Source organism: Dipodomys merriami, unplaced genomic scaffold (assembly GCF_024711535.1).
Source record: "Dipodomys merriami isolate MVZ:Mamm:240054 unplaced genomic scaffold, mDipMer1.0.p SCAF_21, whole genome shotgun sequence".
In the NCBI taxonomy this organism is placed as follows: Eukaryota; Metazoa; Chordata; class Mammalia; order Rodentia; family Heteromyidae; genus Dipodomys; species Dipodomys merriami.
Window position 1 is genome coordinate 2,159,123 of NW_027203493.1, and position 122,570 is coordinate 2,281,692.

Below are 122,570 nucleotides of genomic sequence, written 5' to 3' on the forward strand. Positions count from 1 at the left end.
TTATGGCTAGGGAGGTTGAGCATTACTCCACATAGAGCTCCCCTATGACCTAGCAATCCCACTTTTGGGCATTTACCCAAATGATCACAAACAAGACCATACTAAAGCTACCAGCACAACTATGTTTATTGCAGCATTGTTTACCATAGCTAAGATATGGAACCAATCCAGATGCCCCTCAGTAGATGAATGGATCAAGAAAATGTGGTATATATACACAATGGAATTCTATGCCTCCATTCGAAAGAATGACATTGCCCCATTTCTTAGGAAATGGAAAGACTTGGAAAAAATTATATTAAGTAAGCCAAGCCCAAAGAAACATAGGTCCCATGATTTCCCTTACTTGCAATATCTAGGATATGTATGAGTCAAGCAGAAACGGTCAGATAAGGTGATGTTAGGAAAATGAACCCTAAGATATGTATTTAAATGTTTTTTTCTTTCATGTATTTGTTTCTAATGCATTTATAAGATTATTTCTTTGTTGCTTTGTTTGTTACTCCCCCACAGTATAACCCCTGCTTTCACTGTATTTGATGTGGGTATAATTTGTGGAGGGGAAGGGGAAAAACAAGTCGTTTAAATAAGGATACAGGTGGACCCGTTGCAGCAATGAGATGTACAAGTTGTCATGTCGAAAACGAACTTTACAACTTTGGTGGGGGGGGAGGATTGGCTGGGGGGGCGGGGGGGGGGAGGCTGGGAAGGGATGGGAAGGGTAAACAAAGGAGGAGACTACAAAGCTTGATAGGAAATGTACTCATTATCTTGCCCATGTAATTGTAGCCCCTCTGTACAGTATGTTCACAATAAAATAAAAAAAGAAGAAGAAGAAATGAGTATGGCAGCTCTACGGTAAAAACCGAATGTAGGATTACCCTAGGGTCCTGCTGGACCACGCTGGACATGTATCTAGAGAAATGCAAGTCGGGGTACAATACAGGCACCTGCACACCAATGTGTATCAGAGTGCTATTCAAAACAGCCCCACACAGTGGAATTTGCCTAGCGTAAACCAAATGAATAAAGAAAATCACACACACACACACACACACACACACACACACACACACACACACACACACACACACACACACACAGGAATATATTCAACCATAAAGAATAACAAAATCACATCATTCGCTTGCTGGGCAGGGGTGGTAGAACAGAAGGAGGAAGTGGGGAGGGGAAGAGGATGGGCTGAACATGATCAAAGTAAATTAGAGGCATGTGTGGAAAAGACGAGACTCTCTTGTACAAGTAATATACACTAATAAAAATAAGACCTCTCAATAGGAAATAAAGAAATAAAAGATTCCCTTGGGGCAGAGTCTTGAAGGAGATCCTGGGTAAAGGGGAAATCAACTGCAAAGGTGGCTGAAGTTTTCCCAACGCAAGATAATATGCCTAGAGCAGGGTAAGCAGGTGGAAAAGCTGTCAGGAAATTTGGTAACAAAGGAAAACAGAAGCCATGACTTTTAGAGTTCTGCAAGTAACTAAGAGGACTTTGAATTTCATCCTAAAAAATGGGAGTTCCTGGATAATTTCCTCCACTAACAGGAACTATTTAACATGCTGAAAAGAATCAGCCTTTTTTCTTCATAATTTCAGGACAGTGGTTACAATTCTCTTCTATGAGGAGGTATTAATTTGCTTTACAACATGTACTGGTTTTCAAAGATAATATTTTACCCAAAGGCCCTAGTTGTTGAGGGCTGTTTCCAATCTCTGGATAAGGAAAAACAAACAAAACAATGTGTCAAAATAAAAAAACCTTCAAAGAGTCTGGGCCAGAACCCAGATCAAAGTAAACTAAATTAACTGCATGAAGTCAGACTTTACCTGAAGGCAGAGATATCCACCTGAGAGGCTAAAGCAAGGCCTTGGACTACCATATGGAGCTAATAATACCTGACAATCAACCAAATGGAAATGAAATAGTTGCAGTTAAACATCCAAGAGGCTATGTCATATGGATAAACAGAGCAAAACTAGAAGAAATCTTGTTGATACCAACACATTCCAAATGTCCCAATGTCCTGGAGGAATTACTTTACATTCCCCAATATAATAACCCAGAAATTTGATGAAAGGAGGTCTTAGTTTTTTTCCCCCACTACTGGGAATCAAACCTACAGCCTTAGCATATGATAGACAAGCACTCTACCACTGAGCTACATTCCCAGCCCTTACTTAGTAAGAGGCACTTCCTTGTCATTATGTTCACAGCATACTCAGCCCCAAGTTTCTCCTATGATTGTCCTGCCTAGAAGTTGTCGTCCGTCAGACACCATAGAGGACTGCACAGTAGGTAAACTTAGATAAGCAAAAGGAAATTAATATATCAGAGTAGATAAGGTCAGCATAGGTAGTGAGGATTGGCTGAGAGAGAACCAGACTGTTTGACAAAGATAAGCTCATATAAGAAAAGGCAGACCTGTAAACACTGCTATCTTCGGACCAGGAGATGTGGACTAGACAGAAGAGTGCAAAATGGCCCAGCTTGCCCTCTGTCTCCTGAACATTCTCTGGATGATGGCTGGGACCAGAACCCAGAGCTCATGCTGTGAGTTTGGTGTTTGTTCTTAGTTCAGGGATGCAGTTCTCCTGGAGAGAGGCAAAGAGAGAACTCACTCCCCTAACCCCACTCTGTGGGGGTATCTGCTGATACAAATGAGCTTGAAATAGCCATAAGAGTTCCAGCAAGTCGGTCAGGATGCATATGTGTTCACCTTTCCTGACTTCAAGTACAAGTTCTCTGGCAGTAGAATCCATGGATTTTTTTTTAACTAAGAAAGACTGAATTATGATTGCAGGAGTGATAGTTGCTGGGAAAAAAAAAAACAGGTGTTTGGTGACTTCTGACACTAGGTAACACAATCAGGGGGAGGTTTGGGTACTCTATATTTTTAATATTCTTTATGAAAGAATTGGGAGTTAAAAGCCAATGCAAAAACGAACAAAAGCCCACAATGATTTCTAATAAACTATAGAATTCATGTGACATGATTATGAGTTAGTAAGAGAGTAAGTTAAAAAAATAACTTTCTTAAAGCTAGGGGTGATCTGAAAGGGTGGAAAGGCTAACTGGCCTCAAAAGAAAAAAATCTCCATATTTTGTGCATTTCCCTTCAATCCTTTGATTTCCGAAGTTAATAAAGTCTCCTGTTCCTAGGCATAAAAGACAAGAGAATCATGTTTTGAAGGAGAGGGAATTTGGGTTGGGGGGTTAGTACGTGTCCTTTTCTTCTCAGCCATCTCCTCAGACCAGCAGCCCTGGATTAACAGCCTGCAAGCACACATGGAGAAGTCTGTGACTCTGTCATCCTTTCCAAACCCCAGTGTGCTGATTGCCATGAACCTGGTTGGACCACATGACCTGGAGGCCCAGAAGCAGCTGACTTACGAGCTCATGGCCAGTGATGCTGCAGGTGAGACGTCGGAGCCCCCCACCCTGCTCCCTGCAGCTTCCACACACTGGCCATCCCTATCCCTTGGCTCCAATCTGGGGCATCTCTCCAACTCCCATTCTGCCTCAGATTGTACCCCATCACCTTGCCCTGCATACCCCTGTGTGAAGGAAGTCAGAGCATCGATGGAGGAGGCCAGGGAAGTAGAACAAATGCCAACCTAGACATAAAGTAAGGAGGGGATTCCCATTCCAGATCTGCCACTTACTAACTCTGTGGCCTTGAACACGTCATTAGATGCAGCCCAAGTTCTTCTCACCCTCTGATCATAATCATAACAAAAATAATAATAACAGTAACAATAAAGTATTCTGCCTGCTTCTCAGGAGTTGCCCTAAGACTTAAGTTTAGGTTACTTTGCAACTTCAAGTGATCACAATTCATTTTTGCATGGGTGTTTTTGTTACACATCTAATCAGCCATCAGGGATTCTTTTCTTGGGTTTCATTAGGGACTCATCAAGTCACACAGAAGACATTCGACTCAATATTCTCTTACCTATTTTTCCATCTCTCTTGGGAAAGGACAAATGCAAGGACTGTGTAAATATACTAAAGAGAATGATCTGGATTAGAAACAGACTGTCTTTGTGTCACTGTGCGGTTGGTTCTCCTCTCTGCAGATCTAACCACTGGGCAGCTCGCCCTCAACATTATGGCTCTCACCTCCTCCTGCCGGGATCCTGGGAGTAAAATATCCGTTCTACAGAAACAAATGGAAAACTGGTCACCTCCAAGTAAGACTTCATGGTGAGGGGGCAAGGGTGAGGCCCAGAGTCCTGTCTTCTAAACCGAGATGGAGGTGAGGAAAATATACACTGTCAGCTCTGCTCTGACGATCCTACCGACATGGTCAAATTCTTGGCCAAAATAAACTAGAAAAACCAAGGCATCCAAACGCACAAAGCATCCCAGCCACCATCCGTCTGGAGACATTGTCTCTCTTTTACTCAAGTGGCTGAATGACAGCCCTATTCTGAGAAATACTCAAGTTGCCCTTTGCTGATATCTTTCTTTGGGGACATGTTTTTTAGTAATTAAATTGTTTTGGCTTCTTCACAAATGATGAATGTGAGCCTAATGGAGGTTCTTAATCCCTTTCTGAGAACCCTACTCTGACTCAGCCTTCTATGGACCCAGTCTGGCCATCTTGGCACTGTGCCAGAAAAACCCAGAGACAACCTTACCAACAGCCTTGCGCTTTGCCAAGATCCTGTTGGCCAGTTCCTCTTCCTTGAATGTGGGTGAGTAGATGACAACCCTCAGACACTGTCCTGAGCTGGGCACATCAGAAGGTCAGAGGGCAAAGAGGTGAAGCTGCAAGGGGAGGGAGGGAGGAAGACTTCCGGGGAAAGAAGGGAGACTTCCAGTGGAGGAAGAGCTGATGTAGCACATGCAGATGGGGGGCACTGAACAAATGTTTGTTGGACATGTTAATTAAGGAACAAATGAAAGAAAAGAAGACACATGCTAATCCTAGGCAATAGTAGACAATAGTTGATCCTAGACAACAGTTAATATGAGGACAATACTAGAAAGGTCTGGCAGCTATAATATCTCCAATGGGAACAATATTCATGTTACTGAAAGCTGAAGTTGTTCTCAAAGTAAATGTTGCTATCTTTTCTCAGCCCTACCCTGTACCCTCTCCTTCATTGCTACTAAAATTTCCATCCTCTGCTTTTCTCAATATCTCCCACTGAACAGTACTCTCTGACCCCTAATCCCAACATCCTGGGATGTTTAGGAACGCTTCTTTCACTCTGCAAGCATGTAATAAATCTACCTTTAAGATCTGGCCCAGCTACTTACTGGGTTGTGTGACCTTGGGGCACAGTTACTTTATTGCTTCTCGACCTTCATTCTCTTACCTGTTAAATGAAGGTCCTATTCACAGGGAGGGTCCTAAGAACTGAATGAAATTGTGTCACAAGAACATCATTAGCACTTGATACATTTCACTGCATTGACTGTTGTGGTGGTGGTTCTATTCCTTTGTGATTCTCAGACACAGAAGCAGTGGCGACCTTGGCCTTGACCTGCATGTACAACAAGATCCCCATAGGCTCTGATGCAAGTTACAGACAACTCTTTAGCCAGGTGCTAAAGACTGTTGTGGAGAATATCAGCAGGAAGATCAAAGATAATGGCATCATTGGAGACATCTACAGTACTGGCCTTGCCATTCAGGTAAACACATCCTGGGTACCCTTGATTGAGTCCAGGCATCTGCTCCTATGTCCTGAAACATGCACCTAATGTGACTTGAGATCAATGCCTGGAGTGCTTTGCCTTAGTTCCTCTACTAATTAACTGCAAGTCGCGGTCATTCTTTCTTGGCTCATAGATAAAGTATGAAAACTAATCTATTTCAATTCATTTTCTTTCCTTGGAAGAAAAATAGAAAAAAGTAATAAATCCAGGAGGCGTACGGGTCTGTTGATTAATAATGATCAAGTTACTATTGAAAACTTGATGTGTAAAAACTAATGTTAACACAGGTGCTCAGGAAATATTGAATTTTCTGCTTCAATCTTGCCAGCCCAGGTTTATTGTTCTCAGCCCTCTATCTTGATCCAAAACACAATCAGTCTATATTTAAAATGATTAATGAGAACAATCTACTGTTGACTCAACCTCACAAAAACTCTTAGTCTGTAGCAGAGCCAGGTCCACACGTTAGCCAAGGCCAGCCCTGTGCTTCCAGGCTCAGATTTGATAACATGCAGCTTGGCAGCTCGAAATCCAATATCCTCCCCTGCCCAGGTGAATGGGGTGGCATCCTCCATGAAAGGTAGGTGTATCTATGTGGGGAAAGAGAATCAGCTATAACTATAAACTTAGAAACCATACTCCTCTAAGCCAAACAAAAAGTTATTCCAACCCTGACAGGCTACAGAAAGCCCAGGGTATCATTTGGTGTATGACAAGATACATGTGGTTCTCATACATTTGTGGTGGCCCATGGCCTGTCTTCCTTATAGTATTAATTTTGTCTGGCCCATAAATTATGTTATAAATAATTGGTAGAAAAAAGATTCCCCATCCCTGCCTCCATATGGAAAAGTTTATCTCAATAAATCTTGTAGGATTAAGAAAAATATTGCACCATAAGTTTCCCAATTAAGAAAGCCTAGGAAAGAGAGAGTTCTGGGCTGGGAAGGTGACTCAGTGGTAGAGCGCTTGCCTTGCATGCCTGAGGCCCTGGGTTCGATTCCTCAGCACCACATAAGCAAAAAGAAAAAAGCCGGAGGTGGTGCTGTGGCTCAAGTGGTAGAGCGTTAGCCTTGAGCTGAAGAGCTGAGGGACAGCGCCCAGGCCCAGAGTTCAGGCCCCACGACCGGACCCAAAAAAAAAATGCTGCAAAGAGAGAGTTCTAGTGTTTGGATGCCATCCCTAAGCTAATAAACATAGGTATATACAGAGATAGACAGACAGACAGACAGATAGGTAGATAGACAGACAGACTATAAGAAGAAAAAAGTAAACTGTCATTGGTGTCATCCACATTAAAATTTAGAGCATAAGCCAGGCATCAGTGGTTCATGTCTGTAATCCTAGCTGATCATACAAAAAGCATTGCTTCCAGGGCTTGGGTCTAGAAAGCTCTGTGAAGAACCTAACAAACTGGGTGCGAAGGGGTTTGGGGGGAAGAAGAAGGGAGTAGTGAATGGTGACTCACTAAACCTTGGTACAGTTTCATACCAGTTACAGAGTTGTTTACCTAATTTGGCTTGTGGCTACTATTGAGGATTTTCCTCACCTGCTAGGAAAGTTATACCTAAGAAAGTTATTCCTAAGAATTAAAGCTCTCCCTGTCAAAGGGTAGGAGTTCATGTATATTGGGATACCAGAGACCTTGTGGATTTCTGGTCAGATAAGGTAGATAACCTCTCCTAACTCTCCTTATTACCATATCTAAGATTTATTCAGGCATTCCAAAATCTGAATCCACCAGGTGTTAATCTATCATCTTTGTCTAATTTCAAAATTGGCACTTGGATCAAAGAACTCTGGATCTATAACAACTTGGTTTTGAATCCCAGATCTGCCACTATCTTAGATAAATAAAGATTTTTCTCTGAATTTTATTTTCCCACAATAACAAGATTGCAAACAGGTAAAAAGACAAAAACAAAGAAATCACAGGTGTGATGACTGCTCCAAAGGTAGGCAGGAATTACCTTCTGTAGTTTAGCCATCATATATAAAGCTCCCCAATATTAGGTCACTTTCTGGATGTATTAATCCAGCTGTGTTTTGCAAGGAATGGAAGCCAAAGTCATTTTCATATGATAGAAAGAAAAAGAAAGAAAGAAGATGAGGGGAATTTACTATTTCACATATACTTGGGAAGTCTACAGCTAGATCAGGTAGTCTTAAGAATGACCAAAATAAAGAAATCAAGTCATGATCCCAGGGACTGACCCCTTTTCACTATTTAGCCCTTTCCCCTCATTTTTCCCCCTGCAAACATAGCTTTTTCAAAGTGGTGGAGGAAGATGGAAACTTCAGCAGGAAAAGAAATCCTTCTCTCCCAATGTCTTTACTTGTTGGATGGACTGATGGGTAACTATCTCCACCAATCAAATGTTCTCAGTGCTTCACTGAGACCAGCCCATCCAAGACCAGGACTCCACCCCCATGGCCAAGATTTGGGAGCCTCTGATTTGTTTGGCAACCTGTGGGAGAAATCTACCAAGGGATGCCCAAGGGGACACCTATCAGAGGCCAGTTAGTGCATGTGTACGGGGTCAGCTTGTTTTCATCTGTGCAGCAGCCAGAATAGCGTTCCCTGATCTTCTTCAGTGAACAGCCACCTGTTCTATGACAAACTCTATGTGACAGAGAGAGTGCTAAGAGGTGGACACATAAAAAGGAAAAGAAACATCATTCCAAACTTGGTGGCAATCAGTTTGGCATTCTGAATGCTCACACAGATTAGTCTAGCCCTCACAAAGGCCAATCCTCAGCTATCACCAATCTCTCTCCCCATCCATCCCAGGCCCTCTCTGTGACACCTGAGCAACCTACCAAGAAATGGGACTGTAGGAAGACAATGGATACAGTACTGGAAGAGATTAAGCAAGGGAAATTTGACAACCCAATGTCCATTGCCCAGATCCTGCCTTCCTTGAAAGGGAAGACATACCTAGATGTGCCCCAAGTGATTTGTGTCCCTGGTAAGCATGTGCTTTTTTATTTTTATTAATTTTTTTTTGTTGGTCATGGGGCTTGAACCCAGGGCTTGGGCGCTATCCCTCAGCTCTTCATCTCAAGGCGAGCACTCTACTGCTTGAGCCACAGCGCCACTTCCGGTTTCCTAGTGCTTTTTTGGAGATAAGAGTCTCACTGACTTTCCTGCTCAGGCTGGCTTTGAACCATGATCCTCAGATCTCAGCCTTCTGAGTAGCTAGGATTACAGGCATGAGCCACAGGCGCCCGGCACATGTGTTTTTTAATAACTGCCTTTTCTTCTGTCATAAAGATACCATGAATATATATATCAATGATCAATGGCATATAGGCTTGTGGTGTCCATTTCTCTCAAATGTGGCTAGTACACAGAGCCAAACCCTCCATCCCCTTGTCTTCTTCATTCATCATACATTTGTTGAAAACCTACTGTGGGCAAAACATTTATGAGACATTAGGCAAAGGGGAAGGCTCGTGTTCTCAACAACAAAAGAGTTTCATTCATTCATTTGACAAACATACCACCAAACATCATGCTGCCCTCTATCTAGAGTCAGGAGATAGGTATAGAGACACATACAAACAATACTTCAAATGTTGTAGCACATAGTGAGTCAAATTTTAAATGATACACATTACAAAAGCCAAAAGAAACAATGACTTTGTTGAATGGCAGCTCCTTTGTACAACTAATGAAAGATAAGAAAAAAATACTAAAATTCAAATTTAAAAAGCAATGGCTAATTATTAATTTTGTGGGAGAAAGCTAAGGAAACTGTTAACATTTCTGCCAAGCCTCAAGGACTTGATTATGAAAGACTGGTTCTCACAGAACACTAAATGGGTGGGGCAGAAATCTAGCCTGCTACTTTTTAATATCTTCCACGCAACCATAAATATACTTTGGAATTATTTAAACTTCAGACATCGCAGAAATGTACATGCTCCTTCAAAACTAGTCTTTGCATTGGATGGGTCCAACTCTTCTTTCTAATCAAATACTAACCTAATGTTTTATTTCTCTTACATTGCACTAACCCACAAAATAGTAAGGGATTATGATCCCCTTGTATAGTTCAATGTAGAATCCACAGAAATCAAAGTCAAGCAACTGATCCTGATTATATCAAGCTCAACCCCACTTGCCTAACTCCCTAAGCTACTACTTGCCTGTGAGTCCCTACGTTTAAGAGTCTTCACCAGGGTTGTGGTGTGTCAAAGCACTTGGTTACAATGGTCTGAAAGTCACTACTCACTGTAATGTTTTCTAGGATAAGTAGCTGATAGCAGTGACTTTGAACATATAGACAGATTAGGCCACTTTTTTTTCCTCTTCACAGATAATGAGGTTCAACCAACTCTCCCCAACCATCCTAACCCAGTCCCCACTGCAACATCTAACATCACTGTCACCTACACTATCAACAACCAGCTAAGGGGTGTAGAGCTGCTCTTCAATGTGACCACAGAGGTCAGTGTGAAGGGTGGATCCACACTACTTGTTGTCCTCGAAGAAGCACAACGTAAGAACCCCATTTTCAAGTAAGTGCTGCAGGTGATGTTTGCCATTCTCCCTTAACACAAATTCTTTCTCTCTTTCTACCTTCCCTGTGTCTGTCTCTCTCCCTCCAAAGAAGCTATTCTTTTTCTTGAATAACTTCCTCCCTCCTCCTCCTCCTCCTCCTCCTCCTCCTCCTCCTCCTCCTCCTCCTCCTCCTCCTCCTCTTCTTCTTCCTCATCTTCTTCCTTCTTCCTTCTTCCTCTTCCTTCTTTCTTCTTTCTGCCTTCTTCATTTGCTTACTTTTCTTCCTTCTGATATCTTAACATATTTTTATCCAATAGCCCCCTTGAGGGACCTACAACCTAGTGGACAGAAAATGCAGCTGTGTAAAACCACACAAGTCAATACATGATGGAGTTTTAATAGGAGCATTTCAAGGGAGTGATAGTTCGTTGTGGATGCAGACAGCAAAAGAAAGATCTGTGTCTCTGGGCTCCAAAGAACAGGTACTATTTAGGAAGATATGTGAATGGGGTCATTCTAGGAAGAAGAAATGGCTATGACAAGCCAGCAAGAGCAAACAGGGAATTTGCAGCCACCGAGTTTGCTAGCCTTACTAGAGGACAGAGTAGAGACCTGAAGGAATCAAGTGATGTCTGGAAGTTGACATCCCATGCCGAGACAAACCTCCCCATAGCAGAGAAGCACTGCAAGTGCTTGACGCAGACTGTTACAAGGATTGTGATCAAAGGAAGCAGGGAGAAAATGGAGGCCGTGCTGGCAGTGATAAAGCTGAGACTTAATGAGGAATTGATGGAGGATGACCAGAGTTAGAGATCAACGGAAATTAGCATCAAACCACCAAAAGCAAGTCAATGCAAAGGATTTCTTTCTGGGGCTGGGGTGGGGGGATGGGGGGAAGGAAGGGAAGAGATTTAATTCTTTGAACTTACTTAATTGTGGTTGTTCAAAAGAGATACACTATAAAGCTTTTGGAGAACATCCTTGGAAAAATAGTCAAAGCAATCAAGAGAGTGTAATCTGAACACCCATGTGAAGAAGCCATACAGGATGGGCCAGGCACCAAGAAAACCATCAGACCCTGCTAATGAGTCATATTTTAACAGACAGAACACTTAGACCTCATGAACTTAAGGAGATAGGCCTACTATGATTGATAGAAATACTTTCTCATACATAGGTGGAGGTAACTCACCATTTTAAGGTCTTCACCAAACCAAGCAGAAATAAACATTTCCAGACAGATTTTCATGGGCTCCAGGGCACATATGCACAAAATTTTCTTGCTACCAAAATTAACAGACACCTCTGAAATATATGGATTTTAAAATATACATAGAAAAGCCTATATTTTCACTCAGGTGAGAATACACGCTTTGTAATTATTTTTTAAATCTCTCTTTTTTAAAAAAAGCTGGAAGTAGAGTTGTGGCTCAAGTGGAAGAGCACTAGCATTGAGCAAAAAGAGCTCTGGGATAGGGCACAGGCGCTGAGTTCAGGCCCCAAGACATTCTCTCTCTCTCTCTCTCTCTCTCTCTCTCTCTCTCTCTCTCTCTCTCTCTCTCTCTCTCTCTCTCTCTCTCTCTCTCCCTCCCTCCCTCCCTCCCTCCCTTCCTCTTTCTCCCTCCCTCCCTCTCTTTCCCTCTCTTTCTCTCTCCCTCTCTCTCTCCCTCCCTCTCTCTCTCTCCCTTTTTTTCTCTCTCTCTCACACACACATTCATTTTTCATATCATTTAACTCCAGGTGATAAAATTCCATATATATTTCTCCTTTGCATTTTCTCTTTAGGTGATAACACTTTTCCTGATCTTTAAGGCATTTAGAATGTCCCCATTCATCATACCTCCTTGTTGTGTGACCTAAACTGAGGTACTAACCAATTATGACTTTATTCTCAGGTTTGAAACCACAATGACATCTTGGGGCCCCATTGTGTCCTCTATAAATAATATTGCTGAAAATGTTAATCACAGGACATATTGGCAGTTCCTTAGCAACGAAACACCTTTGAATGAAGGTAAGAGAAGAAGAGGGGTGGGCATTTTTTCAGAGTCTGAAAGACATTCAACCCTGAGCCACATTCCCAGCCCAAAGGACTTGTAAAGGATTTTTTTTTGGTTGGTCGTGGGGCTTGCACTCTGGGTCTGGGCAGTGCCACTGAGCATTTCAGCTCAAGGCTAGTGCTCTACCAATTCAGCCACAGCATCACTTCCCTGTGAGACCCTTATCTCCAATTAACCATCAGAAAACTGGAAGTGGTGCTGTGTCTGAACAACAAAAAAGAAAAAAATATTCCTGGGAATTTAAATTAGGTTTATATTCATGTCTCCTGATTACCCTCCTTTTCTAAGAAGGAAGAATGGTAAAGGGAAAGGTCTCTGAGATGCAAAGATTTGAACTTGAAATTGTCATGCCTTTTGTTGTCTGAGCTGCTTGAAAGATACTGAAGATTCTAATCACTTATGTTTCCTGTCCTGATAAACAAGATCCTCAACTCATTGCTTTCATTTCTTAGACTCCCTTGAATTCTCTCAGTTTGGCTTTTTTCAAAAAATAACACCTACCCACCATTCCTGTCATTCCTTCTAACTTTGAAAATATTTCTTCAGAGAAAATATTACTAATAAAATTTTCTATGCAATGAGAAAGAAGCTAGAATATCTTTTCAAATGTATTAGTGAATGTAAAGCCTTCATGAAAGTTAAATGAATCCAGTTTCAAAAGAAGCGCCATGTACAGTCTCAAATAGCTGAAAGTACAATGAGCTCTATACAAAGTACAAAAAATTATTTCATATACAAAGAAAAATAGAAATAATGTGTGAACCCTATTTCTCTCAGGTTGCAAATTTATAAATATGAATATGATATATAATATATATATAATGGAATTCTACTCATCCATCAGAAAGAATGGTATTATCTATAAAGAAATGGAAAGACTTGGAAAATACTATATAGTAAGCAAAGTAAGCAGAGACAAAGAAACATAGGCTGCAGGGTTTCCCTCATTTGTGGTAACTTGATGGTGCCTATAAATCTACAAGCAAACACACCGAATGGCCAAAACAAATAAAGAAAACTGGGGCATGATAAATTATATAAGACCCAGGCGGGGGGGGGGGGGGGGGGAGGGAGGAGGGAGGAAATGGGAAGGGATGGGAAGGGGAAACAAAGGAGGAGGCTACAATGCTTGATAAGAAATGTACTCATTATCTTGCCCATGTAATTGTAACCCTTATGTTCACAATTTAAAAAAATTATATAAGACCCTAGTCATTAATATTCAGAGGTCAACGGAGGCTAAGCATAGGAGTAGTGGGCAAAGACAATATCTATGTGCAGATGACTGTATAAAATAATATTCTATGAAATGAATTCCAGATAAAGGAGACATCCTTCAGTTGCCATTGTTGCTGCTTTCATTCTCTTTTCCTTTTGTCTTGTTTGTTAATTTGTTTGTATTTGGGAGGGCAAGGAAGGGCACATAAAAAGTGGAACAAGGATGAACAAATGCAACAGTAATACTCACCAGACACAATAAAGAAAATGAACTGGATGTCTTATGGGTAGGGACAGGAGGGAAAAGATTGGGAGAGAGCAATGAATGGGGGAAAATAATTCCAAAAGAATTGTACCGATTGTACCTGATTCACATAACTGTAACCCCTCTGTGTATCAACTACACAAAAACAATTTTTAATTTTTTTTAAAAAAATTCTGGGGCTGGGAAGGTGGCTCAGTGGTAGAGCGCTTGCCTTGCATGCCTGAGGCCCTGGGTTCGACTCCTCAGCACCACATAAGCAAAAAGAAAAAAGCCAGAAGTAGCACTGTGGCTCAAGTGGTAGAGTGCTAGCCTGGAGCTGAAGAGCTGAGGGACAGCGCCCAGGCCCCACGACCGGACCCAAAAACAAAAAAATTCTGAACAGTTAAAAAAAGTTAATCATTCATATTATTCCCCAATTTCTCATATAGTAGCACAGTTCTATTTTCTCTTATGTCAATAGTTTTAAGTTTGAAAATCTGATTTGAATCTACAAAGAAGCTTCTATTTTTATTTTAATTTTATTGTAAAGGTGTTGCACAGAGGTAACATTTACATCAGTAAGGCAATGAGTATAGTTCTTGATGAACATTGTTTCCCCCTCTCTAATGTTTCTACCACTGTCCCTTCTCTGCCAGCTGTCCTACTGCCCCGGCAAGTTGTAAAGTTCATTTCCAACATAGTATCTTGTGAGCATTGCTGTTGCATTGGTTCACCTTAAAAAAAAAAAAAAAAAAAAAAAGAGTGCTCTCATTACTGAAGTCTTATGAATTGATCTGTTTGGTTAGAGGCTGACTACCATAAAGGGCGCATGCGCGCGCGCGCGCGCGCGCACGCACGCACGCACACACACACACACACACACACACACACACACACACACACACACACGTGTGACAAAATGGCATGGACAAAAGAGCTCCCTAAGAAAAACTCTCCACCCCATGTTTCTGCCAGATTAATTAACCTGTTCATCTCTCCCTAGGATGGATTAACTCCTAACAAATTTGATGAGTTGATCCTTTAGGGCACTGGGGTTCCAGGTACCATGCTCATTTCATCGTATTCTCTGCTTCTTTCCAGGGGTTGCATATTACATACCCTTTGACCTGGAGCACATCTTGGCAAATTTCACTGAGTACTGATGAGGTGGGTTCAGTTTCTCCTGAGCATTTCCCAGTGCACTGGAGAATTTTCACCTGATTTCAAATACATGACCCCCTATCCCCACACACACACACACAAAAAGAGGCTATGCACAGTGCTGCTTAACTCCTGGAGAAAGCCACAATGTAGAATAAATGATATGAAGACGCTCCCTGAGTCTTGACATCTGTTACTCATGAAATAAAGTTTACAGCTTCTCAGTTCAATGACCACCATCATTATCATGTAAACCTAGGATGAGGGAAAAGGAGAGTTCCAGAGTTCTTGTTGGAGATCATTCTCATCTTCTCTAATTTATAAAATAAAATGATAAATATTTAAATCTACCATTTCTTCGGTCAAGTCCTCCTTTTCAAATCCCCTGATATGAACATATATGCAGACTTATATTCATGAAATGACTGAAATTACCCCAGATGTTAAATCTAGGGTAGTTCAAAGCTCTTTCATTTCTGGTATTTGTTTTTCTCTCCTCTTCCATTTCTAATATTTGTTCTGGATGAAATTGAGTTTAAAATATATGTTTACACTTAGGAGGTTGAAGCCAGGGATCTCAAATTCAAGGTCTGGGTAATATTGTGAGTTCAAAGCCAACCAGAGCTCTAAAGAGACTGTCTTAAAAATAGACATGAATTAGGAAGCTCAAAAGGCAAATATCCTCATGTGGAAGCTATGCGTGTGTGCCCGCGTGCATGCATGCACGCATGCGCACACACACACACACACACACACACACACACACACACACACACACACATGCCTATAATCCTTCCTACTAGATTCACTTCAAAATTTCCTATAACCCTAGTTTTCTACTCAGTTTTCATTTCAATTATCATTGTGATGATGACCTGGGTGTCTCCTGTCTCTGATCAATTCCTACCTCCAGGTCATTGAGCAATAGTAAGAGGAAGCCATCAACAAGAGGAAGGATTAAAACACCTGACTTGTTTAAATGTGGGCACAAAAGTACTGAAAATGCTCAACAAAAACTGAGAAAAGTATATGTCAGGGAGAAACCTAATTTTACCCCCTTTAGGTTTTTCTTGTTATTTTACAGTTTCGATTTATACCTTTCTCAAGGCCAGTCCCTTATGCCAGGACCATTTTTGCTTACCAATGTATCCCCACCAATCAGCTCAGCACATAAAAGTGTACATGAAATATATTATTGCTGTTCAGAAAGACAAACACGTTGAAAAAAAAACATTCTGCAGCCAAGCATTGCAATCCCACATGTGTGGAAATGCATGCATGGAAATGTCATTCTGAGCACTTCCCTGTGCGACTAACATATGCTGATAACATATGCTGATACCTCAAGCCAGTCACCTGTGACTCACACCTGTAATCCTAGCTACTCAGGAGGCTGAGATCTGAGGATCATGGTTTGAGGCCAGTCTGCACAGGAAAGTCTGTGAGACTCTTATCTCCAATTAGCCACCAAAAAGCCATCACCGGAGGTGTGGCTCAACTGGTAAAGTGCCAGCCTTGAGCACAAAAAAAAAAAAAAGTCATGCAAGAGAAGGAGGCTCTGAGGTCAAGACCTAGTACCTAGCATACATTTCTGTAAAAAATGCCTGTAGCTAAATGTGAGAAGAAATCTGAACTCAGAATCAAAAGATGTTGAACAGCCGGGCACCGGTGGCTCACACCTGTAATTCTAGCTACCCAGGCCCAGAGTTCAAGCCCCACGACTGACCAAAAAAAAAATGTTGAACAGTGTATGTGTATATATATATATATATATATATATATATATATATATATATACATATATATATATATATTTGTGTAAACAAGCCAAGTAACTGGGTAAGTCTCACGTTAAAAAATCAGTTTCTAATCTATAATGAGGACGGTGACCAAAAATTGTCTCTAAAGTCTCTTGTATTGGAAAAGTCTTAAGCATTGCATTTTTCCAGGCATGGATGTATCTGCCTGTAATCCCAACACTAGAGAGGCAGAGGTAGGAAGATTGGGAGTTCAAGGCCAACCTGAGTTACATAGTGACACTTTGCTCAAATAAAGAGAAAAAAAATGTATCCATGAAGTGATGTATATTGCTTATAATATGCTACCTATCCAAACATACTGAATGTAATATAGAAGAATGAAAGTGTAAACTTCCCCTTCAATCATAACTATATGAGAATGCTTATATTATATAACAATAATGCTCTCTCTAGTAAACAACTGGTTCACGTTCAGTAGTATTAAAAAAAAAAAAAACACTTTCCTGACCTCTCCTGGCCACAGATGGTAAAGGCAAAACTTTCTTTAGAGGAGAGGTCAATTATGCATAACCTTTTTTGTGTGTGTGTTTGTTTGTTTTTTGTTTTTTTGTCAGTCATGGGCCTGGGCACTGTCCCTGAGTTCTTTTGCTCAAGACTAGTGTTCTACTACTTTGAGTCACAGAACCACTTCCAGCTTTCTGATAGTTAATTAGAGATAAGAGTCTCAGAGACTTTTCTGCTCAGACTGACTTTGAACCTCAATCCTCAGATCTCAGCCTCCTGATTAGCTAGGATCCACCAGGGCCCCGCCAATGCATAAGCAAAACAGGGAAGAGTGAAAATTGGTAGCAAGTATCTTTTCCCCATTTAAGAACTCTGTGCTATTCCCAGCCACTCAGAAGATAGACATGGTTTGAGAACAGTCCCTGCAAAAAGCTAGCAGGACCCCAATGGATAAACCAACATTAGGACTGGATGTGGCTTAGTGGTAGAGTGCTTGCCTAGCATGCACGAAGCCCTGAGTTTGATTCCTCAGTACCACATAAACAAAAAAGCCAGAAGTGGCGCTGTGGTTCAAGTGGTAGAGTGCTCAACTTGAAGCTCAGGGACTGAGCCCAGGCCCTGAGTTCAAGCCCCAGGACTGGCAAAAAAAAAAAAAAAAAAAAAAAACAGACAGCATGGTGTGTACTTGTGACCTCAGCTATCCAGGAGACCATAGGTAAGAGGATGGCAATTTGACCCCAGTCCCAGACAAAAATGAAAGACTCTACTGATTGAAAATTTAAGTGGATCAAGAAGTAGAGCTCCTAACAAAAAAGCACAAGGCCCCAGTACTGAAAGGAAGGGCAGAGAGAGGAAGAGAGGAGGAGATGAGGGAAGAAACTGACTGGGAAGAGAGTGTAAAGGGAAGGGGAAGGAAAATGAAAAGGGAGGAAAAGAGAAAGGAATGGAAAGAGCTGTAAGCAATCGTATGCAAACCAGATATATGAATAACTATATCAAGCTCATGAAGTGGGACCAAACAGATGATGCCTCCAGATGCTGCTCACTGAGAACCTTTAATTCTTTAAAACAGAAAAAGCCTTAAGTCTCATCAAAATGCAGACAATGCTGAGATTAAAGATAAAAATTAAAGCAATAGGAGAATTTTAGACCAGACAATAAAAATGAAACTATGGAAATTTTTAAAGAGCAGTTCTAAATTTTATCTTGAAGAATAAATATGTAAAACATAGCCAGGGTAGAGAAAAGTGCAAAATCAAAAAATCTTGACCAAATGGATATAAAATGTGTAATTAAGTGATAGTAATTAAAGCTTATTGTAGCACTCTCAGAACATGGGAATTGTATAAAATATTAAAAGGGGCTCCCAAAATTATGTGAGAATTTAGCACATTATAAACTGGGCATGGTAGCACATGCCTGCCATCCAGTTACTCAGGACACAAGACAGGAAGACTCTGAGGCCAGTCCAAGCAAAGTTAGCCAGACCCTACCTCACAAACAAAATAGAGACAAAAAGACTGAAGCCATAGCTAAAGTAGTGGAGTCCTTGTCTAGTTTTCATGAAATACTGGGTTCAATCACCAACACTGCAAACAAAAAAATCAGATTTTACTATATTATACTCACTTATTAAATAGAAATCTCCAATTTGGAGAGTTCTTTTAGCTATCAAATTAAAATAATTATACAATGTATATATTTATTAGAAAGCACATTTTACAATTATTATACAATAAGAAGAAAAAACAAGAAAACTTATAAAACAAGAAAAATTATAAATGAACACATCTCAAACAACAACTATCCCAGGGGTGGTAGCACATACTTGCAATCAATCATGAGGTATCACACACACAAAAACTAAGATTGCAGATTGAAAAACTGCAACTGAAACATATACAGCCAGGTGGGAATTAAACATATCATGTAGTTTGAATCGCTAAGAACAAAAAAATGAACACTGGATTTTCAACAAAGGAAAAGCATACTAGCAAGAAAATAACACAGACAGGAAACAGGGACAAAAATGCATAATCAAAAACATGAAGAAAAGTTCAATATTGCTTATTATTAAAGAAAGGAAAACTAACCTATAGCCAGTAGGTAGAACTCAGAAAATGTTATCAGAAATCAATTTCAGTTTACTATGCTTACACAACAAGCCCTGTGAGGCTGGGGTTTTTTGTTGTTGGTTTTGTGTTTTGCCATTATTTTTCAATTTAAAAATGAATTCTAAAATGGTGTTGTCATTTTCTAGTCCTCGAAAATACTGTTCGTTTCAGAACCCAAAATGTCCAATGCTATGTAATACAATTATTTAGAAGCCATGCTGTTCAGAGATAATCAAGTTTAAGTGAAGTAGTTGTGAACAGTGCTCCCATTACCTCTGCAAATGTTAACAGCTTTTACTTGCTGCCATTTGTGAAATTAACTCTTGAGGACAGGCCACATGGAGATTTAATATGATTTAAGCACAACAGGCCTCAATCTCAATTTGCTAATTCCATTTATGTCCTAGAAACCTGGATAAAAACCCTCACTCATTGTAATGACTTAGAAAGCTTCCGGCTCATTAAAAAAAAAAAAATTTGCCCAACATTATCCCAGAATAATTATACATTATTTCATTTTCCCTTGATATGAATGGTTTCTTGTCAGTGGGGGTCTCTCAAATCACATTGTGCTTGAATTCTGATTGCACCTTTTTTTGTTGCTGTTGTGGTGAAGGCCTTAAAAATATAAATAAGTAAATAGATAGATAGATAGATAGATAAATGTAAAAATAGAAAGCCTTTAACCCCTTGGGATGGAAACTGCAAAGTTAGTATAATGACTTGTCTCATGAACTTGGGAAATGAAATACAAAGGGGTCATGATTGAACACAACGTTAATGGCATGTTAAGCCAATACAAAAATCAGTGGCTTTTCTTAATGCAGCCCCTAGGGGAGACGGTACGGCAGGGAAGGGAAGGGTCTGGCTTGCCTTCAGAACTCTAAGCTTCCATAATATGGTGCTTCAAGGTGCCAACCAACCTCTGGGTGTCCGCGATCCGCACTTACCCGCTCCGGAACGAAACTCTGAGGCTGGAGTTTCCTCCACTTCCGCCGGGACTCTTTGCGGAACGGACCAATGAGAGCACAACTTTGCGGGCCCAGCTGACCGGAGTCCTCAGGCGCTTCCGGCCGGGCCCACAGCCCGGCGCTGCGGGGAAGGAAGCCCGGCTCAGCCGGACGCGCGTCGTTATGTGGCGTTCGCTGGCTCGCGCCCGCGCGCCGCTCCTCCGGGTGCCCTGGTCAGGTCAGGAGGCCCTCCCCACTTTTCTCCTCCTCTCCCACCCTCCAGGGAAGGATTTCTCACCTCCATGGCGGCCCCTGCGCGGGCTTCCCGGAGTACCGGTTAGAGGCTGCGCTTCCTCCCTCCACCCCAGCCACCGAGGGACGGAACGATCACAGCCCCGTCTCGGGGAACCGGTGCCCAGGAACCTCAATGAGCTTCTTGGGGGGAACTGAGGCTGTGATCCTACTTAGTGTAGCTCGCCTCCCCACCTCTAGACAGCTAAGACTTTGGCCTAAGGTGTATGTACCTCACGAGCCCTAGCTTTGGTCGCCTTGGTCGTTTGATTTTGATTTGTCTTTGTAGATTCTTGGACAGCCGCTCCCGCCAGTGCGGGCCTCAAGACGCTGCTTCCAGTGCCAACTTTTGAAGGTGAGAACTTAACCTGTCGTCTTCCTATTTGGGGGTCTTTCATCTGATGGGACCCCACAAAGTAGAAAAACATCTGAGCGTTCTTGAGCTTCATCTTCCCATGCAATAAACACGTATGGCAGGCATACCATGCGGCCAGTATTCTGAGTACTGAAGATATCTCCGTGGCCCATGCTCCACCCAGCTAGAGGTAAATGACCTCCAACTTGGAGTTTTGATGGTCTAGTCCCAAAGAGATGACAGATATGCAGTCATAGAACAATAGTGAGCAAAAACAATAATTTGTACATATATTTTTACCAATTTCTTAAAAATATACTGAAAACCTCAGGGAGAAAAATGCAGGAAACCTGGGTACATGTGTTGCTGAACTGCCATGTCCTGGAAGTTACTATCAGGTTGTAGATGAAAGAAAATAACTACTTTCTCTGTAGTTGCTCCCTTCCATAAGGGAGCAGGACAATTTCTGTAACTTGGAACAGTGCTCATTTTGTATTTCCACTTGGTATTTCCTTAAGGGCTCCTATTTTCCCTCATGGAACCACAGCTTGTTTCACTGTAGAAATGGCTTTTAATAATGACAAGTTCTTCTCCCTCTTCCCTGTCCCTGAATTGTCAAATGAAGATGGTAAAAATGTGGTATGTCTGGCCCAGAGTTGTGCCCACTCAACCCAGGACGCTATTGCACACTGTAGGAATTTTGAGTGTGCCAACATTAAAAACCTCTGCATATATAAAAAGAGACAGCATTAATTAGAGGATTCCTACCTTGGAAATTTACCAATAAAAATGTGGCAGACATAGAGAACCTGGATAGTACCTAAGTTCTTTTTCACTATCTCATTAACATCCAGAGATGTTGTTGGTTGTGAGGCCTGAACTCTGGACCTGGGCACTGTCTCTCAGCAATTCAGCTCAAGGCTAGCACTCTACCACTTGAGCCACAGCATCACTTCTGGCTTTTTCTGCTTATGTGGTGCTGAGGAATTGAACCCAGGGCCTCATGCATGCAAGGCAAGCACTCTATCACTGAGCCACCTCTCCAGCCCCCTTTGTGTTTTTTTGTTTTGTTTTTTAAGAAGAATCATGCTATCTGGCTTGGCTGTTTTTAACTAGATGGTCTAGACCAAATGAAAAAATTTCTGTAGGCCTCAGGTTCCCTTTCTACAAAATAGAAGTATTACCTGCCTAATGTTTCTTGGTATAGGTGACTAATATGTATGTGTGTGTGTGTGTGTGTGTGTGTACACACACACATATGTATGTATACATATGTGCATATATACACATATGTGTATACGTATATGTGTGTGTGTGTATTTGTTAAACTTTTTAGAGTTTGAACTTTAAAAGGGTGGAAACCGTAAACAATAACAACTGAAGCTGCTATAAGTGTTAGAGCACACCTATAATCCAGGCAAAAGGAGCTCAAGGTTTTTGAGACCAGTTTGGACTATACAGCTTGACTTTGTTTCTCACTCCCCACACACACACCAAAAAAAAAAAAAAAAAAATAGCTAATGTTGTTTTAAAAATTTTTTAAAGCCAGGTGCTTGTGGCTCACACCTGTAATCCTAGTACTCAGAAAGCTGAGAGCTGAGGATCATGGTTCAAAGCCAGCCCTGGCAGGAAAGTCCATGTGACTCTTGTCTTCAATTAACTTCCACAAATTGGAAGTGAAGCTGTGTCTCAAGTGCATCAGAGGATTAGCCTTAAGCAAAAAAACTCAGGGACATTACCCAAACCTGAGTTCAAGCCCCAGGACTAGCACAAATATATTTCCAAACAGACCCTATTTGTACTGTTGCAAAGATGGTTTTTAATAAGGGCATTTTGATTTGGGAGTTAATGTTTTGCTTCCAGTTTAGAAACATTTGCCTTTTAAGTATTGACATAGCCAAAAAGTTTTCGAAGAAAATATAGTAACATACCTTCGGAATTACTGTTCTGTAGTATCCTTAAGCAGTCACCTGATTGTTTGTTAAGTCTTCCTGGGAAGGAAATGGGTCCTTTGAGATGTGTAGCAATACTTACTTACCCTTGATCATCTGTGCTCCTTTTAGATGTTTCTATTCCTGATAAACCCAAGCTTAAATTTGTTGAAAGGGCACCCCTTGTCCCAAAAGTAAGAAGAGAACCTAAAAACTTGAAAGACATTCGGGGCCCTTCCACTGAAGCTACTGAGTTCACAGAAGGCAATTTTGCAATTTTGGTGAGTAATGAAAAGGATTAACAAAATTTCATACTCGAGTCACTTCTAGTCGCTTCTTCCACAGGGCTTATTAGAACTACCTCACACAGACACTACCTGCTAGTTGCTCTTTTAACTGATGTACATAGAAGCTACTGGGTATCCAGAAAACATGAGAGTTAGAGATCATTTTTTTAATCTGGAGACGAAAATGCAGGGGAGACATTCCAAGTCCCCCACTGAACACTGAGGATGGTACAGAACTCTGGGCATCATTAGGATCATAGCATTGTCATGCTGTGGCAGTTGATCTAACAGCTAGATACCTACCACATACTAACAGGGCAAGGATACACCCGACACAGGCAGTCTCTGGTGGGATGAAGCAGAGGAGGCTCGTATGAGATTTTTTTTTTCTCTTGCTACTCAAAACAACATGCAGTCTGAAACTTCTGGATTTTGTATTTCATGAGTCTCCGTTTAATATTTCAGACCCTGGTTTGAGGCTGACCACTTGTGAGATTACAGAGAGTGAAAATGTAGATGGGGAACACAGGGACTACTAAATAAAAGAGCAGCAAAACCAAGAGGCGACCTACTTTTCCCAGACTCGAATTCCTTTCAAGCCTCTAGTAAAAATAAGTTTGTCAGCCAGGCACTGGTGGCTCACACTTATAATCCTGGCTACTCAGGAGGCTGAGATCTGAGGCTCACGGTTCAAAGCCAGCCCAGGCAGGAAAAGCCAAAAGTAGAGCTGTGTCTCACAGTGGTAGAGCACTCGCCTTGAGCACAAAAGCTCAGACAGTGCCCAGACCCTGAGTTCAAGCCATAGGACCAGCAGAAAACTTAGGATAAGGACAACTGTTTCCTTATTTGAGTAGCTTCCATAAAGACAATGTGAATAGCTACACAGATGTATGTGCACTATGATTAATGGAACGTTCCATTGGACCACTCGAGCGACCATTTAAACTCCTGTTCCCACTGCCTGCAGGAGCCGTCACTCCTGGCTTCCTCTTAAACTCATCACACCCTGTGTTTGGTCAGGCCTTTTACTTAAGCTGTTGCTCTGCCAGGAACTCTTCCACAAGCACATTTTTATAATTCTGTCCTCTGCGTTAAATGTCACCTTCTCAGAGAAGCATTCCCTGCCTTGTTCTCAGCCTTGTTTTCCATTATTAATGTGCCCTACTCTTTCCCTTCACATTACTAACTAGAACTTAGCTTATTTTCATGTGTATCATGGAAGCCACAGTTACTATAAAAGGAGAGTCATAATGGAGTGGATAAGGATCCTGGGTCACTAATATTTCTGCTTCTCCCACTCACTTTTAGGCACTGGGAGGTGGTTACCTCCAGTGGGGCCATTTTGAAATGATGCGCCTGACAATCAACCGCTCTATGGACCCAAAGAACATGTTTGCTCTCTGGCGAGTCCCAGCCCCTTTCAAGCCCATCACCCGCAAAGGTGTCGGGCAGCGCATGGGGGGAGGCAAAGGTGCCATCGATCACTATGTGACCCCCGTGAAGGCTGGCCGCCTCATAGTAGAGATGGGGGGGCGCTGTGAATTCAAAGAGGTGCAGGGTTTCCTGGAGCAGGTTGCCCACAAGTTGCCTTTCCCAGCGAAGGCTGTGAGTCGCGAGACTCTGGAGAAGATGCGGGAACTTCAAGAGGAAAAAGAACGAAACAACCAAAACCCCTGGACCTTTGAGCGTATAGTCACCGCCAACATGCTGGGTATCCGGAAGGTGTTAAGTCCGTATGACTTGACCCAGAAGGGGCGATACTGGGGCAAGTTCTACTTGCCTGAACGTGTGTAGTGACAGCACCGGAATACAGTGCTAGCTACTGAGAGAAGGAATCTGCATTCTTATTCTCCGCTGGCCCTCATCATCTTTGGGTGACACTACCATGGTTTTCTTTGCAGGGGAGAGAGGGGATTCGGGCTTTGAACTCAGAGCCTTTTGCTTCCTACCGCTGAGCCATGCCTCAGGGTCTAACCACTCACCAGTTGCTGTTGAACCCTTCAGAAATGAAGCATGATTGCTGAGAGCTCTTGATTCTTCTGGATTATAAAATAAATGTCTTCAGAGCTGAAACAGACGTTTGCGTTTTGTACCTCCAGTGCACCTCTGACACTATGTACTGTTGTTTATGTGTGTACTTTCAGGAGCTAGCTTCTAGGATATTGTACTAGTTACAAACACATTTTGGTGAATAACAAAAATAAATAAAAGACAGTCCATATGTGAAGATTCAACAGGTATTTATTTTTGCCCAGTCACCCATCTCCTCAGTCTTGGAAGGTAATGTTGGACATATGAAAAGGAGCTTTTAGCAAGAGAAATGGTAACAAAAGTCAGACTTGTGTGGTGCTCCCTGGGTCTGAAATTCACCAAGGAAAGCCATGTGCTGTACAGCACACACATTGTCATTGCTGGAGGAATGTGATTCAAAACCCCGATTCCAGCTCCCTACTTGGCTATAACATGATTGATTAATGTGTTTTTCAGAGCTAACCAGTGGTAGGCAATCTAGAGGAAACAAATGGATAGAATTATTAAACCATCTGCTTTGGAAAGTAGGTAGGGGGGAAATACAAAAGCCAGCACACCAATGTCATTCTGATCCAGCTTTCTAAAAAATTAAGATTTCCAGCAAAGAAAAATAAGAATTGACTGTCAAAAGTATAAATTAGTCTAGACAGCTGGATGGCTCAAGCCTGTCACCATTTAGTAAACACTGCTACTTTTAAACCTAAACCAACTGAGTCGAGACCTGGAGCATGTTTGGAAGTGTCTTGTCTGTACATCGCTGGTCAACTTTGCAGCTAACAGCGTGAAGCAGGTGGAGCCCAAGTGAAGGCCCTGTCCCACCTCACAGCTTACCCGACACCTTCACCTATCCGTTAGGGATCACACCATATGGTGACTGCTGGGAGCTCAGTAATAGTCTGAACCTGTTTATGTATTAATAAACCACCATCCTGGAACCAGCCATCTCTGCTAAATGAGAGGCTACTGATAGGACTCCACCATTATCACTCATAAGAAAAGCACTTCAGAGTGTACTTGGTGGGGGGGGGTGGGGGGGAGGGACTGTTGCAGGTTTTTGTCATTTGGTGTTTGTTTTTAATTTTTGTTCATCTAATGGTGTGTAAGTGGTCAGTTGCTTGTGTTTTCTAGGCAGGCACTCTACGAGAGCCAGGCTCCCAACATGGAGGACCAGCCTTTAGCCTCTCATAGTAACAAGCTGTCTTCCCATGGATACCTTAAAAAGTCAGATTCTCAGAGTTGAACCTAGGAGGAGCCCAGAGCTAGATTAGGAGGTGAACCAGCAGGTGTTGCAGCACCTGTTGAGTAGCAGGCACAGTGCTAATCAGTTGGGACAGCGCAGGCCTGGGGCCTGTCCTTCAGCCCTCGCTTCAGAGACTATTGGGCCCTGCAGAAGGGAGGCTACAGCAGGCCAAGGGTGAGACGTAAGCACAGAAGTAACAAGGACGCTACTCACAGCAGTTCACTTAAGACCCTGTGGAACTGGGTGTGCTGCAGTACCTGCCTCTCTGCCCCATCTATCCCTGGCCGTGCACACTGCTGGAACCAACTACTTATTGCTGTGCTCCATCCTCACGCCTGCCCAGTTTCTATACTTAGTCTCCTTTCACACACTTTTAACAAGCAGTTGACCGCTGCTCTAGGTCATAAGAAGGTTCCTAAGATGACGAGTCTGCAGTGGAGAAGTGGCAGCACCACGGAGGAAGAGGAAGGTGACAAATGCCAGTCGAGGATCCGGCTGTGACGGCAGAAGGAGGTAACAAGACTGGAAGGAAAAACGGATTATATAGCATGGTGCTCATGGCTAGGATCAGTGCCTCTCCTATAGGGGTAAAAGACGAGTCAAAGTCTATGCTAGCTTCCCCTACACTTGGGGGAAGAAATGTAATGTAACTGTACCGTGTTTAGTCCACAGAGCTCAGCGCTCACCTAATTTAAGAACTAACCTTTGTTCCTTTGGCCATTCCCAGATGCCAAGGCTCAAATTTTGAAGCAGAAATCAATACGTTAGAGGAGTTCAAAACATTCTTCCACTTATGAGACAAACTGCTATCTTCTGTTTCCTCTTCTCACCTGCTACCGACTCATTCCTCAGGCTCTTTTGTCCCTGAAACATCCCTGTCCTTAGTTCTCTCTAACCTTTACATATAACCTCCCCAACCCATCCAGGTTAGGGAACCTGGTGAAAGTCCCCAGGACACAAGTGTCGAATAAAACAGGCCTAATGTTCCCCAGACAAGAAGAGCTCACCTTCTTTAGGCAAATATGCCCCCAATGGTAGAAGCCAAGATGATGGCAAGTATAATGCAGCAGATCATGATCATGATCTTCTTCTGCTCATCCAGACAAAAGAAGAAAAAGCACATGAGAAATGGCATCACCACGCATGTAGACATTTATGACTGGAGGGAGACAGGTGCATCTGGACATGGAAGAGGGTTGGAGGGGACAGGGAACACCAGCAGGAGAAAGGGATGGATCTGGCTTTCCGGAACCCAGAGTGTCTGCAGAATGTGTCCAGGTAAGAGTTTCAAACATGCGATCACCCAGAATGTCAGCAGATGCTGAGTGTGTTGACTTTTCTTCCTTGATTCTTTCATAGGCAACTCCTCAATTCAAAACTCAAATACCCTTAGACTTCACTGGGGGGTAAAGGGCGGGGGGGGGGGATCAAAATTTGAACCAAAATTTGTACTGCACTTTGGAACCAGGTGGTTGAGATTTTTCATCCCACTCCAAACCTAAACAAAAATCACCATGAGGTGGCAGCAGATCACCAAGTTTTACAGGGAGATGGAGCCAGAGTATATATCAATCAATATAAAGTCATTTATTTTTTTAAATTAGCAATAAAATAATCAAGTTTACATTTTAAAAAATACAACAAAAAAAAAACCCTTCACATGTTACATTCCAAACTTTAAGCTTCGTGTCTCAATTTCAGAAGAGAGCAAAGGCCTCTGATTGGAGTATGTTCCCCTTGTTGCTGGAGCCAGCTCCTGACATCATAGCCATAGGAGGAGGGCATCCCTGTGGCTCTGTCTGGGTGCTAGGTGATGACTGGATAAGGAGCCTTTGCAGAGGAAGCTAATAGGCAGTGCCTAGATTAAAGCACTCACCCTATCTAGAAAGCATTAGCTTCAGAGCTGAAATACAGCTAGTACCCAAAAATCAAGGAGATCATTAGGTATCTAAGAGGCTTAACAGTGAGTTACAGCCAATGCACGTGAGGATATCCCATCTGTTTCTTCCTCTATGACAAGCATTAGAGGTGACAAAGAACCTATCACACTCATTAACCAGAAAGCAGGAAGGGCCATCCCACACTGCCTGGTCTCTCCCATACAACCATACAAATTAGCCCGAGACAGAACTGAGTCCCAGAGCCATGTGAGTAATATCAGATTGCTATGCGAAGTTCTTCAAACAAACCTAGAGCTGCCTAGCAGATAGAGGAAGTGTCGGTACATGCCACCTCTCACCTGCCGTGCAGAAATATTTATGGGAATCAACTCAGTCCTCATGATTGCCCCCAGTACTCAGCCAGGAAGCAAGCTTCCTGCTGGCCCAGGAAGATCATATTTCTACCATGATTTGTTTTCACATGTCCCTTACATAACTTTTAGCCTAGCTTAATTACCTTTTTTTATTTAAGGACATGGTACCTTCCACTTCTAGCTTCCTACTTCCTGAGAAATAGACACATATTCTATATACATTCCACACACAATTACAAAAATAAACCTGGAGTGATTGAATTACTTGCACAGTCTCATGAAGCATTTGCAGTCTGAGACTCTAGCACCTTATCCCCAGCCCATGTCTACTTCCCTTATTTTTGGCCTCAAAGCAATGGCTTCACCAAGAGGGGACAGCCGGTTTCTAAGAATCAGATATAGAAACCAACATTCCACACCCTCAGCCTTTGCACGTGTAACCTCAGATGACTACTTCAATCCTGGCCCCTCTTTGAGTAAACGTGACAGAATGCAACATAGAAAAAGATCAAATTGGCCCCAGAGCTGAATTTACCAAGAGCCCAATTAAAGGTTGAGCTTCAAACAAGTTAACTTTTCAGACCAAAATGCTCTCTGTCAGTCCATCCTGTTTTCAGGACTCGGGACAACAAGCGAACATAGACACATCTGGATATCACAACCAGTTGTGAGGACTGGAATCCCGCTAGGTAGAAGTCTCTAATCCAAACCTATGCCAAAGGTAGGAGGATCCTCTGCTTTGTTAAAGATACTCCTTTAAAAAGAAAATACATTGCAATTTCTGGGAGAATACTCCATGAGGTAGAAACGCAGCACCCTAGGATGCCTCACACCAGCCTTCCCAGGTACGAGGCATAATTTGACACCACAGGGACAAGGAAAGACGGGTTGGTTCCAGGAGGGAAGGTGCTGAAGGTGCTGGGGCAGGATGTGACTTTGAGGAGACCTTGGGGTTGCAACAAGTAGACGCGATTCCATCAGGGCTAGATCGCTGAAGCAGGTCCGAGGCTGGTTACAAGGAAACAAAGGAGCCAGGGCCCCCTCACTCTCAGGAGGGCCATTCAAACTCTACTCCCCTCTGAAGACAAGGGTGGCCATAGCAGGCTGGAGTGAAATCGGATTCTAAGGCAGGGAGAGGAGGAGCTGGTCAGTGTGCAGGCTGATGGTGAGGAACAGCAGGAAAAAACAGCCACAAACCTAGAAGGCGGACAGCAAAAGTCAGAAATTGCTGAGCTGGAAGCTTGTACCTGTAATCCTAACTACTCAGAAGGCTCAGATTTGAGGGTCAGGTTCAAAGCCAGGCCAGGCAGAAGAATCCATTAGACTTTTAACCTCCAGTTAACTAGCAAAAGGCTGGTGTGGTTCAAGTAGTAGAGCAGCAGCCTTGAGAGGAGTAAAGAAAACGGATTATAAGAAGGACAACAATGCAAAAGGCAACATGAAACGATGCCAACAAACTTAAGGACAGAGTTGGAATTAACTATTTCACTGTAAATGAACAAAATCTACAGGCATTTTAGGCTTATGTGATATACCTCTGTCATTCATGGCTGGCACTCTACCACTTGAGCCACACCTCCGGTTCTGACTTCTTTTTGGTTAACTGGAGAGAAGAGTCCTATGGTGGATTTGTCTTCCAGGCTGGTTTTGAAACAAAATCATCAAGATCTTTGCCTGCTAAGTAACTAGGATTATAGGGATGAGCTACCAGCACCTGGCTGTACACAAGATCTGGAAACTTTCCGGTACTCCTATCTTCTCCAGGAACCCCTCAACCACACACATTTTCTCCTCGAATATGGGCAGGCACAACAGAAGGAATATCGAAACATCCAGGTGACATATTACAGCTGCTCCATATTACAAACTCTGCAAATCTGAGCAAATTTCTTAACTTCATTGAACTTCAATGGACTTCTACATCTGTAAATTGGAGCTTATGACAGTACATTGGAGCTATAGCTGCCATTCACCTAGAAAGTATACACAAGATGGCTTTGCCTTCTCTCCTGTTCAGAGACCTCACTGCCAATGGACCACCACGTAATGGTCTTAACTATACTAGAGAATATAAGAGGAGAAAAAACAATGGCAGGCCTCTAAACTGCTAAGCCACCTAGTGTCTCATAAATGGAGTTAGGCCGCTATACATTATATATTTGACTCCTCATCTTTGAAGAGTTACCTCCTCAAGAAGAGTTCATTTACATCTGTTCCTGGAGTTAGGAATGACAGTTAAGGCATACCCCTGATTCACAAGACATCTTTCACCCCACAAGGACAATGAAAAGATAAATATTACAGCTTTTTAAAATTTTTACCATATGTTTCAGTGAGATAGTTAAGACTCAGAACTCAAGCTTTACAAGCAAGAAGCCATTATAGACTAGCTGGGAAATGCATGGGGCAGGGCAGCGGGAGGAAGGCGGGGGGGGGGGGGGGGGGGGGGGGGGAGGGGACTAACTGTGAAATGCCTATGAGAGGCGGGTCAGCTGGCTGCTGCTTCTCTCTCAAGATGAAGTTACTGATAAAATCATCTTACTTTCAGACCTTCCGGTCAGACCACTGGAGCAAAATTAAAGAAGAATTTAATTAAATGTTCAATAACTGAATTTTATACCCAGGACTGACACTGAAGGATCAGCCCTGGGCATCAACATGGAAGGGAAGTACCTACCAAGTCTTAAAATGCTTTTTATCTAACCCAGGCATATTAGTGATTGTCTGTAATCCCAGATACTTGGGAGGTAAAGACAGTAAGATTACAAGTATAAAGTCAAGGTAACAAAAGAGAACAAAATATAAACAAAAAGACTGGACCCACGTCTTAAGTGATGGACAAATTGGCCTAGCATGTGTGAGGAACTGAGTTCAAACCCTAGTATCAAGGGACAAAAATTAAAAAAAAAAAAAAAAAAAAGAAAGCTTGTACCTATTGGCTCAGTGTTTCAACATCGATGAATCAAGAAACAGTAAAAAAAAAAAAAGGGGGGCTGGGAAGGTGGCTCAGTGGTAGAGCGCTTGCCTTGCATGAATGAGGCCCTGGGTTCGATTCCTCAGCACCACATAAGCAAAAAGAAAAAAGCCAGAAGTGGCGCTGTGGCTCAAATGGTAGAGCGCTAGCCTTGAGCTGAAGAGCTGAGGGACAGCGCCCAGGCCCAGAGTTCAGGCCCCACTACTGGACCCAAAAAAAAAGAAAGAAAGAAACAGTAAAAAAAAAAAAAAAAAAGTAAAAATAGAAAGTCATACTGTTGAGAGCAAAATAACAGCATCAACTCCAACACTGAGGAAGTGTTATATATTTAAATATATCCACAGTCTTATGCTGAAAATGAGATTTTAAAAAAGATTTTAGTGATGTGCAATGATGCATATGGTTTTGTAACTATGCTCAGAACTATAGTTACTGTAGTCTGTATTATGTAAAACTGGGGGGGGGGTCAAGAGAACAGGCTACAGATTATCAGCCATAATACTATAATTTCCTTTCCTTCATCTGTATTTGTAGCCCTTTGAAACAATACATGCTATGCTTTCTGAAGAATAAAGCATTTTATATGTCACATAGTCCCAATAACCATGTTAACTGCTATTTAAGCTGAGCTAGTAGTCAACTGTATTTTATTTAACAAATTTTAAAGACTTGCTAAGTAACTTAAATAATTTAATTTGTTAAATGATTTAGAATTTTAGTAGCCTCACGTTAATTTGGGGGGGGGGGGGGGAGGGGAGGGCTTGTAAGGCTCAGGTCCTGGGCTCCATCCCTGAGCATTTTTTGCTCAAGGCTAGTGCTCTACTACTTTAAGCCACAGTACCACTTCTGTTTTTCAGTGTTTAAGGAGGTAAGAGTCTCATGGTGACTTTTAATCCTGACTGGCTTCAAACCATGATCTTCAGATCTCAGCCTCCTTGAGTGGCTAGGATTCTAGGCATGAGCTACCAGCACTTGGCTTTAGTCTAACATTTAAAGTCACAATCCTCTAAGGTCCTCTAGACTTTGTATACAATGGCAAATGGCTACTACATTTTACAAAAAAAAAAAAAAGCCAAGATATAGTAAAGCCAACACTCTCTTGGTCCCTTTGTGGTAAAGTGAACTTGGCCCTGATACTTCTTTTAGCTCCTCTATGTGTTGGGAGCCGACAGTAAAGCTCAAAGGTCACCTTGACCCTGTGATCGCTTGAAGGCATGTACAAGGAATTGGCTTACTTGAAAGACACCAGGTGCCCGGGATTGCATTGCTATGTCTGCAGAGTTTGTTTTACTGTGAACCAGTTGACCTTGTCTTGTTTTTATTGCACTCTGTTTTTACTGAAATTTTCCTTGTTTTTCTGGACTACAGTAATCTTATGTTACCTCTTGACTTCTAATTGTATATATTAGGGAAAGTTAAAAATAAACGGTGCTGCAGTCTTGAGCTGCAGACCTCGCCCCCTAATTCAGGATTCCCTTTCGTTGCCAGCAGCCTCCAGCATCTATGTGTAAACTGTATATTAAACTGTATTATCTGTAATGTACATCGTATACTACCTTTACCTGTGGTAAAGATTCAAAGTTGTGCCAGACGCCGGTGGCTCACGCCTGTAATCCTAGCTACCCAGGAGGCTGAGATCTGAGGATCGTGGTTCAAAGCCAGCCCGGGCAGGAAAGTTTGTGAGAATCTTATCTCCAATAAACCGCTAGAAAACGGGAAATGGTGCTGTGGCTCAAGTGGTAGAGCGCTCACCTTGAGCTGAAGAGCACAAGGACAGCGCCCAAGCCCAGAGTTCAAGCCCCACAACCGACCAAAAAAAAAAAAAAAAAAAAAGATTCAAAGTTGTAAGTCATGCAGCAGATTGCTTGCCACAACTTACTGCACAAATATTAGCTATTCCCTTATTCAAGTTCTAAAACAGTCACCCACAAAGCTCTCAGAGGACCCAATCCTTAATTTAAAAAAAAATAATAATTAGGTTTAAAAAAATGAACAGGATATGGAAAGCAAAACCCAACATCCATGAAAAACCAGGAAAGAACTCAGAAGGCAGACCCCAGATCCGTCACATAGATGGTACCCAACACCCACCATGTTTCCTGGAAAGGAGAGTAAGATGCTTGGGCAACAACCAGGAGAGGTGCAAACACAAGGTAAGATAGACAACACATAGAACAGATTCTTCAGCATAAGAACAGAAGACCTGAACCACGGATGGCAGTCAGAACTCCGAAATGGAATGTAAAAGAAATGAAAGAATCCACAGGCTACCGAAAGCTTTTGACAGTTCACTGTGCCAAAGGACAGTCAATAAAGAAAGTAAAATTTGAAATCTCGGGCTAATGTCCTAATAAGGAGCCAACCCACAGTTGGGAAGAACCATTCATTTACTTACATTTCAGTGCCAGAGTCCCTCGGGCCACTCATTTCAGCCCAACGGAAAGGCCAATAATCAATGCTAAAATACCCAGCAACACAACTACTACCACAATGATAATTATCAATTTCTGGAGAAAAGAATAAGACAAAAAAAATCATTACTATTTCTTAAAGAACAAACCATCTAAAACTCAACCCCCTCTCGTTTCTATACAGGTAGCATTTTATTAACCAAACAAGCAGCTTAGGATATTTTACATTTCTTCAATTGCATCTTGACTAGCAATGCGAGCCGACAGAAATATGGCTCAGCTCACACAGTATCTGCACAAATATACTAAGAGTCAATATTATACCATCCCCAAATAGCAACTGGACAAGATGTAAAGTGACTCTGTTTTCTTCTGCTAGAATGAACTGTAAAGATGTTTTCCGATATCGTTCTAATTCCAGTTCATCTGTCCCCGCCTACAGTCAATCAAACCCTACCTGTCTGACCAGGTGTATTGAACAGGTGCTAAAGTGTGATCCAACATGGCTTTATCATACAAAATAACATCCCATCTCTCTAAATACCTATGTAAGCAATAGATACAGTAGAAAGAAAAGCAAAGAACTAAGGAACAAAAATATCAGAGCCCAAAAGAAATCAAGAAGAAGAGTAAAAGGAAGACATGAGGCAGAGCCCAATACCCACAGTCAGCAGAGAAGCAAAGAAGTGGTGGAGCCACCAGGCCAGAAGAGGGAGCAAACAGTGTGGCCAAAAGAGCATGACTGAAAGCTCAATTTGAATCTCAGCTCCTGGACTTACCAGGTGGCTTGAAGCCAGATACTGAACCTCTGACCTTCAACTGCTTCCTCTAAAAGTTGAAAAACCAAGGTACTTTCCCTCGCTGGGAGCTAATGGGTACACAGCGAGGAGGACTGTCCTAGGTATGAGCTAGAGGAAAGCAGAAAGAGGTCCTTCGGGGAAGACCGTGAAGAGGAGAGGAGTCAGGTGTGTGAACGTCTGAAAGGATCCTGAGCTGCATTCAGGAAAAGAGCAGCAGGACACCTGTGTGTGCCAGGCACCCATCCTGCAGGACCACCTTCCAAGTCTGGGTTCCTGAGCAAGAACACGTGAGCCAGATCCATACAAGGCACCCTGAGAAGGCCGGGCAGGAAGCTAGTCTCTATGGAAAGGCTGGTGTAGGGGCTTTGGATGAGGCCAAGACACAGAGGGAAGGCGCAGGCTCAAAGACACAGGTGCGAGTGGCTGGAGAGAAAGGAGACTAGGAGACTAGTTGGGTGCAAGGCGCTCACCCTGCGTGCTTCACTCTGATACTTGACAGCCTTTTTGGTGTCTGCCACCGCCCGTTCCACGAAGCCCACTGACTGGTCCATGTTGTTCTCAATACGATCAATCATGGCTCCCTTTTGCCACGTGTGAGAGGCGATAGCAGCAAAAACGGGAAGAGGGTGCAGAGAGAGAGAGAGAGACATCGAACAAACGATCTTCTCTGAAAACAGCAAGAGAATCTCACCTTCCGGGCCTGACCCTGATATTTCACAGCTCTTTTCGTTTCATCCCGGGCCTTCTCCACGTGGTCCACCGTGTGTAAGACATTCAACTCTATGTTATCTAACATTTCCCCCTGCAAAGAACAGACATGTGTCACACACCCAGTGAACCCGGCCACCACAGTCCCAGCTAAGATAGGGGAGAGGCCCACTTGGCATCCAGAAATCTGACAACGGAGCCTTCTGAGCATGACTACCTGTAGCCCCTTGGTTGGGGGGGGGGGGGGGTCACTCATTCAAGAAGCATTTACTGATGCACTTCTCTGTGCCCAGCACTGTGTTAGACACAAACTTTCTAGGTGCCTGATTTATTTATGGGATTCCACTCCCATCTTTTCCTTCTTTTGCCACTTAAGCATGGGGTGCAAGAACCAAATTAAGGCTATCCCATGCTCTAAACCATCACCAAGTCGTCAGCCTCTAAACAGCGGGTTCAGTACTATAGAGTGGTAGCAGGCACACACAGTAGGTGTTCTATGAATATCTGACATCTGGAACATTTGCTGTCTTCCAAGAGAAATTCCCAGGCCCCTTTCAAGTGACAGATAAGATTTCTCCATGCTGCTCAGTGACATCTTCTTCTTTAGGCAGCAGGTTCTTGCAAAGCTTTCCAACCTTTTCCTGGCTATTATTTCTTGGGCATCTGAGGATGGGCATTCCGCTCGCTCACCTGCCTGGGCCTTCCTCAACCTAACCCATCACCATACGGCCCTCATAAGCAGAGCAAAGCACTTACCATCGCTTCCATCACAACCCAGATCCTCGGCAAGGCAGTGGGAGGGGGAGAGAGAAAGGTGGGATAGAGAAGCTTGAGAAAGAGTCTCAAAGGTCACAAGAGAAAGAGAGAGAAGCACCCAGCCCCTGAGCAGAGAGCTTATGAGTCAAGGAGAGCGTGGGCTTCAACTAGGATCTGCAGTCTGTCTACTAAGGAAGCATTTCCCAGGCCTGTCCAGTGGCAGAACAGCTGGGGAAGTTCCTGGTAAAAGCGGCACAGGGTGCTGACCCATCACAAGAACTAGAAGTCATGTGGGCACCTACGCAGGCAATATAGAATTCCATCCTGTGCCAGGTGCCAGTGGCTCACACCTGTAATTCTATCTACTCAGAAGACTAAGCTCTGGAATAAAAAAAAAAATCACAATTTTGAGCCCAGCCTCAGTAGAAAAATTCCCTAAACGCCATCTCCAAAATAACGAATAGCAAACAGGGTTGGAGGCATGGCTTAAGTTGATAGAGTGCCAGCCTGGCAAGGATAAGGCCCTGAGTTCAAGCCTCGGTATCACCAAAAGTAAAACTCAATCCCTCAGCAAGTATGTCTGGGTGAAAAAGCCGTCAGATGAAGTACCATGAATGCTTCAAATTTGTCTGTAAACATTCTGTTCTATTTCTTCATTTAAGTTTGCTCTTGTTCCATACCAAGGAGTGCAAAAACTCTTGGAGAAACATAGGTGAACAAAACACTAAGTGGAGAACAGTAAAAGCATCTGGCTTTGTTTTATTTTTTTGCTTGTTACTTTCGATAGGCTCTCACTAGGAAGCCTGCCTTGGCCTCTCAAGTGCTGAAATTACAGATGTTTACCAGCATACCCAGCTTCAGACCCTCTATCTTCATGTTTCACTAAAATTTTCACTGAGAATTGAACAAAGGGACATGTTTCCAATATCATCAGAGAAATAGTTCATATCTCAAGAAACCCTCGCTTTAATTCTTTAAAGAAAAAGGAGGAGGGAGGGAGGAAGTAAGATCCTGAGGCTGAGTGAAACAGGTAATTGACATAAACATCAAAGCCTCCATTCACAAGGAATGCCTAGGAGACTAAAGCAACAGGCCCTAATGACAACGCTGAGATGTCAGCATCTGATGGGATCAGATTCTTATGAATGGAACAAATGGATCTCTCTGTCCATCCACTACACAAATTCCCTGACTCTCCCGCTCCACCTCACCCGCCCTTCACCATGCTCAGGAGAAGCCAAGCTTTCCTCCCCTCCCTCCCCAGCAGCCCTGCTACGGTTACCTGATTCTCCACCAGCATGGCGATGTCCATAAACATGTCGTGGAGCTCCTTGATGCTGTTCTCCAGCCTCACAATGTCCTTGTGTCGGCCCTCGATCTCACTGAGGGCTTGCTTGGAAATCTGAGAGTCGATGATCTACAACAGGCCATGCACAGTCAGGCCGTGAGGCCCCCTGCAGGCTGCCCTGCCCCTGCCAGAGCAGCTGAAGCTCCCAGGTCAATCCCTGTTCGTGGCACCCAGGTCACTCACCCCCGAAGTAAAGATGGCAGGGTTGCCGCTCTCCAGCATCTCCTCCAGCTCCTCATCGGTCGTCTTTTTGCCAGCTTGGTAACAGAAGAAGTAGAACATCAAATATAAGACAAAAGCATAACCACACTTTAGAAGTTCCCTGGAAGCGAGGAACATGGCATCTTTACTAGAGAGAACTGGGCCTCCACGAAACTTCACCAGTAGCCTCCTGACTCTTCTGGTTGCTCTCTCAGTCCAACTCAGTCCTCAACGTTTTCAGCAATCAGTGCTCATCCAAAAACATGTATCTCAATGTTTACGTTTCTTCCTGGCTTAGACGATGTCCTAGCCCCACTGCGTACACCTTGGAGTTCAAGGCCCTCAAGGTAACTCACAGTCGGTGGGTAGGTTTCCCTCAATCTTCTTAACTTTACACCACAGCCCCAAACACACCCTCTCCCAGACCCTGGACAGCCTGCCACTCCTAAACACACTAGCTTTTTTTTTTTTTCCTCCTTGATAACTCTTTGCTCATTCAGTTCCTTCAAGGATTTAAGAGTATGGAAGAAAGCACATTTTCCCTCCAGGGCCCTGTCTTCCATCTTATTAAATTCCCAGAAGGCAGAGCTTTATAAAGTTCTTGATTCCTGGTAGCAACCAGCAGCGTGGTTTTCTCCTCTAGATGAGGAAGGGCTGGATCTATAGGAGTACAATTACTCGGGCCACTCCTTGGCCTAAGGAACAGCACTCAGGATGTGTCGATGCCATAACATGTGTACAAGGCACAAAATATGACCCGGAGCCCACAAGCAGGACCGCTGCTTTGTTCTCCCAGTGTCTCAAGATTTCAACTGGACAGAAATGGCAGAAAAAGTTGGTAGCGAGGACTACACCAAACTTCAAACACATACTTATTTCAAGCTGCCGTTGGATTCGCCCTTTGCTGCGTTCACGGAAGTCCACCTGAGCCTCGTTGTATTTGGTCATCACTTCCACAAACTTCCGCGAGAGGACGGAGTGCTAAGGGAGCAAAGTTACATGAGGAAGCTCCCCAGGAGGTGAAAGAAAGGGGGAAAGCCTGTAACTGTTGTAGAATCCCCTTCCCACTTCATAAGGCCTGTGCTACGTGGGCTCCCTAGACCCCCTGGGAGCTGTGACTGGATGCAGGAAGTATGAATGGATGGTGTGTATTGAAAAAGGGCTGATGCCACCAGGAGAGTGCAGGTTTGTGTGTCTTATCTTATGTGTGAGTGAAGACACTAGTTTCTGAGTCTTGGACCTTACTCAATGATTCTGTCCAAAGGCAGGGTGAGTGCCTGTGGGTACTTCCTTACCTTACTGCTTCCTGATGTCCTGTTAGCTGCCCCTTGGATTGTGCCCTTCTATCTGTAAATGAAACCACCCAGCACTAACATGGACTCTTGACTCTCTGCATCCACTGTCACAGTGACTGCTGGATGGTACCAGCAAAACTAGAGCACCACTGGCCTTGAAATCAAAAGACCAAATAAAAGACCCTACATTCTGGCTTCCTAGTGTTGTGGTCTTGGGAAAAGTCCACTACCCTTTGTTTCCATACCTATTTATTTGCTTGGCTGACCTCACATAGTAATGGTCAGATGAAACAAGAAAATCTCTAGGAATCTCGAGAGCCCTGCACCTACTTAGACAAACAAGTAGCATTTATCTAGTGCAGCCTTGGCTTGCCTTTTAAAGATGTCAGCCTCCCTTTCCATATGGAATGTCTGCCAAAGATCCTGGAGTTTACCCCAACTGATCTTCCCAATTGTCCTTGCTTATAAGTAGATAAAGTCTCTCAAGAGCCTTGGATGCCTAAGCTCAGACCTTCCTGTTTGTTATTCCTTGCTCATCTCTCCTCATCAAGCCCCAACAGTTTCTCCTTCACAAATCACCAATATTATTCTTCCAAACCTACTACCACCTTAAAAATTCAGACCAAAATCACACAGAAACCTGACCGGGGACCTACCAGCCTCTTCCTTTTTCTCCACTCATAGCTCTCCAACAGCTACCATAAGATCCTCCATAACACATGGCAGCCTGAAACAAAGGACTATAGGCTACAAGATCAGAGCCAAGGGCTGGGAATGTGGCTTAGTAGTAGAGTGCTTGCCTAGCATGCATGAAGCCCTGGGTTTGACTCCTCAGTACCACATACACAGAAAAAGCTGGAAGTGTGGATGTGGCTCAAGGGGTAGAGTTCTAGCTTTGAGCAAAAGAGGCTCAGTGACAGCGCCCAGGCCCTGAGTTCAAGCCCCAGGATTGGCCAAAAAAAAGGATCAGAGTCAAATCACAGCCTGGTATTCAGTAATACTTACTGAATTTACAGCCTCTGCTCTCCAACCAGAATGTCTTTCTCCAGATAAGCTGCTCTCTGCTTGTCTGTCCCTCACTACCACCCACCAGCACCACCACCACTGCTGCCAATGTATGTCCACATGCATGCACCCGCCCACTCCCACCGCCACGTCCCTCAAAGAGGGGGAATGACCTGAGTCTGACTGTACTCCTACCAGACCAATGCCCAACTTCCTCTGGCAACCAGCTAATTCTCCCTAGATCATTCAGTGCTGAGAGCACCATGTATTTAGTTATGTCTTCTTACACTTTTCTCACTTGGGTCCTATATGAGTATCTTGTGCCACTTGAATGTCATATTGATTGTGTGTGTGTGTGTGTGTGTGTGTGTGTGTGTGTGTGTGTGTGTGTGTGTGTGTGTGTGTGTGCTGGTCCTGGGGCTTCTTACACTTTTCTCACTTGGGTCCTATATGAGTATCTTGTGCCACTTGAATGTCATATTGATTGTGTGTGTGTGTGTGTGTGTGTGTGTGTGTGTGTGTGTGTGTGTGTGTGTGTGTGTGTGTGTGTGTGTGTGTGTGTGTGTGTGTGTGTGTGTGTGCTGGTCCTGGGGCTTGAACTCAGGCCTTGGGCGCTGTTCCTGAGCTTTTGCGCTCAACGCTAGCGCTCTGCCACTTGAGCCACAGCTCCACTTGTGGCCTTTTGGGTAGTTAATTGGAGATAAGTGTTTCACAAACTTTCTTGCATTGGACTGGTTCCAAATTGCAATTCTCAGATCTCAAGTCTCCTGAGTAGCTATGATTATAGGCATGAGCCACTGGCTCCCAGCTTGTATTGGTTGTTTAAGAAGAAGGATCATAGCTTTGCATGTTTGCTCCAAACTTGGTATCTAATAACTTTGAGTCTTTAGAGGGAAGACACCAATTTCTGCTTATACACAGGCTGTGCCCTGGGAACTAGAGGAACCTCCTTTGAGAAGGATCCTGGAAGAAAAGGGCCAAAAAGGCTGGACTCCTGCTTCAATCTCAACAATTCCCTTTTGCCAGGTCTTCAATGGATTTCCAAGGAAAGGAAATTCTAATAATCGGGCGTTTGTTAGACCAGAGACAAACTTACCTGGGATTTCCGAATCCGAAGGTCTGCTGACGACCGGACCTCATCTTCCTCAATGTGCCTCTCCATGCCTAGAGTGGAAGGAAGGTTATTTGAACAACACATCTGCTTTTCCTTCCAAGACACACCGCGGTCAGTGCAGACCTCCCCCGCCTATCCTTACACAGAACCCCTGGGGATGGAGTAACGGCGAGGCGGCATCTCTATAGAGGTCAGCTACTGTGAGCTGTACACAGACATGCTTCTGTCAGTCCTTCCTGTTACTAAGTCTTCCTTAGCAAAACAGTTAACGGTGTGGGTCTTGGTCACCAAGAGACACGCTCAAATCTGTGCCCTGCCACTAACTAGCTGTGTGACTAAGGAACCACTTAATCTGTTTCCACTGGTTCGTTTGCAAAATGGAATAAATACCAGACAGTTGAGTATCCCTAACTTGAAATGCTTGGGATCAAAAGTATTCTGGAAAAAAAAAAAGAAGTGTTTTGGATTTTTTAATACTTGCATGGATATAATGATCTATGCTGAGGACAGACTATACAATTCATTTTCCTATATACCTCATAACCAAAGCTTGAAGATAATTACATACTGTTTAGGGTTTTTGGTTTTGGTTTCTTTGGGGGAAGGGGGCTGGTGCTGATCCTAGGGCTTGAACTGAGGGCCTGAGTACTGTCCCTGAGTTTTTATGCTCCACTTCTGGCTGTTGGTTGGTTAACTGGAGATAAGAGTCTCATGGACCTTCCTGCCCAGGCTGCCTTTGAATGGTGATCCTCAGACCTCAGCCTCCTGAGCAACTAGGATTACAGATGTGAGCTCCCAGCTCCCAGCTTTGTGCTGTATTTCTAATGCACCTATTCTTTGAGGTCTGCCACATAAGTGAAGGTGTGAATTTTCCACTTGTGGTATCATCTTGTTACTCAGAAAGTTTCAGACTTTGGAGCAGTGTCAAGTCTGGGTTTTCAGATTTGGACTAGCCAGCCCGTCAGTACCAACTTCATAATATCAATGTGAAGATTAAATAAGCATTCACCTACCACGTTTATCATAGTGGTAGCCATGCTATCATCATACTCCCTCCTTCCTGATGGCCCTTTATATATACTCACTAGAATACCAGGCTTTGTTTTGCTCTTTTTTTTTTTTTAAGTTAGTTCTGTGGCTTGAACTCTGGGCCCGGGCGCTGTCCCTGAGCTCTTTAGCTCAAGGTGAGCACTCTATCACTTGAGCCACAGTGCCACTTCAGTTTTCTGGTGGTTCATTGGAGATAAGAGTCTCATGGACTTTTCCTGCCTGGGCTGGCTTTGAACTGTGATCCTCAGATCCCAGCCTCCTGAGTAGCTAGGATTACAGGCGTGAGCCACCAGCAACCAGCTTGCTCTGTTCCTTTTGACAGGACCATACTCCATAACCCAAGCTGGCCTCATACTGGCAATCTTCCTGCCTCAGCCTCCTGAATGCTAGAATTACAGGCATGGCACCACCGGCTAACATAGTTATTATAACATATTCTTGGGAAGGAAGTAATAAACTGGGCTGAGTGGTACACTTTCCCCTCTGATCAATAGTATGAACTTACCAAATATTTTGGGTAATGGAACTAAATCAACCTGTGGGGTCCCCCTGGAGAAATGAATCCATGACAACAGTTTCACTGTATGTGATACAGGGGAGGAGGGCAGTAATGAGAAGCTCACCTCAAGAAATACCAAGCCCAGCAAAACATCCACAGACTGAAGTATAAACCCTGCATCTACATACCTTTCTAATGTACACAGGTACTGGGGAAACAGAACCAGTAAGAGAAAAGAATAAGAACTCAGCCTAAAGTACCAAGTCAGTAGCTGAAAACACACATTAACTCCCATCCCCTTTACTTCATGTTTAAACTCTTTCAACTGTAGTCAGGATCCATAAAGAAGAAAATTTCTAGGACTACAGTAGATCATTCCAGGGCCAGTACCCATGCAAAGAGTAAAAATGGGTGAACGTGTGTGTGTGTGTGTGTGTGTGTGTGTGTGTGTGTGTGTGTGTGTAAAAATGGGTGAACACGGGTGTGTGTGTGTGTGTGTGTGTAAAAATGGGTGAACACGGATGTGTGTGTGTGTGTGTGTGTGTGTGTGTGTGTGTGTGTGTTGCCATTGATGGTGAAGAGCCCTGGCTCCTCGATCCCTTTGCTCCCTTCTTACTCTTTAATTTGTTCCGGACATTGTTGGCCCTTTTCTTGATCTCTCCTGTGAGCTGCTCAAGGTCATCCTTAGTTTCTGAGTAAACAAAGGAAGTAGAATCGGTTAGAAAAGAGTTACAATAATAACAACAACAATAATAAAAGTAAAAATAAACCTTTCTCAGGCACCCACTACCCATGCAGCATTTATCCCACTGTGCTCCCTACAACCTGTCATTACAGTCTGAGAGACAGCTTATTTGTAAAAGGCATATACAGACAAGGAGTGTTGCTCAGTGACTACAAATCATATGTTTAGTAAGTGAAATCTTGGGCTCCAATCCCCATAGCTGACATAAAATGACAGGAAACCAGGCTTATCCTTCTTCTTAAGGAACAGAAAGTCCAGCCCTAAATTGTACTCTCAAAATGTGGAACTGCTGTTAGGGGAAGCAAAGTTTGCCTCATGGCAGTCACAAAATGTGAGTTTATGGACAGGAGAGATTCCTTTGAACTTAAACCTCATAGAGGGACGGGAAATGAACTTACATTTAGGAAGATCTGGAGAGGGGGCTGAGAAACACATTTCAGGGAGGAAAAATAGTCCAAAGACATAGAGGTGGGTCAGAGAATGGAGTACGTGTTGGGTAAGCATTTCGAGTGGGAGTATGAAGGGAAGAGCTGAGAGTGGCCGGGCAGTGGGGGCTTGGAGCTGGAAGAGGAGGCAGGGAGGTTGTGTGATGTGAATACAGCGGGAGGTAATGGGTGTGATCCCCTGCTACTCACAGAAAGAAGGAAAATAAAGACTGGCTCAGCCCCAAGACAAAGGGTCAGTGTGGGGTGACTCAACTCAGTAAACACTCACTTGGCTCGGGAATTGGTGCAGAGAGAATGATACTGTAGAGTTTCTTTGCTTCTTCCACATGCTCTGAGATCTTATCGATGTTGAGCCGAGTTTCCTCAATCTATTATCAGAAAGACAAGAACCATCACCATCAAAGAGGAAGAAGAACATGTACAGGGCAGAGATGGATGATTAGAAGAGGTCCCGGGTGAACGCCATCTACCCTCTCCATTTGTGGGAGAAAGTAATGGTTGCAAAGGTGTCATCTACCCACCAAGTGCCCTCTTCACAGGTCAGAAAAATTAATCTTAACAGACTTGTCATGTAAAAAGCCATACTCAAACATACAGGGTCATCTGCATATATGCCAATTACTGTATACGGTATACACAGGTAAACTTACAGTTTAACAAAATGAATACCAGGAAGTCGGAATACATGTTAAAAGAGGAAGGAGTCACAAGAAAGGAAGAAAATGAATGGAAGAGGAAGCATGAGAAAAAACAGTCATAATATTCATGGACAGATATGAGAATGGAACATGATAACTTGGGGCGATGGGTGGGGTTGGGAAAGGTGGGAGAGAACAGTGGAAGGGTGACATTGATCGAGATGGTCACTAATGATCAAGACAGACTGATAAATTGACAGGCTGAATTGGAATCCCTCTGCACAACTAATGAAGAATAAAGTGAAGTAAAATAAAATCCATGTGCTTTTCTCTCTACCTTAAGTGGTAGGATTCAGATCAGAATCAGGAATATCGGGAAAACCCATGAAAAGTAAATGAGAAGGAAGATGTCAGCAAACTTTATTAGGCAGATTCTTTAGCTTCGTAAAGTAAGAACTGCGTCTACCTGTCTTTGGGAGTGCAAGGGGAGGTTCAGAAATGGAGGGGCAAAGGGTGAACAAATGCAGCAATGGTACTTACTGGACACTCTGTTGAAGAATAAACCACGTGTGGGTGGGGAGAGGAGGAGAAAACTGGCAGAGTGCCAAGGCAAAGAGTGACATCATCCAAAAAGAAATGTACTCAATACCTGACTGCCATAAATTGTAAACCCTCTGTACATCACCTTTATAATAACAATTAAAAAAGAATAATGAAAAAAAGGAAGAACTGAAGAGAGTGAAGAAGGAAGGAAGGAATTGGAGGGGGAAAGAACAGTGTGAAAAACAGAAGAATATGAAAAAGGAAAAGAGAGAAGACAGGAATAGGGAGCCGATACACGGGTCGTCGGTGAGGAGACGGCCAAGCTGTCTTGGACACACTGCTGTGGTGCACACACAGTCTCTACCAAGCTGACTCCTGCAAATGGTCAGAAGCTAGGGCCAGCGGCCATTTCTGCACATTTGTTGCTTGAGGTGGGTGTTTCCAGCAGCCTTTCATTCCTGGACAGAACTCTTATCACAAGATACCACTGGTGCATGAACACTAAAATTTCAGGTCCCTTTAAAAAAAAAAAATTGCAAGGAGGGGAAGTATTGGGGTTTGACCTCAGGGCTATGGCCCTGGCCCCTCAGGTCTCTTTTCAAATGCACAGGTGAGCCAGCACCACAGTGTTTGCTACAGTGTACAGGGGCAACCCATGCAGAAGGGACCTCAACACTCCGATCCATCACCTCACCCCAGAAGGAAGGGGCGCGTTCCCACTGCAACTAACCAATGGAAACCTTGTAAAATGCCACGCAGCAGGCTCTTCCCGCTGAAGATGAAACAAAAACACAACTCAGTGTGAAAGAATCTCCCGGGGTCCTTTTCTTCAAGTAAATGGTCCACTTCTTTTTTAAAAACCTAATGAAAAATGGTAAGCTGGGCGCCAGTGTCTCACACCTGTAATCTTAGCTACTTAGGAGGCTAAGATTTGAGGATCAAGGTTCAAAGCCAGCTCAGACAGAAAACTCTGTGAAACTCTCATCTCCAGTTAACCAGCAAAAAGCCAGAAGTGGCACCATGGTTCAAGGGGTAGAATGCTAGCTTTGAGCAAAGAAAACTCAGGGACAGTACCCAGGACCTGAGTTCAAGTTAGTACTAGACATAGATACAGAGAGAGAGAGAGAGAGAGAGAGAGAGAGAGATAAACAGACAGACAGACAGACTTGATGGCAGCTCTCCAAATTGGACAGAAAATAGGCTTAATAAAAAGCTCTCTAACCATCAAATCAATTATCCCTACCCTGCCATAAATATATTGGCTTAGTGCCATACTCTGACTATACAGTCACTTGCCTCAAAATGTAGAATAAAATTTCAATGTAATTACATCATCAGAGTATAAATAAATATACAAGTAGACACTCAAATACTTGTGAAGCGCTTTAAGCTGGCAAAATACCCTACAAGATGGCATTAGCACCTGTATTTAAATGAGAAAGCTGAAGATTTCAGAAGTCATAGGTCCCATAGCCAGCGGTAGAGAGAGCACTCAAACACTGCACTCAGACTCCAGCGGGTATGCTTTATCCCCTCGATCTGAGACTTGTCTATTTCTCCATACTGTTTTCTCTTTTAGCAGTCTTGAGCCTACTCAACAATTTTAAAAAATGGGTGGCTGTGTTACCACACTTGAACTCTAGACTACCTCCCCGGATTACCACATGTCCCTGCCTTCCCCTTTCTCTCTCACACCAACTCCTACAGTTCAAAAAGCAGCACTGAGTCCACCATGTTTCCACTCCACACTTTTAATGGAATTGATGTTGAAAAAAAAAAAAGATTGGATCTTTCTATAAAATACACTAACCAATTTAAAATGAGCAACTTTTGACAACCCAAGAGGTCTTAGATACTACATGGTCAATGGATTTTTGTTGCCTTAGAAAAATGAATCTCTTCTGGAAGATTCGTTGGAGAACTGGACAGTGTCCTGGCCTAAACGTTGATCATCTTGGTCCCTCCTCCCTTGCCTCCCCCTCCCGCACCCGAAGAAGTAGTTGAACAAGGCTTCCTATGGCATCTGGTGGCCTTCCTGACCAGGAGTCCTGGTAGGGGATCAGTAACAACCTACCAGTAGTTAAGTGTCTTGCTTCAGTTTCCTGATGTTTTACTCTCCCATTCAAATAAACTTTGCCTCTGCTCCCATTTCTCCTGTGTCATAATTCTTTAAGACTCCCGCAATATCACTATCTCCATGCAAGACCCGCTACAGAACACGCCATCGCCTCTCCCAAGTTCATGTGCACTCAGGTCACATCAGGCCAATGTGCATGTCCTTTCTGAGAAATTGGTTCAGTTGCATTTCACAGAGTTCATGGCCTGATGTTTTTGTCCTCGGACCACAGTTCCCTAAATGAGCACTAAAGAAACAGTGCTGAGGAAACAATCCCCATGCTAAATCTGCAACTAATGCATCCTAACTTCTTATTGTTACATGTTGATATATTGTATGTGTGTGTGTGTGTGTGTGTGTGCGCGCGCCAGCCTGGGATTTGAACTCTGGGCCTGGGTACTATCCATTGAGCATTTTTGCTCATGGCTTTTAGTGTACATGCACACACCAGCACTAGGACTTCAAGTTAGAGCCTGAGCCTTTGTGCTCAAGGCTAGCACTTTACCACTTGAGCAACAGCTCCACTTCCAGCTTGGTGGTAGTTAATCAAAAATAAGAGTCTAACAGTCTCATGGACTTTCCTTCTGGGCTGGCTTCAAACTGCAATCCTCACATCTCAGCCTCCCAAGTAGCTAGATTAGGTTCTCAGGCGCGAACCACCAGTGCCTGGATATATGTTGACTTTTAAAATGTATGTTCACTGATCTGTCAGCAATATGGGACTTCAGATAATATAGGATTTTAAAAAAATATGAAACAGACTAGTTTTAGGCTTAATACAACTGCTGAGTAAATGCTAAATTATAACAATGATAAATACTTCCTATTTCTGTATGTTCTTCTGTCATCAGAAAGCAATCAAGGAAATCTAAGGACAGCAGGTCCCTCATGGTGAGTGTTGGCAATCATGACTACCATAGTACACTCGCTGCTATCACCTATCTAAAAGAAGGAAATTCTTTTGAAGTCATAGATGGCCTCTTCCTTCTGGGACCTAATTCACCAGTATAGTCAAATTAGACAACAGAAAGCAAGACTCCTTTGGAGAACTGTTAAGTTGTGGTGGACTAAGGTGGAAAGGTTAAGCGACAAGCTTTGGTTCTTATTCTTCTTAAGAATTAACCTCTAACTGAGAGCTGGTGGCTTGCACCTAAAATCCTAGCTACTCAGAAGGCCAAGATCTGAGGATCTAGGTTGGAAGCCAGCTGGGACAGGAAAAGCCCGAGAGACTCTTATCTCCAATTAACCACAAAAAGCTAGAAATAAAGCTGTGGTTCAAGTGGTAGAGCATTAGCCTTGAGCAAGAGAACACAGGAGCAATGCCCAGGCCAGCACGTGCGCACACACACACACACACGCACACACAAGCGCACACACACACACACACACACACACACACACACAAATTAACTTCTGCTTCTTCTAATCTCCCATGTACTTTAATTGCATTTTTGCATTAATTGCATTTTTATTTACTGAGAACTTACTGTGAATCACCCTTCCAAAATGACAAAAGTAATGCGGTTTATACAGGCGAATAAATAAATTCTCCTTTTCACAATTCATATACCTTTGCTTTTCCCCCAAAATGACACAACCCAAAACAGTCTTCACAGCAGAGCTGCTCAGTCACGTCCGCTTTACTTCCTTTGCTTCAAAAAAACAAAGCAGCACTTCCAAGAAGGAAGGCTTCAGTTAGTCAAGCAACAGATGTCCAAAAGCCCTACCCGGTTTTAACAAGACTAAGTCTAGTGTTTCAACTTTTTAATGAACTATACTGACTCAGAAGCAAGTTTTCTTAGGCAATGATCTCAAATCAACTGTGTGTATTTGAGCTGTGCATCCTTCGACTTTTATTCAGGAAGACAAAAGCCAATCAGTTACTTTAGCCAAAGCAATATAATACAAGGACACATTTCCACAAGGAAGGAGGGGCCATGAAGCCAAGCAAAGAAGGACCAAGCAAGCACCCTGAAAATGAGCAACAACAGACAGGGTCAACAGAGCCTAAAGCCAGGGCTTTCTGCTGATAGCCAGGCCACGGTGGATTTGACCTACAGAACTGGGACAACACAGGCAATATCTATCGAATGAAAGAAACATCCATTGAGGAGATATGTCAAGACAGGAGAATCTTCTGCTACTGACTCCTGCCTAGTCTGTTCAGACTCCGCTTAGACAAACATCATACACATCCATCTTCTAAATAGTAAGTCTATATTTCTCACAATGCTGCAAGCTGGGAAATCTATTAAATTTAGGCTTCAGCATATAAATTCAGGGAACAACCCACAAATATTCACTCCAGAGCATTATTCTTGGTCAGACATACTAAAAGTTAGTTTGCAAGAGAACCTGTAAATGTAATTTTCTAATGAAGATCAAAAAGACAATGAGATGCCCTCTCAAAATCAATCAATTAATTAATTTGGGATATTGGGGGAAAAGAAAACCTTACACATTTTTGACGGGAAGGTAAACTAGGTTCAGAGTCTATGGAAAACAATATGGAAGTTCTCAAAGAGTTAAAAGTGGAACTGCCAAATGACCATACCATACTGGAAGACAATGAAGTCAGCATACAATAGCAATGCCTGCACATCTGTGGTTATTGTGGTAATAGGCACAATTGCCAAGATATAGAATCAGCCTAGGTATCTGCCAACAGATGGATGGATAATTGTGTGTGTTGTTATAGACACACACAATGGAGAGAATAGGGTATCAGGAAGAGCATTAGGGAGGGCGATTCAAACAAAGCATGATAAATGCAAGCATGGAAATATGAGAAAACTCATTAATCTGTGCAATAAGTATGGTTTATAGATTACAGTTCCCTGCAATACAGAACAGGGACTGGGATGAATTGAGAGCAAATATAGGCAAATGACTGCCAGGAGTCCCTATATTCCCTATTGGGACAGCCTGGCAAGGCAGGATCTACCAGCTTGCCTTGCCTAGTATGACCCCGTCATCCAAATACCCTTCTTAAAGGGTTAAGAAGTCTTTAACCTGCTAGATTTGACTTAATGCCTAAACTTCCAAGTAATATTCACGTTGAGGCTCTCTGGTCTGACAAAAATCAAGCCCACACGGCAAATCTCTGTGCTACCCTGTCCTACCCCACCCGCCCAGGCCCCACAGAACTTTGCCTGTGCACACCATTCCTGACCCAGATCTCCTCAGTGCTGGAACTGTGGCTCTCCCATCTTAAATACTTCAGATCCGATATTGTGTCAAGCCTAAGGTATCACTCAGTAGATTCCGCTGAAGGAATACACAAATACAAATCACTTTGAGTGATAAGCATTGTTCATATACCAGACAAATTTCAAATTTTTAAGTTCATTTATTATGGACTGGATGTGCCCCCACCCACAACCAAATTTCCTATGTTGGCAACTAACAGTTAATGTGGTGCTATTTGCAGGTGGAAGCAATTAGGTTATGAAGGTGAAGCCCTAATGAATGGGATTAGTAGCCTTATATGAAGGGACCAAAGAGCTAGCTTGGCTCTCTTTCTGCTATGCTCGGACATAAAACATTGGTAATCTGCAATAGAGAATAAGATCTCTCCATTGGGCCCAACCATGCTGAAGCCTTGAATTCAATTTCAGACTCCAGAACTACAGAAAGTAAGTCTCTGTTACTTATAAGCCAACCTAGTCTATGCTGCTTTATGACAGCCAGAAGGAAGAAAGGGAGGAAGAGAAGGAGGGAGGAAAAGAAGGGGGGAGAGAAGAAGGAAGGGAGGGAGGGAGGGAGGGGGAGCATTTTCCTTGATGTGTTCATTCATCCTTGTTATAAGAAAGTCCATGTCGCCCAGTGGCTCAAGCCTGTCATCCTAGCTACTCAGGAGGCTGAGATCTGAGGATCACGGTTCAAAGCCAGCCTGGGCAGGAAAGTCCATGAGACTCTTATCTGCTCTTGGCTAAGTGCTTGCTTTCCCGGGGTCCCTGCACACTAGGGATGGTCACAGCCACGGGATCCAGAGGCAGCCAGGGACGAGTCATATTCCCTCCCTGATAAAATGACATGGGGGCTATTCTAGCATCTCCCATTTTCACAACAATTATACCAAATGGAACTGTAACTCTGCGGTGGTCTAAAAACATGTGCAAACTCTTTACTATTCCTCCCAATGAGACGTGGGTTCTAGGTGCTTCTCTCTTGAGTCTGGCAGACTACCTTGGTAGAAATTTTACACAGTAGCTGGAACATTCACCCTGCACCTCTGAGTTCTGGTGTAATAATAAGATCTCAGTGGGCCATGCTGTTAAGAACCTCAAGCTATCAATAAAGGCCAAGAATAGGTCCAGACATTAGAACACAGTACTCTCTAACATTCCAGCCTCTGGCTATTCAAGTCTTCCCAACAAAGGTCTTAGAGAACAGAGATAGACTAACTCCACTCTGCCTTATCCAAATTCCTCATTTCCAGGTTGCTTTACACTCCTAAACGTTGATGATTTGTGAGAATAGGTGATTTGAAGTGATTTGTCAGAATAGGTCATCAGAACAGGCTACCTCAATCCTAAGGGGAGAGACCAGAGCCATCACAGAGGCTGGCCTTGGAGCCCCGTTACCTCTAACAGCCTGCACCAACCCCCAACTCCACACTCCCTGTGAGAAATAATCACCTATCCTCATCAACACACTGTACTGTCCATCAGGGTCCCAGAGTCAGCAGAACTCTCAGCACCTGCCGGTCTTTCTCTTGGGGCTCTGCATGTCTTCACGCACTGCCATAGTCGGCTTCTCTAAAATACTCTCTGAACCCATCATTTCCTTGTTTAAATCCTCAGAGATTCTCCCCCACGCTCCACAGTGGCTCATCACTTTAGAAGGCAACAATACCATCTAGAAGAACTTCTTGTTGCTGCTGCTTTCCTGTTTCCTTCATTAGAATTTTTTTATTACTGTTTTAGAGTTGAGTTTGGAACATGAGGAGGGTTTATTGGAAATTTTCCATTTATGTAGAAACAGTGCCCTTTCGACACATTCAGTCCCTCTAGCCTAGTCCCATTGCTCTCCTCCCTCCTTTTACAAGCAGCATTTGGTGGAGCTCATTATGCTGTGTTCATATATGCATATGCAAACATTTACACGTTTGTGTGTGTGTGTGTGTGTGTGTGTGTGTGTGTGTGAAATGTCCTTTGATCCTCTTTACCCCTCAGTCCCTTCCTTCCCCCTCACCCTCACTATCTAATCCTCTCCTACATAGTCTTCCTTTCACAATTCTGTCCCATTGCCATTTCTATGATCATCATTTGAAGTCTATATTACTCAAATGAGTGAGAATGTATACTATCAATTTTGAGAGTTCGGCTTCCTTGCACTCAACATGAACATGATGCGCTCCAGCTCCATCACCTGAAAGAACTGAGAAATCCAAGTCTGAGCCATGGCAGGTTCTACAGATCAGTGTGTCTGTATGAGTGAGTGTGATGTGCAAGGCCATTACAGAACCAGACCCCTGCCTTCCTTGAGGAAGAATGCAATCTGCTTCTTCTAAGCTCCTGTAATACCAGGTTGATATTTCTGCTATGATATGGTAAGTTTTTGTATCATTTAAAAACTCTATCTCTCTTAGCAGGGAAGAGCCATCATAGGGCCCAGGGCCTGATCACCCAGAACACTGCATCTATAGCACCTACACCCTGGCTTGAATCAAAACAGTAATCACTCATACATTTGGCTGGCTGAATGAATACAGAGTGATACATCCTTAAGATTTCCACATCCAAACACAGAGACATTTCCTCAAACTTTGTTCTCTCTCTCTCCCAACTAAGGAAATGATCAAGGGAGATATATACAACTCCAAATGAGACTCAAAAATAAAGAACATCTGGAGTGTATCATTTACCAAGCTCTTGATTGGTCAAAATGGACTGAAAACATGGAGGACAGTTCTTTCCTGTGATAATGGGAGGCTGGGGATGCCATTAGAATTTTGCAGTGTAAATCGTACTCTGAATACACACTGGTTCTATCATTCCATCTACCTCTGGCAATGGCTTATATGACCAAACTGTGATTCACACTATCTATGGGCAATAACAAAGGGTTACCTGTAGGAGCCAGGCTAAAAGGCAAGTTTTGTCACAAGAGTATCATCCTAAGATGGACGTGGTGGCTGACACCTACAATCCTAGCTATGAGGGAGACGACAAACAGGAGGACTGTGCTTTGAGGCCAACTTGGGCCAAAAGATGATGAGGCTCCTATAGTTGGGCCAGTGGTCCACGCCCATCATCCCAAAGCCCCAAGGAAGGCTGCCCTTGAGAGGTCACAGGGTCAGACAGCCCAGGCAGGGAAGGCTGAGACACTGCCCTGGTGGAGGGAGGCTGGACACAGAGGTACATGCCAGTGATCCCAGCAACAACAGGAAACGTTAAACAGGTGGATTGTAGTTTAGGTGCATTCCTTAGTAGAAAGTAAACCCTATCCTAAAATAACCAGTGAAAAACAAGGGCTAGAGGTGTGACTCAGTAGCATTGCACCAGCCTAGCAGACAAAAAGCCCTGAGTTCAAACCTCTACAAATAAAACAAAAAATAAAAATAAATGTTTTTAAAAACCTCCATCCATCCCTTCTCAACCAGTACCTGAGCACGGGGCACATGCCTGTCAACGCAGCTACCACAGCAGGAGACTGGGATCAGGAGGGTAACAGTTCCATACCATGTTGTCTCCTTCTCTGCCCTAACTATGATAGGGTTTGTGGGAGTTTATTCTAGACGACCGAAAATCCTTTCACAAAGATAAAGGGATTAGAAACAGAACAGGGCCTCTGAAGGGCTTCTTGAGAAAAAAAAAAAAATCTTTCCTCTACCCAGACAATCTTTCTTCTGTCCACACAATGTTTGCCAGACGGGTGAGGCTCGGGATCCAATCCTCTCAACAGCCCAGAAATGTAAAGACTACCTTTCCCAGTTTCCAGAAGGAAGGGAAAGCTCCGTGAGACCAAGGTCACAGCGCTATGAAATACTTGAGGATGGACACGAGCCAGGGTCCGCTCACCGGCTCCCCAGCTCCTCTCAACCATCCTCCTGCTGGATGGGGGAACCAGTCATTGGAGAAGGTTCCTTTCATTAGAGAAGGTATTCTTTAGTCTCTGTGGTTGCCCAGGGCAAGACTGCAGAACAAGCCACAATGTCTTCAAACATCTCCTTGAGTCCACTCAATACAGGACATTGTCCTTCCCTGGTCCACAAGGAGAACAGCCCAAGTATTGTTTGATCTCACTCTCTTCTTTCTCCAAAAAAGACAGGCCCACCTACAAGAGGCCTCTGCTCATATAGCCAACCTCTCTGTCAGGCCTCCACATACTCAGGGCTATTCTTCAACCCACTTATTTATTACCCGGCAGATAATGGGCCCCGCCGACTCCATGTGGAGGAGACCTGTGAACTTACGTTTCCACATCCACAACCCCGAGAGATAGGAAGTGCTGAGTCTCCCTGCAGAAAGAATACAATGCCTCCTATTGCCCACCTAGGGGAAATACAAACTAAAGAGCCGGGCGCCAGTGGCTCATGCCTGTAATTCTAACTACTCAGGAGGCTGAGATCTGAGGATCGCAATTCAAAGCCAGCCCAGGAAAGACTCTTTATCTCCAATTAACCACCAGAAAACCAGAAGTGGTGCTGTGACTCAAGTGGTAGAGCACTTGCCTTGAGCTAAAGAGCTGAGGGACAGTGCCCAGGATGAGAGTTCAAGCCCCACAACCAACAAAAAACAACTAAAGAAACCACAGGACAATGTCAAAAACTTCAATGCTTCAATGACAACGTGTATGTGTGTTATAAATACAACTCCTTCAGTGCATACATACCTGATCCTCCTGTGTGTGTTTTATGGGCATGATCTCACCCTATATAATAGCACATTAAGGAACAGTCACAAAGCCAAGTTTACCTGGTGCCAAAGCCAGTACTTTTCTCCTTGATCAACTTCTGCTTAGTTCTCAACTCCTCACTATCCACCACAACACTATCCCTACAAGGGCCTTCAAGATCAAAGAATAGGTATATTTGTATATCTGGGCAACCTATTTTTGTCCCTGTTGAATGTCACAAAAATAAGCTGGTTTCATCTGCATTTCTGTTACCACTACAGTGTCAAAGGGACTATGAAATGCTTTGAAGCAATAAGTTTGATTTATCTGAATCACAAGTCTAAAGATGGAATGGGGTTTTTGTTGTTTTGGTTTTTTGGATTTTTACTCCTGGCTGTGACACTAGATTAATGCTACATTTAAACTATGTCCTTTAAGGGAAAAAAAATCATTAAAATGTTAGCTTAAGACTTTAAAAGTATATCTTCTCTGGGACCACACCTATAATCCTAGCTACTCAGGAGACCAAGGATCACAGATTGAAGCCACCTGGACCAGAAATGTCTGTGACAATCTTCTCTCCTATGACCTAGCAAAAAGCTGGAAGTGGAGGTGTGGCTCAGTGGCAGATAGCCCAGTACCAAAATGAATGAGTGAATGAATGGATATATATCTTCAGGTACTTCTAATTTACTTTAATCTACTTTAATCAGATAAAAGTTCAAATCCTCCCAAGAAATAAATAAAAAGAGAATTTCCCTGTAGCGGTTTATGACAGCCCAGTAAAAACCGTGTCTGTCCTTCCTTGGAAAGATCTGAGGTTTTCTGCTCTTACTCAGGAAGCTGTGTTTGTTTCCTCGTGTTCCTTCAGAAAACAATCAAGGAAGGCTGCCCACCTCAGAGAAGAACTCATCCATGAAAGCCGTGTTGTCAATGGCGATCTCCACCTCATCTGCGTCATCGTCCTGCGTCAGCTGCTTCTGTAAGAGACAAAGGAGCGGGGAGAGAATTCAAAACACAATCAGCAGCCACCTTAAGTGATGACCCTCTAAGCCCCAAGAGCTACCCTGGGCTTTCTGTATATAGTTTCCTTGAAAAGTCATGAGCAACTCTAAAACATATCGACCTCTGCTGTTGCAATCTCTGATACCAAAAGCCAAGCTTGACCACCTACTGAACTTTGTGCAAAAGTTGAGGAAGGAGAAAAAAAAATAGAATCAAGCAAGTTCCTAACCTCCGTGGGTCTGGGTTTCCTTAGCTGTTAAACACTGATAATATACTACCTTCTTAAGGGACGAAATGTGCAGGGCCTACCATACCATAAATGCTCAATAAATACCATAAATGCTCAATAATGTTATGAGTTTTGTTGTTTGCTTTTTGTTGTTGTTGTTGTTGTTATTCTGCTCTAAGTTTTTGCAGGGCTGGGGACTGAACCCAGGGCCTTGTACTTGTTAGGCACACACTCTGCCACGGAACTACATGCCTCAACCCAAATGTCATGTAGTCGTTGCTGGTGGCGGTGGTGGTGGTGGTTTATTTCTTTATCAATCTCTCCCCACACACTAACTCACTTTAGTTGAGAAATCTAACGTTTAGGGGTGGTTTACCAACTTAGCCCAAGTGGCATGCCTAAAATAGGAAGACGGGCAGACTCTAAGCCATCTACGGGACACGGCCCCTCCCTGTCCAACTGTACACCAGCTCCAAACACACTTCCTCCACAGCATGAGCTTCCGAACTTAAGATTTCCCCATTCTTTTGACTAAGCCCTCCCTCCCACCCACCCACCCCCCCCCCCCCCCCCCCCCCCGCGCGGGCAGCCAATTACAAAGGAAACAGTGCTGTTTTCTCCCTGTAAGACAGCTCAAGTTAAAGGAACCTCACACCAAGGCCCCAGCAACCTCTGAGGACAGAAGTTTTCTCAACCTCACTCACACCTTCCTCCACAAAAATCACACACACACACACACACACACACACACCTAACTACAGGAAATGATCTGTTCCCACCCAGCAACAGGACCTCCACTGTTCCTACATTCTTCCTGATGGCTCTCCCTAGATGCCGGCTGCCATGGAGATTTCAAAGCAGAGAGAGACTTGGCAGGAGGGGGGGGGGGGGGGGGAGGGAGAATGGGAAGAGAAATGCTTTTGCCACAATTCAATGGCCTGTGGCCACCTATACCCAAGATACATTGCTCTCACAACTCCACAGACAGGGGAGCCATGAGGGCCCTGTCACCTCCCCTAGGGCCATCCCCACAAATCTCAGAGCCAGGAGTTACTGGGAGCCACCATGGGTGGGAAGTCTCCAGCATCTCATTCTCCCACTTGTCTGAGCAATCAGCATCTCAAACTTAATAGAGCTGGATCTGAAGACCCTGTTACCCCCTCCACAATCATCTGATTTGTGTCCCTCTGCTCCCTGAAGTGATTTAATGACAGCTCCCCTTCTAGGATTAAAACCCAAAGCCTGACAGTCACAAGCCCCCCCCCACACACACACACACTCCAGCCCCACCCACTTTCCTTCCACTGAAATTCCTCCCACTTCCTACACTATCTTTCATTCCAGGTCACTACTGTCATACAAGTCCTTCGGCCTGAAAGGCATTTGTCCAACTGGCAATTTTTTACTTAGTCTTTAAAAATTCAGCTCAGATATGGGGGAGCAGGGGATGAGGAAAGGGGTGATACTGATCAAGATGCACTGTATTCATCAATCGACATGAGTTGAAACCCCTTGGGACCACAACTTAAAAATCATTTTTAAGCTAATAAATAAAATAATAATCCTAGCTACTCAGGAGGCTGAGATCTGTAGATCATGGTTCAAAGCCAGCCCAGACAGGAAAGTCTGTGAGAATCTTTTAACTCCAATAAATTAATCAGAAAAAGTCAGAAATGGCACTGTAGTGGTAGAGCACTAGACTTGAGCACAAAGATGCTCGGGGACAGCACCTGGCCCAGAGTTCAAGGCCCAGGACCAACTAACTAACTGAATATAATAATAATAATAATAATAATAATAATAATAATAATAATAATAAATTCAGCTCAGTCCTGTAGCCCTCACCTGATCCATACCTTCCCCTTACAAAATTCAAAACCTCCTAAATCCCCCTGTGCTTTATATAGACCTTCTATAAGAACCATTGCAACTATTACTTATCCCTGTATTTAGCAATCTCTCCTCATTGACTCTAAACTCCTGAGGGTACTTAGCAATCTCTCCTCATTGACTCTAAACTTCTGAGGGTTTGGGGTTGCCTTATGTATCTGTATCTGTCAGAGTTGTCTGTCTGTCTGTCTGTCTGCACAGGGCATTTTTTTTCTCTGCAGACTACCCCTAGCCTTCTCCACATGATCATCAGGACCTGATTGTGAGAGAAGTGTATCATGAATGGCTGTCCCCAGCAGAGCTGCCCACCCCAACATCTGCGGCCCCCCTCTCCTCTTCCCCCCACCTCCCCCCACCCCCTGTGCTGCTCTGAGACAGCCCCTGGCTTATGGCAGGTTCTCCAGTACTTGTTCGATGAGCTGAACTGCAGTCTTCTAATACAGTTCTTGTGTTCACTGGACCAGGATCTGTCATTTCCCCTGCACTGCACATGTCAGGATTTAATTTACATCACATTTCCGGACATATCTAACCGAAATCAAACCAACTCCAACCAAATGAATACCTTTCACAGAGACCTGCAAACTGGATCCACCTGTTGGTTTCTACAATGAGACACGCAATGGTCCAACCTGGTCCAGCATCAGCACGCGCCTCAGAATTCCATTGCCCAAACCTCTGTTATCCTCACTAGAAAATAGGAACTGACTTCCTCTCAGGCAGGCTGGGTAAAAAGCTGTTCTTCAGAGGTCATCTGAATACCCACACTGAGGGAGAGAGCCCAGGTACACGTGTGTACACCACACACACACACACACACACACAAAAAAAAAAAATCATCCACAGGACAGGACTCCAGCAAGCCCAGCTGTGAAGGAAATGAGAGGAGGCTACATCATGGGTGGATTACAGAAGTGTGTGGAAACTGGAAATGACTGTGTCCTCAAGTGTGACAGGGCAGCCATCATGAGGGCTTTCCCCCATCATGAGATCAGTTTTGAGACCTCCCCAGAATTTGTACAGGGATCCCCTCCTTCCAAGCTGATCACCTGTGGGCTTTGAACAAGCAATCTGGTCTACTTTCTGTGGGAAAAAAAAAATAGCAATGGACTGGGAGAAAGAGAAGCCTGGGTCACCCACAGCTACTCTAACACATTCCCTGGCTCTGAGAGATCAATCAAGTACCACACCTGTCTGATATTTTTACCTACTCATGGATTTAATTCCACTGACAGAATTTTACTACCTGACTTTTACAACAACAGAGAAGTCCCCTCCTTTAAAAAAAAAAAAAGTGCCTCCTCTTCCAATAAAATAAATTTGATTTACTCTGTTAAAATAAGTGAATACCTGCTCTTAGCAGGGTGCTACTGGCTCACACCTGGAATCCTCGCTACTCAGGTAACTGTGATCAGAGCAGCACTATGTGAAGTCAGCCTGGGCAAGAAAAGTCTGTGAGACTCATGCGATTCTTATCTCCAGTTAACCACCAAAAAGCTGGAAATGGAGCTATGGCTCAAAGTGGTAGAATGCTAGCCTTGGACACAAAATCTCAGAGACAACACTGAGGTCATGAGTTCAAACCCCAGGACCGGCACAAATAAATAAATGTCCTCTTAAAATAATAATAAACACATAGAGATACACAGGCATATACCAGGACTATTACATGAATTAAACAAGATAATACTGTAAAGGTTCTCCAGCAATGTCAAACGTAAGAGCAGAACTCCATGAAGTTAACTATACACAAGATGGAATCACCACATCAATTTCCCCACAGCTTTCACCTGGACCTAAGCAAGGTGAAGGGGTCGGGGAGACCGCACAGGGGACTCACAGAGCTGACTGAGGTCTTGAAACTTTCACCACTAAATTACCTTACTACAAGATGAAAGCATGGCCTCTGCCCAAATAACCTGTTATTGATACAGGTGGGACTAGCACTCAGGTCCTAGATTGAGATCTTCCTATTCATAGTTATCTACACACACCCATAACCATAAAGTACACCAAACTAATGTATACCATCACAAGCTACCTGGGATGGATGACCCCCAAACTCGACAGCCTTCCCTGCAGAGGGGAGCCCACCAAATCCCAAGGCAGGGCTCCCTTCCCTTCTAACGCAAGTGGCTCTCTGGCACATCTAGGGTTCTGGGGGACCTTCGGGGCAAGGAAAGTACATGGCTCCCTTTCTCCTCAGCCCACTGGGCTGGGCCTGGCTGACTAGGGAACTTGGACATCATCTCCCCTCTCCAACATCATACAGATGCCACATTTCAGAGACAACAGCCAGGGTGATAACCTCCTCTCTGGACCCAGTGGGAAGAGATCGTGGGTCCAGAATTTAATCTCAAGCAGTTGAAGCTACTATGGTTCTCACTGCTGTCTTTCTGTCAAGAACTTTCTCTATCCTCCTTAGTCTATCTAACTGCAAGAGTTCTTTACTAACTCAGATCATTAATAAATGTATATGCCACCTACAGAACCCCAACTAGGTAACAACCTGCTTCCTCATACACCAAGGGCAAGAAATCCTGTCTAGGTTCTGTGGCTGAGAAACGGGAGGCCAGAAGAACTAGACGCTGTTCCAAGTCTCCCAGCTATGGAGCCAGGGCTCAGGCACAGGTCAGCAGTCCTAAGTCCATCTTAGTATACTGTGCCCCGCTCAAGGTCTACCACTAAGAACAGTGAGGAAGTAGCAACCTGGCCCTACAGAAATTGCCCCAGCTGTAAGGTCTTGTGGAGCTTAGGGATAACACGACACAAGTCTTAGTTAAACGATAGTTTTTCTCACCAAGGAAGAAGCTTGGCTTTCTACCTGTGGCCTGAGAAAACCCCGGGATATCCCCCAAATGTGCCTCAGAAACCACGTAGGGAAATCGGGGAGGAAAAGCGAGAAGATGGGGGGGGGGGGGGACTCTTGGGCTTCTCCTCTTTAGTCTGCACATTAGCTGCTTTAAGTTCTGAGAGAGAAGTGGGAGGGAGAAAAGGAGGAAGAGAAGAGGGAGGAAAAGAGGGGGGGAAAGGGGGAGGACCCAACCACTGAAATAGAAAAATAGACATCTTCTAAGAGGTGAGACATATAGAAGAACCAGTAGAAGACAAAGGACACGTGGTCTTTACTGTCCACATTACATCAAGGAAGGACTATGTATCAGCTGGTGGATCAGAGCCCTCTAGACAAGTACAGGTGAGCACACATTCTCTTGTCTTCTCCCTACACACGCTGCCCGTCAGCAGCTTTTCTAGTCCCTCCTCTTGAATGGAAAAGAAACGAAGGAAGTGGTGCTGTGGCTGAAGTGGTAAAGCACTCGCCTTGAGCTGAAGAGCTGAGGGACAGAGCTGGGGGGGGGGGGGGTGCCCAGAATTCAAGCCCCATGACCAACAGAACAAACAAAAAAAAACAAAAAGCAAACACACAAAGAAGAGAGGCAGAAATTCTGTGTGACCGCGGGGGCTCTCAGAGGGCGCACCTCTAGTTATTTCAGCGAATGCAGCAACATCTATTGAGTCGTGTTGGATTCATCTACATGCGTGAAGGAAAAAGCTGGTGTAAAGGTGAAAGGATTACTGCTGACCTCCTGCACAAAATCCCCAGCTCTGTCACTTGGTTGCTGGGTATCGGTGATGTTGTTTTTCTTTTTGGTTTTTGGTGTGTGTGTGGGGGGGGGGGGGTAATACGGGGTTTTGAACTCAGAGCCCATACTTACTTATTAAGCAGTTACTCCACCACTTGAGCTGTACCTCAGCCCTCTTGACTCTTCAGTCATTCTTGATTTAGGGTCTTGCTCTTGCCCAAGACCACCAGCCACAGACCACAACCCTCCCCTCTGTACCTCCCCCATAGCTAAGATTTCAGGCACCATCATGTCAGCTTGTCTGGTAAGATGGCAGGAGAGGGTGGGAGTGGTTGTCTGCACTGACTCCACCTCCTGAGTAGTCGGGATTATAGGTGTGCACTATTACTCTGTTCAAGGATGTAACCTTGAGCAAAACCCTTCACTCCTTCCTGGGTATGACATAACCAGGATAATCTCAGAAAACCATGGTGGAGACAAAATTAGCTATCACCCATGAAATGTTCAGAGCAAGGTTGGGTACCACTAATGCCACGGCGGGTCATCTGAAGCAGAGAATGGGGCCTTGTCTTCTCTACAGTTTCTGCTGAAGATGAGACTCAAATGCCAGCCAGTTCTTAGAAGGTGACAGCGAGTGATTGCGGAAGAGGAAAATCCACAGTGGCTGTAATTTACCAATTATTTAATTGTTGTTGTTGTTGTTGCTGCTGTGCCAGTATTTGGGCTTCACACTCAAGGCCTGGTGCCCTTGCTCAGCTTTTTCTGCACAAGGCTGGTGCTCTACTACTTGAGCCACACTTCCACTTCTGGCTTTTTGCTAGTCATTTGGACATAAGAGTCTCGAATTTGTCCAGGCTGGCTTTGAACCACAATCCTCAAACCTCAGCCTTCTGAGTAACTAGGAATAAAAGCATGTGCCACCAGTGCTTGGCTTACATCATTCTTTTTTTTTTTTTTTTTTTTTGTCGTGGGGCTTGAGCTCTGGGCCTGGGTGCTGTCCTTGTGCTCTTCAGCTCAAGGCAAGTGCTCTACCCATTGAGCCACAGCACCACTTCTGGTTTTCTAGCGGTTTATTGGAGATAAGAGTCTCACGAACTTTCCTGCCCGGGCTGGCTTTGAACCGTGATCCTCAGATCTCAGTCTCCTGAGTAGCTAGGATTACAGGCATGAGCCACCGGCTCACTTCATTCATTTTTAAGACTTTAATTTTTCAGGTACATGAACTTACAGAATAAAGCTGCTGGATTCTATTTCTGCTATTATCCTCACCAATTTTGAAATTTGCTACCCTCATGACTCATTATCCTTCACTTCTAAATAGTTTGTCATTCTGCTTCAATTTAATGTTAAGCTAAGAGTTCATTAGAAAGGCATTTATTATATTTCCAACCTGGACAAATGGCAGGGGGAGAGGAGGGGATGACTATGATCACTTTGTTAATCTGTGTTGATACCAGTCCCTCTCAGGAAACATATGACTTGTGTCATGTAGAATTTGACACTTGTTTCATGTCTTAATATAGGGTCAATTTTTCTTAACCTTCTTTGTGTGTTTCTAAAGAACTCACATTATGTGTAATGGACACTACCATCACTTGGTCTGACTTCTTAAAACCTGGACTAGGACCAGCCTAGAAACAGTGAACATTCTCAAGGAAGAAAAGCAGCAGAAGCTGGTAAAAGAGGGGAGAGGAGGGCGAATGGTAGCTATCGACACAAATGGGAAATCTGTGTTTAATTCTTCCGAAGTTACCCAGCTAAAAAGGAACAAAGCCAGTTCTGGACACATTCATTAGGTCCATCCAAGGTTCACTACAATATTAACTCTGGCAGTGATCTAGAAGTCTTGTGGCCAACATCCATACCTTTTCCACCTCAGTACGAGGCTCCATGAAGAATAACAGATTCGCAGGCACTGAGTTCAAGCCCCATGACCAATAACAAGGAAAAAAAAAAAAGAGTAACAGATTCGTGTTCATTCATTCATCCAACACTACTTATGGAACATCTAATGTTTATCTGGCAATCATGGGGGGGGGGGAGAGAGAGAGAGAGAGAGAGAGAGGAGAATATGAGCAAACAGCACCACCCAGCTGACCAGAATCTCACTGTCTCAGACGGAAGACAGATAAGACTATTACACCATCACATGATGACTGACGACTGCATTTAATATAAGCAGTTATACATGAAGAAAAGGACAGGGTGCCCACAATCACCTGGCTGCAAGGTAGGGCCTGAGAGGAGGGACCCATCAGAGAATGCTGATAGTGGTGACTCGGGGGAAAATGTTAAAGACTCGGTGGAATCCAAGGAAACCTACAGAAAGGCTGTTCTAGGTACACCACACCCTTTTCCTGCTTTCTCGCTCATCCGGGAGCCATTCAAGGAAATTAAAATAATCCCTTCTTCTTCCTCCTGGACAGCTCAGCTTCCCCATACAGACCTTCAGCCCAGCCTTCTACATTCTCTTTCTGACTTCTCCCTCCTCCTTTTCTTCAGTCTCACACCTCCTACAACTTCCTAACAGGGTCTTAATCCTTCCTGAGCCCTCCCCAGATCCTTCCTTTCCACCTGCCCTACTACCCCCTTTCCCAACATGATCCTTCTAGAATACTCAAGTCATAGTTAGAACAAATAGCATCCACTGAGGTGACGGAAACATCAGGATTCTCTATATTATCTTCGCAGTTTTTCTGTAAATCTAAAAGACTATTGGGGAAAAAAAAGAAAAAATAATTGCAAAAGAAGAAAGAAAAGAAAACCAGATAGCTGACATGCTCAGACTGTACATGCTCCACTAATCTCTTCAGGTGGGGGCTGAATTTCACTAGGTCTCCACACAGACACTGGGGCACGTTGCCATGGAAACAGCCAAATGCCAGAACTCAAGCTGACCTCACAGGGAAGACAGAGGCAGGAGAAACAAGTGGATGAGAGCCCCGTCTAACCCCAGCTGGAGAGCAGGCTCCTCAGGGATTATAGAATCTACCGGTAAACACATGGGCAGAATAACCCCATTCATCCACCATATGGCTGGATTTTAGGCTAGGAAAGACCCAAGAGAGAATGCGCCATGCATGGTCTCTGCTTACTTCCAGAGCCCTAGACCTGACAAGGTAAACAGCTTCTGCAATACCATATGGCTCTTTTTACATAACAATAGAAAGAATTTGCGCAGCCCCGGTCAGTGTAGCCAGCCCAACCTGAGGGGAAGAGCAGGATTTTGCAAGGAGAGAAGAAAATGAGGTGTTTGGATTTTCACTGAGGTATCCACACACACCCTTGTGTTGTTCTGGTGAGACCCAACCCTCCATATCACCTTGGGTTTCCATAAAGGTAGGAGACTAGGAACTCATCCATCCTGGGAGACAGATAGGTAGGTACCTTCTGGTCTATACACCAGTGAATGCAGAGATTCCCTGAGTGAATATTTCATGTCAGGGAACATTTTTCACCAAATCCGCAGCGAGTGGGGTGAGAAAATAAGTCAAGACAAATAGTAAGAGGTAAGGACCAAGCTGTTATAAACCAGCCAACAAAACCAATGTGTAATCCACAGGGGAACAAGAGGAATATCGTTATCTGCCACTGTATCAGGGACAATGCAGTGGACAGTACAGGATGATGGTCCAATGAGGCAAGTATTCAATTTTTTGGTTTATTGTTTTTATGCTTATTTTTGGCCAGTCCTAGGGCTTGAACTCAGGGCCTGGGAGCTGTCCCTGAGGCTCTTTGTGCTCAAGATTAGTGCTCTACCACTTGAGCCACAAGTCCACTTCTGGCTTTTTCTGAGTAGTTTATTGGAGGTAAGAGTCTCAAGGACTTTCCTGCCCCAGCTGGTTTTGAACTGTGATCCTCAGATCTTAGCCTCCTGAGGAGCTAGGATTACAGGTGTGAGCTACTAGTGTCCAACTAAGGATTCAATTCTTGGTCCCACCACTTCCCAGCTGGAAATAAATCTGATCCCTGTACTCCCTCATCTGTAAAATGAGATGAAACATTACATTATCTAGGATCTTGTAGGGTTGAAAGGTGTAGAGGAAAGATAGGTTAAGAACCAAACAATAGTCCAACAGCAAGCTATTCAATACATGGCCATCTTATTGTAGATTATTGGGTGACAAGAATTAGAATCACCAATCTTAAACATAACAGACATGGAAGGCAAAGAATCCAACTCCTAATAACAAAGTAAAATGGAAGCTAATGTAGATCCCACTCAGTGGAAATTTTGCATTACAATTCAGTCTGTCAGTTTGCCAGTACAATGCATCTTGGTCAGTCTGTCAGTTTGCAAGTACCATGCATCTTGGTCCACATCACCCCTTTCATCATTCTCCCCTCTGGGAGGGGGAAATTTTAAACCTTCTGACAATAGAAAAGTGTTGCAAAGCAACATACAGTCAATGCAAGCTGCAGGATTAGAAGGAGACTATTTCCAGGCACAGTTGAAGGAAATGAACTTTTCAATGTGTGTAAGAATTCTGGCAAAAGCCAGGGAAGAAGCTAGATGGAAGAGAAAAGAGTATAAACAAGCCTCTCCCCCTGGGCTCCTGCCAGTCCCCCAACCTCCCCCACTGCTCGCTGGAATAAAAATAAAATTAATCCCCTTCTTTCATCCAGGCGTTTCTCTCTGGCCTCCAGCTGATGAGTCTATAATCCCTACTCAATCCCTATCACTCTCCTCTCCTTTCCTGTTCTCAGCTTCCTGTCTGCTCACAGCAAAACAGATCTCCCAGGAGAGGAACCATCCCAGATACACAGAGAGGACAGGAAGAAGGAATCCTGACTAGTAAGGAATCTCAATGGGGTTGACCCATAGCACCTGGTAATGCAATAGGGGCTCAGGGAACACCAAGTTAAATTTTAAAAGGGGAAAGCACAGCTCCTCATTTCTCATGGGTTATAGTATAACACTAACCTGAGGATCTCTGATCCCTTGGAAATCCTCAACTTCTAGTGGGCAAGAAGGACAGGAAACTCCATGTTAGGAAACAGCAAACACAAAACAGCACCAAGACGACAAAAAAACTGAGTCTGGCCTTTAAAGCCCCAGGTGGTTAGTTGATTTCATGCATGTCTCCCTAACTGGTGCTGTTCTGGGAGTTCCAGTACATACCACTCATTTCTAGCCCTCCGAAGATCCTTCTAGTATATCCTCTCCAATGCAGTGCGAAGTCCTTGATTGCTGTTCCATACATCACTGGCTTTTCCATTATCAGTATCTATCTCTGATTTATTTTTTGATCCGCTTTTTATGAAATCTATCTCTGTGTTTCCCCATAGGGCTATCTTTTAAGACTAGCACTTTATATCATCATCTTCCCTAACATCATATGGCAAATACAGGTCAAAAAGTTCTAATCATGGTGGTTAGAGCAGAACTTGTATTTCTCTATATGCCCCCAATAACGGTCTTGAGTAGATAGAACCCTTATCAGTGTGTACAGACAGCACTTGGTGATGAAGAGAGTGGTTGGAAAAATCTAGGATTCTTGCCTTTCTTCCTAAGGGACTCCATGCATCTGAAGAGAGACCTGAGCTCAGGCATTATTTCTGCTAGGAATTCCATCCATCTCCCATTCTCGAAGAGGTTGGCCAACAAGGTGTGCCTAGCCTTGCTTCCATCATAAGGATGGTCTATCTGTTTATGTGTGCCTGCCCACCTGACCATCTACTTCCTAAAGGACAAAAACAAGTGTAAATGACCACTACTATTCCTCCATACCTATTGCAGGAGGCAGTACATAGTAGGTAGTCAGCAAACACTTGTTGAATGGAAAACAGGTCCAAGCAAAAGTTCCCTGAACCAAGCATTTTCCAGACTCAGCCGTTTCAGAGTTCAGCTCCAGGGAAATCAAGAAGGAAACAGCAGAGAACGGCAGGGTGGAGGCGCACATTCCTCACCACCTGCTGCTAGATCAGCTGGGAAGCAGCCCCCAGTGGGAGCCCCTCTCTAGCAGCGGGGCTAGCCTAGAGATAAGATAGATCAGGTCATGTGACTTCAAAGCTCTGTCCTTCCGTGTCCAGCTGGCCAAGTGCAGAGAACTCATACTTGCTGTACTTCGTGATTGTTCATAGCTTACCTCATCACTCTCGCACGACAAGGTGCAATTCTGAGCTCCTAGGCCTCATGGATTCCAAAGGCTTCGGACAGACTCATAAACAATGAATCATCTTGAAGAAGCAAACATAGTCAGGGTTCACAGAGGCCTTCCAAGAGATGATCAAATTTCTACAGCCAAGTTGGACATCCCAGCAAGCTCCTTGCCTGTCTCCAACCAGCCTGCTCCTTCTGTGAGCAACTCTTGACTACTCGAAAATGCTTCTGTGGCCTGGCACCAGTGGCTCACACCTACAATCCTAACAATTCAGGAGGCTGAGATCTGAGGATTGAAGTTGGAAGCCAGCCCTGGAAGTAAAGGCCATGAGACTTTTTCATCTCGAATTAACCAGCGAAAGGCTGGAAATGGAGATGTGCCTCAAGTGGTAGAATCACGGTCTTGAGGAGAAAAGCTAAGGGACTGCACCCAGGCCCACCACTCACGGCACAATAAGAGGAAGAAGAAAATGCTTTCTTACAAGTTCCTACCCATCAGCCTCCTCTCCTCCCCATCTTTCCCCTGTATCTACCTACCCAGAGAAAAACTAATCTCACTCTAGACATCTGCTGGCTATCTGATGGCAGTTATCACCTCCCCTCCCCTGGGGTTGAGAGAGTGTTTCCACAGACTTTGGACGGATTGTCCTGGCTAACCAATACCTGCAATGGCTAACTTGAATCAGAGGGAGAAGATGGTGTGCCTGATTGCAGGGCAGGCGATTCCTGGGGTAAGAGATAGGTAAGGGATAGAACAGGTAAACCGCCCACCAAAATCCACACAAACTGTAACATGCTTCACAGAAAACCATTGAGAATGCCAGTAAGGGTTTCTGAGATCTGCCCCAAATCCTACTTTTACAACGGATTCATCGAGAGGCAACAGAAGCAACAAAAGGAACATCGTGATGAAGCTGGCAGGGCCACAATCAGGGGCTCTAAAACCTGCAGCCCAGTTCCCTCTGCTCTGCTCTGCTAGGCCATACTTCTCCTAGCCCATACTGTGCCTACAGCGTCCACCCCCCACACCCCCATGTCTCCAGAACAAGACTCCCCCAAACCAGCACCTCTATAGCTCCACTTTCAACATGTTGGAGGGTGACCATTGAAGCACTGGAAGGAGAAGGGTGGTACTTGGGTTCCCTCTTGGAATTCAAAGCTCAATTAAGACTATGAACAACGAGCTACTGAAAAAAGTCACAGAGCCTGGCACTGGTAGCTCATGCCCCTAATCCTAGCTACTCAGGAGGCTGAGATCTGAGGATCAAGCTTCAAAGCCAGCTGGGGCAGGAAAGTCTGTGAGACTCTTATCTCCAATGCACCACCAGAAAACCAGACGTTGGAGCTCTGACTCAAAGCACTAGAGCACTAGCCTTGAGCAAAACAGCTCAGGGACAGCACCCAGGCTCTGAGTTCAAGCCCAACTACCAAAAAAAACAAAAGTCAGCTAGTACCATGCTGTGGAAGGATACTGCCTCTCTCTGTCAGCCGTTTGCTTTTGCCTTCTTTATAATTGGTGAGCGTGCTGATTTAGAAAATTGTTCCAATTCAGGCTCTTCTTTCTTTTCTGCCTCCCCACTCAGCATGCTCCTAAGAAAGAGCTCCAGGATGAGCATCAGGAATCTGAACTCCTCTCCCGGCTGGGCCCTGATAGGCTGTACGGCCTGAGGCATCCCTCCCTACCAAGGTGGAGCTCCAGCTTTCCCATCTATAAAACAGGGGCAATAAATTCTGCCCTTTTAGGTAACCAGGAAGCCCAGATACTCCGCTGACAGGGAGGCAGACTCCCACACTAAGCCCCTCTGCACCTCTGCAGCCTGCCCGCGACAGGGCCATGAAGATCTCACCCAAATAAGGAAGGGGAAAGAAAATTCATTGTAAACTGGGTGCTACTCAGGAGGCTGAGATCTTAGGATCATGGTTCAAAGCCAGACCCAGCAGGTAAATCCATGACTCTCCAATCCAAAAAAAAAAAAAGAGAGAGAGAGAAGAAAGTGGTGCTGTGGCTCAAGTGGTAGAGCGCTCTCCTTGAGCTGAAGAGCTGAGGGACAGCGCCCAGGCCGAGTTCAAGCCCCACAACCGGGAAAAAAAAAAAACAACAACAACCTGGAAGTGGAGCTGTGGTTCAACCAACCTTGAATAGAAAAGGCTAAGGGACAGGGTCTAGTCCTGAGTTTAAGCCCCAGTACTGCCTCTCCTTCCCCCCACCCCCCCAAAAAAAGAAAACTAAATTGCAACATGATCCTTTCAAAAGATATTTCTATTTTCCAAAGAGTGTTTTACTTGCCTTGCTGTGGATTTACTAAATTCTATGCACCAAACAGCTCTTCTGCATGCATACTCTCTAGCACTTAGCTTGGACAACTACACATTTTTTCAGTGAACAAGTCAGGCTTGGCGTGTAAGGAGTGGGCAGTAAAGCAGTGAGGCCAGGAGAAAAACCCCAGTTCTAAGCCAGTCCACTTCCCAAATGTGCTTGTGCATTACCTGGAAAGATTCAGCCGAGTTCAATCTGGAAGGTATAGACTGTAGACCAAGCTCTCAAGTAGACAGAATACATTGTATCCAGGGCTGGATGTGTGTATATGTGTGTATATGTGTATGAGAGAGAGAGAGAGAGAGAGAGAGAGAGAGAGAGAGTGAGTGAGTGTGTGTGTGTGTGTGTGTGTGTGTGTGTGTGTGTGTGTGTGTGTGTCCTGGAGCTTGAACTCCCCCTGATCCGCAGATCTCAGCCTCCTGAGCAGCTAGGATTACACATGTGAGCCACTGCCTGGCTGGCTCCAGGGATAGATTTTTAAACTATACCATTAAGGTACAGCCTACTTCACTGGGTCACCCAAGGTTTGACACTGTATTCTTGCCCTGCCCCCCACACACACACAAGTAATGCACTTAATAATTACTATTCAATGACTCAATGCATAGCTGCCTGGAAAAACCACGCGTGAACGTTTGCCTGAACAAGTGCCATTTTGGCCACTCAATCCTCATAACCCACGGGGCAGATCAGGAAGCAGTCTCAAAAGAGGAAGTAACCCAAAGCTCCCAGCTTTGGTCTCTCGGGGCTGAGCCTCGGCCGGGACTACAGCTGTTCCAAGCAGACCCCCCTCCTAGCGCGTGACAGACGGTCTCCCCGAAACACTCGGAGCCGCTCCCCGAAGGAAGGGGGGTGTGTGTGGGGGGGTGGCCGGGCCTGGTTCCCCCCCCCGCCCCTTCCCCCAGGAGAGTAACATAGGAAGAGAAGGCGAGGAGGAGACCGGCAGGAGGCACAGGGCCAAAAGCGGCCACGGGCAGGCTGACCTCACGGTGAACCCCAGCTGCCCCCCTCCCCGCCTCCCCCCCACCCCGGCCCTGCGCCTCCCGGCTCGCGGGGAGCCGCGGTCCAGCCCCGTGGCGGTGGAACGTTAAGAGGCGTTCAGGGAAATCGCTGCCCCGGGATGAATCACCGAGCACATGACCCGGCCGGGGAGGAAGGGTGCGGGATGCGGCGGGGAGGGGGGGTGGCGGGGAGGGGGGGTGGCGGGGGGGGGGGAGCGCAGGCCTCAGCAGCGCCCCCCCATCCGCCTGGACCTGCGGAGTCACAGTGACAGCCGCTCCCCGCGCAGCTGCGCCTCCCCGAGGGTCCCAGCGCCCCCCCCTCCCCACCCCACCCCCGATCCTTCCGATCCGCCCGATCCTTCCGATCCGCCCCCCCATCCTCCCGATCCGCCCCCCAATCATCCCGATCCGCCCCCCGATCCTCCCGATCCGCCCCCCCGATCCTCCCGATCCGCCCCCCGATCCTCCCGATCCGCCCCCCCGATCCGCCCCCCGATCATCCCGATCCGCCCCGCGATCCTCCCGATCCGCCCCCCCCGATCCTCCCGATCCACCCCTCGATCATCCCGATCCACCTCCCCCCCCATCCTCCCGATCCACCTCCCCCCCCCCGATCCTCCCGATCCACCTCCCCCCCATCCCCCCCGATCCTCCCGATCCACCTCCCCCCCACCGATCCTCCCGATCCGCCCCCCACCCCCCACCCCCGGCCGGCCCCGCGCGACTCACGGCCTTCAGCTGCTCCAGCCGGTCCTTCATCCCGGCGCCCAGGTGCCCGCGGGGCGGGGAGCGCGTCCCAGGCGAGCGCGCCCCGGCGGAGCGGCGACCAGCGGCCGGGCCGCGCCGGGCCGCGCCGAGGGAGCTCCCGGGCGCAAGGCGGAGCCGGGCCGGCGGCCGCTCGCGTCGGAGGAGCGTCCCGGGCCCCCGAGGTCCGCCGCGCCGCCCCCTCCCGGCCCCCGCCGGCGCCGCGCTCCAAATCCGGCTCCCCGGGGCCGAGCGCCGGCGCGCAGCGCGCTCCCCGCCCGCCGACCCGCCCCGCACCTGGGCCGCGCCCCGCGCTCCTCCTTAAAGGGCCAGCGCCGCCCGGCCCCGCGCCAGCGCCACACCTCCCCTCGCTCGGGATCCAGCCGCACCTGAGCGCTCCCGGCCCGGGTAGGAAGACCCTCGAGTCCCGCGTTAACCCCTCCATCCACACCGGACCCAGCGGCCCCTCCGCAGGTTCGGTTCCTCAATCAATCAACCAATCAATCAATGTATGATACCCAAGAGACGGACCCCGCCAGAGCCCGGCTGCGGCGAGGCCGTGGGGGTGTGCTGTGGGTGGTGGAAACACGAGTGGAACGGCGCCTGCGCTTGATCCAGCGCCGCTTCGGAGTTGGCGAACCAAGAGACCCCCTCACCGGAGACCTTGCAGGGTTCGCGCGCGTCCTCCTGACCTGCACGCGCCCCCGCCCGGCGATGTGGGGGTGCTCCCCATCTCCCCTCCCTCCCCCGATTGTCGTCGCGGGGACCCGTGACCCGTCAGCGGCGGGCAGCGCCCTCAAGGGGGCTGGGGCGCGCGGAGGTCGTCCTCGGCTAGCAAAGCTGTTCGTTCAGTGCATCCAAGGTTAACTCGCAATTCGGTCCGGACTTTGCCCTCCTCCGAGGCCGGCGTGCTCACCCGCGGCCGTAAAGACCGGGGTTGGGCTGTTTGAACTGGCCCTGCGGTTCTCAGCCCTAATCCTCTCCCTCCCACGGACGTCCCACCGAGGCCTCCGGCCCCCCGAGTCCCGCGGACGGGCTGTCCCGTCCCGGAGATCGCGCAGGCTCTCCCGCCCCCTGGTGGCCGCGCGTGGGAAAGGTGGGTCAATCAGAAATGATACGCTTCTGTTTTTCTTTCCTTTTCCTTTTCTTTCTTTCTTTCCAGTCGGTTGTGGGTTCTTTCTTTCCTTCCTCTTTCCTTTCTTCCTTCCTTCCTTCCTTTTTCTTTAATTTTTTTCTTTCTTTCCTTTTTCTCTCCCTCTCTACTGCCTTTCTTTTTCTTTAATTTCTTTTTTCTTTCCTTCCTTCCTTTCTTCCTCTTTCCTTCCTTCCTTCCTTTCTTTCCTTCCTCTTCCTTCCTTCCTTCCTTCCTTCCTTCCTTCCTTCCTTCCTTCCTTCCTTCCTTCCTTCCTTCCTTCCTTTCGCTTTCTTTCTTTCTTTCTTTCTTGTCAGTCGCAGGGCTTGAACTCAGAACCTGGGCCCTGTTGCTGAACCTTTTTGCGCTCAAGGCTAGCACTCTACCGCTTTAAGCCACAGCTCCACTTCCAGCTGTTGAGTGGTTCATTGGAGTTAAGAGTTTCACAGGGACTTTTCTGCCCCGGCTGGCTTGGCTGGCGATTCTCAAATCTCAGCCTCCTGTGTAGCTAGGATTACAGGCGTGAACCTGCACTTACAGGCGCCTGACTATTCTTTTTTTGATGTTAGTTGGGAATAACTAGGTAATTTAGCCTCCTGGGGGAAATACAGATATGAAAAACTCTTCTCGCCTGAAATTTTTTTTAAAAAAGAAAGAACGTACTAGTTTAAAGAATCTTTGCCTTAGCAGCAATCAAGAAATGGTCCTTCATCCCTTCCCCCACCCCCGAATACACCCAGGGTTTCAGGTTAAAACATAATTGCTTCCAAAAGGGTGAGATCATGGCTCTCGTACAACTATAAAATGGACATACATTAAATGTTTTATTTAGTTCATTAAAGAGGAAACAAGAAAGGACTTATAAGTGTCCAAAGGAGAATGGAAAAAAATAGGTTATCATATTATGTAGGCAACAAGAATGCTGGAATGTATAAGTTAATCCTTACAAAACTGGCTTTGACACTGTTCGCAATAGCTAGGATATGGAAACAACCTAGATGCCCCACCACAGATGAATGGATCCAAAAATTGTGGTATCTATACACAATGGAATATTATGCAGCCATTAGAAATGACAAAATAATGGCATTTGCAGGGAAATGGATGGAGCTAGAAGGAATCATGTTGAGCGAGGTAAGCCAAGAACGAAGAGACAAACAGTACATGGTCTCCCTGATAAGTGGATGATAAATCCAAAATGTTAGGTGATATGACAAAACTAACAGGACTTAAGAAACAAAGAACTCCCACTCATCTGGTTGAACCACTACCAAATATCCCCATGCTGCTGATCACATATATGGTATATAACATGTGAGCACCGTTATATATTACAGACTGTGATAGACAATTTGCTCCAGGAAAGTTAGAATGAACTTGTGACTTTAAATGAGCATCATTATTCCACAATACTGTGAATTTCCGGAAATTAAGTAATCACTTAATCACAATCAAAAAAAAAAAAAAGAACCTTGGGGGAGGGAGGGAGGGAGGAGATGGTAGGGGGAAAACAATGGAAGGGGTAACAATGTTCAAGAGGAAGTGTACTCATTACCTCACTCATGTAACTGTAACCCTCTGTATAGTATCTTTACAATAAAAAAATTTAAAAAAAAAACAAAACTGGCTTTGAGGGCGAGGAAACAGGTACAATCAAAGTTCATTTGCATCTCTATGGACACAAATCATCCATCAATTTTCTATGGCTTATGGAGTTGTGCTAAAGACTCATGACTATAATCCTAGCTACCACGGAGGCTGAGATCTGAAGATTGAGGTTCAAAGCAAGCCTAGGCAAGAATGTGAAACTCCTATCTCCAATTAACCACCAAAAAAATCCTGAAAATGGAGCTAGGCTCAAGTGGTAAAGCAGTAGCCTTGAGAAATAAAAGAAGAAAAAAGCTCAGGGTCAGCAAACGTGCCCTAGGACTGGCACACATGCACATGCACACACACACACACACACACACACACACACACACACACACCCTCTGAAGGCACACATCACTATAAAATCAGATGATCAGATGACTAGACAGACACATTGGTTAATGGGTTAATGTCTCCTTAGGCTGCATCTGCTATAATACCCAACAGTCTTTTGTCATTTTTTTATCACTTTGACTTTTTCAGTTTTTTCCAGACCTTTGCAAGGTAGTACCTTCCATGGTTGAACAATACTGTATTAAAAAGTTCTTTGCTGAAAAATGAGAAGGGGTGGGTTAGGAGCCATGGGTGACAATGTTATCAGACACTTTGTATTCATATACTGTTTTGTAGAAGGGGAACTTCTTTGTACAACCACTTAAAGATAATTTTAAAAAATTTAAGTTCTTTGCTATACAGAACAAAGACTTTCCTCCCTATAGCATCCTCCGTTATTTCTTGATCCTTACTTTTCTTTTTGTGGTCGGTCGTGGGTCTTGAACTCTAGGCCTTGGCAGTGTCCCTTAGCTCTTCAGCTCAAGGCTAGCGCTCTACCACTTGAGCCACTGCACCACTTCTGGTTTTCTGGTGGTTAATTGGAGATAAGAGTCTCACAAACTTTCCTGCTCAGGCTGGCTTTGAATCGTGAAACTCAGATATCAGCCTCCTGAGCAGCCAGGATTTCAGGAGTGAGCCACTGGCATCCAGCTTGATCCTTACTTCTATGGGAACATTTAAGAAATTTAATCTCTCTTATGATGGTTTTTCAAGCAAGGAAAGTTGCTAGATGGTAATAGAAACATAGCCAGAAGGTCTGAGTTATAGATCTAAGTCTATCATGAGATGTTTGTCACCTAAAATCACAGAATTTACTTTCTTTTCTATCAAATAAGGAAAATGATCAAAACTAATAACTCCCAAAACTAATAATTGTTGATTTTTCAAAATCAAAAGTATCATATATTCAAAGGTAGACATTAGTGGCTCATTCCTATAATCCTAGCTACTCAAAAGACTAAGGTCTAAGAGTTGTACTTCAAAGCCAGCCCAGGCAAAAAAAGTCTGTGCTACTCTAACCTCTATTTAACTAGTAAAAACATGGAAGTTTTCAAGTAGAGGTTATATCCATTTTATTATGAATTAAATTAAGCTTAGAGAAATAAGGTGGGGTTGTTGGGGTTTTTTTGCATGCTCACAAAGAAAACTATAATAACATTTGGGAGGGTTAGTGGTTACATGCCATAGAACCCAATGTCTAGGTCAAATCTCAGTTCTATCATTGCTCACTCATCCTGGAACTTTTGATTTATTTCCTCTCCTGTGCTTCTGTTTCATCCTCTAGACACAGAGGTGTTCATAATACACACACAGCTCATGGGTTTTATGAAGGTAAATAAGTTCACATGTAGAAATCATCAATTGCCCCGTGCAGCTTCTTGAAAAGATGACTTCTATCCTCATGGCTACAATACTTTCCCAACGAACATAGCGAATTGAGAAATGCCTGGAATATTTCAGTCACTTCTGAAATCTCAGGATTCGATGTCAATGGTAGCTTCCAAGACATTTTTCAACAAAGGTTCAGCAGCAGATGTATATATACCATAACATATTAACTAAAGCATAGGAGAATTCCAATGGTGTCACTTCTTTGAACAACTAACTTACAGTTTTGTTTCTGTTTTTTGTTGTTGTTTTTAGTCAGTCATGGGCTTGAACTCTGGGCCTGGGCACTGTCCCTCAGCTCTTCAGCTCAAGGTGAGCGTTCTACCACTTGAGCCACAGCACCACTTCCGGGTTTCTAGTGGTTTATTGGAGATGAGAGTCTCACAGACTTTCCTGCCTGGGCTGGCTTTGACCTGCGATCCTCAGATCTCAGCTTCCTGAGTAGCTGGGACTACAGGTGTGAGCCACCGGCACCTGGCTCAGTTTTGTTTTTTGTCTTTTGTGTTTTTTTTGTTTTGTTTTTTGTCGGTCATGTGGCTTGAACTCTGGGCCTGGGCACTGTCCCTCAGCTCTTCAGCTCAAGGCTAGCGCTCTACCACTTGAGCCACAGCACTACTTCCAGCTTTTTCTGCTTATGTGGTGCTGAGGAATCAAACCCAGGGCCTCATGCATGCGAGACAAGCACTCTACCACTGAGCCACCTTCCCAGCCCCTAACTTACAGCTTAACAAATGAATATCAGAAAACTGGAACATGTGTCATGTAGGAGTGAGGTCAAGGGAAGGGGTCAGATCAATAAATGGAAAAATGGAGGGCAGATTTCCCAAAGTTTAAATACTGGAACCATTGTTTTTCCCTGTTTTGGAGATTAACCAACCCGAGGCTGAGAAAGGGAATGTGACTGTTGGAAAGTAATCCAACCAGAAAGACTAACAAACAGTGCACAGCAAGGATGTGCCAGCCTTTGTCCCCTCATCTTGGAACAGTCAACGCAGTGCCTCTACCCAGCCATGTTGTGGAGCGAAATTCAGACTTACTGCATTTAGAGCAGAAGGAGCCTCATTATTGCTTTCTTCAAAGAATCCTTCAGGTCTCTGTTCCTCATGCTGTAGATCAAGGGGTTTAGCATCGGGGTGATGAAGGTGTAAACCACAGACACGACTTGGCCCCTCTCAGGAGAGTAACTGGAGCTGGGACACAAGTAGATGAGGCTTGTGCATCCGTACTGAAGGAGGACCACAGTCAGGTGGGAGGAGCAGGTGGAGAAGGCCCTGTGCCTCCCCTCAGCTGAGCGGATCTTCAGGATAGCAGCCCCGATCAAGACATAGGAGAGGGTGATGAGAAGGAAGGGGATGGTGAGGACGATGACGCTGACCACAAACAGAGTAGCCTCGTGGACATGGGTGTCGGCACAGGCCATCCTCATGACGGGGAGGACATCGCAGTAGAACAAGCTGATTTCTTTGCTGCTGCAGAAAGGGAGTTGGAAGATAAGCACAGTCAGCTGCATGGCCAAGACAAACCCCAGCAACAAGGACCCCAGGGCCAGCTGGACACACAAGCGCCAGCTCATGATGAGCGTATAGTGCAAAGGGTGACAGATGGCCACAAACCGGTCATATGCCATGACCGCCAGCATGATACAGTCAGCACTGCCCAGAAAGATGAAAAAGAACATCTGGGTACCACATCCTGGCAGGGAGATGAGTGTCCTGTCTGTAGAGAGGACACTGGCCAGAGTCAGAGGGGCGATGGTTGATGAGTAGAAGATCTCCAGAGCTGCCAAGTTTGCCAGGAAGAAATACATGGGGGTGTGGAGACACGGATTGATCCAAATGGTAAGGAAAATGGAGCTGTTTCCACTGATGCTGATGAGGTACATGACAAGGAGGACCACAAAAATCAACATCTGTACCTCAGGGAGTTTGGAGAAGGGGCGGAAGTGGAAGAGGATCACCCCAGTTTGATTTGCTTCTTCCATGTCCAATGCATTGGCTCTGTTAAGGACACAGGCACTGCCCCTGAGGATAGATAAATATCAGGTTCACAGACTGCTAAGATGATCCCCTCAACTCGTGGTTTCAGCCATCCAGAAATTCCATACCCAACATGCAGTGTGACTTCTATTCAGCTTTCAGTCTCTATGCCTGTGCCTCATCTCATCCCTCACATAAGTAGAATCAAATTCCTACCACGTCCTGCTTATTTTATCAAGCTTATTTTATTTTCGTGGTGCATCCATGTTGTATGATAAGTCAAAAGTATTACCATTTGTGTATGTGTGCTACATATCTCTTGTCCATCCATCCCTTCATAGACAATGAACTGTCTCCACTTTACTGGCTATCATGGATAATGTTGCTGTGAATTGTCTCACATCTTCACATCAGCACGTGTGCATGCACACACACACACACACACACACACACACACACACACACACAAATATTAAACCATGCTATGTCCTCTTCAAGAGTTCAGTCTCTACAACTGGGCTGACTAGTTGCTAATTTGTTATTGAATTGACCCATATGGGAATCTTGTGGGCTCTTTCTTCTGCTTCCATTATGTCATCCATAAAGATAACAATAGGATGCAACTAAAGATTTTTGTCAAAATTAATGTAGATGGCCCCATTGAAACCTCCACAAATGTCACCCATAATCTTTGATACTACTCCCTTTCTACCTCTTTCTGTCTCCAGCTCCATAAAATGAGCTTCTTTAGGACTACACTCTGTCAATCTAAGACCTCAAATGCATTCCCCTTCCATTGAATTCTCAGCAAGGTTTGCCATTCATTACTCTCTGGCCTCTTGTCAATTCTGTTGACTTTCAGTAACACTCACCATCTCTATAGCCACCAGGCTGAAGCTAAAATCACAAAATTCTCACTGGTGACACCCGGAACGTCCCATTATCGTCTCCAAGACCCTCCCCGATCCTGAACCTGCTCCCTTGTGATCTTCACCAAGACAGATGCAAACTTCTCTCATCCTTATGAACCTTCTCTCCTGTTTCCTTCTTCACTTCAGCCTCCAGCCTCTCCTCCACGCTGCTCCATGTGCCCGGCCTTTCCTACTTCTTCAACATGTTTTCTCTGTCTTGGAGATCTACTTCCCTCAACAGCAACTTTACCTCCCCTGGTATAAAGCAGTTTCCATCCATGTCAGGTCATCCTCCAAACCCTCCCTGTCTCTCCCACAACAGCCATTTACTATTCTTTATCACAAGCAATCTGGTTTCCAACCCACTCCCTATGTTCCCTGAGGCCACCTTAATGAGGGTCACCAAAGATATCCAAATTCTTCAATTTAACAGGAAGTGTTGACTTCATTCTGTTTTATACTTTATGGTGAAAAGCTTAAGCCATTTCCTCTAAATTCAGGAACAGGACAAGGATGTCAGCTCTCTCTGCTCCCCTTCAATTTAGTATTAGAATGCCTAGCTAGAGCAATAAAACAAGATGCAAACATAAAGGGGATCCAAATAGGGAACGATGAAGTAAAACTCTCCCTCTTGCAGATGATACGATCTTTTAATTAAAGAACCTCATGGACTCCACGCCCAAGCTACTTGTGCTGATCCAAAACTTTGGTAAAACAGCAGGGTATAAAATTAACCCTCAAAAAGTTGTCTGTTTCATTTGAAGCTGTAAGCTACTCACTTTTCCTTGAAATTCCTCTGCCCTGATCTAAATGATATTATTCTATCCTTCACCTCCATGAACCTTTCATACCTGAGGAACCTGATTCACAGAGGGAAGGTTTGGCTCTAGATCCATGACCTACCTTGCTTTTCCCCCCATGAGAGGCTGGTCTCTAAGGACTGCATCAGCTGAACTCACTTCACTTTCTGGCTTCTGGGTCTTATGGGTTTGTTTGTTTGTTAGCTGCACTAGAGTTTGAATTCCTGGCTTCATACTTATTTAGAATGGGCTCTAACTATTTGAATCGTATTTCCAGGCTTCTTTTGCTCTAGTTATTTTTGAGACAGGACCTCACTTTTTGTGTAGGCTGACCTAAACTGCAATCCTATTAACACTTTCCACCATAGCTGGAGATGACAGGAAGATGCTACCATAGCTAATGGTTGAGATGGAGTCTTCTGAACTTTTTGCCTGGGCTGACCTCAAACCATGATCCTCTAAGTCTCTTTCTCCCAGTTAGCTAAGAATACAGACATGCTCCACCAGCATCCAGCTTCTGAATGGGTTTGGCCAAACAAGATGGGGGAGAATAATGAACGGAAGGAATGACACTGGTGAAGAATAATGAAAGGAGTGACACTCTTGCTGATTTGAAGCCTCTTTGTACAGTTACTTAAAATAAGTTTTAAAATGTAAAAGAGAGACTATGAACACTGTGAAAGACTTTTTGAAAGAAGAGAGAAACAAGTAGGAGAATGAGGAGCAGAAATAAAGGTAAGGTATTTATTTCCCTCACACGCACCACACCCACACCTGCTGTGACCACAGCTTTGGGTAGATGGTCCAGCTTCCATGACTCTAGTGAAGCTAATGCTCGGCACCCAAAGGTAGAAACAGCCCCCATCCATTGCTGGCCCTGAGTGCCTCACCAGCCTTTATGGATTCCCTGAACTCTGCCCTCCTCTCCATAAATATCACAACACTCACTGCCTCCCCACAGACAGTCATACACAGCAGATCATAAAAACTCATTGAAATACATGAAAGGGAACATTACTTTGCATGTCAACTTATTTTACAATTCATCATTCAGTTGTCCTTCCACTATCTGTGGTCAGTAGAAATGCATTTCAGGGCAAGTTTGTGTGGTATCTAAAACAACAAAATACTACCATAGGAAGCCTAAAACAGGTGGCCCAGTTAAGAATACTCTAAGGGGTGACATTGATAAGTACACATTATACTCATAACACTGAGCTATGACCATAAATATCTGTGCACTTAAACACAGGTGCTGTCCCAGATGGTGCTAATTGTAAATCGTGGCTTCTATTGTTCATTTCCAGAACCAACTTGTTCTTGATCCTAGCTAAGCTTTTTTTTTGGTCCAGTCATGGGGCCTGAACTCTGGGCCTGGGCGCTATCCCTCAGCTCTTCAGCTCAAGGCTAGTGCTCCACCACTTGAGCCACAGCGCCACTTCCAGCTTTTTTCTTTTTGCTTATGTGGTGCTGAGGAATCGAACCCAGGGCCTCATGCATGCAAAGCAAGCGCTCTACCACTGAGCCACCTTCCCAGCCCTAGCTAAGCTTTTTGTACAATTGCACTTCCCTTCTTTCTTCCTTTCCTTGTCTCACTCTTTTCTTTACTCTTACATCTTCTTAAGATAATCTTTCAGCTGGGGGCTCACGCCTGTAATCCTAGCTACTCAGGAGGCTGAGATCTGAGGATCACAGTTCAAAGCCAGCCTGGGCAGGAAAGTCCATGAATCTCTCATCTCCAAGTATCCACCAGAAAACTAGAAGTGGCACTGTGGCTCAGGTTGTAGAGTGCTGTCCTTGAGCTGAAGAGCTGAGGGACAGCAACCAGGCCTAGAGTTCATGCCCCACAACCGAGAAAAAAGAAAAAGAAAGAAAAGGATAATCTTTAAAATTTAACTCACAGTTCCAGCCTTTTGAGGTTGGTAAAGAAGTCTTTTTATCCCCCATACCAGTCCTGTCAGTAGTGGGGTTGAACCAAGGGTTATGCTTGCTGGACAGGTGCTGTACCACCAGAGCCATGCTTCCAATCCATTCTTTTTTTTGGCCTTAAGCTATTTTACATAATTTCATAATCTCATAATTTTCTTAGGTGCAGTCTGAGACCATGATCCTCCTACCCATACCTGCCATATACCTGGGTTACAGGCATAAGCCACCATGCCCAGGCTTATTCTAGCCTTTACCTCAATAAATGTACACTTCCTCCAGTCATTGTCAGAAACAATGAGTCTGTTTCCTGCAGCCAAATCTGTGCACCAGGAAAACACATCTTTCAAACTTACGCCTCAAATAAGTTTCTCAGTGGAGAATATTTGAGGCTTACTTTAAGACCTCAGGATATTTCAGTTCTCCAAATAAACACACTTTTACAGACAGGCTGTTTACCTGAGTTTTCATTGCACTCTCGCCCACACACACACACACACACTCACACACACACACACACACGTTTCTTTGAATGAACACATGATACATAGTTGATTTTCCCCCTTTTTTGTCTTAGCTGCTAGGAAGCACAGAACTAAGCTTGATATTCAATTGATTTTTGTTCTCAGGTTTTATTTAAGGTATTCTATTTTTAAGGATATTTAAAGTATAATATACAAATAAAAATTCAGTCTTGCCTTTTTTGTCTTCATCCACAGCATTTATGAATGAGTAAGTCATCTCCACTCTCTTCATTCCCAGCTGGCAGTCTTCTCAATGGAATAAGGGTGACAATACTGTGAGCTCCCATTGTATTTAATAGTTCTCTTCCTCCATGTTCATTTTTTGTGCCAGTACTAGGGCTTAAACTCAGAGCCTTAGCAGCTTTGTTTGTTTTGCTCAAGGCTGACACTCTACCACTTGATCCATAGCTCCACTTTCAGCTTTTTGCTGCTTAACTGGAGATAAGAGTCTCATGGCTTTTCCACCTGGGCTATCTTCTAACTAAGATCCTCAGATATCAGCCTCCTAAGTAGTTAGGATTGTAGGCATGAGCCACCAATATCCAGCTTCTTTCGTATTCTCAAACTTGTTTCCTGGCTGTTCAGTTTCGGCTACTTGAAGGTGGGTTGGTAATCTCTAAATCTTTTCTTAACCAGAAAATATAAATGCTCAGTAATGTGTTCTCCTCAGGTGCATTGTCACCTGCACCACCTCCAAAGATGTCACCAATATCTGAGCCCTTCCTTTGCCAGAGATCTTCTGGATGTGTAGTTAAAAAAAAAAAAACAGTATAAATTAGAGTATGTTTTCTTTTATGGGGGAGGGGGTGCGGTCGTGGGGCCTGGGAGCTGTCCCTCAGCTCTTCAGCTCAAGGCTAGCGCTCTACCACTTGAGCCACAGCGCCACTTCTGGCTTTTTTCTTTTTGCTTATGTGGTGCTGAGGAATCGAACCCAGGGCCTCATGCATGCAAGGCAAGCGCTCTACCACTGAGCTACCTTCCCAGCCGAGAGTATGTTTTCTGACTGTCTCAACAAAGCATGTTCTCCTACTAAATGAGAGTAGACAACTTGTTTTCACTACTCTTGGGCAACCTAGAGAACAGATCACATTTCTAGGGAGACAGAGCTATCCTCTTATCCCCTGCAAGGATATCTGTGTAGAAGACTATCATTGTGGTGGATATCACTGGCATAAAATAGTGGTTAATTTGATGGTCCAAATCATTTATAACTCAGCACCAGGAAATTGCTCACAGGTCAGAATATCCCAAGGTGAAGAGCATTCATTGGTCCAGCCTTTGGCTCTGGCTCCATCATTCAGGTCTTCCTTCCATCGTTCCTTTCTTCTTCCTAGAGGGGCTGGCTGGCAAGCACATCCTTACTTGAGGCTGAGGGAAACCAACATGTGATCCTCTTAATATTTTTGGAACCGTGGAGCAGAATGGCTGCAAAGTCCCCTCTCTCAGAGGACAGCATATGTTTAGATTGTGTCAACACGTCCCTGCTGCCTCTTCACAAGGGAAGAAGATGGGACTTGGGGATTTGCAGATGTGAAACTCTGGGTTGTTTCTCACTCTCTCTGTTGATCTCATTTCTGGAGAATGCCTTGTCCAAGTCCCAGGAGACTAACTTGGCTTTCAGCTGGACCATCCCCAGTAGGTCTTTGTTGATGCACAAATAGGAATTGATTGGAGATGGGCTCGTCTAAACTGATGTAATTGCTACTACACTTAGCTGTGTTTTAATCATTTGCTTACATTTTTATTCTCTAAATTTAAAATCATTTGGCAAACTAAATGACCCATAAGGTATTATTTGACATCACTTTATTAATTTATTACATTTATACATGTGTGTTAGATGATTGATTTGGATAGTATTAATTTATGTCACAATTATATATCATATTATTTTGTTAATTTTTAGTGTCTATTATAATTCTTTATTATTGTATTGATTGATTTCTATGTAATTCATTGTAGGAATTTCATTTTTGCTTAATTAATTTATTAATTTTAGTTATTGTATCAATTTCTTTGTTTTCAGCTTTTTCTTTTTTTCTCTCTCTCTGCCTCTCTTTCTTTCTCCCCCTTTTCTCTTCATTCTCTAATTTTTCCTACACTCCTATGGTTTTATATTTGCTTAACTTAATGTGTTTTGTACTTTATAGGTGCTAAGAAAATGCTCATTTCTGTGTGTGTGTATGTGGGTGTGTGTGTGTGTGTGTGTGTGTGTGTGTGTGTGTGTGTGTGTGTGTGTGTGTGTGTGTGTGTGTGTGTGTGTGCAGCAGATTCTGGGGCTTGGACTCAGGGCCTGGGCGCTCTCCCTGAGTTTTTTTGCTTAAGTCTAGCACTCTATCACTTGAGCCAAGCTCCAACTTCAGGTTTTTTTGGTGCTTAACTGAAAAGAAAAGTCTCAAGGACTTTCCTGCCTACGTTTTTTGTTTTTTGTTTGGTCGTAGGGCTTGAACTCAGGGCCTGGGCACTGCCCCTGAGCTCTCCAGCTCAAGGCTAGCACTCTACCACTTGAGCCACAGTGCCACTTCCAGTCTTCTGGTGATTAATTGGAGATAAGAGTCTGACAAAATTTCCTGCCCAGGCTGGCTTTGAATTGTGATCCTCAGATCTCAGTCTCTTGAGTAGCTAGGATTACAAGGTGTAAACTACTGGCATGGGGCCCTAAGTTGGTTTTGAACCTTGATCCTCAGATCTCAGTCTCTGAGTAGCTAGGATTATAGGTGTGAGCCACCATCATAGACTTGCTGTTTATGTTTTTAAGAAAGATTGTCCTAGCCGGGCGCTAGTGGCTCACGCCTGTAATCCTAGCTACTCAGGAGGCTGAGATCTGAGGATCATGGTTCAAAGCCAGCCCAGGCAGGAGAGACCGTGAGACTCCTATCTCCAATAAAAACCACCAGAAAACCGGAAGTGGCGCTGTAGCTCAAGTGGTAGAGCGCTCGCCTTGAGCTGAAATGCTGAGGGACAGTGCCCAGGCCCAGAATTCAAGCCCCATGACCGACAAAAAAAAAAAAAAAAAGAAAGAAAGATTGTCCTGATAATATTTTTCCCTACTACCAAGATGGATATCTGCCCCCCTCTACCAATCTCCATAGAAAAATCTTCTCATGGCTTACTATGATTTGGGAATTTATTTCCCAAAGTCACAGGACCCAAGATCTTACATCTTATTAAGAGGCAGCTAACACTACTACTGTGGGAACAACTGGTGTGAAAAGTGAGAAGGCAGGACTTGAAACAGACACACACACACATACACACACACATATACAACACACATTTCTTGGAAGAGTCTCACTGTGTGGTGGTGTGTGTGTGTGTGTGTGTGTGTGTGTGTGTGTGTTGTAGGTGCCGACTGGTCTTAAAAACTTACCTTAATTAGAATGAACTTGTGACTTTAAATGAGCATCATTATTCCACAATACTGTGAATTTCCGGAAATTATGTAATCACTTAATCACAATCAAAAAAAAAAAAAAAAGAACCTCGGGAGGGAGGGGATGATAGGGGGAAAACAATGGAGGGGGTAACAATGTTCAAGAGGAAGTGTACTCATTACCTCACTCATGTAACTGTAGCCCTCTGTATAGTATCTTTACAATAAAAAAATTTAAAAAAAAAACTTACCTTAAGCAATCTTTCTGCCTCAAGTATTTGGGAATACAACTGGATCCATAGAAATATGCATATATTTACAAAAAGAGAATCATTTATTGTGTACTTTTCCTATTATATTTTTTAATATACCCATCATCTCATTTGACTATCTTCTCAATCACTTGAGGTAGGAGAGCTGTCATTAGTACCCATTTTAACACAAGGAAAAGCTTAGGGCTCAAGTTTCTGCTCAAGTTTGTGCTCTGGATCCTGTAGCTACTTACCATGAGCCTAGCACTGAGTGAGGAAATACAAAGAAAGCAAAAGCCATTTCTTATTCCCCAACAGACCTTTTAAAACACTATAAAAGTAATACCAACACATATTAAACTCAATGTTGGAAAGAAAGAGAGAGAGAGAGAAAGAAAGAAAGAAAGGAAGGAAGGAAGGAAGGAAGGAAGGAAGGAAGGAAGGAAGGAAGGAAGAAAGGAAGGAAGGAAGGAAGGAAGGAAGGAAGGAAGGAAGGAAGGAAGGCAAGCAGCCTGGCATTGGTGGCTCACACCTATAATTCTACCTACTTAGGAAACTGAGATCTGAGGAACATAGTTCGAAGCCAGGCCAGGACGAAAAGTCCATGGGAGTCTTATCTGCAATAAACCACTCAGAAAAAGCCAGAAACAGCATTGAGCCTCAAGTAGTAGCTCACTAGCTTTAAGCAAAAGAAGCTCAAGGACAGTGTTTTGGCCCTGAGTTCAAGACCCAGGACTGGCACACACACATGCGCACACACATACAAGTAAAAGTTAGCAAATAAAGAAAGATAGCTTTCTTTTTGGAAGAGTGGTCAAATAGATTTTTATTATTAAGGCAGTATGACTCTGACTCTAGCAGGCCTTACATAACAAGGAGAAAGATTGATTAGAAATTTGTATGTGTCCATCCACTTCATCTGCATGCCTTAATAGAGGGGGTAGGGTGGCCTCCACTCAATTGCCTGCTGCCACCAGCCTAGTGGTCCATTTATCCCTGCTCTTCATTTCTCACTTTGCTGTGCCAGTCTGTAGCCTAACCCTTAAAGGAGAAAAGGAAGCATGTTTAAGGTGGCAGAACCCAATCCAAGACTTTCATCATTTGCATCTAATAAAAAGTTGAAGAGGGGGCTGGGAAGGTGGCTTAGTGGTAGAGCACTTGCCTTGCATGCCTGAGGCTCTGGGTTCGATTCCTCAGCACCACATAAGCAAAAAGAAAAAAGCCAGAAGTGGTGCTGTGGCTCAAGTGGTAGAGCGCTAGCCTTGAGCTGAAGAGCTTTGGGACAGTGCTCAGGCCCAGAGTTCAGGCCCCACAACCGGACCCAAAAAATAAAATAAAATAAAATAAAATAAAAAGTAGAAGAGCCAAACGCTGGTGGCTCACATCTGTAATCAAAGCTACTCATTTATCTGTTTTTTTATGGGGGTAGGGAGGAAACAAAAATGGAGGGACAAAGGATGAACAAATGCAGCAGTGGTACTCAACAGACACTTTGTTGAAAATGAACCATAAACTTGTGGGTGGGGAAAACTGGGAAAAAACAAAGGAAGGGGTGACATTGTCCAAAAAGAAATGAGCTCATTACCTGACTTATGAAATGGTAATCCCTCTGTACATCACCCTGATGATAACAATAAAAAGTATACACAGGGGCTGGGAAGGTGGCTCAGTGGTAGAGTGCTTGCCTTGCATGCATGAGGCCCTGGGTTCAATTCCTCAGCACCACATAAGCAGAGAAAGCTGGAAGTGGTGCTGTGGCTCAAGTGGTAGGGTGCTAGCCTTGAGCTGATAGTGCTAAAGGACAGTACTCAGACCCAGAGTTCAGGCCCCATGACTGACAACAAAAAAAAGTATACACAAATAAATAGTAAAATTAAACTGTTCATCATTTATTTACCAACTGAGCCAAGTTTTACTATTATGTCTGGTTTGGGGTTGTTGTTAAACGACTTTCAGTGCTGGTAAAGTTGTAGAGAAATAAACATGCACAAGCTTGCTGATGGAGAGAAAGGCTCTAAAGCTTTAGGAAAATAAATTAATATTTAAATGCTCCTCTAGTGTCAAAATACTGAAAATTTTCCAAGCTGAGTATTGTTTACATAAACGTTTATTACAGTATCTATTTTTATATGTATAGGTTTGAGATTTTGCAGATAAAAACTTAATATGTTGCCAGGCATAATGGCTTAGCCTATAATGACAACATTTGGAAACTGGAGACAGGCAGGGAAATCCAGGCCAGCCTAGACCACCCAATGAAACACTAGCTCTAAGCAATAATATAGCACCCAGGCCCTGAGTTCAAGCCCCAGGACCAGCACAAAAATAATAAATAAAAAAATTTAAACAGGGCTGGGAAGGTGGCTCAGTGGTAGAGCACTTGCCTTGCATGCATGAGGCCCTGGGTTCGATTCCTCAGCACCACATAAGCAAAAAGAAAAAAGCCGGAAGTGGCGCTGTGGCTCAAGTGGTAGAGCGCTAGCCCTGAGCTGGAATGCTGAGGGACAGCGCCCAGGTTCAGAGTTCAGGCCCCACGACCGGACCCAAAAAAAAAATTTAAACAGTAGAAAATATGAAAAGTCCCCAAGACATTTTTTAGTTTAAATATACTCATTAAACACTGAATGTCTAAACTTAGAAATGAAGCCGGGCGCTGGTGGCTCACGCCTGTAATCCTAGCTACTCAGGAGGCTGAGATCTGAGGATCGCGGTTCAAAGCCAGCCCGGGCAGGAGAGACCGTGAGACTCCTATCTCCAATAAACCACCAGAAAACCGGAAGTGGCGCTGTAGCTCAAGTGGTAGAGCGCTCGCCTTGAGCTGAAGAGCTGAGGGACAGCGCCCAGGCCCAGAGTTCAAGCCCCACGACCGACAAAAAAAAAAAAAAAAAAAAAAAAAAGAAATGAATCTAAAATGTACTCATTATCTTGCCCATGTAATTGTAACCCCTCTATATGGTATTTTCACAATAAAAAAAATTAAATTAAAAAAAAGAAATGAATCTAAAAATTTAACAATGACAAGAATAACATAAACCTTTCGATTCAACATAAAAATTACAGCAGACGTTTACTAGGGAATAATAAAAACAACCTAAAAACTAAGAAAATCTCGATAAGATTGGTGGGGAAAAGGATAGATTTGTGGAAAGAATGGTGAATAGTAAATCTGATAATGATTTGTTGTACATGTAAATGTACATGATAAACTAAAACTATTGTGAAACTATTTGGAGATAAAAATAAATAAAAATACAAAAAACCCTAATATAGAATACTAGGTTAAACTGGTGAAATACTATGTGAGTGTTTAAAATTATGTTTAAAAAGACAGTGAAATAACATCAACATATTTATGACAGAATGATAAAAATGAGATAAAAGAGTTTGATCTTCACATTGTAAACAGAATCAAGACTTCAAATGAAAAACCTTAGGCATTTTTCTTATTTTTTTATTTTTAATGTTCTTTAATGAGCACTAATACTCATCCTTCTAATTAATTACCAGTGTAGCAGGGTGAAGAGAAACAAGAAGCATTGTCCTTAAACTGTGAAGTACAGCAGTTTGCAAATCTTCAGACCAAACTAAACCACATACACCAAATCCTTCAAGAAAAGTGTTCTACTAGTCACAGCTGAGGATTATATTAGTAAGAAAAGTGTCATCGCTTGAATTCACATAACTTATCACCAATCAATCAGCCTTGAAAGGTAATTGCTATTTATTTTTCTAGGCATCCTGCTTTCTTTTAATACCTATAACAAAGCAATACCTCCTACACATAATGTCATGTATAGAAACTCCCTAACAAAACACATCATTGCCAGAATCATTATGTAGCTTTCATGAAAATGCTGGGATGTTAGGCAGAAGCTGGCAATTTCATACTCTGAATCTGGTTAACATATCCCCTTACATTCTACCTCAGCTACCCTTGAGATACTTGAATATATGTCCATCCATCCTCCTTGCTATATACTTCCAATACACTTCTAGCTTCCTTGAGGACAGTTTTTCCATTTTGTCTTTACACACACACACACACACACACACACACACACACACACACACACACACACACACACACACACACACACACACACACAGCACTTGCATAATAACTCAATTTTGTTTCCATAGTACCACCAGCTCAACAAAAGCCCATGGAGAAAATGGCCAAAAAAATCATATTAGCTAAAGCGAATGGAAATGCATGCAAATGTTACATAGATTACAATTAATAATGACTCAGATTTGTTGCTTGTTGGGAACAATGCTGACCACTTAAGCCATTTGATCCTCAAAATAAACCGATGAGGTAGGTGCTAGAGTAATAGCAACTTGCTTTACAGCCAAAGGATGGCAGAGTACACACACTTACTTGGTTCCATGTTGACTTGTCATAACCACCTCCCTACCTTTTTCACCTTTGCAAGCTTCAGCCTTAAATACCTGCACTGGGAGAGAGTGTTTTTCTGACAAAAGCCACACCTTCCTCCAACTGATGGAAAACTCACTATGAGGTTATCAGATGTCTTTTCAAACTGTTCTTTCCCTCTGAGCTTTGGCGACATGCTATCTCATCTGGGGAGTCAGAGGCAGAGTTCTTGCAATCTCCAGAAACATCTCTCTGGGACATGCTGGGTATTTGCAATGGCCACTCTTTCTAGTCAAAGGATGGTATGGGAACTGACAGGGTTGGGATCAGGTGGGGGCTGGTTCCATGTGCAGAATCTCAGGCTTTACCTCAGACCTACCTACTTGTATTCATAAATATGTTAGCTTTTAGTTAAAATTCCTTAGTTTCTAGAAATAAAATTTTATTGTATGAGGCCAATTGTTTTCTTTCCTTGTCTTAATTGTATTATTTAGATTCTCCAAAAGTGTTGACTAATCATGATCCTACCTAGTTCCTGACATTTTATAAGCAACATATACCCTATGCAATGAAAAAATTAAGGGGAGGGGTTGAGTTAGAAGGGATAGGAGAGAGTGACTTGGTGATTTCAGCATTGAAAGTGATAACTGCGATGAGGCTTAAAATATACAGGCATTCTCAGATGAAAAATCTGTACATAAGAATGACATTACATGGTGTACCTGGAAAAAATATATTAAATGAAGTAATTCAGGCCCAAGGAGACAAGAGGCACATGTTTTTTCTCATAAGTAAAGGCTAGAACTAATTTTATAATATATATATATATAAGTAAACATATATGGGGTTGTATGCAGTGTACACAAATAAATCAACAGAAGTATGGGTATTTGCAGTGGAGAATTCAAACTAACTCAGTCCAACCAAATTGATACCAGGAAACTAGGATTTGTGGAAGAGATCAAGAGGAGGTAGGTAAAGAAATGAAGAAAGGACATTCAATATATATGCTATGGAATAAGAAAGTTAAAGGGAAGAGTTGGGTTGGGAGGGGTGGGGAAAGGGACGAAAGGGGTGCATAAACTGATTTGTTGAATGCCAACTTCTTCGTACAGCTACTTAAAAACAACAAAATATAATTTTTTAATCTATAAAAAGAAGAGAACATTTTGAGTGAGGTAAGTGAAGAGCAGAGAAACAAATGGCACATGGTCTCCCTGATATGTGGATGTTAAATCTAAAATGGAAGGAGATATGACAAAGAAAACAGGATTCAAGAAACAAAGGACCTTCACTCAATTTGTCATATCATTTCTAAATGATCCATGTACTTGACCATATATATGGTGTGTGTGTGTGTGTGTGTGTGTGTGTGTGTGTGTGTGTGTGTGTGTGTGTGCACATCTGAGAGAAACTAGGGGAGGGCACAGAATCAGAGGGAAAATATACAACAGAGGGGCCCATCAGCTGCACTAGAGATTGATGAAAATGAACTAAGCAACTCAAGGACAGCGATGGGAGGGAGGGAATGAGAGGAGAAAAGGGAACAGCTTACACTAAGCAAAAGGAAAGTAATGCACATATCACCCGATGTGGAAGAAATCGTTGTATTGTCAAAACTCAAAGAATGCACAAACTTTGTAGACCATGATAATGACAATTTGCCTTGTGAAGGTTAAAATGTGTTTGTGGCTTTAGCTAAGTATCACTATCTCACAATACTGTGAAATTTAGGTAATCACTTAATCTCAATAATCTTTTTAAAAAAGAGAAGACTGGGCTGGAATGTAGTTCAATGGCAAAAAGCTTGTCTAGAAAGTGCAAGCACTGGGTTGATCATAAGTATTAGAAAGAAGAGAGAAAGAAGGAAGGAAAGAAGGAAGGAAGGAAGGAAGGGAGGAAGGGAGGGAGGAAAAAGAAAAAGGAGGGAGGGAAGGAGGGAGGAGGGGAGGGAAAAAAGGAGGGAGGGAGAGAAAGAGAGAAAGGAAGAAGAAGGAAAGGAAGGAAGGGAGGAAAGGAAGGAAGGAGAGAGAGGAAGATAGGGAAGGAGGAAGGAAGGGAGGAAGGAAGGAAAAAGAAAAAGAAAGGAGGGAGGAAGGGAGGAGAAGAGAGAGGTGGAAAGAGGAGAGGAAGAAGGGAGAAAGGAAGGAAAGAAAGAAGAAAGGAAGGAAGAATGGCTATCTGTATCAGCTTATTTATGTAAGAATGAGAAACTATAAGCAAATAAAATATGAGTGATCTATTTAAGAATCCACAGAATAAATATTTTAGGTTCATAAATGCCTGAACCGACTTCCTTGTAAATAGAAGTAGCCATGGAAACAAGTAAAAGAATGACTGGGTCAGTGTTCCACTAAAACATTACAAAAGCAAGCACTTGTAGAATTGGCCTGGAAACTGTACTTTGTTCATTCCTGCTTGAGAGTAGAACAGAGCAGCTTTTAATTGTTCATTCTATTGCTTACTAGTGGTGTGACTGGAGGCAAGTTACTTCGCATCATCTATTTTCCTTATCTGAAGAATGATAACATAATCGTGGAAATTAAAAGATGCATATGACCTATTTTGGAGAGTCCTCACTTTGTAGAAGATAATGTGAACACAAGAACAGCAATCTTTTCTCTCATTCACCTTTGTACTTCCAGTTCCTGGAACACAACAAGCACAGAATCAACTGACTATAAGTTAACCATTATATGTTTAAGCAGCTTATTTCTATTCGTTCAGAGCTTTTATGAAGAATCTCTACTGCAATATATGACATCTCTTAAGATGAAGTGGTATTTTATTCTAAAAGTTTGTTGATATAGTACACTTTGGTGAATTTCCTAATTTTAAACAAACTTGCATATTGATTTAAAAAAAAATAACTAATTTCCCTTCTGCTTATCTGGAGTTGGTTTCTAGTTTCTTAAGTTTCTTTGTTAGGTTGTTTTTATTTAGGCATTTATTACTATAAAAGTTTCTCATGGTACTGTTTTTGCTGTATATTATAGGTTTGGGCATGTTATGTCTCCAGTTTTGGTTATCAAAAGAAATTAATTTTCCTGCTTTTTCCTCACTGGCACTAGTTTCTCAAGAGCATGTTTAATTTCCATGTGATTATAACTTTCTGAAGTTCCCCCTGCTTATGATTTCTACTTTTTCATGTGTGTGCATGTACTGGTCCTGGGCTTGAACTTGGGGCCAAGACTCTGTTCTTGAACTTTATTTTTTTTTTCCTCAAGGCTAGCACTCTACCACTTGAGCCATAGCTCTACTTCCAGTTTATTGGTGGTTAATTAGAGGTAAGAGTCCCAGTTGACTTCTATTTTATACTATTGTGTATACTTGATACAATTTCTATTTTCCTCCATTTGTTAAGATTTGTTTCATGGTATAATATGCTATCTACCTGGAAAATAGTATGTGTCAGATGTAGTTCATCAATCCTCTTGGTCTACAGAATAGATGAAGTCCATATTTCTTTGTTGATTTTCTGCCTAGATGATCTATCCAAGTAGAGTAAAAGTACAAACTGCTTTTAAAACTAATTAAAAGTCTAAAGGATACTTTTACACTAATGAAGAGCAAAAGTGATCTAAAAGTGGGGTGTTGAAGCCTCTTATTATTACACCATAAGCTCTCTCTTTGTTCAAATATATTAGTATTTATGCATGTAGGTAATCAAATGCAGGGTGCATACATTTTCATAATTGTTTTATCTTCTCTCTAAACTGACTTCTTTATCATTATATAATATAATCTGTGGCTCTGTCATAATGTTTACTCTATTTTATTTGAAATAACAACCACTGCTCTCTTTGATTTCTAATTGCAAAGACTATCTTTCTCTTCTCTTCATTTTCAGCCTATATGTGAGACAAACACTTGCAGACAGAATACAATTAGGTAATTTTTATCTATCCACTCTACATCTTGCTTGGAGAATTATATAGATTTACATTTATGATAATTATTGAGAGATCAGGATATACTACTGCCATTTTAAAGTTGGTTTCCAGCTATCCATTATTTACTTTCCTTCTTTCTCTCTTATTGTTAGACTTTATGGGAAAGTAGTATCCCTCTAATACTATGTATTGATTCACTGATTTTTTTTTTTCAGTTGGTCCTGGGGCCTGAACTCTGGGCCTGGATGCTGTTCCTCAGCTCTTCAGCTCAAGGCTAGCGTTCTACCACTTGAGCCACAGCACCACTTCCAGCTTTCTCTGCTTATGTGGTGATGAGGAATCGAACCCAGGGCCTTATGCATGCAAGGCAAGCATTCTACCACTGAGCTACCTTTCCCAGCCTATCATTAATTTTTTTTTGTATCTGGTATCTGTTGTCATATTATAGTAATACTAGGTTATTTTAAGATAATAACTTTGATTGTAGAAAGCAACTGTTCATATATATATATATGCTTCTTAAATAAATTTAATGCTGAGTAAGCAAAAAATATTTTGATCTTGGTTAAATTTCTCTTATAAATTTGTGAACTTGAATTTTCTTGAAGTTCACTAAGCTGACATGCAGTTATTATTTCGGATGATTTGTCAGGCCATTCATTCATCCCTCTATCTGTAGAGTCAGTCAGTGGTACCTTATTTTTTCCTTTGGTAAAATACAATGGGCAAAATATTTCCTGATTGTGTGTGATGTTTATCATGCATTGGTAGCATTTGTATTGGTATCATTTGTCCATGACTTTTCTCAGTTTTGCAGTCCAAATGGATATATTATCCCCAGGTTTAACTTCTGGGATATCAGCATGGTACTCTTGTCTGTGTAGAGTTGCTAATTAGATTTCTGTGAGAAAAAGTGATTCTGGAGAAGTCTTGCTCTACAATCTTAACGATGTTACTCTGTGAATGTGTAAGTGTATGTATTTATACAGAGAATACATTAAAAGGAACACAAAAGTGGGTCAAGTTGCTTTACGAAAGCTAAAAACTTTACTAAAGAGTAAAAATTTGTCACATCCATTCTTTTATACCTAATCACATAGAAAGAATGCTTTGTTTTTCTAGCCTAAGATGTCTTTGCCTTAAGGTTTAAGAGAAGGTTTAAGGGTTAAGAGAAAATTTGTTTATAAAGACTTAAACCTCACCAACTAGAATTTTTTTTTGCCTCTAGATGATTCCACTATTGACAAAAAAATTACTAAATAAATGAAAATGAAGCATTTTGAAGGGGACAGCTATTTACTAGCATCTGATGGATATTGAAACCAAGTTCCAGGAAGCCAATGCTGGTGAGTTGAGGCTAAGAATAGGGTCAGGATTTTTAAGTCACTATCTCAATGGTATACACAAATGCCCCTGAAATTATGATGGGTTTACATCCTGATAAATCCATTGTAAGTTGAAAATATCATAAGTCGGAACTAACTGATCTAACATTACAGCCTAACCTAGCCTACCTTAATGATCTCTGTGACAAATACATGAAAAAAATCAACTTAAAGTAGTAAAGAATAAAGAATAAAGCTCAATGGTTCTACTCTGTGGTTGGCTGGTTCTTTAGCTGTGAATATAAGGAAAGTTAGACATCATATCAGAGAGAATGGAGTACAGAAAAGAAGATCTAACAAATGAATATATATATATATATGTAAATCCTTATTGGTTTGACCTTTAGAAAATAGGCAAATCAAGATAAACTTTCTTTACTTTTCTCCTGGGTAAAGGAATCCATTGAAATATTTCTCCTGAACTTTACTCCTGAGAATAGGTGGCATGGGTTTCTATTACTGATTCAGTCATTCAGGTGCGTGAGAAGAATACAAATTTTAGACAAATACAGCTTGGAACTCTGTCAAGACTGCTGTGTCTTTTGTTTTGTTTATCAGGACCAAAGATCAGGAAACTAAGAATTGCACAATTAACTCACTCAGAAGCCTACATCCAGGGAGTGTGACTGAGCCAAGGTTTAAATGTACGTCTACCTGAATTCAGCCCTGCTCTTTCAATCATTTGTTCAGTTTACATTAAATCCTCTGGTTCTAAAATTTAGTCTGTTTAATCTAATGCATAATTCTCTAAGGGATGATGGGCAAAAATTCTGCTTTATGTATATTTTATATGAATACTTACCAATCTCTCAAATAGAGATCTCAGGTAGACAAGTTCATATACAAATCTGGAGTTCAAGAATGCAAAGACACACATCTGAGAGTTATCAGCATATTGCTTCTGTTATGTCAAACAACTAAATTGGGTCATCTACAAAATATATAAAGAAAAATATATAAAGACAAAGAAGGATCTAGGACCAAGACCCAGCTCAGGTAGAAATTAGGAAAATAAGAGCCAGCTAAGTACTTTAAGAAGGAATTTCTGAGTGATAGGCATAAAATTAAGAGGAAATTATTCCCCAAAAGCAAAAATGATAGGAAATACTGTGAAATACAACATAAAAATGTATAGGAAATACTGTGAAATACAACATAAAAATGTATACGTAAGTTATCTTTTTAAAAAAATATAGGGACAGGGGCTGGGAAGGTGGCTCACTGGTAGAGCGCTTGCCTTGCAAACATGAGGCCCTGGGTTCCATTCTTCAGCACCACATAAGCAAAAAAAAAAAGAAAGAAAGAAAAAGAAAAAAGCCAGAAGTGGTGCTGTGGCTCAAGTGGTAGAGCGCTAGCCTTGAGCTGAAGAGCTGGGACAGCGCCAAGGCCCAGAGTTCAGGCCCCACTACCGGACCCAAAAAAATATAGGGACAGGAGGCATGGCTCACGTGGTAGAGTGCCAAAAAAAAGCCAGAGGTCAAAACCCTAAGTTCAAGTCCCAGTATGGGAACAACAACAACAGAAAAAAAAAAAAAGATTTCTAGGTAAGTCAATGAAAGCAATAATGTTTCTCACCCCCAACTGACCTCGTTGAAAACAGGAACAAGTTGCTAATATGTGGTCCCAAGGGAAGGTGTACCCATGGAATAATCCTGATGCAATTGTAACTCTCAGGTATACTATATTTAATGCTGTTGATCTATGTATGCATTCATGAGTAGACCTCAGTCATCTCAGGGGAACAACAAGAACTTGTTAGCCAGCTTAGTTCTAAACGCCATTACTTGATGATAATCTTACGTCTAAATACCAGTGCAACGTCAACGCTAAGTTCTAATCTACAGATGTGTGATAAGTAAAATGCTGTTGTCACCTTATACAAAGAAAGGGGTAGAATAGAACACACTCTCGCCTTCAGTGAGAGAATTGGTCTGATAGGAATAAGGTCTCATTTAAGAGGTGTTTCAACACTGTCCCCTGAGTCAGTAAGCAATGTGATCTAGAAGTGGTCACACACCATGCTCTGAGCACAATAAGATTCTGAGACAGACTCCTGAATACCTCGGTGTTAACCAAGGAGCCAAGTAAATCTGCAATAACTTGAAGTCCACATGAGTCTAATAAAAGGTAAGAATCTAGATTTCACATGAGAAATATCCAGGACCTATACTTTAGGTCAAAGCTTGAGAGATAGACAACTTTCCACAGAAAGAGATTAAACCCAGTTTTCACTCAGAAGCAGTGGGTTTTCTTTTCATTGTTGCTTTTATATTAACATTATTAGTGAATACTACTTAAACAAGGGAGTTTTATAATGAGTGTCCATTCATTCACATAATATACTGTGATCATATCTACCCACTAATATGTTTTCTTACTCCCCTATCCCTCCATATCCCCCTTCCTTCCTTTATTTTTAAACAATTTTAATGGCTGTATTCTTCTATTTTCATATACATAAAATGTACCTTGGCCATATTCACCTCCCTCAACCTTTCCCTGTCAGCCTCCTCCTTAGGGGATGTACACATACAATCCTCATTTTATATCCATGTCATTTCTTTTTTTTAGGCCCAGTTTTCACACACAAGAGAAAACATGAAAATATTTGTCTTTCTGAGTCTGACATACTTCACTTAACATAATGATCTCCAATTCCTTTCCTTTTCCTATAGATGACACAGTCTCATTCTTCAAAAGCAGTGTTTCATATCAGGTGGCTTAAAAAGAATTCAGGAATGCATACTGTGAAACCCATGTTCTACAAAACTGATGAAAGGCAAAGAGAAAAGTCTGTTTCTACAGGTCAAGGGAGCACATTCTAAATCAGGTAAAATAAACTCAACACCAATGAACCCTAAATAACAGAGCTTTGAGTACTCCCAAGGGATCTTCCATTTTAAAAAATATCCATGATTCCAAATTTCAAATTCGCTGAATGGAAAAATTAGAAAATATCTACTATCTGAAAGGAATCTAAGAAGTTTCTTTTATTTGATAATCCTTAATGCATAAAATGACCAAAATTGTATGATCCCAATGATTGTAACTGTGATTACAGAATTATTGCAAAGAAAGAGATGCTTGTGCTTCTGGACATCTTTAAGTGGAATTGATATATTATTTTTATTACTATATCTCATTCAATTTTGAGCATTTTTGTTTTCCACTCTTCTCCCTTTTTTCCCAGAAAGTGAAGTAATGCCTTATCTAAAGCAGGGCTTTAAGAATGTTCATTAAAGTAATTTATCAAAATAATGACTAAGTAAGTAGATGGTAAAAGAAGAACAAGAGATGCATAAAGGAAAGATAGAGAAAGCTTACAAATCAAGGTATTTTTGTAATGATCTGAGGGATGCTTGTGGTCTATTACTTTATAGTGAGTGATATAGTTTATTGAAAAAGGGCAATTGAACATATTTTTAGCTCTTTAGGATATCTATCATTCATTCTTGTACCTAGAACATCACTTGTACCTAGAACATCACAGTTTAGTGATAGAACTTGATTCCAGCCCGATCTAAAAATTAATTCCTACTCTGTCATTTACCAGTGGACAAATTTGTTAAATCCCTAAGCCTCAACTTCTTTGTCTGAAAAAGTAAGAACAATAAGGTACCTATTACAAAGGATTGAAGTGAAATGGCACCTGTAGAGTGTCTAGCACAGTGTATAAATCTTAGTAAGTACTCAATAAAGTTGACCAACAACAAGCAAACAAAAAGTACCATGTTAGATCATGTTGACCATCAGAAATAAATGTCATATAATTCAACATGGTAGCAGTGAAGGATCCACCTGTGGCTCTCCTTTTTGTTGTAGATGGTGGACCTGGGGCTTGAACTCAGGGCCTGGGTGCTGTCCCTGAGCTCTTTCATTCAAGGTTAGCGCTCTACCACTTTGAGCCACAGCACCACTTCCGGTTTTCTGGTGGTTAATTGGAGATAAGAGTCTCACAGGAACTTTCTTGCCTGGGTTGGCTTTGAACCAAGATCCTCAGATCTCAGCCTCCTGAGTAGCTAGGATTACAGGCGCAAGCCACCAGTGCCTGTCTTATCTCTCCTTTCTAAAGTCTGTTGTCTAAAAACACTCATAGGAGTTTCATCTAGAAACTACAGTAGAGGCTCATTAAACATATATAACTATTGTCCAAGAACATCTTACAAGGACAGTTATTGGAACATGTTCTTTGAACAGGTATCAACAGATCTTCCCTGATACTGCTAGTGTCAGTATGTGAATCACCAGAAGCCACAAAGCCTCCACTCCGAGCAGAGCTTTTGCTCTGTGAATGACTACAACTTCTTCCTTCCTTCACTGCTCACCTCAATAACCAAAAGTCCCAAACTAAGACTATATTCTCCTCTTCAGATGAGCCCAAATTTATGCTAATGGTTTTACCAGGTAAGTCAATGAGACCATGAAAACACTCCTAAAGTCAAGATCTTTACACAGACTAACAGTTAACTGTGACAAGTAGGTTGTAAGTAGATGAAAGAGTGGTTATTTTTCACTCTACTTTAAGGAGGGTTTCTGAAGAAAAAGGGGATGAAGGCGACTAGTAATGGCACTAAATATGACAGACGATCTCTTCCAGAAAATATTAGATGGACATGCTATGTCTCAGGAAAAAGCATAAAGGAACTGATGAATCTAAATACTTTGAGAAACTAATATGTGCCAGGCATCCTAGTAGATTCTTTCATGGATGTTATTTAATTTGTACATCACAATCATCTTATAAAGTAGTATTCATCTGAGCAAATGGGGACTTAAAAGAGGGAAGTGACCCTGCAAGATTACAAAACTAATAAGTGACAAAGCTCGAATTCAAACATAACAACATTTAATTTCACCATAGCCTGCTTCCCTGGAAGCATTATTCTCCCCCAAACTTCTGTTGTTTATAGTGTCATGGCTATGTATATGACACCAACACACACACACACACACACACACACACACACACACACACACACACACATACACACACACCTAAAATCTGGTTGTGTAACCAAAGAGACAAGTTTAAATGACTTAGCTAGAAAGTAACCTAGACTCTCCTTCCTTTCCTTGCCATTATTTGACAAACTAAAGTTTCTTATATTTTTCTCACTGTCATTAAATGTTGTTTATAATTCTATACTAGGAGCAAGTGACTAACTTGGGGATAGGGGAGGGTTGATTACAAAGGCGTTCAAAAGAGAATCATGGCTGGCGGCCTTACCTCATTGATCTCATAGAGTAGAAGACATCGCTTTTAACCTGGCTGTATACGGCACCTTATGTGTTTAATTGACCTTTTTAATTGGCCCACTTCTGCAACCTAGGATCAAATCAGGTACTTCCTTTGGAAGGGACTAAGGCAACCCAACACTGACTCTATGAAACCCTGACTCTATGAAACTATGACACTTGTTCACACTTCTATGGCCATTGGCCAGCCAGCCAACTGGTGCAGGGATTATATGAAGTACAGTGAACTTGTGGACCGTTGGTCTTGGTTGCATGATGGGGAACACTTTCAAGAGATGATAAACTATGTTTCCAAAGACATTTGTTTAAAAAAAAAATAAAAGAAGTACAGAGAAGATGTTCTGGGAATTTTTCTTTTTTCTTTTTTCTTTCTTTTTTTTTTTTTGGGGGGGGGGTCCGGTCATGGGGCCTGAACTCTGGGCCTGGGCGCTGTCCCTCAGCTCTTCAGCTCAAGGCTGTGCTCTACCACTTGAGCCACAGCGCCACTTCCGGCTTTTTTCTTATGTGGTGCTGAGGAATCGAACCCAGGGCCTCAGGCATTTGCAAGGCAAGCGCTCTACCACTAAGCCACCTTCCCAGCCCCTGGGAATTTTTCTCTACCCTATACCTAACTTAGAAGAAATTGGCTGCCACATTATCTGTTTACTTTGGAATAGTAGTAAGGGAGGAGACGTTTCAAATTAAGATGTTAGACTTGGGGACTTTCAGGAGTTGTTTTCCCATTGGGTAATAGCCAATCTATGGCCTAAATCAACACATCTAAAACTTTTTTTTTTTGCCAGTCGTGGGGCCTGAACTCTGGGACTGGGCACTGTCCCTCAGCTCTTCAGCTCAAGGCTAGCGCTCTACCACTGGAGCCACAGCGCCACTTCCGGCTTTTTCTGTTTATGTGGTGCTGAGGAATCGAACCCAGGGCCTCATGCTTGCAAGGCATGCACTCTACCGCTGAGCTACCTTCCCAGCCCTAAAACTTTTTTTAATTTAAGTGCTCTAATTATTATGAGACAGTTGGCATTCCCAAGGACTTAATGATCAGCCATAAGAAAACTGTTTCTTATGTTTCTTATCCCTCCAAAATTCGTGACAATTTTTCCTCCTACTTTACACAAATTCCATGATGTAACTGATCCCAATTTCTCAAGTTAAATTTAATCCTTAAATTTAATCTTTAAAGACACTGTGCCATGTTCATCCTAGGACCTTACTTTCTCCCCAAGATACAGCTTTCTTTCCTTAGATCTACTCTTAGTTTAAAAAGCATCCACAGATCCAAATAACCACTATCACCCCGAGATTATAAAGAATGGAGTCATCATCAATGCTTGTAGCTATTTGTTTCCATCATGTCCATCATTTGGCTCCACATTCTGTCAACCCATGGATGTATCTGAGCCTTCCAGACTATCTTCCAAAAACTGCATCTAGCCAGCGTCCTTACTGCAATAGCAAAAGTACTTTGTGAAATACTCCATAACTGACATAGGTCCCAGACATATATCTTCTTTCCTGTGTTAGCATGTAGTGGGAGAAGACCACAAGATGATACGTGAAAAGAAATTAAGATGGTAGTTATAGGCTGATACTTCAATGATCATGACAGATTTGTTTGCAATACCCTGAATTGCGCAGCATTTCTTCATGGTTGATTTCTACTCTTTTCCAGACCTTATCATAAAATGGTAGTTATGCACTCTACTGAGACACAATTCCTGTGAGAAGAGTAGATAGATTTATTCCCGGGGGGGGGGGGGGAGTAGACTTTCTGATCCTAACAAGGCTGAAAAGAACATGAAATGAAGGCATCCGTGGGATTTTTTTTAATCTCTAGAGTCCTTATAATTGAGTGATTCATTTTGCGTTGACTATATCTAGGCTTGGTTCCATCTCAAGCTACTGTCCTTGTTTTGGGATTAAATCCTTTGCCACCAGAAGACAAGAGTTTAAAGCTGTAGCCATCTAATGAAAACTCTTGGGGCAACAAATAAGACTATCTATCTCAGCGAGGATTCTTCCTTCTCTGTTTTTATCCTATGTCTTATGAAGAGTCAGGCTCACCCTGCCTCACCTCTTTCCCTCCTCTCCTCCTGTTCCCTATGGGGGGAAGGGGGAATGATATTTGCTGCATTTGGCAGGACAGCATTTAATAGATAGACCAGTCTTGACTGTACCCCAAGTCTTAATCATGATTATGTATCTTAGGTCTGGAATACTGTTCTCTAACACTTTTTGTCTGAGGACTTAGGTGTTTTTTATCCAATAGACCCCCTAGAGTTCACCATCTAGGGCTGAACTACAGTCTATTACATAACAAAGAGACATAGGAAAATTATACGTGTAGAGCAAGGCAGTATAAATATAACCTGAGCTTAAACCAAAGTGTTCTGCCGTCACACTGTTCAAATCCTGACTCTTTCACTTTCTGGTTATGTGATCGCAGAGGCTTTTTTTCTCCCTGGGGCTTGAACTACTTTTGCTCAAGGCTAGCATCTACCACTTGAGTATGTGGTACTGAAGAACTGAAGCCAGGACTGCATGCATGCTAGGCAAGCACTCTATCACTTAGCTACATTCCCAGCCCCTGCAGAGACTTTCCAAATCTCTTGAAGCTGATTTGTCTTCATCTGTTAAGCAGGGTGAATGATTGCACATCCCTACCAAAGTGGTTTTGGTATGGCGATGTCCTTTCTTTTCCATTTTTATTTGTATCAATTAGTTGTACAAGCGGTTTCATTGTGATATTTACCTGGATAGTGCTCCAGTCAAATCTGTGCCCTTTACTACTCCACTAAATAATTTTATGGATTAGATGAGCTAATGCATTGTGAATCATGGTTTCTGTATGCCCAGTACTTAACACAAAAGATGATGATTTGGCATGAGAATAATACTCTGACTTCAGCAACTTAGCCCCTATCTTTGGAGAACCAAAATGTAACTGGTAACAAAACATGCTGATCCCAAGAAAGATGCCATGAACTCTAAAATAATATTGAGCAGCATAGAATTTCAGACAAAAAAAAGAGAGGTTTAAGCTTGTGTGGCTTAAGATTTTAAGAAAGAACATACCCTAGAATTTGAAAAGTGGGTTTGGGTTTATGGTAGGCAAAAGATAGGAGACATTATTTCTTTATTTTATTTATTTTTTTTTTCCGGTTGTGGGGCCTGAACTCTGGGCCTGAGCACTGTCCCTCAGCTCTTCAGCTCAAGGCCAGTGCTCTACCACTTGAGCCACAGCGCCACTTCCGGCTTTTTTCTTTTTGCTTATGTGGTGCTGAGGAATCGAACCCAGGGCCTCAGGCATGCAAGGCAAGCGCTCTACCACTGAGCCAACTTCCCAGCCCAGGAGACATTATTTCTAATTGGAAGAAGAGTACAAGTATAAGAAGCAGGCTGGGAATGTGGCTTAGTGGTAGAGTGCTTGCCTAGCATGCCTGAAGCCCTGGGTTCCATTCCTCAGTACCACCTAAACAGAAAAGGCCAGAAGTGGCACTGTGGCTCAAGTGGTAGAGTGCTAGCCTTGTGCAAAAAGAAGTTCAAGGACAGTGCCCAGGCCCTGAGTTTAAGCCCCAGGACTGGTTAAAAAAAAAAGTATCAGAAGCAAGAAGGAGGACCCAGTTGAAAGGCAAATGAATAGGCCATGGAGTATCTAATAATTGGGTCTTGTACTAGAACTTGAACTACAAAAAGGTAGAATAGACTATAAAAGAAAAGTCTGGAAGGGTTGGCAGAGTTATTCAAATGTTGGCACTAAGCATTTACAAAGACGTTGAAAATTACTTTTGGCACTCCTAGAATTTGAACTCAAGGCCTCCTACTTGCTGGGCAGGCTCCCTACCAGATCAACCATATCCCAAGTCCTGAACTGGCAAATTTGAAGCAAATAAGTAACATGTTAATAATGAACAAAAAGGCTTATAGTTGGAAGAGAAGGGAAATGGGAGGCCAGAGAGCAGACTATCATAAGAATACAAGCAAAACGGGGCTGGGAAGGTGGCTCAGTGGTAGAGCGCTTGCCTTGCATGCCTGAGGCCCTGGGTCCGATTCCTCAACACCACATAAGCAAAAAGAAAAAAGCCAGAAGTGATGCTGTGGCTCAAGTGGTGGAGCGCTAGCCTTGAGCTGAAGAGCCGAGGGACAGCGCTCAGGCCCAGAGTTCAGGCCCCACGACTGGACATCCCCCCCCCAAAAAAAAAGAATACAAGCAAAATAACAATCAGACCAGAGGGAAGGGACCAAAAGATGAGATGTAAATGCATTCCAGTCGTGGGGCCTGAACTCTGGGCCTGGGCACTGTCCCTCAGCTCTTCAGCTCAAGGCTAGCGCTCTACCACTTGAGCCACAGCACTACTTCTGGCTTTTTTCTTTTTGCTTATGTGGTGTTGAGGAATCGGACCCAGGGCCTCAGGCATGCAAGGCAAGCGCTCTACCACTGAGCCACCTTCCCAGCCCCGTATTTTTGGATGAAGAAGCAGACTGAATCACTAAAGCCTGCAAGCTTTGAGATATATGACAGAGTTTTTATGCAATACATAATTGGCCAATGGCACAAATCTCTTTATATTATGCCACCTCTTTCTAAAATTTATTGTTTCAAGTTTCATATAATGAATTGATACTTTATCCTCTTTTTGTCAGTCATGGGGCTTGAACTGACCCTAAGCTCTTTCGCTCAAGGCTAACCCTCTGCCACTTTGAGCCACAGCTCTACTTCCAGTTTTGAGTGGTTAATTAGAGAGAAGAGTCTCATGGAGACATTTCTGTCCAGGCTGGCTTTGAGCCACCATCCTCAGATCTCAGCCTCCTAAGTAGCTAAGATTACAGGTGTGAGCCACCAGTGCCCAGCACTTTATCTATCCATTTTGTAACTTTAAACATTTGCTATACTGTATTCATCCATTTGTTCAGCACTTTTTAGAAAATTCCTTTATTCAGCAAGTAGGATAGGACCTGAAATTTAATACCATCAAAGTCCTGACCATTGAGGTACTTGGTGGGTAGGAGAGGAAAGATGGGGAGGTGGGCAAATATAAGAACTTGCATAAAATGAAGAGATGCTTATCATTGCTGAGGGAGCTCAGAATGTGCTCAAACTTTGGAGACATTGGGAAAGTACCATTTACTAAGTGAGATGCTGTGACACTCACATTGTCTTTTCTTTTCATAGGTCCAGTACACAACTCATGGAAGGAATAAATAAAACTGCCAAGATACAATTCTTCTTCCGCCCATTCTCGCCCAACCCTGAGATCCAGTTGGTGATTTTTGTGGCCTTTTTGGCGATGTACCTGACCAGCCTCGGTGGAAATGCCACAATTGCTGCCATTGTCCACACGAACTACTCCCTCCACACCCCCATGTACTTTTTCTTAGCGAACCTGGCCATTCTGGAAATCTTCTATACATCTTCCATTGCTCCACTGGCCCTGGCCAACCTTCTTTCGATGGGAAAAACTCCCGTTACTATCACAGGTTGTGGCACCCAGATGTTTTTCTTCGTCTTCTTGGGTGGGGCTGATTGTGTCCTGCTGGCAGTCATGGCTTACGACCGGTTTGTAGCAATCTGCTACCCTCTGAGATACACCCTCATCATGAGCTGGTCCCTGTGTGTGAAGCTGACGGTAGGGTCACTGGTGCTGGGCTTCCTGCTGTCGCTACCACTGACCATTTTAATCTTCCATCTCCCATTCTGCCACAACAACGAGATCTACCACTTCTACTGCGACATGCCCGCAGTCATGCGGCTGGCCTGTGCAGACACACGGGTTCACAAGATGGCTTTGTATGTCATCAGCTTCATTGTCCTGAGCATCCCACTCTCGCTCATCTCCATCTCCTATGTCTTCATCATCGCGGCCATTGTACGGATACGGTCAGCAGAAGGACGCCACCGGGCTTTCTCCACCTGCTCCTCTCACATCCTAGTGGTCCTGCTGCAGTACGGCTGTACCAGCTTCATCTATTTATCTCCCAGTTCCCGCTACTCTCCCGAGATGGGCAGGATGGTATCTGTGGTCTACACTTTCATCACTCCCATTTTAAACCCCCTGATCTATAGTATGAGAAACAAGGAACTGAAAGATGCTCTAAAGAAGGCACTGAGAAAGTTCTAGGGAGGATGTTTCCGTGATGTATTTAAATCTGGGCACTTCTGAGTAAAATGTAATGATGTCAATTACCCTGGGGCCAGGCATGATGGTGTATACCTGTAATCCCAGCATTCAGAAGCTGGAAGTAAGAGGTTCATGAATTCAAGGCCAGCCTGGGCTACTTGGTGAGATTTAAATAATTATTGTTGTTGATGTTGTTGTTGTTGTTGTTGTTTGACATGCATAAGCCAGGAATGTCCTTAAAAAGCTATGTGGCCTGATGTTGTGAGACTTCCAGAAGAAATTAATACTAAACGCTATCTCACATAAGAAAAGATAATCCTGGGGATGAGTAAAGAAAGGTAAGTCAAAATTTATTGGGCAACTATAAAATACCGAGTATTTTTTATGGATTATCTACTTAATGCAAAATAGCATCATATTAAATTTTCAGAAAACTCAAGTGGCTCACATGGACATATCCAGGATGAGGATACCACATATTTAGAAATCTAAAGTATGATCTCCCTTCACACAATTCCTTCCTCCTGATTCAGGGCTTGTTCTGCAATGGGAGTATATGTAACTACGGGCAAGTCTCCTCATCTCTCTGGGATCCAGTGTTCTTATTTCTGAAAAGGCAGGGCTGAATTAGAGATTCCAATGTTGTTGCAGAGATCATATATTATGTTCTGAATATTGGCCAACTCCAAGCTGTGGAAAATAGTAGTAGTAATAGTAATAGTAGTAGTAGTAGTAGAATAAAAATAAAATAGACTTTACAGTTAGAAATATAAAAAATCAGTTGTTTTTTTATATTTTTTGTTTTGTTAACAGAAATGATAGGATTTGTAACTATTAAACAGCAATATCCTAGATAAAAATAGGTCTAAAAATCTTCAACAAAAGAGCAATGAACTTAACTAAACAGCATAGAAAGCATCAAGTGGAATTTATCTCTGGGATGCTAATATCACTAAATACATAGAAATGATATAATATCACGTATCACATTCACAGAATCAAGAACTAAAACTATGTGATATCACAATCGAAAATTACAAGAACATCATTTGACAAACTTCATCATCATCTCATGAACTAAAAAAAAAATTATTAGCAAACTAGGAGTAAAAGGGAATTACCCAATAAAGTCCAATGGATTAGAATACAAAGCCTAAAAAGAAATCACAGCATATTTGGTCAACTAATTTTTGAAAGTACCATAATGATTATATAATGGGGGGAAAAGTATCTCCTCAACAAATGCTTTTTTTTTCTTTTTTTATTATTATTGTGAAAATTCCATACAGAGGGGTTACAATTACATGGGCAAGATAGTGAGTATCAACAAATGCTTTTGAGAAAATATCCTCAGACTATCCAGTTGCCTCCAGCTATCCTTCTTCTCATGAGCTTACAAAAGGTCACTTGTCATTTTGGAAATTCCAGCAATTTTAAGAGGTATGTGACATGGTTTGGATGGGAAATATATATATATATATATATATATATATATATATATATATATATATATATATATCTTATAAAATGTATTATATAATATATATTGGGGCTGGGAAGGTGGCTCAGTGATAGAGTGCTTGCCTTGCATGCCTGAGGCCCTGGGTTCGATTCCTCAGCATCACATAAGCAAAAAGAAAAAAGCCAGAAGTGGCGCTGTGGCTCAAGTGGTAGAGCGCTAGCCTTGAGCTGAAGAGCTGAGGGACAGTGCCCAGGCCCAGAGTTCAGGCCCCACAGCCGGACCCAAAAAAATTATATATATATATATACACATATATATATATATATATATATATATATATATATATAAAACTATAGATATCCATTACCTTTCTCAAGTTGTCTCTCCCCAGACACCAATGATTCATGAAATAGAAATAGAAATCTTAGCTACTCGGATGCTGAGATCTGAGGAATGCTGTTCAAAGCTAGCCTGAGAAGGAAAGTTCTCAAATTGAACACCAAAAAGCTGGAAGTAGAGCTGTGACTCAAGTGGTAGTGCACTAGCCTTGAGCAAAAAACTTCAGAGATAGTACCCAGTCCCTGAGTTCAAGCCCCAGATTGGCATACACACACACACACACACACACACACACACACACACACACACACACACACACACACACACACACACACACACACACACACGAGTATAGAGGGTACTAAAATATTTGGAATTTTTTAATGTCCTACTAAAAATTGTAAAACAAATAAATGAAATATTTTTTTAAGTACTATAGAGGCTTGATCGAGTCCCATGGGTAACGGGGGTGAAAAGAAGAGGGCCCTTTGGTTTGATTTCCAGCTAGTGATCTATTTTCAGTCCTGGAAATTAATCACCATATCCTATGCATAGACACACTACTCACACGGAAACTTCAGCAGTTAAGTGGCAGCTACACAGGACAAAATGTATTTGAGTTATCTATAAGAAACAATGACCCAGTGTGCAAAGTGATGACAACTGGTATCTATTTGAAGAATTGTATCCAGAGTCATCATTCTGATGAAAGTTCCAACTATATTTCGTTACTATTGTATTCACTTTTTAAAAGGAGGGACTAAAATGTAGAAGGGAAAAGGAGGAAGGAGGAAGAATAGGAGGGAGGAAAAGGAGCAATGTTTTTTCTAAAGAGTCCAAAGAGATTACATATGTTTTTCCAATACTACACATACTAATTTCTAAAAACAAAACAAATAGAAGAGAATGAAAGTAAAGGAGCACAGAAGAGAAGTGAGAGGAAAGAAAGAGAGAGAGAGAGAGAGTGTGTGTGTGTAGAGAGAGAGGACAGGGGGTGGAAGAGAAAAAAGAGGCAGACAAAGAGAGAGATGGAGATGTTTTCCAAAATGTTAACACCTTTGCTGCGATCTTCAGATACATCCCACTTACATTCCACCTAGGACCTAGTTTGTCACCCTGAGGGGCTAGGTTGTCATCTGAAACTCTGGAAGGTAGTACATCATTTAGGTCAATTCCTAGTTTTTGGAATGTTTGTTGTTGTTGTTGTTGTTTGGTTGGGTTTTTTGTTTTATTGTTATTATAAAGGTAATGTACAGAAGGATTTACAGTTACACAAGTCAGGTAAAGAGTACATTTCTTTTTGGACAATGTGCGGGTTTTTTGCTCATTTGTTTGGAGTTTTTTGGTGAGTCCTGGGACTTGAACTAAGTGTCTGGGCCCTGTCCCTTAACCTCTTTTGTTCAAGGCTAGTGCTCTACCACTTGAGCCACAACTCTACTTCCAGTAGTATTGGGGGGGATATAGTTTATTGGAGATAATTTCACAGACTTTCCTGCTCCAGCTGGCTTTGAATGGTAATCAGATCTTAGCCTCCTGAGTAGCTAGCATTACAGGTGTGGGCCACTGGTACCCAGTTTGGGGGATTGTTATGGAAACAGCTCATATGCCCTGTAATAGATGAGTGGTTCAAAAATGTGGTACATATACACAATAAAATTTTACTCATCCATTAGAAAGAATATATTCATTCTGTCATTTGCAAGGAAAGATGGACCTAGAAATAATCATGTCAAATGAGGCAAGCCATGCCCAAAGAGACATACAACACGTTCTCCCTCATATGTGGAAGCTAGATTTCTTACTTACTGACAATTTAGTGACTATTGTCCAACTACAGATTGACTTGGTAGGTAAAACCATGCCGATGGCTATAGTAACCAGCTTCAGTTGCTTTCTTGACATTTTTTAAGGTACTTCAGTTAGAACTTGAACTTGTTCAGTTTTCTTTTTACCATTTGAACCATGCCTCTAGCCTTACTTTTGGTAGTTATTTAAGAGATGATATCTAGCAGACTTTTCTTCCCTGGCTGGCTTTGAACAGAGATATTCCAGATTTTAGCCTCCTGAACAGCTAGGATTGTAAGCATGAGCCACCAGCACATGGCTTGACTACTTCTTAAAGTAAAAAAGAAAAAAAAAAGACATTGAGCCAGATGTGGTGCCTCATACCTATTATTGCAGCATTTGAGAGAAAGAAAGGAAGAAAGAAAGAAAGAAAGAAAGAAAGAAAGAAAGAAAGAAAGAAAGAAAGAAAGAAAGAAAGAAAGAAAGAAAGAGAAAGAGAGAGGAAGGAAGGAAGAGGACAGACATTAAACAAAGTTACACTTCTGTCAGGAGCTATATCAGTTGACAAGGCTCCTATGTTTGGAACTAATCTTACTTCCTCCAAAATTCAGTCATCTTATCTTGCCATAGCCATAATCACAACTATTGCCCCAGGGAAACTCGAAGTAACTTTGGCAGTAACTCTGATCCCTGAACCCTATTCTTTTAGAGAGAAAGGCAATTTGTATCCTTTATGGGTTTAGGTCATTCTGTACTGATGTTTCACTGTCTTTTTTAAATCATACGTTAGTTGTACAAGGGGTGGTGGTCATTATAGTGACCTGTATCTCTCCTGGAAGCTTCAGCTGCTCTGAACCTTCTAGGAAGGTTGCTCCTGTTGATTTGAGACTGGGAAGATGCCTGTGGTGAGGGTCATAAGGCTACCAAAGGGCTTGTAGCATTGTGAGGATTGAGGCCTAAGACTCGGGAGGAAGTAGTGTGGGTACTGTGCACTTCAGAGTTAGGGATCTCAGCAGCAAATTTGGATTTACCTGCATCTTTACTTTGTTCAGACATACCCCAACCCTCTGACAAGGACAAGGACAAGGAAGGCTTCTGTGTCTTGGCGCTCTGGGAGCCGGACATCCCTCCAGGGGAGTCCTAGAGAGGGGAAGTACCTATGCTTGTCTTCTTTAGATTTCACGCACATAAACATGCAGTATGTTTCTCTCTGTGTCTCACTTTTTCACTCACCTTTCAAGTTATCCATGGTGGAAAGAGAGAGCGAGACAGAGAAACAAAGAGAGATAATTTTCTTAATTCATTCATCAGAAGAGATACACTCCTGGGGCTGGGAAGGTGGCTCAGTGGTAGAGCACTTGCCTTGCATGCTCGAAGCCCTGGGTTTGATTCCTCAGCACCACATAAGAAAAAAGCCGGAAGTGGCGCTGTGGCTCAAGTGGTAGAGTGCTAGCTTTGAGCTGAAGAGCTGAGGGACAGCGCCCACGCCCAGAGTTCAGGCCCCATGACCAACAACAACAAAAAAAAGAAAAAAAAGAGACACACTCCTATTTCTGCAACTGGTATCTCTGTGATGTCATTTCCCTTAGCTTAGCTATATACCCAGAAGTAGGATTTCTGGATCACACAGTACTTTTATTTTTAATTTTTTGAGAAATCTCCATGTTGTTTTCCATAGTAACTATAATTTCCATTCTCCGCAACAGAGTAGGTCTTCTCTTTCCTCCAACCTCAGTAATTTCTGATACCTATTGTTCTTTACTTCACAGCTATCCTAATAGCTGCAAGGTAATATCTCAATGTGGTTTTAACTTACATTTCTCAAATACTGGTAACGTTGGGTATTATTTCATATACCTGTTAATAATTTGCATGTCTTCTTCAGATAGAAGAACTATGTTGAATAGAATGATAGATGTTCTTGCCTTCACTAGATCTGAGAAAGAGAATTGAGCTCCACCTTGTCAAAGTATTGATCTGGAAAAAAAATAAGAGATTATGTGGACATACTTTCAAACCACCACAGCCTACAAAAGGCAAACTCTACACAATTCAATCATGGCAAATATTCTGATGCAGATAAACTGATTTCAATGTTGTATTGCAAATGATTATCAATAACCATGATACAAATCATTTGGTATTGATGCAAAAGTATACTGACTTATTATGGAACAGAGTAAGTAACCAGGAAAATTATTAAATAGCCATTTAATAGACATGTTAGTCAGCTTTTCAATGATAAAATTTTTGAGAAAGACAACTTAAAAAGAGAAAAGTTATTGGAAGTGGCGCTGTGGCTCAAGCGGCAGAGTGCTTGCCTTAAGCTGAAGAGCGCAAGGACAGGGCCTAAGCCCAGAGTTCAAGCCCTACGACCGACAAAAAAAAAAAAATCAAAAACAAAACAAAAACAAAAAAACAAGAAAAAGAGAAAAGTTATTTTGGCTCAATTTCAGACCCTTCAGTCTAGCTGGCTGGTTTCATTGCTTTCGGCTTAAGGTGAGTTAGAATATCATGGTTCAGGAGCGCATGAAGGAAGAGATTGATCACCTCATGGCAGCTAGGAAGAAGGAAAGAAAAGGAGCTGTTTACAAGATATATTTACAGTTGCGAGTCCCAAAGACTCACTTGCTTCAATGAGATCCCATCTTCTAAATTATCACTCCCAATAGCCCACCAAATTATGAACCTGTCATTGGATAATCCACTAATGAGGTCAGAGCCCTTATAATACAATCACTTCCCAAAACTACCACCTTTGAACATAGCTACCAACACTTATACATGGACCCTTGGGTGGACATGTAAAATTCAAACCATAGCCAGGCACAGGTGGCTCATACCTGTAATCCCAGCTACTCAGGAGGCTGACGTCTCAGGATCACAGTTCAAAGCCAGCCCAGGCAGGAAAGTCCATGAAACTCTTATCTCCAACAAACCACTCAGAAAACCGGAAGTAGTTCTGTGGCTCAAGTGGTAGAGTGCTAGACTTGAGCTGAAGAGCTGAAGGACAGTGCCCAGGCCGAGTTCAAGCCCCATGGCTGGCAAAAAAAAGATTCAAGCCATAATAACATATGGTTTAAAAAAAAAAAAAAAGGACATCTGAATTCAGTGAATAAAGGAAATAGGATTTGAAAAGTATAGTGAAGTAATTAGTTACTTAGGGAGAAAAGCCAAATACCCATAGCATAGTATACAACAGAATAAATTCCAGAGTGGTAAATAAACCTCATGTAAAATCTTGTTTTATTTGCCTTTGTGAAAAAAAAATTGGTATCTTACTATGTAGCCCAGGCAACACTAATAGTAATCTTCTTGTCTTTATCTTCCAAGTTCTGGGGTTACAGGTATGCATCACCATGCTTGGGAAGTTCTATGTAAAAAATGTTAAAGAGAAATCAAGCCAGTACAAAATATGGACATGATTTCAGAACAAAATTTCAGAATATGTTTATATTAAAATGGAAAATCACAAAGCAAAATTTCAAATTCAGAATTCCATAGTGATAAACATATAAATATATATAATCACTGATGCTCTTCAAACTATTTTCTACAAATACTACAGGAACATAGAACCCAAAAACTTAGAACTTAATCTTAAAATTTAAACCATCTTTAAAGAGCATCAAAATAAATAGCTGCCACTGCAAAACCATCAAGTGGATGAAAGAAAGTAAAAAAAAATGTAAAAGAAAAGAAAGGGGAGGGAGAAAAGAAAGAATGAAAAGCAAAGAAAGGTAAAGAAAAAGAATTGAGGAAGGAATCACAGTTCAAACCCAGCCAAAGCAGGAAAGTCTATGAGACTCTTGTCTCCAATTAACCACCAAAAAGCTGTAGCCCAGGTTATAGAGCCCCTGCCTTGAGCAAAAAAGCTAAGGGGCAGTTCCCAGGCCCTGTGTTCAGGCCCCAGTTCTCTCTCTCTCTCCCTCTCTCTCGCTCTTCTCCCTCTCTCTCTCCCTCTCTCACTCTTTCTCCCTCTCTCTCTCTTTCTCCTCTCTCTCTCTCTCTCTCTCTCTCTCTCTCTCTCTCTCTCTCTCTCTCTCTCTCTCTCTCTCTCTCTCTCTCTCTCTCACACACACACACACACACACACACACACAGATGGCACATACCCCCTACACACCAAAGAAAAAATGCACACAAGTACTATACTTGTTTTCTACCATAAGAATTTTAGGGCATGGGTAGAGTTAGGAGTGACAGAATGGTGACACTGACCAAAATGCATTGTACTCACAGACATGTTGAATTTAAACCCCTTTGTACAACCAATTATGAGAAAAATGTGCATAAACTTTTAAAGCTAGATTGCATAGTGCTACTTTTTATACAACTGCTATGCTTTTCTTCCTCTTGGTTATGAGTGTAAAGTTTATAAAATGTGTGAGGATGTTTCAGCTACAAGGCAGTATATTAGATGTTCTGGGCTGACTTAACCACAAACCAACAATGGACTCATAACTTGCCATTGTTGAGCTGGCACAGCTGGTCTCTATCTTTAGGTGGAAAAATCCTTCAGAAAATAAAAGAGACTACTCTTTTTTTGGGGGGGGGGGGCGGTGTCTGGTCGTGGGGCCTGACCTCTGGGCCTGGGCACTGTCCCTCAGCTCTTCAGCTCAATAGTAGCGCTCTACCACTTGAGCCACAGCGCTACTTCCAGCTTTTTTCTTTTTGCTTATGTGGTGCTGAGGAATCGAACCCCAGGGCCTCAGGCATGCAAGGCAAGCGCTCTACCACTGAGCCACCTTCCCAGCTCCAAGAGACTACTCTTTAAAGGAGACAATGACCCTGATGTATGTTACAGGGCTACTATATGAAATCAGGGTTACTATGACTTCACAGATAATGCCCAGAAGATTATCTCGGGATAATACATAAATTCCAAAATGCAGGGGTTGCCTAGCACTGATGAGCTCACACCTGTAGTTCTGTCTACGCGGGAGGCTGTTATCTGACAATGGCAGTTCAAAGCCAGCTCAGGCAGAATATGCCTACATACTCTTATCTCCAGTGGATCACCCAAAAGCCAGATGTGAAGCTGTGATCCAAGTGGTAAAGTGCCATCCTTCAGTGAAAAAGTCAAACAGGAGTTTGAGGCCCTGAGTTCAAACCCCAGTAACACACATACACACATACACACATACACACACACATGCATGTATGTGTATGCACGTGCACACAGTGTTACTATTTCAGCTGATTTTTACAAAACAAAAGTGAAATCAATATCTTCAGCTCAACACACAGAGCAAATTAATTCATTTATGATCATAAACTTTCTGGTTAACTGAACCAAATCTCTTGAAAATGAGATGAAAAACATAAAGAGTGGCCTGCAGATCATAAAGTCATCTTCAAAATGATTAAGTCTGTAGGTGATCTAACAGTATCATTGCCTAGTATCGGCTGGAAGCCCCAGTTGATACTAGCCACCAACTGCTAAAACAGAAAAGCTTTTTTTTTTTTTCATAGAAAATCCACTACGGCTCTTTTATGGAGGATGTAAATGAAACTGGAATGATCCAGTTCCATTTTCACTCATCCTGTAGGGACAAATCACGAGTGAAATGGTATGAACCATTGCATTCTTATGAGCCAGTGAGGTAGACTGGTTTTGTTCATTTCGGACATTTCTGTTTGATCATTTAGGACTAAGTGCAAACACACATGTTGCAGTGAGAATAATATATGAAGCAAGAACTATATAGTTCCTTATTGGGAAGGAATCCAGGAGGGAGGGCATCATTATGTTTTCCTGGGCTGCCTAAGTGACATGGGAATCAACCGTTCCTCTAACCACCAGGAACTAAGCAGGGTTCAAGGGCATAATGGAAACAATGGCAGTGAAAGTTCCCCTTTCTCTTGCCAGTTCAGCAGCTAATACAGGAACAAAATTACTTTTCACTCATCTCCCAATGCCATGACCTATCCTGGAAAACCACTATATTCCTGACCTCTAAGTGACATTCAGCCAAATAACACAGGAGGGAGTCTCTGTACCTCATTCCTACTGCCAAGCCTGTGCTACCTCTTCTATGGCTCTGTGCAGGACGGATCTGTATGTTTTCTCACTCCATTACTGCTATCTTTCTAGTCTGTCGTTAGTTCACCTAGGGACAGCTTCCATTTTTGAAACTTCAAAAATCTTCTTCTCATTATACACTACCAAAGTTCACCTTAAATAAAATCCCAATGATTCATTCCATACCACATGTGGTAGGCTGAAAAATAGCTCCCCAAAGATGTCCTAATTCCTAGAACGTAATGAATATGTTACTTTACATCATAAAAGGATTTTGAAGGTGTGACTTAAGGCTATTGAAATAGAAGGCTTATCTTGGATTATTCTGGTGCACCTAATGTTATCACAGGATCTTTTATGTTTGTTTGGTTGTAGTTGTAGCAGTAGTAGTTGTTATTGTTGTTGTAAACAGTCTTACTCTATAGGCTAGGATGACCTGAAACTCATGATCCTCCTACCTCAGACTCCTGAGTGCAGGAATTTCAGACATATGAGTCCACACCTAGCTTTCATAGGATTTTTTTTCCTTTTGTGCTGGTACTGGGGCTTGAACTCCAAGCCTTTTACTCAGCTTTTTCACCCATACCTGGTGCTCTACCACTTGAGCCATACCTATAATCCAGCAGTTTGCTGGTTAACTAGAGATAAGTCTTGAGACTTTTTTTCTGTCCAGGCTGGCTTCAAATCACTATCCGCAGATCTCAGCCTCCTGAGTAGCTAGGTTTATAGGTGGGACCTGGGGCACCTGGCTTTTTCAGAAGAGTGGGTAAGAAAATGTGACAATAGGAAGGGAGAGGCAGACAGGCAGGCAGGCAAGCAGACAGACAGACAGACATGCTGGGCTTTGAGAATGGAAGATAGGACAACATACCTTCTTGAAAGGTAAAAAAAAAAAAAAAAAAAAAAAAAAAAACACCATCAAAGCTAACCACAAAACACAAAAACAAAAATCCCCAAGCTTCCAGAAGAACATAGTACTACGGTCTATTTTAGGCTTCTTACCTCTAGCACTAGCAGAGAATAAATCTTGGATGCTTTCAGACACTAAGCTTATGGAAATGTGTTACGGCAGCAAAAGAGATCAAAGAGTCCATACATTAGAACTTAACTCATCCCTAAAGAGCTACTACTTAGGCCACACTCATGACTTTTTACATAATACATTCTCAACCTGTGTAAGAGATTCTTAAGAAATACATATGAAATACCTGGAAAATGTTTAATATAAACAATAGCTTCTCAAAATAAAATTTTCCCAAAATTAAAATATTGTTCTTTTATTTTCAATAAATCATGAGTAACAAAGATTTATCTCATTGAGCGAACTCAGCAAGACAATGAAGCCAAGTCAAAACACTAAACCAGGAACAATGAAGGAGGCCAGGCACTGTGGCTCCTGCCTCTAATCTCATCTACTCTGGAGGCAGATATCGGGATGATTGGGGTTCAAGGCCAGCCCTGGCAAACAGCTGGGTATGTTGACACACACCTGTCATTCCAGATATATGGGAAGCATAAGTATGAGGATTATGGTCCAGGCTGTCCAAGAAAACAAAAAAAAAAAAAGGCAAAAAGGGCTGAGGGTATAATCTAATTGTCTCTGGAAATTCCCTGGCAGACACTCCTGTAACTGTACTTTGTTCATCTCCTAGGTATTTATTAATCCAGTCAAACTGACAACCATCAGCTCTGTGGTTTTTCAGTGGCTCTGTGTCAGTTTGGTTTTGCTTGTTTGTTTTGGCAGTGGTAGGGTTTGAACTTAGGGCCTCATGCATGTAACACAGGAGCTCTACCACCTGAGCCATGATTGGCACAGGTGCTTTCCACTACAACTTGGAAAAAAAGAAAAAGAATGTGTAGTCAGAACTTATGGTTGGTTATTTCCAACTGGAGAGAGCAGACAAGGAAAAGAAGCGGCATAAAGTTTGAATAGTGTAACTGCCTTTTCCCCCCTCCTCTCTTCATCAACCCTCATTTAACACATATCCCCCCCTGCAACCTTGAAGTACCAGTTTTCTGATACTTAGAAAGAAAACTCGGGGCTGGGAAGGTGGCTCAGTGGTAGAGTGCTTGCCTCGCATGCCTGAGGCCCTGGGTTCGATTTCTCAGCACCACATAAGAAAAAAGAAAAAAGCCGGAAGTGGTACTGTGTCTCAAGTGGTAGAGCACTAGCCTTGAGCTGAAGAGCTGAAGGACAGCTCCCAGGCCCAGAGTTCAGGCCCCACGACCGGACCAAACAAAACAAAACAAACAAACAAACAAAAACTCAATCTCCCTCCCAAAAATATTGTATAAGAAGGGAATTTGTTTTATACTGCCTATTACACTTTGTTTTTGTGTTTGTGTCTGCTCTGCAATGATTCCTTATACTTCCCTTAGGTTTATTTTCTAATTCATTTGTTTTTTGTGCCTTTTTTCCAGTCCTGGGACTTGAACTCTGGGCCTGGGAGCTGTCCCTGAGTTTCTGTTTTCAAAGGTAGAGTTCTACTATTTGAGCCACAGCTCTGCTTCCAACTTTTTTCTGTGATTAATTATAGATAAGAGTCTCATGGAGTTTCCTGCCTAGGCTGGCTTCAAACCTCAATCCTCAGATCTCAAACTCCTGAGTACCTAGGATGACAGGTGTGAGCCATTGGCACCTGGCTTTATAATTCATTTATATGCAGTATTACTGACTTTCTGATATAAACTGCTCTAGATATATTAGTCCTGATACATTAAAAATGTTGATCATTCAGTTCAAAATATTTTCTGCTTTCTATTGTTTTCTTAATTAGATTGCTTTTGGGATAAAACATTGGATAGTGATTTGCCATTTCTAAAAAATATGAAATTGTTTCTTAAATGATTAACGTACATTAGTTACACAAGGCAGGATTGTGACATTTCCATAAATGCATACAATGTATCCTAATAAACTCCCTCACTCCCTTACTTCTCTCTCCATTTCTAAGACCATCTTAATAGGTTTTATTGTTCTATTTTCACACATCCAAATAAACTACTTCAACTATATTCCTCATCATTCACCTTCTACACTCCTGTTATACTTTCCTTTCATTCACTGTTTTTCAGTGTGTATTATTAACTGTAGTAAGTGCAGTATTTCAGATGTGCTTGTACTGTGTGTGTATGTGCGTGTGCACAGGTACTTGAGCTTGAACTCAGGGCCTGGATACTGTCCCTGAGCTTTTCTCCTCAAGGCTAGCACTTTACCACTGGAGCCACTGCTCCACTTTATCTTTTTGGGTGTAAACTGAAGATGAGAGTCTCACAGACTTATCTGCCTGGGCTGGTTTTGAACCGAGATCCTCCTCAATAGCTAGGATTACAGGTATGAGCCACCACGCTTAGCTGTCCCTGAGGTTTTTAGCTCAAGCACTCCATTACTTGAGCCACATTCCAACTTTTTGATGGTCAATAAGAGTCTCACAGACTTTTCTACCCAGACTGGCTTTGAACCTCCATCCTCAGACCTCAGCCTCCTTAGTAGATAAAAATACAGGCATGGGCCACTGGTACCTGGCCCAATATGTTTTTATCAGAATAACCCCCTTCTATTACTTTGTCTTTCCCTGCTCTCCAACTCCTTATTGATCAACTGCTCTGAAATTCCCTATGGCATTGTCACACCTGGCTGCAATGAATTTTTTCTTCATTCCTCTCACCTTCATCCCATAGCTAAAATCATATTTTATGTATTTATTTGACTGATTACTTCTAACATAATGATCAGAAAATATGGCTCAACCGGTTGAGCCAATTCTTCCTGTGAAGGGCCAGATACTAAGTATCTCTCACACTTAGCAAGCTACTAATTTGTAATTACCAACTGTTGTCATTTAATACATAAGGGCATCGTGGCAACCTGAAAAATTAAGAAACATTTAAGAGATAAGCAACACACTCCTCTAGAAACCTAATTAGATAGGGCTCTGACCTAGTCAACAGATGAGGGCTTCATTAGAAGGTGGGAAAAGCCTGAGTACCTATGCATGTTTATACCACTACTACTACTCAGGAGACAGAGATTGAAGATCACAGTTCAAAGCCAGCCCAGGCGCAAAAGTCCATGAGACTAACCACCCAAAAAAAAGTTGGAAGTGGAGCTGTGGCTCAAAGGCAACACCCAGACCCTGAGTTCAAGCCTTAGGACCAGAATCATAAAAATTAAAACAGGAAGTGGGAAAAGGTCAGGAGGCGGAGCCTAGTGAGAGGAAGTAGGTCACTGAGGGTGTGGCTTTGGGGGCTATTTATTGCGCCAGCCTCTCACTACATTTACTTTCTGCTCTGCTTCTAGTTGTCTTTGGGGTGAAGAACTGCCTCCCTTGCATTGTCCTCCCCACTGCCCCCCAGGAAAATCTACCCCAGCACGAGACCACACATGGACTGAGTCCTCTGAAACTGTAAGTTTTAATACACATCTTTCCTTCTTTTCAGTTCTCTCCGGTACTTTGGTCACAGAGATGCAAAAGAAACTTAATACATAGCAACCAAACACAATGTGTAAATGAACTGTGAATATATTGCCTTATAGATGGCTGGGCCAGATGCACCTGTGGGCCATGGTTTGTCAACTCCTGGTCTACAAGACATTAATACTTTGGTGATGGTTAAAAAAAAAAAAAAACGTTGAGGATGCCACCCAGCACCTGACTGGGCCTGAGCACTGTCCCTGAGCTCTTCAGCTCAAGGCTAGTGCTCTCCCACTTGAGCCACAGCTTCATTTCCGGTTTTCTGGTGGTTCACTGGAGATAAGATAAGCTGGCTTTGAACTGTAAAATTCAGATCTCAGCCTCCTGAGTGGCTAGGATTACAGGCGTGAGTCACTGGCACCCCGCTCTGATATTTCTTATATTGCACACATACTTGAAAAATAATCATCTCATCCCTGACCTGCTCCATTCTTTAAAGCTGAAGACTGAACCGAGCAATTATTAGCTTTTTGTACTTTGTCACTGTGATTAAGAGATTGGGTTTTAGAAAGTCCTCACCTGTCAACTTCGCCATTTGCCACTGACTTAAAGCAAATTATTTAAGGTGTCCAACACTCAGGTTCCTCTTCTATGAACTGGAGAAAGTATTAGTGCCTACCTCTCCGGGTGAGTTGTAAGGAATGATTCAGCTTTCGATCATTACCATCATTATTAGCAGCAGCTGCATTATCTCCGAATCACTCTGTTCCAGGAGGCAGATGTAATAACTACGCCCACTTTCCCAAAGCCACTAAGTCCCAGTGACCTAGCGGATGGCTCACTACCAGTGGACAGCCCACTGCTTGCCATCCAGACTTTCTATTTTCAAATCCTGTGTTTCCACTACGCAAGTCCTGATGAATGCACTCACACTGACACGTGAGGAATTTACAGTATGCCGTTCTTAGGCGAGGCTGCATTTTTCACACACGGGGGAGAGAAGGGGTAGTGGAACTCCTAAGAATAACTTCTTGGAGGTGGGGAGGGAAAGAATAATCACAGTCCTCAAGGCATACAGCTATGCCAGGGGCTGAGATGGAGGGGGGGGATTGGGAATGATTTTTAAAAGGGTGCTACTGATCCAGATGCACTGCGCTCAAACTGACAGGTTGAATGGCCTCATTACAACTAAAGATAACTAAAAATGTCAGAAAATTAAGGTAAAATGAAAAGAATACACAATTTAAAAGGGAGATAAGAGGAAAGAGGAGAGAAGAATGGAGAGAAGGGAGAGCAAAGG

The 122,570-nt window shown here is 43.0% G+C and overlaps 5 protein-coding genes across 8 annotated transcripts; 3 read left to right on the plus strand and 2 right to left on the minus strand.

Moving 5' to 3' along the window:
• Positions 1-2,496: 2,496 nt before the first annotated feature.
• Cblif (cobalamin binding intrinsic factor) lies at positions 2,497-15,083 on the plus strand. The gene is made up of 9 exons (XM_070031811.1): positions 2,497-2,569; positions 3,258-3,434; positions 4,096-4,209; positions 4,579-4,716; positions 5,481-5,662; positions 8,478-8,655; positions 10,009-10,210; positions 12,089-12,207; positions 14,817-15,083. Exons 1-9 carry the CDS (start codon positions 2,497-2,499, stop codon positions 14,876-14,878), a joined length of 1,245 nt encoding a protein of 414 aa, XP_069887912.1. The 3' UTR covers positions 14,879-15,083.
• A 5,216-nt stretch (positions 15,084-20,299) lies between these two features.
• On the plus strand, positions 20,300-25,289 carry Mrpl16 (mitochondrial ribosomal protein L16). Its single transcript, XM_070032248.1, has 4 exons — positions 20,300-20,442; positions 20,785-20,850; positions 22,914-23,062; positions 24,377-25,289. The coding sequence occupies exons 1-4, from the start codon at positions 20,388-20,390 to the stop codon at positions 24,860-24,862; spliced, it is 756 nt and encodes a 251-aa protein (XP_069888349.1). The 5' UTR covers positions 20,300-20,387; the 3' UTR covers positions 24,863-25,289.
• Positions 25,289-72,191, minus strand: Stx3 (syntaxin 3). 4 transcript variants are annotated; one of them, XM_070032246.1, is made up of 11 exons: positions 71,943-72,165; positions 55,981-56,064; positions 44,214-44,313; positions 43,371-43,445; positions 41,188-41,255; positions 38,664-38,772; positions 37,774-37,847; positions 37,525-37,659; positions 35,470-35,580; positions 27,347-27,429; positions 25,291-26,861 (listed from the first exon to the last, which is right to left on the minus strand). In XM_070032246.1, the coding sequence occupies exons 1-10, from the start codon at positions 71,970-71,972 to the stop codon at positions 27,352-27,354; spliced, it is 864 nt and encodes a 287-aa protein (XP_069888347.1). In that variant the 5' UTR covers positions 71,973-72,165; the 3' UTR covers positions 25,291-26,861; positions 27,347-27,351. The 4 variants fall into 4 exon arrangements, with proteins under 4 accessions (XP_069888346.1, XP_069888347.1, XP_069888348.1 ...); XM_070032244.1 differs by lacking the exons at positions 25,291-26,861; positions 27,347-27,429 and adding exons at positions 29,702-29,790; positions 33,963-34,074 and having other exon boundaries at positions 71,943-72,191; XM_070032245.1 differs by having other exon boundaries at positions 25,289-27,429.
• A 5,312-nt stretch (positions 72,192-77,503) lies between these two features.
• On the minus strand, positions 77,504-78,442 carry LOC138833535 (olfactory receptor 10V1-like). The gene has a single exon (XM_070031812.1). The coding sequence runs from the start codon at positions 78,440-78,442 to the stop codon at positions 77,504-77,506; it is 939 nt and encodes a 312-aa protein (XP_069887913.1).
• A 21,801-nt stretch (positions 78,443-100,243) lies between these two features.
• Positions 100,244-107,322, plus strand: LOC138833536 (olfactory receptor 10V1). Its single transcript, XM_070031813.1, has 2 exons — positions 100,244-100,282; positions 106,299-107,322. The coding sequence occupies exon 2, from the start codon at positions 106,315-106,317 to the stop codon at positions 107,242-107,244; it is 930 nt and encodes a 309-aa protein (XP_069887914.1). The 5' UTR covers positions 100,244-100,282; positions 106,299-106,314; the 3' UTR covers positions 107,245-107,322.
• The last annotated feature ends 15,248 nt before the right edge of the window (positions 107,323-122,570 follow it).

Bases quoted from the DNA above. Each gene is read 5' to 3' on its own strand.
- Cblif (XM_070031811.1), top strand. From the start codon at position 2,497: ATGGCCCAGCTTGCCCTCTGTCTCCTGAACATTCTCTGGATGATGGCT. The intron at 8,656-10,008 runs GTAAGCATGTGC...TCCTCTTCACAG, and splicing joins CCAAGTGATTTGTGTCCCTG to ATAATGAGGTTCAACCAACT. The intron at 12,208-14,816 runs GTAAGAGAAGAA...GCTTCTTTCCAG, and splicing joins CGAAACACCTTTGAATGAAG to GGGTTGCATATTACATACCC.
- Mrpl16 (XM_070032248.1), top strand. From the start codon at position 20,388: ATGTGGCGTTCGCTGGCTCGCGCCCGCGCGCCGCTCCTCCGGGTGCCC. The intron at 20,443-20,784 runs GTCAGGAGGCCC...TTGTCTTTGTAG, and splicing joins CCTCCGGGTGCCCTGGTCAG to ATTCTTGGACAGCCGCTCCC. The intron at 23,063-24,376 runs GTGAGTAATGAA...ACTCACTTTTAG, and splicing joins AAGGCAATTTTGCAATTTTG to GCACTGGGAGGTGGTTACCT.
- Stx3 (XM_070032244.1), bottom strand. From the start codon at position 71,972: ATGAAGGACCGGCTGGAGCAGCTGAAGGCC. The intron at 43,446-44,213 runs GTGAGTGTTTAC...TTGTTTACTCAG, and splicing joins TGCACCAATTCCCGAGCCAA to AAACTAAGGATGACCTTGAG. The intron at 37,848-38,663 runs GTATGTGTTTGA...TCTGTTACCAAG, and splicing joins CCAACGGCAGCTTGAAATAA to CTGGCAAAAAGACGACCGAT.
- LOC138833535 (XM_070031812.1), bottom strand. From the start codon at position 78,442: ATGGAAGAAGCAAATCAAACTGGGGTGATCCTCTTCCACTTCCGCCCC.
- LOC138833536 (XM_070031813.1), top strand. From the start codon at position 106,315: ATGGAAGGAATAAATAAAACTGCCAAGATACAATTCTTCTTCCGCCCA.